The sequence below is a fragment of the Cheilinus undulatus genome, linkage group 8 (genome assembly GCF_018320785.1).
Source record: "Cheilinus undulatus linkage group 8, ASM1832078v1, whole genome shotgun sequence".
Lineage (NCBI taxonomy): Eukaryota > Metazoa > Chordata > Actinopteri > Labriformes > Labridae > Cheilinus > Cheilinus undulatus.
This window is the reverse complement of record NC_054872.1, coordinates 26,752,184-26,896,362: the sequence shown is the minus strand read 5'-3', so window position 1 is coordinate 26,896,362 and position 144,179 is coordinate 26,752,184. Positions and strand designations below refer to the sequence as shown.

Genomic DNA, 144,179 nt, shown 5'->3' with positions numbered 1-144,179 from the left:
CAAGTTTGCACACACATAACTTCAACACTTTCTCAGTTCAGCATGCTAAAAAGTTTGTGTCAAACTGACTGACAATGATCCAGTAGAGACTTTAGAGACTCTGTTTTACTACACACTGTTTTACTACACACTGTGTTGGTAAAACAGAGGGCAAAATTAAACTCCTGTCAAAGAACATTTTAACGTTTTTTCCCATTGCTAAACAATACAGATGTCACTGAGTGGTGCCGACACCATTCAGAAGAGCTGAATTGATTAAAAAATTAAAGGATTAAGATTGACATGAGGATAATTCTTGAGGATTAATTGATTACTCAATTGTTGGCAATCAATTTTCTGTCATGCATTATTTGTTCTCTAATTGAAGCTTCTTAAATCTGAGGATCCTGTACTCCCACGAATCACTGTTAAATCAAAAATTTTCTGGGTTTAAGACAAAAGCAACCCTGTAAAGATGACTTTAACAAGTACGGATTAAAAAAAGAACCAAAATTAGAATTTAGGAGTGAATTATTTGTAAGGAATAAAATGTGGGTTGCCACCTATTTCTTTTTGAGTGTATTATAGTCAGATGAATTATTAAAGCACATTTAGGAACAGCAGAAACTAACTGAATTTCTGTACTATGTATATAAAAAACAATTACAAGTACTGAAGCAGTTTAAGGGGCTAAAGAGACAAACAGCACAGAATAATACAGAAAACAAGCAGCTCATACAGGATTAAAAGTTTTGTACGCCAACATTAAGCGTATGTTTGAGGTAAGAAGGTCTGCTGGTTTCCACTTTGTTTTTTTTACAGACAAAAATCACTTAACTTCTTTACACTGCTGACCTTGTTGAAAGCTATATGACTTTCTTTCTCATTACCATAAAGTAAGCATGAATCTGAGAGCACGGCAGCACAGAGGAGACTCGTGAAGAAGAGGCAGTTTGTGACATTGAGAGCTCTGAGGTTAAGTGGTTAAATGCTTTAGGCCTCTTAAGTGGCTGTTTTTTTTTTCTCCCTCATCCCCTCTCTATCTCCCTGTTCCTCTTAATGCCTAATTTGAGAAGAGAGACATCAATCATAAATCGGACACACAAATACACCGTGAGAAGCACACACACACTCGTTTTCCCATCCACATGTTCTGTATTACACGAATGCACAGCTGGGCCGTGTGTGTTGTGAGTGTTTTTAGAGGTTTCAGAGACTTCCAGAGTAATCAAGAGACTCAGGGAGCGTGAAAAAGAGATGGAGCAATAAAGAGTAACACTCTTGTTCTCTCTCCTTCATATCTCTCCCCCCAGTAGACCATGAGCTGGGCCGGATTTCACTGCACGCATTTTAAAAAGAAAGCAATAATTATGAGCCAAGTCTGGTAATGATTATGTAATATCTTAACTAGCACTGATTTGTATTTTCAAATTGTTGGATTCTTTCCTTTACTCTGGGTGAAGATCAGTCAGTGAAATGTTTGAACATGGATTTTGAGAATTCCTGGGATGAAAGATAATTAAATGTACTATCAAATAGCAGGCAGTCAAAGCAATGCTAGATGAAAACTTTAAATTATGGCTCTTTTCTGAAGCTGATCTGAAGGAAAACATACAAAAGCTTTCCTTTTATTTCGAACATTTCCCTGCCTGCAAACTGTGTTTGACTGTGAAGGTGTTCAGTTCTCTGAGGACGTTTTCACATTAGGCACCAGTGTTTTGTAGAGGACAGCTCCTTTTCTCCCCTTTTGGTATACTTTTTTAGTAACATTGCTCTGTACTCAAGCAAACTTGTGTATGTACACAGTCCAATACAGTAAGTGGCAGTACACAGGAAGTTGGTTTGCAAATCCATCAAATAAATACAAAGAAGAACAGGATATCAACTCTTCCCATTCTTGCTTGAGTGCTTGCTCTACATAGCAGGTTTTGTTGTTGTATATGGGCTTCACAATAGGGAATGCAGACCAGCACTAGAAGCTATACTCTTTTACTGTGAAGCCATGCTGTTGTAACTCATGCTAAATGTGGCTCAGCATCTTGCTGAAAAAAGCTGGGATGGACCTTATCTATTGCTCCAAAACCTGTATGCACCTCAGTATTAAAGGTACCCTCACAGATGTGCAAGTTACCCCTGTCTTGGGGACTAATACACCTTCACACCATCACAGATACTGCCATTTGGACATCAATGATGACAACCTGAGTGGTTCTCCTTCCCTTTAGCCATGATGACTCTATGGCCCTCTAAAAATATGAAATGTGGAGTCTACAGACCATAACACTCTTTGCCTCTGTGGGTCAGAACATCTGAGATTTCACTTTGCATATTAGAATCTGAACTTCTATAGAACTGTTGGACTATTTGCCCATGGACCTTCAGAAAAACAGAGAACCTCACACTATCGACTGAGCCTTTATCCCCAGTTACAGTGCTATACCAATTACAAATTGAAATACTTATCTCTGGAATGTTCCTGTTTATTTTTTAGCCTTTTAGAACTTTTATAGTATTTTCTTGCCACTGTCCCAACTTTTTTGGAACATGTTGCAGGGAACAAAATCAGTATGTGTGTACAAGCTTATCAGTTTGAGCTTAAAATGACTTGTAACTGTACTGTATTCAATTAAATATAGTTTAAAAAAGGATTTGCAAGTTGCAGTATGTTTATGCTAGTTTTATCTAAAATTAGCATAGCTGTTACACGAACAGTGGCTAGTTACAGCTATGCTAGTGTAGCGTCTGAGTTATAGGGGCTTTAACTTCACTTATTTATGGACAAGAACACACAACTTTACTCTTGGAGTGCCAGGAAAGAACGCCTCTGTTTATTTACTCCTGGAACACACACAGCAACCACTCGACGCATACACGTATGACGTCACTTCCCCCCGAGACTGCTCCAGGAATCATCAACAGAACAGCACGAAATCCAACGCTCACACTAGCTTTATCTAAAGCTAGCACAGCTAAAGTAGTTACATGAACAGTGGCTAGTTTTAGCTATGCTAGCTTTATCTAAAGCTAGCATAGCTACACAAGTAAGTAATGTTACTACTTAACCAAGGTAAGTCAAATTTAGCAAACTAAGCTTTAGAAAACATAGATGAAGCTAACATAGCCACATAGATATCGCAGCTACGTAGCTACATATGTGCTCCTGATATACCCACTCTGGTGATACATTTTCCATCTCCAGGGGAGATGTGTTTCATCCCTGCCTTTGCTCGGATGGAATGCATTCAACTCTGACAGCGGTGGTCTAATGTCAGCGTTACTGTGCAATGTAAACTTTTATGGCACATGACAAAAAAATTAAGATTTACGTGTTCCTACGGCAGTCGTCTTGAGTTCTTAAACTGAGAAGTTAAATAAGGTCGGATCAGTCGCAGCGCCAGGATTACAACATTGGCTGAGCCTATCAACATCAAAAGTTTAACTCTCAGATTGTTTTCCAGTCTTTCTTTGTAATACAATGCTGGAGATGTTTGAAATATTTAATCCAAAAATATGATGATATGTTTTCTGCTGTGCTTAAGACCCATAAATCCATCATCAGAAGACTTTTTTTTTTAGTTTTCTATGCAGGAAAATTCTCTTTTTTACAATAAATAATTAATTGTTTATTGGTCGCAAAAAGATGGAGAGAAAAGGTCAACAGGAAAAGAGCAGCACGCTGTGCTGTCAGTCTGTGCTTGGATCAGGAACAGTTTGATTTTTGCTTTAAGATAATATAAAGAAAATCAGATCAGAAGGGAACATTCAGCTTTAAATCCTCTTTCTTTCTCTGTTTTGCCAGTTCTTGTTGTGTCGCACAGAAACGTTATTCCAGTAGTGAAATCACGTGACCCTCAGCAGGTGCAGTATTAGTGACTGTGGATGAGATCGATTGGGGAAAGGGGAAAAAACCTTGAGAAGTTTTCTGATTTGAGACTTGATTTTCTCTCCTTCACCTGTAGCTCTCTCTCTGTCCCTCATGGATCATCTGCTGATCAGCTGAGACAGTTTATACAGGAAAAATGCCCTGAAATGTGTGAATCTGCTCCTGCCTGTTCTATCATTGTGTGAGTGTTTATGCCAGATGTCAGGAGTAGCTAATGAAATCAAGGACTGCCGTTTTATTCCCTCAAACTAGGCACCCCAAACCAGTTGCACGAATCATCAAGATGCCCTCCCCCCTTTTGCACCCTGGTTATAAGGTTATAGCTACGTTAGCTATGTAAGCTAAGTTTGCTGCGTCAGAATGTTTTGATGGAGGACAAGCTTTTTTCTGTAAGCAGACCATTTTCTCTGCATCATTAAACATTTTATAATCAAGATTTGCAGGTCAGGTTTTCAGATTTTAACCTTTGGTATCCTAACCCTTACTTTAAAACTTAACCTTATCCTACGGAACTTTATATGATTTTATTTTGAAAGTTTTAGCATGTATTTCCACTCTGACAGAAGCAGTGTCTCACACGAACAATCTGAGAGGGGCCCCTCTCTTTTTACCTCTAGTCTTGCATCCTAAGACCCCTATTCCGTCTTGTCCAGCAGAGAAAATCCCACTGAGATGTGTGTGAGAGCAGATTTCAGAGACAGGGTGTCCTAAACTTGAGAGAAATTTTCCTGACTTTATGTGTGAGTGTATTAAAATAAGGGGAAACTTTAACTGAATATTGTGTTCTATTCTACGACGAGCGCACTTTTCTCGACTCCTGTTTCTGTGTTTTACTCTCGGGGTCTGAGGCGAGAGCTGACCTGTAGAAAGGACTTGAAAGGCGATGGCGTTATCTTATTCTGCTGCAAGCATGAAAACAAGATGATGAATAATGGAGAAGAAAACAGATCATTTGGGGAAAAACATTAGCCTGAGACTATTGTTTGCTGTTTTATAGATTTGTATGCTGGTGTTTTCTGTATTTTGGAATTCAAAGTCATACTGTAGTTTTTGATTCAGTATTTTTCTTATTAGTATTTTAACTCACAAGAACAGCCTTAAGTTGAACCTTTTTGTGTATATTTCTGGGCTTTTCTCTGCAGAACCTCTTCATGCTCAAGGATCTCTAATGAGATATGGCAGAGTATATATTCTTAATAGTTTAGCATTAATGAATGGATGTACTTCAGTTTTGTACTTTAAGTGCTCTTATACACAGAAAGACACACATGTCATCCACAGAAGGAAGCTGCCACTGTACGCTGCTGCTAATTGAATCACGTATTACATTTCCTGGAGGATTAGTTTAGCCTGAGAGACTGGTGACTGCACGGGAGGTAACACAGCCAGTGTTTATGTGTCTGTGTGTTTATCGGGATTGAAAACCTTCGGATCAATTATTCATCTTGTGCGCTGCTCAATCAGATACTGAGGAATCCATCGCTCCCTCTCTCTCTCACCTGCAGGGATTACAGAGGTGTGGTGATGGGACACAGTACGGTGAGTTCACACTGAATTAGCATGCTGCTGTTGTGCTAGCCGGGAGGAATCTGGATGTTTACTGATGGAGGACTTAGAGATGCTCTTACTGGTTTTACTGGTTCAAAGAGGCACATGATTGTGGATAGCCGAAACAACTTTAAGCCCTGGGGACCTTGAGGAAGGCATGTAAATAATAAAAATAACCCCTAGTAGAAAATTTTCAAGCAAGCATTAAATGAAAAATGTTGCATTTTAGACCTTAGATAAAAAACCAAAAAAACCAAAAACAAAACACACACAGAAGTGCACAAAGATGAAGGAGAAAACAAACTAAAAGGAAACACAAATTGTGAAATAAAGTCTATGGAAGCCATAAAAAGACATGAATACATATATTTTTCATCTTACTGGATTTTGCTGTAGTAAGTACATTTTGGTTGCTTTCTAGAGACCTCAAGAAAAAACTATCATGGAAACCTGGCTTTAATAAAATAAAATGAAATATGGATTGCATTATAACTTGAGGCTTGTGCTTGACTGTACTCTGTTTCTTACAGTGGACCAAACCAGAGCTGTTTGGTCCACTTTAAATGAGCTCTGGTCCATTTCTCCAGGTACTCCGGTTTGTTTGGAGTGGCGTGAAAGCTCATGTGAACTCTAGTGCGGTTTGTTTTAGATGTGAAAGCAAATCTGACCAATGTGTGAACCAAAGGTGGCACAAAACATAATAATTTACAGACTTACAGTGCTTAACAAATTTATTAGACCACCACCCAAAGTAAGGTTTATGCCACAGCTGCCCTAAATTAACAGCATTGGTAATTACCAAAATCATTTTTTATGTTTCTGCAATGGTTAATACACCAATATGTAGAAGCTCTTTAGCCCAAATGATATTTTTAATGTTAAAATCTAATTATCACTCCTATCCATGAATTTTCAAATTTATTGATTTACAAAAAACTAAAAAAAACTAAAAAAAATTAAAGCACATTATTATTTCTTGATTAATATGTCAAATTATAGTTATTTACTTGCATTCCTGAACAGAAAAATGAGTTGTAGTGGTTGAATGTTATGCTTGATTAATTTCTGACTTCTCAGAGAAGCCCAGTGAGCAAATTTGGGTATAAAAAGGTGAATTCAGTTTGAAATTCCTCATTCCTGTTCAAAATGGTAAAATGCAGAGAGCTCACTGAAAATGAAAGAGTCCGCATTAAAGCACTTCATGATGCTGGATGGTCTTTGAGACAAATACGGAAAGACATGAAGTGTTCTCACAGTGTGGTCAAGGCAGGAAACCAAAGTTAACTGAAGCAGATGTCAGACACCTCAAGATTTGAAGTACTAGAGACAGAGAGAAGACCACTGCTGATCTTCAGGCAGAGATGAATGCTTCTAGATCAGAGTCTGAGAAAGTCTCCAGAATGACCATAAGCAGACGACTGAAGGGAAGAATTAAAGGGAAGAACAGCTGCTAAGAAGCCATTATTGAAGCCTGCAAACATCCAGAAACGCCTCAGATTTGCCAGGGAGCACAAACACTGGACTGTTGATGACTGGAAGAAGGTACTCTGGACAGACAAGTCCAAGTTTGAACTCTTCTCTCAGCATTGTCGTGTTTATGTCCCCAGAAAAGCTGGAGAAAGTTTTGATGCCAGATGCATTGCACCCGCAGTGAAACATGGTGGAGATTCCATTATGGTATGGGGTTCCATTTGTGGGCAAATTAGTGAAAATCTACAGTATCATGAACAAGAACATCTACCCCACCATCTTAGTGCATCATGGAATCCTTTCTGGACTGAATCTGATTGGTCGTGGGTTCATATACCAACAAGACAATGACCCCAAGCATACTTGAACAAATTTGGGATTTAGTAGATTCAAAGATTGATGGCACAAAAGTTCATCTAAACCAAGTCTGTGGGAACAGCTAGAAACTATTTGGAACTCAATAACAAAAGAGACTGTGGAAAAGGACATAAAAAAATGCCAGCAAGAATGCAAGCTGTTATCAAGGCCAAAGGAGGACAATTACAGATACCTTGAATTCGCATCAATTCTATACCATTCAAGATATCTGTAATTCTAATTCTGCCTAGTCAAAATGTAGTTGGAGATATCTTGAATTAGAATTACAGAAATCTGCAATTCATTTGCAGATATCTGTAATTCACATTGTGGATATCCGAAATGACGAACCCCATTCACATGAATGGCAAAAGTGACGCCATTTCGCCAAGTCAAAATGACGTTGTAGATATCTTAAATGACAATTTTGGATAGGCAGAATGTATTTTAGGATATCTGAAATGTTCTTTTTGACTAGGCGAAATTGAATTACAGATATCTACAATTTGAATTCCGGATAGTCAAACTTAACTTTCAAATGTTAAAACCGCTTGCCATATGTGCTACATCAATGCCACACTTCATCACAGTGTATCAGTGTTCTGTATCATCAGTAGGACCAGTGCGCTGGACAGTTCTGGCAGCCCAGACACATCTGGTACCACATTTGTGATCCTCTGAAAGCTCAACAACCCACGTTGGGTCCCAGATCCACTAGTAGTGAACAACTGGCTTAGATATTTAATTTTACAGTGATTTAGTTCTGCACATTTTATCACTGAAGAACAAAACAACCACGCTGCTCTTTAAGCTAGATATAAGCAAAATATTTCCACGCTCATAACAACACTGAAACCATTTTAGCAGTTATGGTTTAAATATTCACCATCTCAGATTAGCATGTTAGCAAGCAAATAAGCAAATACTAGCTAACAGGAAAACAAATGTAGTTATTGTAAGCGGTGCTTCTTTGAAGCATTTTGTGTTGTAGTGGTATTTGGTCATGAACCAAATGGTGTCCATATGTTTCTAGGTTGACCAAAAATTGGTTTGAGACAGACCAAAATGGCGATCGCCATCACTGGGGTTTGAAATTCTTCTGAAACTACTTTGTGAAATCACTTAGACTATGCCCATGTTTTACAAAGTGTTTGAAAACAACTGATAGTGATTTTAAAGTAAAAGTCAGCAGATTAAAGTCTGAGTAAATAATCTCCTATGAAGCCGAAGAACTATGCTTCCAAATGTGCTCTAAAAACTGTCAAGATTTATCATTAAACATGGCGCATCACACTGACCTTACATCCCTGAAGTCCTGCTGCTCTTGTTTACATTTAATAAAACTTTGTCTTTAACACTTGAACCAGCTCTTCAGCTCTAACATATATCCTTTATTTTGTTGCATCTGTTTTTATAAGGTTACAATGAAAGTGGAGCTGCTGCATTATCAGGCTACAGGTGTTCTCAGGTCACCTCGACGTGATTGTCAGGAAGATAGCAGCTTGTTAGCAGGCTCCAGCTTTGAGCATGCACTTATCACTGGGTCCTCTGCCTGGTTTGTCTGTGACCCTGCAGAAAGAAGCTCACGTTGTTCAGGATGGGGTCAGAGATCAGGGAGCAAAAGGTGAATCATAAATATTCACACAAGAAGGCCTGCAGAGAAGAAATGAGATTGCAGAAAAACATTTTTCATTATTTATGTCTGCTTGAGTTATGTTGACTGCCATCAGAGCTGATAAAGGTGGCACCCAGTTCACCTGAAAAAGTCAGCCAGTATCTTCAACTTTGAGTCCAACTCTCACATGTAAACTACAGCTTACTTTAACAGGGGTATGGCAGATTCCTACTCCTGTTTTAATGCCAACAAGTAGAAACGTGAATTTTATAAGGTAGTTCTAGAGAATATGACATTTTAAATCAGGAGCTAGCGTTTCTAGTGTTATAAACTTTCAAACCCCCTGTTAATATAAAAGCGTGTTTTATAATTGTTGCCTTTCTTGGATCATTGAGCTTCACTGATGTTTTTGCTAAAAGAGAAGCAGTTCTTCTTTCACTGTCAATATATATACATACTGAAACCCATGTTTTCTATTGGAAATAATAAATTCTACAAACACCAAATCCAAAAAAGTTGGGATGCTGTGTAAAATTTCAGCAAAAACAATGCAGTGATTTGCAGATCTGTTCCAACCAAAAGTCAATTGAATACAATATGAAGACAAGATATTCAACACTCAAAGTGATAAATATTATTGTGCCACGTAAAATGATAGAGCGTTAGAGAGTTAGTGGATGCTGAGGCGCATAGTGCGCAGAGGTCGCCAACTTTCTGCAGAGTCAATGGCTACAGACCTACAAACTTCATGTGGCCTTCAGATCAGCTCAAGAACCGTGTGTAGAGAGCTTCATGTAATGGGTTTCCATGGCCGAGCAGCTGCATCCAAGCCATACATCGCCAAGTGCAATGCAAAGCGTCGGATGCAGTGGTGTAAAGCACGCCTCCACTGGACTCTAGAGCAGTGGAGACTCGTTTTCTGGAGTGACGAATCGTGCTTCTCCACCTGGCAATCTGATGGACGAGTCTGGGTTTGGCTGTTGCCAGGAGAACGGTACTTGTCTGACTGCATTGTGCCAAATGCAAAGTTTGGTGGAGGGGGGTTGTGTGTTTTTTTTTTTTTTTCGGGAGCTGGGTTTGGCCCCTTAGTTCCAGTGAAAGGAACTCTGAATGCTTCAGCATACCAAGAGATTTTGGACAATTCCATGCTCCCAACTTTGTGGGAACAGTTTGGGGATGGTCCCTTCCTGTTCCAACATGACTGTGCACCAGTGCACAAAGCAAGGTCCATAAAGACATGGATGAGAGGGTGTGGTGTGGATGAACTTGACTGGCCTGCACAGAGTCCTGACCTCAACCTGATAGAACACCTTTGGGATGAATTAGAGCGGAGACTGAGGGCCAGGCCTTCTCGTCCAACATCAGTGTGTGGAAGAATGGTCAAAAATTCCCATAAACACACTCCTAAACCTTATAGAAAGCCTTCACAGAAGAGTTGAAGTTATTATAGCTGCAAGGGGTGGACGGACGTCATATTAAAGGTTTATGCCACAGCTGCCCTAAATTAAAAGCATTGATAATTACCAAAATCATTTTTTATGTTTCTGCAATGGTTAATACACCAATATGTAAAATCTCTTTAACCCAAATGATATATATATATATATATTTTAAAGGTTTATTTTGGGCATTTTGTGCCTTTATTTGATAGAGGAGAGGATAGTGGATGGCGTTGGAAATGGGGAGGAGAGCGGGGAGAGGTATGCGGTGAGGGGCCTCTGGCCGGATTCGAGCCCGGGCGGCCCGTGTATGTGGGTTGCGCGCCTTATCCATTCTGCCACTTGTGTCCCCCAAATGGTATTTTTAATGCTAAAATATAATTATTGTTATCCATGAATTTTCAAATTTACTGATTTACAAAAAAAAAAAGAAAAAATAGTAAAGCACATTAATATTTCTTGATTAATATGTCAAATTATAGTTATTTACTTGCATTCCTGAACAGAAAAATTTGTTTTAGTGGTTGAGTGGTGACAGGTGGTCTAATAAATTTGTTCAGCACTGTATATACAGTATATAGTGTTTTTGGGCTGGACAAGTAATTAGTAATGTAGCCAACTCCTGGATCATTTCAGCACATTTTAACCATTTGAACAGGCATTTGCATTGTGACTAGACAGTGCATATGGTATTATTTTGCTTCCTGCTGAGTTTATGTATACCAATGCCAAAAAGCAAGGGCTGGCTCTGGACCACCCTCAGCCAAACTTATCCCTCATTATTCCCTCCATCCCTACGCTCTCATCGGGGGACAGGGATGCAAACGACAACAGTGACAGGCTGATCTGCTCCTCTGTTAGATCAGTGAGCGAGGGATGATCCGGAGGAGGACACTGAGACCATAAAGAGGACAACTAAAACGCTCACAATCTGTGGGCACAAAGAGATAAAGAGAGAGAGAAAGGATAAGAAAGGTAAGTGGTTTAGTGTGTTGTGTGTACTGTCTGTAGGAGGAGCAGCATTGACTGGATTGGAGAGACAATAAAAATAATGCTGACATGGTATAGTTCATGTGTGTGTTTGTCAGCATGTTACAGGGAAAAGGAGGAAGGGGGAAATTAAATCCTTCCCAGAGCAGAGATAAAAAAGAAGGAATAAAGTGACAATAAAGAGGAGAAATCAAAGTGAAGAAGAGGAAAACGCAGGCCTCTTCGATTAGGATTCCACATGTTAAATTGCACCCATTTAGTTAACTGCTGATGAGATCAATAGGGGAAATTGAGAAGGCAAAGGGCAAGATGGAGAGAGGGAAAAGTGGTTGAGAAGAGTTGAAAAGTGGAGACAAAATTTTGGTTGCCACGCAGAAGCGATGGCAGTGGAGGTAAAGAAGAACGGAGGAAAAAGAGGAATGCAGGGTTGCAATGATGGATGTGCTGCTCTCGTTTCGTGCCCCCTAACGAAGACTCTAATTAGTGTTTGTGTAATTCCACACTGTCTCCTCCGCCTGCTCATCTTAATTAACTACATTCATCTTCCCCTCCCCTTCATCCATCCCTTTCTCTCAGCCTCCCTCCCTCTCTCCCTCTGCCCTCCTAAAATAACACACTGACTGCCTGAACCCCACCTGGACCAGACCTGCTTTTACTTACAACTCTCTCTCTCTCTCTCACCCTCCCTCTCTGCCACCCGCTTTTATTCCCCCTTTACCTCCACTCTTTTTTCTCCTCTCTCTCCCTCTTTTTTCCCTCCTGCCTCACCTTGAAAAAAAAACCTTTTTGTCTCTTTCACAGCTAAACATGCCAGCACTTGGCCTGTGTGGAAGCCGCCCACCCCCTTTGTGTCTCCAGAGCCGTGTTTTGTGACGGCCCATTTAGTCATCCCAGTCATTAATTTCACCAATAGGCTCAAGAAGTGGCAGAAATACATGGCTGCACCAAGTTAGTCATACATTTAAGCCACAGCTGAAACACAAAGCAAATAAATTCAGAAGTTGCTAACAAATTGAGAACAACACAAGGCAGACAGCTATGGAAGACCTGAGGGGACATGCAAACTTATGTTTAATTTCCTTTTCCAGTGCTATTAAGTTACTAGTTATTTCTTGATCTTTCAACTTAGTTATCTCCTCCTCTTACCTACTAACAAAGCTGATTTTCCAATGAGTGCAACACCTCACCTGAAGATGATCAAAGATGTAGCGCTCCCGCATCTAATATGCTGCTGTACAGCTCATAGAGCAAACCTCCTCCATATTAACAGATGGGACATGAGTTAATCCTGGATTCTTTCATCATAGTTACCACCAAACTAAAAACGCCATCACTGACAACTCTACTGGTGAATCTTGCTCTTGGAATGTGGCACAACAATCTGTTCTGCTGTCTGACTTCGCAGAGCTGAGTGATCTGTGATATTTTATGTCCAAGATTTCACATCAGCGAAGCAACCTCTGATCTTTTCTCTTTTATTTATGAAATGTTGCTTAGTCTGTAATGTTTGCAATGGGGTTATTTCATGAATATTTTAGACTTTATTTATGAAAAAAGTTGAATTAAATAAGAAATCATGGGATATCTGAGAGAGTGGCCAAACTGTCGTGGATTTTTTTTAAGGGTAGCCACATGGACTACACCAAATCTGGCCAAAAGTTGGTCTTAAAATCTTGAAGTGTGTTTTGTGACAAGAAACTTTATCCTGTTGTGAGGATGAGAACAGTGTTTTCAGTTATACAAATTAGATATACAATATCACATTGAATTATTACTTTTTTTTGCTTTTTAAACTCAAAATCTACATCTTTTACCACTTTTATAGAAATATGTAGTTTGTCTCTCTACCAAACAACAGAAAAGTATTAATAGCGGTATTGATATGGACTCAGATTGATAAGGAGCTTTGAGTTGCAAGAAAAGGTATATGAACCCTTTCTTGGAATTCTGCATAAATTGGTCATAAAATGTGTTCTGATCTTCATTTAAGTCACAACAGAAGACAAACACAGTCTGCTTAAACTAATACCACACAAAAAATTTTATGTTTTCATGTTTTTATTGAACAAACCATGTAAACATTCACAGTGCAGGGTGGAAAAAGTATGTGAACCCCTAGGCTAATGACTTCTCCAAGAGCTAATTGGAGCCAGGAGTCAGCCGACCTGGAGTCCAATCAATGTGATGAGATTGAACGTGTTGGTTAAAGCTGCCCTGCCCTATAAAAAACACACACCAGTTTTGAGTTTGCTGTTCTCAAGAAGCATTGCCTGATGTGAACCATGCCTGGTCCAAAAGAGCTCTCAGAAGACCTACGATCAAGAATTGTTGACTTGCATGAAGCTGGAAAGGGTTACAAAAGTATCTCTAAAAGTCTTGATGTTCATGTGTCCACATTAAGACAGACTGTCTACAAATGGAGAAGGTTCAGCACTGTTGATACTCTCCCTAGGCGTGGTCGTCCTGTAAAGATGACTGCAAGAGCACAGCACAGAATGCTCAGTGAGGTGAAGAAGAATCCTAGAGTGTCAGCTAAAGACTCACAGAAATCTCTGGTACATGCTAACATTTGTGCTGACAAATCTACAATTAGTAAAACATTAAACAAGAATGGAGTTCATGGGAGGACACCATGGAGGAGGCCACTGCTGTCCAAATAAACCCATTGCTGCACGTTTGAAGTTTACAAAAGAGCACCTGGATGTTCCACTAGACTACTGGCAACATATTCTGTAGACAGATGTACCCAAAATGGAGTTGTTTGGAAGGAACACACAACGCTATGTGGGGAGAAAAAAAAGGCACAGAACACCAACATCAAAACCTCATCCCAACTGTGAAATATGGTGGAGGGGCCATCATGGTTTGGGGCTGCTTTGCTGCCTCAGGGCCTGGACGGATTGCTGTCATTGATGGAAAAATGAATTCCCAAGTTTATCAAGACATTCTGAAGGAAAACTTAAGACCATCTGTCCACCAACTGAAGCTCAACAGAGGATGGGTGATGCAACAGGCCACTGACCCAAAGCATAGAGGTAAATCAACAACAGAATGGCTTCAGCAGAAGAAAATACACCTTCTGGAGTGGCCAAGTCAGAGTCCTGACCTCAACCCAACTGAGATGCTGTGGCATGACCTCAAGAGAACGATTCACACCAGACATCCCAAGAATATTGCTGAACTGAAACAGTTTTGTTTAGAGGAATGGTCCAAAATTCCTCTTGACCGTTGTGCAGGTCTGATCTGCAACTACAGGAAACGTTTGGTTGAGGTTATTGCTGCCAAAGGAGGGTCAACCAGTCATTAGCCTAGGGGTTCACATACTTTTTCCACCCTGCACTGTGAATGTTTACATGTTTTATTCAATAAAAACACGAAAACATAAATTTTTTTTGTGCAGTATATTTTTAACCAGACTGTGTTTGTCTATTGTTGTGACTTAGATGAAGATCAGAACACATTTTATGACTAATTTATGCAGAAATCCAAGAAATCCCAAAGGGTTCACATACTTTTTCTTGCAACTGTATCTGTTTTTCTCTGGCACTTTTGTCCTATCAAATGTAAAATGATGGATAATATGTTGCATGTGATAGCAAAATGTGTGAAACTATCAAACATTTTGGCAACTTTATTTACAAAGTACCTTTGTTAAAACATATTTGATAAGGTTTTCGTGCTTATTTTTTAATGTTTTTATGCAAAATGCTTCATGTCAAATTTGATGAAATGATGAATCAGTATTTTTTGTAGATTTTGAGTGAAATATAACTCTGCTGATATTGATAACCGTGATATTTGATTAATGATAATTGTGATATGAGATTTTAATATCCTTACATCTCTACAGCACACAGACTGAATCAAATGTATAGATGAATCTCTGCTTTCATAAAAAAACAAAAACAAGAAAAAAGCAGAAACAATTTCTCTGGTTGTATTTGAGCTCTATGAGGGCCAAATCAGGTTTAGGGGACAGTTACACAAGTGTTTGAGTGGCAGTCAGAGGAGGAGGAGAGACGAAGGGGGCTGTGTGAAGTGCATTTACCGATGGAGATGACAGGCCTGTTGATGACTGGTCTGTATTGTGTTATTGTAGCGAGCGGCGGATGGATCGGAGTACCTGCCATCATTTAGCCCCGCAGTCTGAAATGGCTTTTCCTGCTTTCAGCCTTTCAGCAGTCAGTCAGTGTGACAAAGGACTGCTGGGAGTCAGAGCCTCTGTTTCACAGCACCCCATCTCTGCACAGGAATACTCACACTCATAAACACAAACGTGCAAACACAGTCGTAAATATTCCACACACATGGGCGCCCATGCACACGCCCAATCAGACGAGCTGCAGAGGAGGGCCCTTAGTGCTCACTGTTGCACAAATGAGGTGCCATTCAAAGCTGGTATAAGAGAGAAAAACATTTCATTCCTATTTGTGCTTTTGGTGTGTGCGTGTTAGCATGTTTGTGTTTACAGGGATGCTCTGGACATAAGCTTCAGTTTGCTGACAGCAGCAGAAATGCTTTTTCATCCTCTTTGGTACCAAAGACCCTCTCACATTTGTAACGCACCATCACAACCCACAATGCATTTCACCATTTAAATTGGCTGCTTTTTGCAAGCACAGATAGCCATCACACTGCCCAAAATGGAGAAAATAAATACACACGAATGCACACTTCACCTCCACCCACACGGCTTCGACATTGACGGCAATTACAAGCCAATCGGTGCCGCCTCCTGCTGAGGGCCAAAGGTTAATCTGGCAGGGTTTCACCTGACAGCACTTCCTCACAGGGAAGAGAAGAAACAGGGAAATAGAGAAGAGCAAGGAAAGAGGAAGCTAGGAGCAGTAGGGTGACAGAGATAGCAGTGCAGACAGAAATAAGGGGATTGTGATAGAATGACAAAGAGGGAGCTACAGGCAAGAGAGAGAAAGAAACAAGAAAGAAAGGAAGAAGAGAGATGGCGAGCCACAGAGATACAGCCAGAGAGGACACCGACTGGTAAGAAATCAGGATGGTCAAAATGGCTAAATATCTACCCACTGTCCTTCAGACTTCCGGTGTAGATGTGATGTCACCATCAGATGCTTCGCAGAGCCGTCCTCGAGGGGGGAAACTGCCTGAAGGCATTGATCTCAGATCAGCTTATCCACTGGAATACCTAACCTTTAACAATAAAAAGAAAAATGCAAATCTGACCTTAGATGACAGTCTAAGTTAAATCTCTTCTCTCCCTCCTAACCTCGGTGCCCACTGGGCTTGGCGTCACCTGTGCTGCTGCTGCTGATAAAATGTAGATGTTACAAAAACTGTGGCAGCTGGTTTCTTCAACCCGCACCTGTTCCTGTTCATGTGTGAGTCTGTCTGTGTCTGAGAGGAGGGGTGATCTTGTGTTTCTCTGTACGTGTTTGTGGACCTGCTGTCTTCAGTGTTTCTGTCTTGTCTGCAGAAGTACACTCATGGGGGCTAATATAGAGCTGAGACTTGTGATGTATGAGGCTTCAGGAACATTCGTCTAAATATCCCCAAAGCCCGACCAACGGCACACACATGCACGTGTTGTTCTGACTACTTGAGGGCCACAAACTTCTTTCTTTCTTGCTAGCACTGTAATTTGAACAAATGGATGACAAAATGAAAATAATGAGTCCAGAAATAGAAAAAAAAAACACCTGAACTACATAATTAAACTGAACAATAAACAATCTTTACAGCTCTGTGACATACAAGAAGATTTCAGAAAGATCACTAAAACTTCTTGTTAATGAATGGTTGTCACATTTTCATCCAGTTAAACATAGATTTTAGAAATAAGGCAACATCATTAGTGTAATCATCAACCCAAAATGATTATTTATTAGAGCTTTCAAACAACTTAAATTCATTAAATTAGATTAATCTTAGAGTTTCTGTAGTAGATCATGATTTACATTGTAAAATCCTACTATTTTACATTTAAAACTTTGTTTTCTTATATTGTAATTTTTCTGCCATCTTAAGCTATAGGTAATTGACTTCCTGTTTGGATAAGAGCTACTTTTATGGGTAGATTGAAGATTTTAACATGAACTAAATCACAGAAAAGGGACCTGTTATGGATTAAAAGTGAATACAGGAACAATAAAATGTAAATGTCTAATAACACAATATAGAGATGACCTTTAACTTGTCCACTAAGCTGTCTTTTTTATTTTTCCATAGTAAAAAAAGGCATGAATGCAAGACAGTCTGGCTATAGACCGCAGATCTCAGAGGCCCCCTTCCTTTGCAGACCACTTCGTGAGATGCAACATCTGTCAGAACAAAAATACATACTTAAACTTTCTAAAATTTGCTAATGGCAGAGGTCTGCGCTCTCCGAGTGCTTTTCTAGTTTGTTCTGTAGTCTTTGTTGTGGCTGTTCTTTTGTCATATTTTAAGGTTGTGAGAAAAAAAAAGAAACATTTTGGCAATTATGCTATTAGACTAACTATATTAGAATGGGTTACCACCAAAGTAATGGTGACTGGTCAACTTCCTCATCTTTCCTTTGTTCTGTCTGTTTTGAAGATTTCAGTACTTAATGTTGACTGAATAAAACTTGATGATCAGTGTTGTAATGTATTAATTTGTACAGTATTTAATATACAAATGCTAAAATCTGTAGTTTCAATGATATGGTGTTCATATTGACTAATTCTAGCCAAAAACATTGAAAATAAAATGTTTAAAATTCTGTTGTAATACACGCAGTCTTGTTGCATTTGATTAATTTTAAACCATATTCAGTTTTTATTGTTCACTTTAAGACACATTATTTTCATCACATTTCCAAGATATTCTCCCCTGACATGAAATAAAAACTTCACTGAAAAATTTGTTTCCATGTTTGTCAAAAGTCTTGCAATATGTATATTCCTTATGCCCAACATGTTTTTTTGTCAAATAAATATTGCAGATGTTGCTGAGAACATGTGGCTTCTCTTGTTATTGTGTAGCACTGTCAATGTTTGAATGAAACACAAGATACTTGTGCCCTATAAAGAGAATCAGCGCTCAGTGAAGAAATCCCTAATCCATTACTATTTACCTCCGCAAGTCAACCGTGCAGACCCATGGGTAGTAAGAAACCTGCACTTTGCAGGGGTTGTCAAGTGGGAACCCTCCTTTGTCAGTGTTTAAAACAGGAAAAAACTTAAAAATCATCACTTTAATTAACCAACATTATCAGACAGGTAGACGTGGTTTTGTTACAAGGATCTGTTTCGACTGCTGGGAAGTCCTCAAAATAAATAATTCTATAAACATTATGCTGAAATTAGGGACTGTTTTAAGGAAGAGAAATGCCTCAGAGTATGCTGCTTGAAAGCATTCCACAAAATGAAAAAAGTTTTCTGCCTTCTATTATTCATGTAGGGCAGTGGGAGGCTGTAAAGGGATAAAATGAAATGCACATGTGGGAATTTGTTGTGATTGCAGTTAGTCATGTTCAAGTTAGAGTTCACCAACCAATGGCGTAAGAGAACACACTTCGCCTCAGCCTCCTCTCAATCTAACCCATAGATATGGATACGATCTAACCAATGTTATTGGCCAATCAAAAGCGGTGTGGGGCGGGTCTTGGCAGTGCTGGAAGTGTTGGGTATAACAGTGTTAGCGAGTCAGCTAGGCTGAAAATGGAAACCAGCAAGGGACGATGCTCCAGCTAATGAGGAGGCTAGCACTCGCAGCCAATTACGGCTCAGGTCAGAGGGAGCGTTCCTATTGGCTGCTGTAGTAGGTGCACTTCCGCTTCTTAACTCAGTGAGAAGTTGATACAATGTGTTTGGTCCTATGTAGAATTTGTTCATGCTGAGACGAAGTGTTTTGTTGCCTGTGATCCGGCCATTGATTTCAGTGGAAAAGTGGAGCAAAATCACTCCATGCTCATCCGCGAGGAGGTATGTGAGAAGAGGGGTGGAGCTACAGAGCTCAAACATGGAGAAGAACAGGAAGGGAGGGGGAGTAAAGTTAATTCTACACGGTTCGCATTGAATGTTACATAGGCTACTTTAAGAGCTTTAAAGGGATACTTCAACATTTTGGCAAATTTGTCCATGGCCATAATTCCTATAGTCTTAGTAATAGGTTCGTTAACTTTAGTTGTCGGTGCAAGCTATTTTTAGATCGGCGCTGCCGAGTTTGGAGCTGCTGTGCCAACTCAATGTAAGTAGACAGAGTTTTTGCTTTCCCTCATCAAACACATCAAATACACAATCCAACAACTCCAAAACACTCTCATGGACAAGTTGTGACCTGCATATTCACCATGCTATGAAATAATCATGGAACATTACCAGACGGAGATGTTTTAAAGCTAAATGCAAAGCCGGAACTACACTCCAGACATGGCTGCTGCACTGTGTCACTCTGCCCAGTGGTTTACTCAAGAAATAGTTCCGAGTAAATGCTTCATGTGTCATAATGTAACATAATTACACGTTATCATTTCATAGCGTGGTGAATGTACAGGTCACAACTTGTCCACGTGAGCGTTTTGGAGTTGTTGGATTGTGTATTTGATGAGTTTGGAGGGAAAGTTGGCACAGCAGCCCCGAACTCGGTAGTGCCGACCTAAAAATAGCTTGCACCGACAAATAAAGGTAACGAACCTATTACTAAGACTATAGGAATTATGGCAATGGGCGAAAATGTTGAAGAATCCCGTTAAGAGGAAGAGCAGCATTTTGGCAGTTTGTGCCACAAACTGAAGGAGCTGGACTCTGGTCTCTACAGAGCATTCTCAAGTGAGCTAGCTTATGACATTCCACCAGCGACAAGAAAGTGCTCTGTTCCTGATAAACGCTGCCGTCCACGTACTGCGTCCGCATACAGGTACGTTACTGGGGTTAATAGTTGTGGTGCTCTTTCTCAGAACACTTTTTCTCCACATGGAGTTTTGTTTAATTATTAACTGATTGGTGTTTTCTATCAATGACAGAAGTAATTGAGTGCAGTTTTATTTATTTATTATCTCTAATGGCTCATGACTGTTTCAAACTTTTAAAGACACTTTTTTTTGGTTTTATTTCACAGTAATTTGTCACTAATATGCACATGTGTGATGCATATGGCATTATCTATCACAATTATCTTCTCTGTAGCAGTGTGAAAACAGAGAGGACTTTTCATAAACTTTGCTGTCACTGTGATTGAAGTAGCGAATAAAAAGTCTGAACTGTGAAATGATGTCAGACATTTTAAGTGAGTAAATAATCACCTCATCCAACAAATTAACTTCATGTAAACATTAATTAAGTCATTAATTGCCGTTAGAAAATACTGTTTATTGTATTCCTCCCCAAAATGCTCCATTGTGTTTCCAAAAACACTTTGTTTTGAGCTGTTTTTAATCAAAATTTTGAATATAGTGTTTTCATTGTCCAGCCCAGCCCAATTACTGCCTCCCTTGCTTCGCCCTCATTTATTTTCCTTTTCATCCTACCTGAAAGATCTCTCCCTTCCTGACTCTTTTTGTCAGATTTATGTCAGGATCTGTGGCTAAGAAATACAGAGAAAGTGAACACAGGTCTTTTTGTGTAAGAGTGAATGTGAGATATAGAGAGAGGAAATAAAGAGATCTGCCATTGTGTGTCACATTCTGTGTGTGATGCTCGACTGATATTTCCCTCCTATTGTTAAAATGATACACCTTTCAGGCTTACATGGAGATTTTGATCTCCTGCAGGGCTGCACAGCCTGAATAATTGAAAAGAAACACATTCATTTATCCAAAAAGAGCCATAACACATCACTCTGACATTTTAAGAGAGAAATATGGAGGCAGCTGTGTTGACTCATCACCTTGATTGTGGATTTTTTTTTCGCGACAAAGATTCTGTGACTTTTTCCTAAACAAACTGCTCAAGTCATGTCTATAACTCTCAGAAGAAATTCCTTGCATTAAAAATAATGTTTAAAATGGGACACTCAGCAGATTTTTTTTTTTTTTTTTTGGATCACTGCCGGGTCTCCTCTCGTTGAAAATTTTGGGATCGTCCTCTCTTGCTGCTCTCTGCCGACTTCTGATGTGGGAGTTAAATAAATAAAATCATTTCTCCATGGTAATTTTCGTCAAACCTGCCAAATGCAGCCTAAATATTTGACATGGAAGGAGAGAAGATCAGTGAGAAGTGAGATCAAAGGAGGGGGGAGGATGTGTGAGTGTGTGTTAGGAAAGTGATGAAATGTATTCTAGTGTGTGATATTTTCAACACCACCAAATTCCGCTCCATCTCCTCCACACATGGGACTAATCTAAACTCAAAGCAGTGTGTGGCGAAAGTGTGTGTCTATGTCATGGTCTCCAGCTACGAGCAACTATTCTTCATATACCTGTCACCTACTCTTCCTCGCTCTCCAAAACAACACAAGACAAAAAAACCCGATTGTATTTGTCTTTATCAGTCCCTCCATTTTGCTCGCCCCTCCTTGTGTTCGCGCTCCTTCGTTCAATATTTCATGCCGTTGAGAGCGTATCTATTCTGAGCTCTCTCTCTCTCTCTCTCTCTCACTCACCCTACACATCACTCTTGCTGTCCTCTCCCTCTCCCCACACCTCTATAAATCTCTCTCCCCCCTCTCTCTCTATATCTCATTGCACTCCTAATGTTCTGTGCCCCATCTAACTCTTTCTCCTAACACTGTAAAATCTGATAAGTTAATAAAACTTTAAAAAACAGAGGAAACTGAAAACCTAAAAAAAATTAAATACTAACAGAAAAAAAGTATTTGTTCAGCAGCAGGCAGTTGACCATTTTAAGTTATAATAACTCAATTTTGCTTTTTTTAGTGCTTAACAAGCTTTACAGTACGTTTACAGAAATTAAAATAAACTGTGCATTACTAATATAAAAAAATAATGCAGAAACAGAAATAAACGAACCTGACATGCCTGATAGGCAGTTTCATATTTCCATTGCGTGGATATATTTTACACCCATCTGGGAAACCTCTCATACAAAGTGTTTGGGAAGGGCAGAGCTTTTCAAAACATTTCTTGAAGGATGACTGGACGACTGTTCTGCCTGCCATATTCCTTGTGGGCCAATCAGAATAAGACAAAATAACATAGTCGGCATGTTGTTGGATAAAACTCATGCTGAGGCCAGTCAGGGGAAGAGCAAAAAAAAAATCTTACCAAGAAAAGCTTACAGTGCAGTTCTTTACTTCTCTTTCAACAAAGAAATTCTGTCCAAATCTGATAAAAATGGCTGCTCTACTGTAGCATCTGAACTAATCTCTATACCAGTGGCAGTCATTGCTACTGGCCCGCAGTATGACTAAACCCTTCCCCTAGCTATCGCAAATTCATGCCTAAGCTGGTGGGTATCTGTGTACCCATGTTAATACTAGGTGCAAAAGAAGAGTACAGATTGTTAAAGACAGATTAGTTAAAACGAAACTTTGACTTTTTATAAGCAAGGGATTTGATCAATGATAACTTTTAATTTTGTAGTTAATTTTTGACATCCATGTGTCACCTTTTGTTTGTAGGGGTCCTGGGGTTCCTCCACTCCTCTACGATACAAGTAAGGGGGGCTCATAGGAAAAAAGGTTGGGAACCACTGCCCTAAAGCATTCTGGGACAATTTTGCTGATTAAGGAATGATTGTCAAATAATGTGAGTACAATAATGGAACTGTTCACTTCAAACTATAAATGTGTTCTGTTGACTCAGAAAAATAGAGCTATTAAAGCTATTTCGTGTTTCTAAGTTAACACAACTCAGTTTTTTCAACAAGCTTTCGCTGTTGGGTCTACAGTCTGACTTACACTCTCTCTTCCACCCTTTCATTTCCTCTTCCCTCCACCCCTCACCTCCCCTTCGTCTTTTCCTCTTCTCCGTCACCCCTTGCGTGACTCTTCACAGTATCAGCTCCTCTTCTCCTTCCCTTAACCCCTCTATCTTTCTCTCTCTTCGTTCCCTGTTGGGTTCCTCTCCAACCAAAACACAGAGAAAGCCCTGTTCTCTCTTTTTGCACCTCATTCTTTTTTTTTTTTCTTTTTCGTCTCCCCTCCCCATCTCCCACTCTCCCCCTCTTCTTCTTCCCATCCAATCTTAGTGGCACCTCTCCTTCTCATCCTTCCTCTTCTTTTTTTCCCCTTCTTCTTCTTCTTCTTCTTCTTCCCTCTGATGCTCTCTTATACTCAACTCCTCCTCCACCCCTCCCTCCTCCCCCGGTCTCCTTCTCGCTCTTTTAGCCCCCCGTACCAGTGTTGTTTTAAGGCACAGCAGTGAAAGGTAAACAGAGAGATTGAAAATTCGTGTCAGTCAGTCGGGTGAGAGAGGGACACGGAGGGAGGGCGAGCGGCGGAGGTGGTGAGGGAGCGAGAGTGGGGCGGAGGGAGTGTCAGTACAATTTACTAACACAACAGTGAACAGCGAAGCAGGCCAAGACACAGAGCGAGCGGGAGGCAGGAGTGAGAAAGAGACTTGCAGTTCAAGAATGCCATTGACATGCAGCACACATTCAAGAGTACAAAAAATAAAGTGTTTACTGTATATTCACGTTGTTGTTCAGACATACAAGAGTCCTGCTGGATTCATATATGCACTGTTCACTTCCTGTGGCCCCAGAGAGGGATGTGACTCCTATAGGGGCCTAATATCCAGTTATCAGTGCTATGAGAAAGCTCAGATTAGATTTCCAGGTTGCAGAAAGGAGCACTTGACAGATGTGTTGTTGGCCAGCTCTGAGTTGGAAATGTCATAAGAGCCTTGGTGTCACCGCATGCAGTCAGCCCCGAGGTCGTTTCTCATAATAACCCCAATACAAAAGTAATCCAATAGCACCGCAGCCCACGCCTGGAAAATCCAACCTGGATGATTAGAATTGACAGGGGCGTTTGCCGAAACAGAACATGTCAGCGTCTGTTTCAAGGAACAAAAATGGAAAAGCGTGAAGTGGCATTTTTGTTATTCAAAAAAGGACCAAGTCCCCAGCTTCCGTCGGTATCTAACATCAGAATTTGTCTTCTAGTTTCTGATTTAGAGCTTCCTTTAAAACATAGCCATACAATATATTAACAGCCTGTGGTCTCCAGTCGATCATTTATGCTCTGAAGGCTGAGACTCAAAGGTCAACTCAACAAGAAAAACAAACAAAAAATAATTCTTATTCTGACAGAGTCTCTTTCAGTTTTTAAGGGATTTGTTTAAAGAAATAACACCAAAAACAACAAAGAGCTTTATTAAGAAGTGCTCTACCTTATTCTTGATGGTCCACTAAACCATTTGTTAAACCAACTTGGGTCCAGGGCCCCCTGGGGGGGCTGCCAGAGATCTCAGGCAGGGGCACAAGGCTCTGTCTGCCCTGAGGCTGTTAACTAAACTAATGATAACACACTTGTTGGAAACCTTTATTCTGTAGATAAAACTGTATAAACATAACCAGCCACACTTGTAATTCAGGTTATAACGAGATCAATAAATGTTTATTGGATTTTTTATAACAATGCATTTTTAGCACTAAATGTAAACAGTAACAATGCAACAGATTTAAAACTTAAAGAAAATCCTCTGGATAGTTACAATATGTAGATGAGAAAAGATCTGCACCTGTATAAACTGTATAGAGTAAAAGCAGCTTTAAACATGGCTGCAATACTACAACATTGAAATATTTCCTAATGAATTTATTTTAACATAGACATGTCCTGCAATTCAGTAGTCTTACATGCAAAATTAAGTCCTGTTACAGATGTAGATAGGTTAGGATATTTAACTATACATCACTGGAGGAGAATCAGTTTATTTATGGACAATTGCCCTCCTCCAGGACACTTTGAGCACTTTATTTCTTATATTTCTATTCATTTTAAGCTCTGTTTAGTCATGAAATTGTCTCTGCTTTTGTAAAGGTACACACACTGATGAAATAATTTAAAGTGTACAAAGGATGTTGATTTAATAACTTTTGTTGCATTTAAAAACTTTTTTGAGTTGATTCACTATAGACTATGACTTTTTGAACACTATCCCCAGACCTGGTAAAATAATTTTCATCAATGTCAAAGACCTGCTGAATGCCGATCTTTGACTCTTTCTGTCTCAGTCACTAATTGTGACAGTAAGCAGTTTTACTTGATTTTCATCCATCTACGACATATCGACATGTTTTCTCCTAAGATACTGTGGCATGCCAATGCTATTTCAAACTATAACCAGGATGTGAGGGTGCTGCTGCTGAATATTAAATCAGTCATAATGAAATGTATTACGAACCAGCGGTGCATCAGACCCTTGAGGAACAGAACATTTCCATACAGACTAAAATGAAGACACAATAAAACAGGTTATTTAAACGTTAATTTGTGTTGCTCTGTAAAACTCTCAGGTCAGTCAGTGATGTTTATAAATTCCTCCACAGTTTCAAGTCTGTGAACAGACACAAACTGACAGTTATCCCCTATAAAGGAACCCTAGCAGGCTGAGCGTCTATTTTGATCCTGCTCCATGCCTCTGTCTCCATGGGAAACTTTTTAATTTTGATTAAAATACAGCAAGGTGTACTGTTCAGGGGGAACAGTACTCCTCCACATTGGCATCTTGAGCTGTGATTACGGTAAGGAATGACTGTAAGGAAAAACCATGATCTTCATTAGAACACCCACCAGACTGATCAGAGCTGATGGGTCAAAATATGATATGGATCAGGCTCCAGAGGAGGTTTTTTTTGACCCTGTATGAACCAGTTCTCAGCAGGGTTTCAGAAAATACTCCAAAATCCCACCAAACACCATGATTTTATTTTACATTTAACTAATTTAATGCATATAAGTTTACAAGAATGGGTGAAATATATAATTTGAAATCATATAGAAATATTGTTTGTTCTTTTAAAAGGCCCCCCTCTCAGTGTGACCCCCCAACGGTCCTGACTCTTGTGAGAATGAGAGCTGCTTTACTCCCATGCTTGGTAGGTAACCTTTATTATGCATTCATGATAACTGAATCTGCTACAAATTACATTAATTAATTAGTTAATTGATTAATTTATTTATTTTCAGTTTTTTTCCCTCGCACTGGAGGTCTGAGAGTGCCAGGAAATTTCAAAAACTATTTTTTAAAATTTGTTTTAAATCCTCACTGTTTTGGTTTGATAAAATGGTATTTCTTAAAAAAGTTTTTGCTTTTCCCATGACCCTTTTTAATGAAAATAATTTGCTCTTAGTTTTGTCAGAAAATAATCAGTTGTGTCATACAAAGTGACTTAAGGGCACTGTCTTTTTAACAGTACAGTAAAATATATCACTGTAGAAGATAAGATATGGTTGGGAGCCCATGAAAAGCTGGAAAGTGAACCTTGAGTTTAAAGCTTTTTTGCATTTTTAAAAATGTTTTCTAAAATTAAGAAATAAAAATAAGTCTGCTCTGTTGATTTTGTCAAGTGATCTTAGATTAGAAATACATAGTTCAACATTCAGTTATATGCTTGTATGTAATTTTGCTCAGCAAAAATTTTGATCAGCGGATAAATGAACATCTCATTTCTTTGTGACCCATAATGACACTACTAGGTCTACACAATTTTTATTACAAGGCAACATTTAGCCTAGCTTGCATGAAGACTGGAAACAGGCAATGATAGATATGCTACATCTTTCCTAGGCTAATAATAACATCTGCCTAGCTGTACCGTTAAATCTCCCTGACATCTTCCTTTATTATCACACAACCCCCACCACAGTTTTGCACTGTTAATTAACCCCTTATAGGGCAAGGAACCATACATGGTCGCTTCAGCAGACTTCCTTTGCAACCTCCTACAGTAGACACAGATACAGTTTACACAGCCAATCAGTGAAGGTCATGGAAAGTGACATCAAACCATCCAACCAATCAGCAGTGGCCAAGAGTGTCTTAGACTTCCTATTGCCTCCAGAACTTGAAAAATGCAGTTTTACGTCTCTTTTGGTCCTGAACAAATGATCCTAAAATCATAACTTACCATGACAAGTTGGTGAAACTTACACATCATAAAGCCGAATGAATACTAGTGCTACATCACGATAGGTTTTGTTTGAGAAAAATTTCTATCAATTACCGAAATTTTAGTGTGAAAAATTAGAGGAACCATATTTGGACATTTACCTATTAAGGAGTGTAAAATGTTTTCTATATTAAGACATTTGGCCAACTCATCTAGCAAGCCATACTAGGGGTATTTTTCCAATTTTACTGTCTAATTTCTGCTTAAAATAATGTAGTAATTTAATATATTAATGGTGCTTATGTTTTCTGATGAAATAAGTCAGTTTTACAATATTTTAGCAGTTTACTTAGATGTCTACTTCTTATTATTGTGAGCCCCAGCACTGCTAAAAGTCAGTTATTCATTATTTGTGATTATCATAGGCGTCCTGTTGGAATAATAAGATAAACTGGTGGTACCATCATGACTTATACAGTATTCTGAAGCCAGTTATGTCTTGCCTCTGAAAGAGGTCAAAATAAAGTGAGTTTGCCATGCCTTTTAAAATGAATCTTTTGTATTTAAATTAATTTTGTAATGGGCAAGTAGATCGTCATTAGACTCTGTATGTGTTTATTTTCCATTATTAGCATTTTAAAGGAACCATATATGGTCTTTTAGTTGACTTTGATTTTTACCATAATAATGAAAGAAATATCTATGTGACAAAAGTAAAACAGTATTTGGACGTCCACCAATAATATTCTAGGGCTTTAATTTTGAATTTCAGTATTTCAATGAGTGCCCTTTGAAGGGTTTCTATGCCTTTAAATTTCTTTGGTGACTATAAGATTTTACATAAAATGCAAAAGACTTTAGGAAGTCACCTTGACCAGCATGTTTTTCCCCTTTTATCTTTTCTTCTCCCCATCTTTTAGGACTTTTGGGTTTCACTCAACGGGACAGCTGTGGCGAATTTAGGGCTGAGAAAGTAGGGTATGACATGCACCAAATAGCATCAGAAACCTGCAACCAGTAAATGAAGACTGTCGCCTCCGTGCATGGCCTGCCTGCTCCAACTGAGCCCAATCAGCTCCCTTTTTTTAGTTGAATACCAAGCTAAGCCTTCTGGCTGCTTGAAAGAGATGGGGACTGAATCTATGTTTGCATCTTACCCTCTGCAAAAGACAAAAAAAAAAAAGCACTTCCCAGATTTTCAATTTATCTTTTCAATACTGTGATCGCCTATCTGAAATCCCATGAATGGCTTTGTCTTAAAAAGCAGCAGAAAGACAAACAAACCAAATCTATCTGCACATATGCCACTGGTGCTTTATCATAAAATATGTGTTTTTGCTTTCTGGGTGAACCAACATTTTTAGGCCAGAAAGAGGGGAGTGTGATTTATTTTTCACACGCACATGCATATATCTTGGGATGCATATTTAATTGAACCAGCTGTTTGACTGAGCGGCTGTGATACTACACGATACAGTGCAGAGATAAACAATGATACAACATGGAGAAAGTGAAGAGCAACGATAGACAGAGGCGCAGGGAGAGGAGGCACAAGAGGAGTGCTCATTAAAAAGTTGCATGCCTGCTGTAACAGAGGAGACAGGTAGACCACCAGAGACAAAGTTAACAAAAGACGGAGGCAAAATAGCAGAGCCGGGTTTCAGGGATTGCAGAGGGGAGAAAGTTTGGAATGGAAACGAGAGGATGAGGAGAAGGAGGCGAGGGAAGAGAGGGAGACGGACAGATAGAGAGGGGATTAAATGGACTGCTCATGAGAGGAGAGGACGGACTGGAGAAGACAGAGGGATTCCCCAATGGCAGCTCATCTCTCTCTCTTTCTTGCTCTCCTTCTCCCTATTTCCCTCCTTTTTTCTCCCAATAAATCATTCTGACTTCTCCTTAACCAACTCATTCCCAGCAGGCAGCAAGAAAACTGTAACAATCTCTCTCCTATCTGCTATCACTCTTTTTTTTCCCTCACTCCCTCCTCTCCTGTCTTCTCTTTCAAACACACACCTTGGATGCACAGTTTGTGGCTGCGAGGTGACTGAGGGGGGCAAATTACAGAGCTTTTAACCATGTGTCTGGGTTTTGAAATATATGAGCCACACTGGCTGGAATGAAAAATAACTCTAGCTTAATTGCTTTAGGTTTAAAATAAAGTTTATAGGATTAATTATAATAAAATAATCTACTTAAGAGATTTCCATAACTTTGATTAGCCTCCAGGACATGAAGGGGAACATGCCTCACACAGTGTGATATACAGCTTGTATTTCCTTTAAGGTGAGGATTACATGAAGGGGCATGCGCATGCATGTGCTGTGAGGATGTGCTGCAGCTTTAAGAGGATTGTGCATGATTTTAGTGTAGTATTAGCCTGACTTACAGTGTCTGTGGTGGTTGTAATGGGAAATATATTGTGTTTGCGCGAGTCTTTTTACCTTTTGTCATAAAAATGCAAAAGTGTGCGTGCATGTGTGGCTGGGGGAGGAGGGGGAGAGGGGTATAACGTTGAAAAATAGACTGCAGATGGTGGCTGCAGACGTATCTGACAAAAGGGGGGACTCAAAGCTTTCTACTTTTACACCAGGAGAGGAGGAGGAGGAGGTCGAATAGTCGACGAGGGGGAGAGAGAGAAAAAAAAAACTTGAAGTCGCACTGATGCTTGATGTGCTGCGATTCAGCCACGATATTGGAGGAATGCGCTTTTGTCGCTCGCAGGGGGTGGAGTTAGAAAGTGAACGAGTGCTGCCTACCAAACAGAGAGAGGAGGAGAAGGAGGAGAGGAAGAGAGAGGAGAGAGACGGCTGGGCAGGCTGCTCACCGTAAGCGATGCTCCACAGATAGAGTCGTGGAAGAACTCATGAAACTGGCAGGTTGAATTGTTGCAGCGGTTGTTGAGCTTTGCATTCGCCGGACCCTTTGGAGGAGCAAAAACTGCATCAGTTCAAGAACAGTTAAAAAGGAAGGGGACTTGTTTTATATGTGTTATTTCTTCTTTTTTACCATTAATTTCCTCCCGTTGAGGCTGAAAACTACTCTTACCCAGCGGAGAGGACCCTTTCTTGTCCGGAGGTAGACAGACCCTAAGCTTGGACCCGATACCTACCTCTCCCACTCCTCTGGCGGGCTCACGCGCAGCAGTTCCCGGTGAGGACCAGGACTCCCAGAAAGCCCCCTGTTTGAATCCCCAGGATTTGAGGGGGAGGGAAAAGGGGAGGGTGAGGGGGTTTATGACGGGGGAAGCAGGGACCACAGTAACTTAACACCACAATAGTTTTACGACACTTATTAACCACAGGGTCTTTGAACGTGTATATTGTTTTCTATGCTAGCTTGAAGCTTTTGTTTCCTCCACTCTGTCATGTTAGGCATTTGCTGGGATGTTTGAGTCGCGTTGTTTGGTGGGGTGAAGGGACCGAGAGAGTGGCCGGAGAGAGAAAGACCCCCGAGGGACGGAGGCCGAGAGAGGAGCCGGGAGCATGGCTCTGGTGGTGCTGTCTCTCTGGGCGCTAACGAGTCTCACCTGGGCGGACCTGAGCCAGGTGTCAGCCAACAGGCATTCGGTGTACTGGAACAGCTCCAACATACAGTAAGACCCCCCCTCACCTCATTATGTATCAATGCGCGAGCGTGGTTGCCTTTTCCTTTGATCTCTCCATTCTCCACCTGGGAATGAAATGTCCCTTTTCCCTCAGCCTTGACTGTCAGGTTCACACCTACTCCATGCAGCTCGAGTTTATCGTATTTATGTTGTTTCTTTAAAGAGGTAAGGCATCATTTAGAGCCTAGAGAAGTATTTTAAAAGGCCTCTCGCGTTTCTCCGTGGGGTAAAGCTATTTTTGAGTCTGCCCTGTCAGACCCCTGCTGTGCAGTCAAGGTGGCTTCAAACCATCTTTTCAACACCCTCACTTGCACAGCTAGCTAGACATATTTAGTTCCTGTACCTCAGTCCAATCTGTGCATTTCACTACATACAACTACCTCCCTCTTTCCCCTTCTCCTACCATTATCTATTCTCAGTGAATGAATAGAAAGACATGGACAAGAGAATTACATGTGATTCCTCATCTTCCTCCCCTCTCTCTCTGTCATGTAACTCTTCCCTTTCAGTCTTTCCCTGTCTTCCCCTCTATCTGGTTCAATTAGGAGCACTTCTTCATCCTGACCCCATTGTGTTGTAGCAGTGTCACTATTCAATCTCTCCTTCGCGCTCCCTCTCTCAGGCTTGCTCTCGCCTTCTATCCCTCTCTAACCCTCTTTCTTGTTTACACTCAGTCCGTTGGCCTTTTTGTTATCCTCTTAATCCCTTGCTTCTCACCCTTATCTTGATTCAAGTGAAAAAGCCTTTTTTTTCCCTCTTTTCCTTTTTTTTCAAAGCTGTCTTTTTAATACTGTCCTCATAAGTCCATGGCTCTGCTGCTGCTGGATCCTTAAGAGTGGAGTGTCAGTCTGCAGCAGCACATTGTAGGCTTATCTCTCCTCTTACAAGGCATTGTGAAATCCCCTAAAATATACTTTATTAGCTCTGTTTCAGCAGGCCGTAATTTGTGCATCATATATACATTTGCTAAATTCACATGCATTGTCATTTCGGACCAGAATCAAACAAAAATCACCAGTTTTTATCCGAAGAACAGAACTGACAAGAATATTTACTGATTTTTTAAACGTTTTAAGCAATGCAGCAAGTCTTGCCATTTGTTAGAATGTAATATATATAAGAAATGTTAAGAAAATACCCAGCGATCAACCCAAATCGTAAATCTACGAGGCACCCAACAGCGCATGACACATACCTTCCTTTTTTTGTCCTCCCTATATTGCAGTGAATTCCGAGTGTAAGCTACAATTTGGTCCTTGAAACACTTTGGTTTGTGGTATTTACATCCTCAGTAGAATTTATTAGTCCCTTAAGATGTGCAGTCTGATATAAAGCGACTTGGATTTTACGACTTCACTTATTAAAGACGTAAATAATCCGAAAAAGCTGGAAAAATTACTGTTGTCTGTGCAGGAGGAGGATCAATAATTCTGTGATCCCACAACAACTCCTGGCCAGGGATTTTAGTGTACATTGTGAAATAAAACTATAAAAGGAAAGCGAATTTATGCCTCACAACAGAATAACTAAACATGATGTAAAGTAATTTAAGCGAGAACATGAGGTTATTGGATGTCGTATAATACTATAAACAATATTACTTTTCTAGAAATAATCTCGAGAAACTCATATTGTGAGCACGGTTTAACTAATGCATTTTAGATGATTTCTTTTTCTACAAGTTTTACTTTTGAGCACTTATTTTCAATTTCTGCACTTTCTGCTCCGTGATAATTCAATAATGAATGCAAATGGAATTCCACCTTCGGTTTTGATATCACAGACAGAAGTTGATTTAGATAAAATGTGGAGAAAACGCTTGAAGGCATGAAGGAGAAGGGAAGAGTTGAACCCATGCCCCTCGGTTCATTAGCCCGACACGGCATGAGCAGAGTTAACCTTGTAGAAAAAAAAACATATGCTTAATGAAGCTATTTATCGGCTGCGTTTTCTCAGTGTGAAGTTCAAAAAGCTGCTGTTAGTTTTCAGACGCAGCAGTGGGAGGACTATAGCAGACTGAGGCAGGCTAACCTCTAACCCGACTGTCCTGGACCTCAGTGCTGCTGCAGAGCCCCGCAGCCTCTTCCTTTCTCTTCACACGTTCACTGCCAATATTTCTTTTTTTTTTGTGATCCCAGCGGCAGAATATTCTTAGCCCCTGCAGTATGAGTCTTAGTGTGTGTGTCTTTTATAAAAGACTGTGGTTAATTAAAGAACACTGCATCTCAGTGGACCTGCTTCATCCCTGATCTTCCCTCTCTCTCTTTCTTTCTCTCCTTTCTCGTTGCACACAGACACAATGACAATGTATGAGCTGTGAGAGGGGATAACTTTTTCATTCAGCCTTCTTATTGAATTAGGAGACAAAGAGGGCCATGGACAGTAGCTCACAAAAGACAGATACACTCCAGGATAACCTGTCTAATCTACTCTTTTATACACTTCTCCAAGACGGATCCCATTTCTGCCATTTATTGTAATCTCTGCCCTCAACACCACAAAATTCGACATTAGTAGGGTTGGCTGGCGCGTTGCTAGCCGTTGGCGATCATCGTCTCTGGAGTTTCTTTAACTCGCAGTGCTGTGTGGAGGTTTTGGAGGCCAATAATAAGCTGTAGTGGAGCTGTCAGTGTGAGTGGTAAACACATTGTAAAGCCTCGGGACCCTGCAGTTTCTCAACCAGCTTCTGACCCCGAGCCACTCATCAACAACAAGAGACAGGCTCAAACCGTTACCATGGATTAACTGCTTCCAACACAAGCACATGATTCCTGGCTTATAACGCTACATGTGCTGGCACATCCATCTATGAATATATGGGTACACGCACACGCCTCTTGTGTACTTTTTTAACTCACAGAAGATGGATCATGTCCTGTGTTCGTGTGCACAAAGGCTGCTGCCATCGCCTATCAGTCACTTGTCACTGATATCCCTGGGCATGAATGTGTGTATAATAGATGTGTGTTAGAACTAGTGTACAGTATTTGTGTATTTGCCCTGTTACAGATGTCTCTGCGCGTTGATGGGTGACCGAAACAAAAACAAATCCATCAGTCCGTTAAATCACACATTATCTTCCACCACCTGGCAATTAACCACCGCTGTGAGTGTGTGCGTTTGCGCAGGAGTGTGTACTTGCGTGTATGTGTATGCATGTAATCTAATAACGCAGCAGTTAACTGGTTTGCATAATGGATATCCGCTGATATCTCTTAATTTATCAGTTGTAATTTTTCCAAGCGATTATGCTCGGCATAAACAAACCTAACATAACCATTTCTAGGCAGTACCTCTGCATGTGTGTTTGCATTTATTTGTGTGTGTGAAGCAATGACATTGCCACCTCAATGCATGCCACTGGAATGAAGCGAGCTATCGCAAGCAGATTCTCACTCCTCATATAAATGCACATGCGTACGTGTGGTAATCGATGCTGAGGTGGAACTTGTTTCATATTCATCCGGCTCATCAGAGTGTGCAGCGACACGTCACGCCGGGTGAGAGAGAAATAATGCAAGAATGTGAGGAAAGAGAGAGAGTGACAGTGAGAGAGAAATACATTGATAAAGGAGAGAAAAGGGGGTCAGGAATACAGATGGGTGTTCTTAGGGCTGCTTAGTTATGGCAAAAATCATAATCAGAATTATTTTGATTTATATGAGATCATGATTTTTAAAAACAATTACTCATTGATTTTACATCTACATTATATGCATTTTTGAAACTCTAAATGCTCTTAAAATAAAAAAAATGAATATAATTAAGTGAAACAATATTGATCTGTAAAGTAATGATTTACCATAAAAATGAATACAGAATAATTACATTCATTGCCTTAGTATCCCAACAAACATAGAAACATAAACCACATAAAACCTATGGACAAAACAGTGTAACAGCATGTGGCGCAGTAATAGTTTCATCCTCTTTTCATGACTGTGTGTAGGGCAGAACGTTTTTGAAAATAACAGGTGATTTTTTTTTTTTACATTACGATTTAATATGTGATTATTACAAGTTCCTCATGTTGTGTATTTTCAACAAATACAGGTAAACAGCAAATAGGGCTGAGTGATTTAGAAAAAAAGCCATACGAACCATTGTGTTGAAGGGAATGGTCATTATTACCTCAGTATTTAGCTTGCTTCCTTTCATGTAGGGGTGCGCGATAATACGATCTCTGATCATGAACAAATACAACATATTGGTGATCTTGCTAAAGTTGTTTTATTGTAGAATCGGCTCTATTACTTCTAGTCCTATGCACTGTCATCCCCCCCTCTTCTGCTTCCTGACAGCAGTGATTTATGGCTGGAAATGAAACTGAAACTTAAGAGTTAAGATTTTTAACTGGTCTATATGGAGCTGTGTCGTGGTTTTCTAAACAGACAGTGTGCAAAAAACAAACATTTAGTCCCACATTCTGCACAAAGTTTGCAAACTTTTTTTGGATGAGCTTAAAAGACAGCATCCTAAACGTCTGCCGAGGTTCAAACGGAAGAGTTTAACCACACCGCAGCGACCCCTTTATAATAGGAAATCAAAATTACATTTAAATAACATGCAGTCACTACTTTACTGCACAACCACATGTCTCAGAAACTGATCATATTGTGGGTTATGTTTCTATTTACTTATTTTGTCTTGCCTATAAACAAGGCTGAAGTAATGTCACAAGAAGTTGCATATGGAAATACCTGTGCAAAACAGTTTTAGGAATTCAGTTCATTGTCCACATGCTTTAAAATGAATATTACTGTTTTTAAACATGTCTGATCAGGACTAAATTAGATTTAAAGACACAAAAAATGGCAAACAAATCATAACTTTAAAGTGGTGCAAAAAAATCAGAAATTGGTTCCATAAAATAGAACAGAATGCAGGAAAATGATGTTTGGTCCTTGAATATTCTGGAAGAAGACCTCGAGCCTCAAGACCCCCTTACCTGATGATGCCAACTTTGAAATGGCAAATTTAAAAATATTTCATGTATTGATCAACAGGCCATTGCAGATGAATAGAAAATGTGACTTTTAAACACAGTATATGTGCATCTAAAAAAATATATGGAATACGTTTGTTTTTTTTATGGCCATTAACTTACAAATTTGTCTTGGAAATGGAATGAAAAAAATCATGATGAAACTGAGATTGTGATATGGCCATTAAAAAACATGAACTGATATTTTTTCATATTGCCCACCCCTATTCTCATTACCCAGGTTTAGAATGAAAATAAACAATCCTTGAAGAATAAACGTAACAAAAGGCAGTAGGACGTTTTGCACCCTTTTCAAAAAAAAAAAAAACAGATGCTTGAATGTTAAGAATAAGAAAAAAAGAAATGGAGCAGCTGTAGGAGAAAAGTAAACAGTGTAGGAGAAGGGGTTGATCGGGAGTTAGATTTAGGGATTTTGCAAGTGTCACAGAAGGAATCCACATATTTTGAAATGTCACAGAGGAGGAAAGATTCTGAGTTTTTCAAGTTTATGGTTAAATAGGACTCCTCTGATCCAGCAATCAAGTTACTGAGGGCGAGCTAGCGTCCTGTCAAGCAGGATCAGCCACCAAACTAACAAAGTAGTGAAGGCAAGAGCTTGTTTCACCGCAACAGAGCGGTTGGTATAGGGGGAGGAGTAACCTGCTTATAAGCTTTACTCAATGTATCGAAAAAACTTTTCCCCATAAAGGTGTAAACTTAGGGACAGACATATGGCAGTGATTGGCAGGGGTTAGTTTACATCCATTACAGGCATCATTTCTGGCTAGTATTGTGTTAGTATTATGTAGTCGAGGACTTCGCATTGAATAAGACCGCTGCAAGCACAAATGGAGGATGACTGAACCAGGTAGGGCTAAACATTCACCTTTTTATGGTGCCTTTTCAATCTATAACAAGTTCCTTTATCTATGGTTAACTTCATGTTGTAATTCTGGTTTATTATAAATCAAGGCTGTATCACAACAGGAAGTCAGTTTGGATAGTTTTAAGACATCAGAAAATTTCAAATTACAAAAAAGAAGTTTTCTATGCAATATAGAGGAATTATAAAATGCGATAAAAGCTGTGATTAATCATGATTAAATACAGAAATTCAGAGATAAACTGTAATTAAGGATTTTAATTGTTTGACAGCCCTAATTCTAACGGAACAGTGGGAGGATGGTCATCAAAGTAATGGTATAACACACGGACGGTGCTCTGATCCACACAGACGGAGTCTGTGTTTGTGTGTCAGAGAGATGGAATGAGAAACACGCAGACGAGAGGATTAAGCAGACCAATCAACCACCCCCTCGACAGCAGCACAAACCTATCTGTCTCCCAGCCCCACTTAGGACAACAACATTTACATTTATGAATATGAGCACAATGGAGTGTATTACTCACTCACTATCACAGGACACACGGTGTCTGTGCATGTGCATTTGTGTGTGTGTAAACCCATCCCCATCCATCATTGATGTTTGCCTTTTTGTATGCTAGCTACCACTGCCACGTGTGTTTGCGTACATGCAAATGCTCAGAAGAGTCATGGAGATACAGCGATCAGACCGTTTATTAGCAGTGAATCATACGGCCACATTGTGAACAGGTGAATGCATGCTGGCCTGTGGGTGTGAGAGTGTGTGTGGCATGCAGACGCTTGCACAGAGATGTCATTAATTAAAAGCAATAGGGAACACCTGTGTGATGGATGACTTCTGCTTGCATAATAAGATCCTCTCTCTTTCTCTGTCTTCTTATGTGGGTGCATTTTTCTGATTGGATGGCTATTGTCTGCAAGCAATAAGGGACAAGAACAAGAGAGCCGAAGAAAAAGAAATGAATTATTTTCTCGTCCTCTGTGTTTTTTTCTCCCCTTGAGAATGAGCTAGATTTCAGGAGAGCGCACCCACCTCTCTCTCTCCTCTACCTCTCATCCTCCAGTTGCCTGATGGGAAGACACTCTTGGGGAGGTGATATTTTTGGAGCTATGTAGTTTAACGAGAATATTGTGAGACTCAGTCAAATTAACTTGGACCGAATCTTTCCAGTGCTCCAGCTCTCTTTCAGCTCTGGTTTTCCTTCACATCACCTCACCTCACCTCTTCTCACCGAGGGCTTCTTTTTCTTTTCTGGTTCCTGTTCTACTTTGAGGTTTTTTTGTCCAAAGCCGGCTCAAACATGACTACTCAGTGATCTTTTAAATTAACACACTTACACATTAAACACTCAGAGAAATACATGCTTTAAATATAGAGCACACTGGGTTATCCTGTCATGTATTAACCGGCTCTTCATTTCCTCAAATGCTGTCTGGCTGACATGATGGATTTACTGAAAACATGGCTGTGAAAATGGAGTATTGATGTTCATCATCGGAGCTTGCTTAGTCTTGGATTGGAGGCAAAGGAAGCATATTCTTGTGGATTTAAGGGATGTAGTTTGCTATTAGAGTCAGACAAAGACTGATCCAACCTGACACAGGTTTACATGACTGGCTAGGTATAGCATTGATTAAAAGTGGTGTGGTGTGTTTGTTTTGTTAAACCATATATTCAGTAACGCGTCAAAGTCTGTAATATTTATTACTAAGTGTGTGAAAGCATATGGCTGCTGCAGAAGAAAATGCGTGGCTGCTTGGTTCATTTGAGGACATGGACGTTTACAGTTATAAAACTGTTGGGAAGTGAATCATGGGTTTCTCTGAGAAATAAATAAGAGACAAGTACAGGGACCAGCCAAGGATGTCCCCAAATGACATCATGAGGGGAAAATCTGAGAACGGCTTGCTTCAGCACACACTATCTGAAAGGTGGAGAGAGAGCGACGGAGAGAATGGGTTTTTCTGACTGCTGGGAGGATTGTGGACAGGCCAGGGGCACAGATTTTTCTTAGAAAAGCCTGAAAAGGTGTGTTTTACATAATATGTGACCTTTAAATAAATTTTAGAAAAACCATGATATTGATACTTGGCTTGATTCCATGAAAACAACAGCAACAAAGAAAGAGTAATATTGGGTAATTTGTTGCGTCGAAGCCTGCATCATGTTCATCAAATATAAGGTATATGCCAATAAATACATTCAATGACTATGATGTGCATTTTGAAAGCAATTATTCAAGAGTAAATAGATGGCATCAAAATGGAGTTTCATAGTCCCTGTGAAGGACTCGTGGCACTAAAATGTCTTCAAATCAAGCAAATTATAAGAGGACAGTGAGGAATTTGTTGATTAGTGTGTGATGAAGTGACATGCAGTAAATAGAAATATATGATATGAGGCAGAAGAATATATATTGCACCAATACTGGCCATATATTTTTATGTGCTTCACTGGGCCTTGAGACACGCTGCAATATTTAGACCTGTAGAGTTTAAAGTTATGATGCTGTTCTAAGCGGTGATAGGCAAGTGCTGTTGAATATCTTGGTATTTACAGTATATCTCAGATTGGGTATGTCCTGCAGTTCTCTAGCTGTGTTAGTTACTCTAAAATGTTTTGTTCACTTGCTTTTATTATTTTAAACTAAAGGTTTAAAAAGGTTCATGCCTTCGATAAACTTGCCAGTGTATTTTAGAAAGTTGAAATAGACAGTGCCCACCCTTTTACTCAGGGCAGCTCAGAGGTTAAAATATGACTTTTAAACTTTTTGGTGCTTTTTCCCTCAGTGTTCATTTGTTGATAGGGATGCAGGATTTTTACTGATATCTAAAATTTCTAAACTAATTTCAGTTCATACTGTTACTCATACGTATATACACACCTTTATTAATGTAAAAAACACCAAGTGTCCCCAGGTCAAAGAGAGTCTGAATAAAATGAAGCAGAGAGAGGAACAGAGAAGCAGACAGTGTGGTAGTTTTATATTTTGGGCTTTATACTGAATATTTGCTCATGGTGGGCCTCCTTGAGTGTGTGGCACCCCACGCAACCAACAATACCTGATGGGTCAATTTCCCATTTTGCAGATTTTTAAGTCTGATAAAATTTATATTTCCTATGTGAACAACCACTATATTGGTTATGAATAATGACAGATATCAAAATATCTGCCGATACTGATATTTAACTTTTAAGCTAATATTTACCAAGACTGATATCATGCTGATAATATCATGCACCCCTAGTCATTGATTAATTTAATAAAAGAGATTGTATCATGTTGGATAGAAAGTATTGATTGAAAATTTTGACAACCCTCAGGGCTATAAGTTGATTTGAGTATCTGTTATGAGGTAGAGTTTCCCATTAATTACCTATGGTGGCCCGCCATGGACTAATATTTACCGCTATAGTCTAATTTGCCCCACAAAAGTTACGTTGCTTGGCAGTGATCCTGTGTGCACACGTAAGCTGTGCTGCAGATAATTTATAATTCAAAAGTCATAGAGAATACAGCTACTTTCATCCTGCTGAGCGTGACCCTGGAGTCCCCACAGACAGTTCAGAGTCCCTCCATCATAGTCTCCAAATGTCCTATGGGAAATATTGTGAACATATAAAATGCTTCTTCTTCTTCTGCTAAAATTTGGTATTGGGAATCAATATGTGCATCATTCCATGCACAAATTAAAACCATTATTTGGAATGCCTAAATGATAACCTGTTTTTCGTCATCAAAACTGTTCCATACAAAGGAAGAAAAAAGTATGACTGTGTTTAACAAAAGCTACTACTCTTTTTCTTTTACAGAAGCTCATGGAGACTGCCGTCAGGTTAATTCTTTTGTGATAAAAAGTACAGATATTGTACTAATATAGTGCCAAACCATCAAAAAACATCAAGTATGAGTGATTTTTTTCTGTAACCAGAATACGTAATTGAAAAAAAAAAAAAAAACAATTTTACTGTTTGTAGTGTTGACTGTTTCTGCAAATGTTAATTTCTACGTGATGATTGAAAGGGAATAATAATATCTCATTGAATAATCTTAGGGAAACCCTCCCCATATTGCTCTGTGTTACTGTTGACCATATTACATATTAATTGGTGCATGTTCAATGATTTTTACGGCACCTGCGTTGTGTGCAGCTTGGCCATTTAAGACATGAAGTTCACAGCTCAGGGTATTTATACTTTTGTTCCCATAAGATTTAAATGGGTACTGATGTTTAATTTTTACTACCATCATATTGAGGTGAATTGAGTATCGTCAAAACTCTGTGTGCTTACATAGGTGGATGTAAATAGGTTTTTAAAAATCATTTTTGGCTTTTTTGCCTTTATTTTGATAGGACAGCTAAAGAGAGACAGGAAACTTGGGTAGAGTTGGTGGGGTGAAGACATGCACCAAACAGTCAGGGTCGTTATTTGAACATATAACCGGTGAATTGAAGACTAGAGCCACTAATGCAGTGTATGTTGGTGCCTTAGCTAAACTGGTGCCCAAGTAGATTTGACTGTATATGCTGTTTTATGTATTAGTGCTGGGAAATTCATTAATTTTTCTTTTCAATTATGATTTTAGATTTCCACAATTATAAACACGAGATAATTGAGGTTAAATGATTATTGGCCTGTTCTGTGTATGTGTGTATGTGGCTTTTTTATTTTGGCGCGGCGGTGTGCCACAATCAATTACATGTAGCGGAAACCCTGATATATGTAGATGCTGTTAAATTAATGTGTAATCGTTCTTAATAATCTTAATATCAACATCTGTCAAAATAATCATGATTAGTATTTTTGCTATAATTGAACAGTCCTAATATGTATCATAAAGTGACCAGTATATTGTACAGTATACAGTGCTTAACAAATTTATTAGACCACCCTAACCCTAACCAAAGTAAGGTTTATGCCATAGCTGCCCTAAATTAACAGCACTGGTAATTGCCAAAATCATTTTTCTATGTTTCTGCAATGGTTAATACACCAATATGTAGAAACTCTTTAACCCAAATGATATTTTTAATGCTAAAATATAATAATTATTGTTATCCATGAATTTTCAAATTTACTGATTTCCAAAAAAACTGAAAAAATAGTAAGCGCACATTATTATTTCTTGATTAATATGTCAAATTATAGTTTTATTTACTTGCATTCCTGAACAGAAAAAATAGTTTTAGTGGTTGAATGTTATGCTTGATTAATTTCTGACTTCTCAGAGAAGCCCAGTGAGCCGGCTCAAATTTGGGTGAATTCAGTTTGAAATCCCTCATTCCTGTTCAAAATGGTAAAACGTGGAGAGCTCACTGAAAATGAAAGAGTCTGCATTAAAGCACTTAATGATGCTGGTTGGTCTCTGAGACAAATATGACAGGTGGTCTAATAAATTTGTTAAGCACTGTATATATATATATATATATATATATATGTGTCTCATATTGTAATGCTCTTGCCAATACAGGCCATTTTTTCGTAATAATATTTAAATCTCAAAACTTCATCTTTTACAGGATTGAAAACATGAACAACTAGAAAAGCACTTAGAGAGCGCAGACCTCTGCCATTAGCCCTATCTCCCAATTGTGAAGAATCCTTTAAAACACATTCCTGTATCCAGACGGTGATCCTTATCACTCCCAAAATCTAATTTGCTGACTACTCCCTCCCTGGTGAGTTGGAGACATGGTGAAGCAAAGCACTGGCTTTGGTACGTGTGGACTGTCATGGCGGAAGCACCCATTGTCTCACTGGACGACTGAAAAAGTCATGGCAGAGGGTGAATATTCCCCTTATCCTCCCAGCATTGTGAGTATTGTCGCTACAATTAGCTGTCTTTCTCTTCAGCACCAAAAACATGCTGCTGGGATTAAAGGTACTCATGTCCGCCATCTCCTGGTGTAAAGCTGTAACAACGCAGACCTCCGCCATAAGCCCTATCTCCCAATAGTAAAGAATCCTTTAAAAATTCCTGGATCCAGACGGTACCCGAATCAGTCCCAAAATATCATCAGTTCTTCCTTATGCCATTTCTGACATTTCCTGAAAATTTCATGAAAATCCGTCCATGACTTTTTGAGTTATGTTGCTAACAAACTAACAAACAAACAAAAAAATCCACCCGATCACATAACCTCCTTGGTGGAGATAACTAGAAAAGCACACCGAGAGCGCAGACCTTTGCCATTAGCCCTATCCCCCCATAGTGAAGAATCCTTTAAAAAATTTCCTGGATCCAGACGGTGATCCGGATCACTCCCAAAATCTAATATGTCGATTAGTTCCTCTCCGGTGGGGTGGAGACACGGTGAGGCAAAGCATTGGCTTCGCTACATGTGAAAGTCATGGCAGAGGGTGAATATTCCTCTATTCCTCCCAGCATTGTGAGTATTCTAGCTACAGTTCGCTGTCGTTCCTTCTGTTGCGCTCCGACTCGTCTCCTCGACCTAGTGTGCATCTTTCAAACTCTATAAACTCCAAAACCTTGGATAAGTTACTCATGTCCACCGTCTCCTGGTGTAAAGTGGTAACAGCGCAGCCCTATCTCCCAATAGTAAAGAACCCTTTAAAAAATTCCTGGATCCAGACAGTGATCTGGGTCACTCCCAAAATCTAATCAGTTCTTCTTTTTGCCATTTCTGACATTTCCTGAAAATTTCATGAAAATCCGTCCATGACTTTTTGAGTTATGTTGCTAACAAACAAACAAACAAACAAACAAACCCGATCACATAACCTCCTTGGCTTAGGTAATAAGAACATGATTGAAACATGAAGTTAGTGAAGGAAAAAATACAAGAAAGTCCAAGAAATTGCATCACTAGTGTTTCCCACTGGTTGAGAATATATAATATATATTTATGGAAGTCAACCTCAGGGGAGGTGGAGGTGTATCAAGGTGGGCATCTGATTCACAAGCTAAGAGCTGCACATGAAAAGTGTTCGGCCACGGCTAAGGCACTGTTTTTTTACTCTTATATTTTAACTTTTCTATAAACTTCTAAGAATGATATAAATATATAAAAATGTAAAATATTTGTTTTGAGGGAGTAATTCCATCTGAAATCATTTAAATTTATGGGTAGTGCTGACTTGTATGACAACTTGTGCATGTTTTCTCTGGCTGATAAACATGATAATTATAACAGCCTCCACCATTTAACACTTTGAGTGTGAACCTCTTGTTAATGTGACAGACAGTTAAAATAATAATGTAGGTGATGTTTTGACGCTGCTGTCGACCTGTTTCAATGGTCTGCTCACGTCTGTGTCATTTGGCTGAAACTTCAAGGATAATTCATGCAGAGCTGATGTGTGTTGATAATGTGATATGGATTTATTTGGAATCTGTCCGTATCAATGCTGGGACCTGTGATTTATGCAATCCATGACACTGACAAATTTTAGAAAGCCACAAATTTACACATTTAGAAAAAAATAGCCATCATGTCTGATGTTGGTGCCTTGGGTTCAGACGCTGCATTTGCAGCTATTGAACCCTGTGTGCTTTATACACTTCTTTGTTTTCATAATACATGAATGGCATGTCTAGTAGTGGAATCATGAACCAGACAAAGATCAGACAGTAAAATTAAGCGATTAAATGCAGTCATTTTCTTTGTGTATCTTCTAGGATTACGTTTGTTGTTTGAAATCCGATCTTATGCATTTATTAGTTCCACATCTGCCAAAGTGTGCATGCATGTTTATCATATCATTTACCACCTGCTGGGAATCCCAACAGCTTAGAGCAGCTGCAGCTCAGCTAAATCCTGGAGCAGACAGACGGGATGACTTTCTCAGTTCAAACAGCTGATAACATGCTTTTATCTTTATGCCTAAAAGGATGACCAAATATGCATCACTTAAAGACTTTGGAGCTGCTTTCTTAATTCAGAAATACTCGATACATAGTTCACCGGGTCTGGTTGTTGTGTGGAGCTCACCACAGACATCCTTAATGGTGTTAGGATTGGTCCTAAGTAATGACCACTGCATGGATCAGCTAGTTAAAAATGATATCTCCTTAATAACAAAGAAGTCTGCATCTTTACAAACCACAGTCAACAAACAGAGACTGCCACTGGCATTTCAAAATGGCCAGTTTATTCTTTGAGCTGCTTGTCATGCAATAACTGCTCATTTGTTGACTCACCAGCGGACCATAGTTACTCTGGTTCCACTTTGAAGTCTCGGGTCAGTGTGGCAGGCTCCAGACAACAAAAAACAGGACCAAATTGAGTGGTTCTTTTGTAGCATCCAAAGCTGTTTGTGTCAATGGAAAGCAAAAAGTAAACTACACATTTTACTCTGTCAAAAGTGCTGTTTTGAGAGTTTGACAAAGACAAAAATGTTGCTTTTCACTGTTCAGATAGGATGAGTCTTTGTCACTGAAAAAGTTGTTTGAATTTTTTTGTCACTGTCCCACATAGGTCACAATGGCGACAGGTTTTTAATTGAAATGACTGCAGCGTGCCAACAACAGTTCAGAAAACGATCACCACTGATGTCTTTAAATTATGGGGTGGGACAATTCAATCAATCAGTGTGGAGCGATTAATCAGGTTTCAATTTCAGTTACAATTTTGTCTTCCCGCTGAGGATTAGACATTACTGTGCAGCTTGCTGTGATGTGGTTGTTTTGTCCATAGGTTTTGCCATGTGCGATTAGTAGAGTGCACTTTTTTTTTCCTTTGCTCTGCCCTCTCGCCAAAACAGCTCAAAACCAAGGTGGTGGCTGCCCCTCAAGACAAAACGCCAAATTCAAAGAATCATTTGAAAATATTGCATTAAAGGCAGATTTTTTTAAGTCAGCGAATAACCATATTAAAAAACCAACATTTTTTAAAGATTTATTTTGGGGGTTTTATGCCTTTGTTGACAGAGGAGGACAGTGGACAGAATTGTAAACAGGGATGAACCCAGACCAACCGTGTACATGGGGTGTGCCTTAAACCACTAGGCCACCTGCGCCCTGCGAGTAACTGTATTTGGTAATCATGATCTAAGTATCTATCAAAATAATCAGGATTATGACTTTTGCCATAATTGAGCAGCCCTATTATCACGATTGCAATTTACTGTCATCCTAACCCCTGTGATACAATTATCAACTTGTTGGTGTCCAATCTCGATGTTTAACTTAAAAACAACTGACACTCTAAACAGATTTCCCCAACATCTTGACTCATGATTCCTCAGTGGCTCTTATGAGTGAGGGTAGGATGAACACAAGTAAACTGCCCAAAGTCATTGATGACAGCACTAACAACAACATAACAGCTGTATAACCCTTGACTAACTATTACCATTTGGGAGCCAAGGGAGTTGGTAAGACGAACTACAGCTAAGGAAACATGGCTAAGGCCAGAGTCTAATGTTTTAAACCATGGTTGGACTGTACTGAACAAAAGTGGCCTGCTTTGTGGAAATGGACCGTACACGAGCATGGTGTGACACCGCTCCTCCAGGTTTTGGAAAGAGGCTTGTTTCTCTGTGAATTTTCAAACTTTTATTTTTGCACTTTGAATGTGTGGCGTAGTCATGAATGATTGAAAACAAGGCCTTTTTGGTAGCGCTTCTCTATGTAGAAATCACATCTTGGCCCCCAAGGGATGTTCTCTGTTGCTGCATGACACCATCTGCATATAACCTATTCATACTATTAATTATGGGGCTTTTTCATTCTTCAGCTTATCAGATATTAGTGATCATCCTGACAACATAAAATGTAACTGTGTTTGTTTGACTAGTCTAGTCAAGAAAACTCCTGGTAAGATCACACAGTGTTTATTTCAGAGGGGATCTCAGGTGCAGTTTGAAACACGAAGTTGGTGGACAGAATATAGCCAATGTTAGCAGTGCACTGCTGGCCCTTTATCATTTGTGCAGGTTGATGACCACATTTCTGTGCTGAATGTCGTCACTCAGAGCATTAGTTTTATGTTAGCATAACTTGATAGAACCTATGTTCAACTTTATCTCCATTTTCTAGATCTGTGTAGTGCTTAAAAACTGTCTTTTTAAGCACTACTTTATCAGTTGATTGTTGTTTACATTCTAATGAGCAATATGGCAGCAAGGAACCGCAGCTACAGCGACTAGTGAAGGTGGTTGTGTTGCAGTTTTAACCAGGATTGTGGGCCTAAATGGATAAAATGTATTAAAAATCAGTTTAACCAGCTAGGCATTCTGGTATGACCTTAACTATTTGGTTGGATAATTGCATGCATCCCTATGAGATATTATGAAAAGTGGCTGTATGATTGTCTTATAATATCAATTGGAAAAACTGGAAGAACTGCTGTTTCGTAGCGTATAGTAGCGTAACACAACAATGTATCTTATCGTTATGTGACGTGACATATTGTATCACAGCGTAGTGTAACGTAAGGTATTGTATCGTATTGTGATCAGTTCCAAACTCCAACTTAAAATACAATATTTCACTTTGAAGCCTCTCTGTTAATCTCCCTCCATCCTTGATGTCAGCTTTTCTCTTTATTTACTCTCAAAGTGTCAGGCTTGACTTTTTTGACATGATTTATGAGTCTTCAGCTTTTTTAAAGGAGTACATTTTCACTGATAAGACAGGCAGCCTGTCTGCTGTTTTCTCCTTCACTCAGACTTTAAATGAGCAGAAAAAATGAAAATACGGGAACAGCAGCTCATAATAAACCTTTGTGGGACTGTACCATTGATTTCAGCACTGGCTAAGGAACAGACACCATTTTTTCTTTGCAGTTAAGTAGCTTTTGATTGAATTAAGGCATACAGGAGTTCTCACAGTCAAAACATCAATTTCAGGCCTTTGATGATGATTTAGGGATGTTGGTGGGTCTGTTATCACCATGTACTGTAAATAAGGTTGGGGTTATTTCAGGACAGTTTTTGGATGAGTAATGTAGAGGCAGAGTACAGAAATGTGGAGCTCACAAATTAGATTAAACGGCGACAGTTAAGTGACACTAAAAAGATCTTTTCAGGGCAGTTTGGATCTTAACGATAAATTCTCCAAGATCGCACTGCAGTAACAAGAGCAGCTGTGTCAGAGGCACGCACTGTTTGTGCTTATTTAAGTTAAAGTGGTCCATCTGAGGTGGGTGAAATGCCTTTTTTCCCCTGACAGCCAAATTACAGGATGACCGTCTCTGCCTCGTTATCCGTACATTTTAGGCGAAATGTGAGGCGAAACATGAATTTATCTTTCCTACCCATGTGTTAAATTTGACCAAATTGTCCACAGAGAACAGATCCCGCAGTGATGGGCCAGAGGCGGTACACAAAAACACCCAAACATACACACACATTGGATGTTGTTGATATTAACATTATTCTCAGAGCCAATGCCTCCTAAGCTCCAGCAGTATAATCAGGTGCTAATAACAAGGCTGTGATGTTTACAAGCTGTTTCAAAGCTCTTTATGCGTATGTGTGTGTCTACTCTACTCCTCACTAGAGCTCTTGGGGCTTTCGTGGGGGGGTGCTAATAATGCAGACTGTCAGCCCTCGCACACGCATGCACACACACACACCAGATGCTCACATGGTGTGTTTGTGATGTGGCTAATGGTAGCGGCGTAGTGGCAGTCTGAGGCCATATGCTGAGTTTGATCACAACAGAGCAAAGCGGCCGAGTGTTAATAAACTCTACCGACATGGCAATTAGGAGGTTCCACTTAAAGACAACGGAGACGTGCGTGAAAAAAGATGCTGTTTTTGCGCAGCTCTCACCAGGAATCAACTGTCACAATGTGCATATTGTGAGTACTCACTGGGCAGAAGTGATGATTATTGTTGAGCTAAGGTCATGAATATTGTTTAAGTTTATTAAGATGTAAACAAGGGCTGCACAAAAACAACTTCAGTGTTCCTGAGATGTGAGAATTCGCAATGATGTGTACATTTGACCAGTTTGATGCAGGCCCAGGTATATTGTCTATGCTTTAACTCGTTTTCATTGAGTTAAAGGAAGTTGAGGCAAAATACAGGAGTACAGTGGCTATAAAAAGCCCCCCCAAAAAAGAATGGCGTAGATGCACCTTTGGCTGCAATCTTAGCAGTGAGTCTGTGCGATAGGCCTCAGTCAGGATTGCACATCTGGACACTGCAATTTTTACTCCATTCTTCTTTGCAAAGCTCAAGTTCAAGCTCTGCCAAATTCTCTTTTGGATTGAGGTCTGGGCTTTGACCTGGACACTCCAGAACATTTACCTTGTCTTTAAACCATTTCCATGTTGATTTTGCCTGTCTGTTAGGTGTTCGCCAAACATAGTGTCTTGTCTTGGTCTCATCAGTCCTAAGAACTCTCTTTCACTTGACCATGGAGTCTCCCTCATGCCTTTTGGTTAACTCTAGTCCAGATTTAATCTGAGTTTTCTTCCAACAGTGGCTTTCTCTTTGACACTCTTCCATAAAGCTTTGCATGGTAAAAAACCTGGACAACATTTGTTGTATGCAGAGTCTCTCCTGGCTCAGCTGCTGAAGCTTGTAACTCCTTCAGAGTAGTCATAGGTGTCTTGGTGGCCTCTCTCACTAGTCTCCTTCTTGCACGGTCACTCAGGTTGCGAGGACAGCCTGATCTAGGCAGCTTTATAGGTGTGCCATATTCCTTCCATCTGTTGATTGATATAACTGAACTTAGAGGATGTTCAATGCCTTTGAATTTTGTTTGTATCCATCCCCTGACTTATACTTTTCAGTAACATTTTCTGTGAGTTGCTTGGGCTGTTCTTTTGTCTTTATGGTGTGATGGTAGCCAGGAATACTGATTAACCAGTGACTTGACCTTCCAGACAAAGCTGTCTTTATACTACAATCTCTTGAGACACATTCACTACACTCAGGTGATCTCCATTGGTTTATTAATTGTTAGACTACAAGCACCAATTGGCTGTACCTCCATTGAATTAGGTCAGCCACTTTAAAGGGGGTAAATATTTATGCAGTCATTTATTTCACCTTACACATTTATTTAATTGACATGATGTTGCAGAAATCTGTTTTCATGGTGAATGTACGGGTCACAACTTGTCCACAAGAGCGTTTTGGCATTGTTAGATTGTGCATTTGATGAGTTTGATGAGGGAAAGCAAAAATTCCGTCTGCTAACATAGCGTTAGCGGTGTATCTGGTTTAAAGGTCCCCCCAGATCTAGAAACAGCTTGCACCGACAACTAAAGGAAACGAACCTGTTACTGAGACTATAGGAATTATGGCAATGGGCAAAGTATCCCTTTGAATGGCAACAGAGCCACCCACCTCTAGATTGGGCCATCGCTGTATACAGCCCTGGTTATGTGGCCTTCTCTTTTTATGTGAACAAGCACGGTGAGCAGATAGCATCTTGGAGGGACAGTGTGTCTGGCAGTGTTTTGATGTAGAAAAGTTATGTCAGGTTAAATTAGCATAGAAGACCTGCAGGTGCTAGCAATGCTAGTGCTAGCTCATAGTAACACAAACCAAATTACACTGGAAAATGTTGTGCTCCATTTTGACAAATTTTGGAGTTTCAGCCACAGAAACATTACTAATGTATCAGTGCAGTTTAGAGAGTTACACTTCCTCTGCTTTTTGTCTGAAATACATGAATTTTAGTTCCACAGTGAGTTGGAAAAAGTTAATGTTTAGCAGTCTGTGAAATTGAGGAGACCACCATTGCTCTTCCTTTTAGAAAAAAATACTACTGGAACAATGTTTAAAGTAACAATTCAGCAGATTGCTGATACCAATGTTTTTCATGACCTATTATGGCATAAGACCCCTACTTTGACAGGCTTTTCTCTCAAGTTCGACAATGAAAACACATCAGAGTTTGTTTGAAAATTTGAAAGATTGTATTTTTCTTAAACTTATGATATCAACCAACATGAGTTTTGTTATCACAGTATTCAACACTACGATCACACCTTACATGTTTTTCTATACAACCTTAGATCTAGATAGTGAGCATAAATGTACTAACAGGAGGTTTTGCTCTGTAGTCAGCATCACTCCAACAGGTTTTTGTGAGAAGCAATCAGGGGAGATATGAGAAAGTCCTGATTATGAAGGTTTGATTGAGCAGAAAAAAAAGGGATAGGTAGGAAACTGCAGAGGACACAGAATTATGCTTATTCCATCCACAGAGAGCGCGGCAGAGAGGGAGAGAGAGTCTTTAATTGAGGTTTTATCCATTTAAGCTGTCACTAAGAGGCCAACTCTGAAACCTTTTAACCACTCTCCTCTCAGTAATGACACAAATCAGAGAGGAAATGTGTTTGTGTCGGTGCAAATGTGTGCGTGCGCGTGTGTACCCGTCTGTGTTAGCGCTCGTGAAGCAGGAGGGTAATTATGCGGAAATTGGGAAATGGCTAAGTGAATTATGACCTTGTTTCAGCAGAAGGCTTTAATCAGCCCCAGCCAGGCCACGATGAGAGGGAGGCAGAAATGTTCACTTCACAAGCACTCTGCTCCTGATGGCCGCAGCAAGCAGTCAGTAAAACTGTCAACCAGTCTGATGTGTTCGTGCCAGGCAGTCAGGCAAGCAATAATTCATAGATTATTGGTTTTCCATTGTGGATTGTATCTGCATGTAAGGTGAAGGGCTGAGTGTGGTGGAGTGGGTAATAAATCAGAATCATAAATAAATCCTGACTCTCTGTGTAAAAGTTGAAAACAACAAGATTGAGTGCAGCAGAGAGTCATTATTTTCATTATCAATTCATTTCAGATTATTTTCTCAATTAATTCATTAATTGTTTGGTCAATTAGTTTCCAGAGATGAGCAAAAATTGCCAATCACAACTTCCCAGAGCCCATGGTGACCTCATCAAATTTCTCTAATTGCTTTTGTCCAACCAGAAGCTCGAAAATAATAAGCCCACCATGTTTTAAAAAAAGAGAAAGTTTGAAAATGTGTTTTTGAAAGACTGAATCAGAGAGTTTTTGCTAAACAAATGAGCAGGGATGTCCCGGTCCTGGTTGTATGTATTGGATTGGAGCCGATGTAAGTTTTTTAATTGATCAGAGATCAACAATTTGATCTGATCAGCCCAGCCGATCAGTAACACAACAAAGCAGCAGTAGCAACATTAGCATTCCTGTGTTTTAAATGTCAGCGGTGTGGAAAAACTTCAAATGTGAGAGTGAAAACAGTCCAACGGCCACTTGCAGCATCTGTAACACAACCGTTTCACGATGTGGTAGCAGCAGTTACCACTACAAATTTGATCTGTTGTCTCCAAACTAAACATACAGCAGAATATGTTGACTTCACTATAGCAACAGGCAGCTTCACTGAAGAAACAACTTCTGGACTGTAAGAGAACAGACAAGTACCCTGGAGAGAGTGATAAGGCAACAAAGATAACAGAAAAAGTGGTTGAATTCTTTGCTTTGGACAACCATCCCATCTCATTGGTGGAGAATTTGCGTTTCTGTCGTCTACTTGGGCTTTTAGACCCACGCTATGCCCTGCCGTCTCGACATTACATTACTGACACTGCCTTACTGGAGCTGTACAACAAAGTATGTGACAGCATACTAGAGAATTTAAAAAACAACTCTGCCGCCGTTAGCTTCACTACAGACGTTTAGAGCTCTGATGTTTGACCCATGTCACTGCTGAGTCTCACTGAACAGTCCTCCACCCTTGAGTTAAAGTGTGCAGTATTACATGCACGCCAGTTTAGTTGGTCTCACACAGCAGAGCATGTAAAGCAGGCCATCGAGAATGTTCCTGAACAAGCAGCTACACTTCATTTTAAAGTAATAGTGGGTAAAGAAACAAAAGTGAGGGAGGAAACGTGATGTGGCAGCTCTAGTTGCACTTTAGAAATTGCACTGTGCCTTGTATTTGATATTTGGGTTTTATTGCAATGTTAGGGATTGTTGTTTTAAATCTGTATGATTCATATGTTTTTGATCCTATTCAAGTTAAACTGTTTTGACTTCATTTTTTTGTTTTTATTTATTTATTGACAGATTATTAAAGTGAAACAGAGCTAATACACCATTTTGAGTAGAAATGTGATTTTGTTTTTCACAACAATGTTGGCTGCACTAAGTTAAATGGAATAAGTTTTAGACATGTAGTAGTTATTCTGTTTACTTCAATTATTTCTGTTAACAAAGAAAATTGAAACTCTAAGTAATATCGGATCAGGACTCGGTATTGGCCAATATTCAATATTAAAAAAAATCATATTAGGATTGGAGGCCAAAAGTGCTGATCTGGACAACCCTACAAATGAGTGAACCAATCCCTCTATTAGAAAACACTCAAAAGATTAACTTTAAAACAGCTTCAACTCTGAAGATGATATGTGTTTAGATAATGATGTTCTTTGCTTAAATGTCAAAATCTGTTTAAATATCAAGATTGTATGCTATGTATCTATGAGTTTTCCCGCTTTTTTTAATGTGGTTGAACTAGCCATAACAAGATGATATCCTGTCCAAAGCAGCCATGAATAGCTTTGCTCATGTAAGGTCTGCTTGCTGCAGGAAGCTTCCTGTCTGAGAGTGAAAGGACTCACAAATCATCGGGTTAATTATTAGCTAAGAGGAGTTTTGTCTTCACAGTCCCTGCTGGGGGATTTATGCCTGTGCATTTACATAAGTGCACACATTTACGTTAATGGTAAGTGCATAAATTGTCTCGCAACCCCACTTAGTGTGGTCCAGCGGCCAGAGTTGGGAAAACTACTTTAATAGCATAGTTTTGTAAACTATCCAAACTGGAAGAAGTTGGACTTCATTAAGACACAGGAAAATCTGGGTTTGTTTGTTAAGGCAAGGTAGATTAATAAGTTCCAACTATACTAAAAAAAAAAAATCCTTAACAAAATATGAAACTGAAATTAACATGCCAGAAAAATTTTCTACTCCACTGAGTTAACTTTTACTCACATACAGAAACTATAATCTTTACAAGGGAATTGAACCAATAAGAATGACTCTGTAAGCAAGTGATGTCTTAAATAGGCTGCAACAACCTCACAGGACACGGTAAAATACAGATAGCACTAATCAATACTTATGAGTCATGCATTGCCAGGGCACTTCTTTACAGCAGTTTAAATGAAAAGAAAAGGAGGATGTGTTGATCAAACTGATGTATTAATATGGAGCTAATGTTGTAAAACTATTTGCAAATGCACATCTGTACATAAATCTGCAAATAGATTTGCAAATGCATGCACAAATCCACAAATGTGTGATCAGATCTGCAAATGCCTGTACAGATACACATATTTGCAAATGTTTGCATGCATTTACAGATCCGTGCACACATTTGCGAATCTATGTATGCACTTGCAGATTTGTGTACATAACTGAGTACTCATTTGCAAATAGTTTTGCAACAATAATAGCTCTGCATTAAAGGTAAAGAGGAAATAAAATAAGGATCTAATATTTTTTACAATCTGCCCTATACTGATTCAGATGCTAGCCAAAAAGGTCATTGACTAATCCAGTCACTGTGCAAACATCACTGACATCCACTTACCTGCAAGCTTCTGCAAAAGAAGTTACACTAACTTAAATATTGTTAAGTTGAACACTGCCAACACATAAACTGAAATGAGAAAAAACTGATGAAGGCTTCTTCCTGAAACACGTCTGTTCCTGGTCTGTACACTGCCACTGTTCCCAGATTAAAAGACATAAAAGGACATTTTGTGTGCTGACTGTTCTGTTTTCCTTTAAAAAAAGGCAACCAAGGGATGATGCACAGCTCATCATGCAATGTTTCTGTCTGATGTTGTGAGTACCTGGCAAAGCAGTCGCACCATGTTGGGATTAAAGCCAGTGAAACATGTCATTTCAGTCTCAAACTGCCCATGTTGTCTGTGAAAATGTTCTAATTTAAAATGTGTCCTGACAACTGTCCAGCTTATATGCTCAGGTGTTTGTTTATACATCAATGAGGAGTGTTTTTAAAGTGCTGGCTCATATCTGGTTGTCCAGATGTGTGTACTCTCAGCAGCACCTCTGTGTGTCAGCGCGTGCCTCTGTCTCTGTATGGCTTCTGGTCTGGCTGTCTATTTCGGTCAGTGTTGGATCGATGGCGTCCCACAGACACTGCACTCTTCTCCTCGATGCTTTATCCTCTCTCTCTCTCTCCAGCTTTGGTTGTATCTGTTGCTCGGTCCTCTTCTTCCTCCCTCTTCCTCTCCATCTCTCCTGTTGGCTCAGCTTCTCTCCATCACTTCTTCTTCCTCCTCTTTTTGTCCTCCTCTGCATCACCGTGCTCCACTCGAGTCTCTCTTCAGATCTGACAATAAGCTCTCAGTGCTCCGCGTGTGCATGTAAGTGTGAGTGTGCGTTCTTGAGGGCGTACTAGTCTTTATGAGGGATTCCTGCTTTGGCTCACATCTTGGCTGGGTTTTATGGTGGGCTGAATGCCAAATTGATCTGCAGTTCCTCATAAGATCTTAAGGGCGTCTCTGTGAGTAATATCAGAAACACTTACGTGCCAAAGAACATGTGGAAATAATTCCAATATTATGCAGAATATTGCACCTTCTTTCTGCTCTGCATTGCTGTTTGCAGAGTTTTGGGAAAAGGACTTTATCCAACATGCATCCTTGGGTTGTAGGAAATTGGAAAATTACTTTATTTCTGCCAAAATATAAAGTGACTTATTGAAAATTGACAACAAAAAAGATAGGTAGTGTGTTCTGTGCACCCTGCCAAACCTGGGTTCCCTGCTTTCTACAACTGAGAGACAGAATAGATACAGATGCATTCTGATTTAGCCATCGTGGAGAAATATCATGGGTTTTTAAATGTCTGATGAAACTAAATTACATTCTAGTCTAGTTTTAGTCATCTTGACGAACACTAAACTTACTTTTCCTCAGTTTTAGTAATCAAAGATGATCTATTTTTGGCTAGTCTTAGTCTAGTCTTTCTCATGGAAAAAAAGGCTGTTATTAACCCTTTTTGGTAACACTTTACTTGAAGTTTTATTCATAAGACTGACATTATGCTGTCATAATCATGACATGAAACCTGTCATTAACATGAATAGGGCTTCATGAATGTTGCCATTAAGTGTCATTAAGTGTCATTCGCTAAATTATGACACCTTCACCGCAAAGTTGACATGTTTTTTGTCATGATAACTTGACATTTGTCGTTGCAATGTGACTATTGCACATGTGCACATTGCCATCGTTGTAGAAATATATCGTTCAGCTCTAAATGACACCCATATCAATAAGCCCTTATCAACACCACTATTGATCCTTTTCTGTTGTTTGGTGGAAAAACAAAATGACAATGATTTCTATCAAAAGTGATAAAAATGTCGAAGAGCTTGAGTTAAAATGTTAAAAAGGTGACTTCATCTGTAACGTCTTTTTTATATTGTTGAAAAACAAGCTTTTCTCATCACAACTGGCATTCAGTGATAATGAAAAAAAGGTTTGTAACAATAAAATGCACTTGAGAGTGCATTTTCTAATATGTGTGTCTTCATACACAATGCACTTGACAACACGTTTAATCTTTGTAGTCATTTTTATTCTCCGTGGTGAAATTATTTATTGATGAAATAACCTAAAGGGAAGAGCCTATTTCTGTCTTATCTACAGAATTGAATGCCATATAAACTCAGGTACTTTATCACGGCTGTGCTATAATCCAATACTTCTATAAAACACCCCTAGTCATTGACCTGCCTGCAAATGGCCATTGACAAATGTGTATTGACTCACTGCATGCATTGTCTATTGAGCCAACATTATCTACGAGGTAACGTGTTTATGTGTGCGTGAGCTTGTGTGTGTGTGTGTGTGTGTGTGTGTGGTTGTTTTTGACCTTTGGCGTGGAGTTTAGTTATATTTTCTCATGTGCATGTTAATGCATATGCATTAACGTGAGGGACAGCTGCACCTTTGTGAAACATGCGCACTCTGCACAGAATCAATGGTTGTCAATGGGAAGAGATGGAGAGAGGATGGCTGTGAGCTCCAGAAGCCGGCTGGCCTCAGTGCTAACACCCACGCTGTCTGTAGGCTCTGCTCTCTGCTCCTACGCTCCAAGGGCCCAGGAATGTGCTAGCTCTGCCGTAGTAACAGTGCATATGAATGAGTGTTTGCTATCTCAGCCAAGTTCTCTTTTCCTTTTTTAATGCAAGCCCAGGATGTCTGCTGGAGCTGGCTGCATGCACTGGCTTTATTTCTGCTGATTTGTAGGGAGGGGCAAATTACATAAAATCCTGTGTATTACCTGCAATTTTGATACCATTTTTTTCATCTTAAAAGCTGGCTTTGGCTTATATCACCAGGGTGACTTGTATATGAGTGTAAAATGCAAAGACACCATTACTGCAGGTGTGTACAACTGCAACCATCACACATAACACGAATTCATTGTGTATTGCAGGCGGCCACTTCAAATTTGCAGCCCAGAATATCCTTGAATATATGAAGAAACAGACCACTCTGCAACTTTTCAACTGCTTTTGCCCCTTTTCATATCATAACTGTGCATTTAAAGAAAATGAGAATTATACTGTTAAAGTTACAGTGTCTAATGTTTAGTCTAGTAGCATTTAGAGAAACATGAAACAGAATATTTATAAGTAGGCCACCTAAACTAGTCTTTAATTTTTGTTAACAGGGAATAAACATTTTATTCACTCATAGGGAGGGTTGCCTCCACAGACTCCACCATCTTGGATTTTTGCATCTGTTCTCTACTTCTATATATCAATGTATGACATTAAAAATTGTATTCATGTTTGTAACGTCCTCGACCCTTTTTGCTTTTATGCCCAAGAGCTTTTTAAAAACACTGGAATGAAGTTGGCCAGAGGAAGAAGCCGGCAGTCTCACTACTACTCAGTTACTTCACTCACATTAAAGGAAAAACTTACTGATTTTCAAACAGCGGTGCATCGATGGTAAATGTATATGACATGCACAATGATCAGTGTGTCACTGCCTTTACTTTAAACAGTTAGGAGAAATCCCCTCTCATGTACCCTCCAAAACTCCGCCGGGCGGAGTGGCTCAGATGTCTGTAGGCGTCTGTTAGACTACAACCTGCACTTCCGCATTTTCTCTTAGCCGACCTGCTGCCAGCCCAGACTGCCCACGGAGGGTTGAGTCTAGGGCGGCGCTTCATTAGTCCACATTGAGATCACCTGCTGCGACCACCAGGAAACAAACACGGCAGAAAGCAACGTGGATAAGGATTAAAAAGAATTCAATAGCGACAGTAATGTTTGACGCAGACACAGAGCTGCTGATATGTTCCCTGATGACAAGTGACAGACAACATTGTGGGAACGAAGAGTGCAGTACTTCAACTGTAGCGTACACCCCGTTACTTTGGTAAAATATATAGAGTGAAGTTTAACTGTTACGCTGCAGTTAATATCATCGTTTAATATTTACGCAGAGACCACCAGTATAACAATGCATCCAAACACTGCAGCAGTCTGTCCATCATGTTTCATTTAGTTATTTTAGGGCCACTCAGAAGCACAATAATGCACCTCTGATAAAGTTCACATGAAATAATGACTTATATTACAGCACACAGATAATGATGCAACCTGTTCACTGTCTTATGTTTATGTCGGCTTTTTTGTCATAGCACACATCATCTTTTTATCGCTGTTTCACCTCTCCTGTTTGAATGGATAATGAGCTAAAATCCACTTTAGCAGAAAAAAATAATGTTTAACCTTGCAGGATGTTATATTTGTGTCCATGTGATGTATTGACCTAATTAAAAACAGTGTCTGAAAGAGATGAAACGTTCTTATTTATGTTCCTCTTCTCCCTCTGTCTCTTTAGACATCAGGATTTAGTCTAAACTTTACTAATTTTAGAAATAATTTCATTGTTGGAAAAAATTTCTGGAAACAAAATCTACAGGTTGGTGTTATATGGCCAAGGTTTACATTTCTATCATAAAGGCTGTGATATCTGTAAACAATGTGTCTGATGGTAATGTTGCGCTGCTTTAGGCCCATGTTTTCTCTGTTTAGATTTATTACATCATGTTTTAGAGAAGACGTTACACTCCTATTTAATAGTTTGGTGTTTGTATGAGACAGACAGAAATGATCAGAAAAAAGTATTCAGTTTTTTCTGGACCTCAACGATCTGCATCCACTTGAGTCTGCACTGTTCCTGACAACAGCTGATAGAGTAAATTATGTCTCACCGTGGACAGGTTTATTATGTCTACATTATAGCTTATAGTTGGTGAGGACTTTTCTACATTTGTATGTTGACCACTGGTTATAGCCTGTAGTTTGTATAGCTCATTTGAACCGTTTGTCTTGTGTCTTTACAACTTACTGCCGCCCTGCGGTCTTGGAAGGCAATGGGCCCAGTGCATTCTGGGTGTTAGAGTATTTGAATCCTTTGGCTGAACTGACCTTTGTCATGGAATATCTCAGGCTATGAAGCACTGATTTCAGAATTTTTTCATCTTTACATTGTGTAGACATGGTAGAATAATCACAAGCCAGTATCTCTACTGGTAAATTTACTTTACTTTAACTTCTTCTTCATGTGTTTTCACATGTCTCCTTCTGCCTCTTTTTTGTTGGTTCTTTAAAAGAGGTCTGTAAAGGAGCATAACTGCCATCTGCATTGGCAGTAATACTGTCATTTGTAATTGCTGTCTTTCTTTTTTAAGACCTTAGACTGTAGAAAGAATTCAAACGTTTTTGTCGTGGGACGAGGTGCATAGTAACACCCCTACATGGGCCAGGTGCTTGATACCATAGCTGAAAGCCCAATCTAGGTTTGCCTCCCCACCAAACTGGGTAAGTAGAAAGATGATAAAAGCAGTGGTATTTTACCAGCAGTTGAGGCCTCCTACTTATTCCACACCTCAAAATAAGGTGGCGCTAAATTTCTTTTTCTGTGCTCCCAGAGCTGCTACTACAGCAGCCGAGATGGACAAAACTGCTGTTCTCTCAGGTGAACACACAATAGCGTTAAGTGCTGCAGCACATCCACACACACCTGGCCGTTGCTGGTGTGGGTTTGTTAATAGAAAATAATGGGGGGCGTTGTATGGACATGCGTCGGATGGCACTGGTGTGCAGACTGAGAGCTCAACTACCTGAGTGTAGCTAGTAGATGTGCAGACTTCATACTGAGATAAACAGATGGTACCAAAAGAGCACAACAGCTGCACAGAAACTGCATGTTTTGGACAAAAGAAATGGAAACCGCCATGCAGGAGGACGGTTGATACCTGTTTCCTGTTTGGAAGATTTAAGAAACAGACTACAGCTTGTATATCAGGGCGACTTGTATTCCAAATTTTACAGCACATGGGGTTGGAAGTGGAGAGGATGTGGGGTTGTTGTAATGAATGTACTGCAGTTAAGAGAATTCTGTGTCACTTCCCCGGAGAGAGAAATAAAGGTGGTGGAGGGGGAGGGAGGTGTGGGAGGAGATGTTGCGAAATAGGATGTGTTGTGTTGATGGAGCAGGAGTTCTTCGCAGCCAGGCAAACTCTCCTCCCATCCTTGAATGTGTGTGTTTGTGTGTGCAGGGTGCAAAAAGAGAGCGAGAAAGAAGGCAAGTGAATGCCCCACAGCCTACAAGCATACCACCCACACACATTACCCACATGTATTAGACCCATACATATGCATACTCCTTCCATTTTCCCCCCTTAATGTTTCCCTCTTCTACATACACACACACTCCATCTCTCTCACACACACATGCAGGGAAAAACCTGTTTCACTGGGACAATCTCTGTCATTACTTCCCACAGATTCCTCAAGGGAGAGCATTGTTATTTTCTCCCAGCAATGATCAAATAAAGTGAAAAAAAAGAGCACACACAAACACACAACCTATATAAAACACACAGTACACTCCTATGTTTGCCAAAGCGTGATTGAATAAAACAGAGTGATGACACCAGTCCACCCACACCCTGTGTGTATTGTAAATTGTTGCTCACACCACATGCTGAGTGTTTTTTTTCTCCCCCTGGAGGTGAATGGTAAATCCCAGCATATGTGTTGCATCACTGGGTGCAATTTTCTACAGTATCAGCTCAGATAATCAAAGGCTGTGGAGATAGTAAGAGAGGGGCTTGTTTAACTCTGTATCAGCCGTATCTGTTGGCCTCAGAGAGAGACAGAGGACAGAGTGAGCGCACAACAAGAAAGAGCAGACACAAGAAAGAAAAATCATTGATGGAGGGCGAAGGGGAAAGAGGGGAGGGCACTGAAGAATAGAGGAAGGAGGGCCCTGCAGAACAGTGCTGCCAAAACCGAGGTCAATTGTGATGAAAATGGCCGTTCACATGACCACAATAGCGGCTGAGTGACAGCACTAAAGCGGCATGGACAGGCTTATCCTGATCACTCAGGGCCTTGACTGGGGAAATCACAATGCCCCTGAGATCTGTCCTTTTTTGGGCTTGGAGGATCACAGAGCGCCCACGGTCCCAAGCTTTGGCCCTGAAAACGGCCCTGACATTAGCATATCAATGCCACCCTGGCTACTTCGCCAAGGAGCAGGGCAGCTAGCGATAGTGCCTCCCGGTTAGCATCAGCCCCATGCCTTCACAAGGCTATTCAGCGGGGAGTCAATGCTAACTCAATGCTAAGTGTGAATGGGAAGAAGTGTAAGCTCACTCCTGTAGCGTGAACCCATGTCTGGCGGTTCATTCAGGCTGCTGTTTCTGTGCATATATGAGTCTCTCTGTGTGTCTTTTTCTCTTTATTTCTATGCCCTACTTTGTTTCTCAGATTTGGAGATGTTCTCAAGTACGTCTGACCATGGGGCTGCATTTTAAATCTTCACTGCATGTTTTGTGCCAATTAAAGTGGGTCAGAAGTAGGGAAATCTCTGTTCAATGTCTGCTCTTAACTTATGTGTTGATAACAGTTTTCATCACTTGACATGTCATTAAAGCTGCGTCTACAACTATAAGACAAAATCTGGCATTTGAGTTAGACTGAGATATTTGGCTACTTCTACTAAATATAAAAGCAAAAATTTCAAGAAGAATAAAGTCCTCTAATTAAATGAGTCAGAGGGATGAAATAGAAATTTAAAAACTGTACTTGTACATGACAACAGGGAAATGACTGACAGTTAAAAACGATGTGACCCTGGTAGCTCATGCATAAATTGACCTTGTAGTAAGAAACTCAGCCGCTGTTTCCAGCATCAGAATGAACTCTGTGACTGAACATGGACAGTAAGAGCTCAAAGAGCTCAAAAAAAAAAATCTGATCAAACATGCAGTACCAGTTCAGCTACATGGACCTTGTGCTGGTTGTTTTGGTTGTTGTACTTCTAGTATTTCTTTTACAACATGGCCCATCTTCTCTCAAGTAGAAATGACTCAAACACAGGAGTTAAGCATGTGTAAGAGAAAGGAGTACCATGTGAGAGCAGGTTAAAACTCCACTGCGCTGAGAGGATAATATATCACTTGACACTCGCTCTAGATGGCCTTTTATATCATTACAATGCAATTAGAGATATCAGCTAGTAAGAGAACAAGCCACAATGCAGTGTTAACCTCATTATTACGCAGTGGGAAGGAAATGGATGATCTGAAGAAGAACGGCCAGTTTTAAAATGCTGCAGAAGGGACGGAGGGAAAGAGCGAGAGGAAGGGAGGAGAAAAATCGATGGCTAAAAGTAAAGAATGGGAAAGTAAAAGGGCAATGAAGAGAGGAAGATGGGGGAGACAGGTGAGATATTGGCTGTAGACTTCTTGCTTTGTCATTGGAAATCAGAGCTGCAGGGCAGGACACTGTTTGATTTTGTTGCTCTTGTTTTAATCTGTCAGTCACTTACACACTTGTGGATAGCCTCCAGTCTGTCAGGGAGTATTGGCAGTGAGCTGAGAGGTTATCATGCGTCGTCAGGAGCCAGGCCGACTCTTGGTAGCAGGTTTGTCATTTGTAATTAGAGAGCAATGGAGAGCTGGCTTGTTTTTTCTTACCTCTCCCTCCTATTCTCTGGCTGAAGGCTGTCTTGGGGTATCGACAGACAAGTGGCAGCACACACACAAATACATGCACTGACACACGTTTGATGGGCCAAGTTTGATTCCATTAAGTGGAGTTTGTCAGTTAGTCAGGGAGGTATTGGGTTTGAATGCTGATGGCCAAACAGAGCTGAACGGGATCTGAAGCAGCTGGCTCAGACACGCAACACAGTGGCAGAGGCAGGCCTAACTATGATTATTGTATGTCAGTCACACACTTGCTATCTGGTGTTGTATGGCTATGTGGTCACGGTCCATGTAGCTCGGAGTTCTTGTCACGGTTAAAAAGGCTTCCTTCTGGAGAGGAGGAGGAGGGCGAGGGGGAGAAGGAGTCTTAAGACGGGGAAGGAGATGGGGGAGTAAGAGGAGCAGGAGATAATAGGAGAGGACTAACAGTGGGGGAGAAGGAGGGCTGCAACGGACCAAAGAGGGAGTGAAAAGGGGAAGATAGAGGCTGAAGGTGGGGTTTTCTCCAAGTCTGAAAGCCTGCGTGCCTCCGTTCCTGTGCCATTGATGTATTCTAATGCTAAGTGTGTAAAACCGAGCCTCGACTGGTCTCTGGGAGAGACGGCCCTTTGATAGACACAACCAAGCTCTGGGACCGATCCCTCGCATGCCATTCATATGCATATCTGTGTGTGTGTGTGTGTGTATGTGTAGCGCATGTACACACTTTTCTCTCTTGGCCATTTTAGTAACTGTTTTTAGCCATTTGTGCCAGTGGTAGTTTGGTCTAATTTCCATATCAATGAGAGCATGTTTTTGGCTGTTTTGAGCATCACACATGCTAATCCTAAATTACCCCCTAGGACCGAGCTTTTTATGATGTGGCATCGTATTATTTTGTGTGTGTATGTGATTTCTTCATGGTGGTAGCATTTGAGCATAGAGCTTTTTGGTACCAAAACAGTACCCAAAATGCCTCCAGTACTGCCTTAAATGTGGGATCAGTAATTGGCGAGGAAACCATAGCTGTCACTGTTTCAGAGCAGCAAAAATATCTGAATTTAACTCTTTTATTATGTTACGTTTGCAGACAGCTGCTCTATAGCTTTGACATGCAATGTAAGTATGCCACAGCTACACTGGATAAAGCAGTTTTATGTTAAAGTCAGAATTTCTTTGATTTATGGCAGACAAATCAAGTCCATCAAGCTGAGATGCTAACTTTAGCTTGTTAAAGGGCACACTGCTTGTCTAAACAATTTTTTTCTTGGGTGAAAACAAATAAAAAAAGATAAAAAACAAGCTTGAAAATATTTAAATCTCATGTTTCTTCAACGCCTTGGCAGGCACAGCATGCCTGAGGGGACTGTAAGCTGAGCTGCCACCAAGTAAGCTTTCTGAGGCTGCTCTGTTTGTAAATAGGTTAATATTTGGCTGTTACTAGTTTGGATTGGTTTTTAACAGGTGCGTAAGTAAAGTGAAGGGCCTCCCCCTGGGATAAAACCTTAAAAATAAAAAGTGAAAGTGAAAGGAAGTGAAAGAAACTTCTTTGTTGTTATGAGACCAAAATTGTGCTTTGTGGCCATCAGACAAGACGCTATCTCCACTGTGAAGCACAGTGGTGGCAGCATCATGCTGTGGGGATGCTTCTTGGCAGTCAGCCCTGGAAGGCTTTCAAAGGTAGAGGGTAAATTGAATGCGGCAGAATCTAGGAAAATCCTGGACAACAATCTTATTCAGTCTGCAAGAGAACTACAGCTTGGGAGAAGATTTATTTTGTAGCAAGACAATGACACAAAGCATACAGTGAAAGCTACACAGAAATTGTTTAAAGAAAACAAGGTGAATGTTCTGGAGTGGCTGAGTCAAAGCCCGGACCTCAATCCAAGAGACGATCGGACTTCAAAGGGGCACCCGATGCATGGGAGTTGGGATCGGGTGTGATTGAGCAGTTTTGCAAAGAAGAGTCCAGATGTGCAAGGCTGATTGAGACCTTTCGACACAGACTTGATGGTGTGATACAGCCAAAGGTGCATCCACTGAAGGGGGAATATTTATGTAGGCAGTTATTTTAGTTTACAGATTTTTATTGATTGACATTACTTTTTAGAAATCTGGTTTCACTTTGACATTAAAGACCCTGTAAAATGAAAATAAATCTGCATTTAGGTTTGTTGTAGGACAGGTCACTGTGTTTTGAATAAGGTCAAATTTCAGTCAAATAAAACATAAGATTAAGCTTCAAAATCATGAAAAATGAGGCAGTAAAATCTGCTTTAGGATAGTGTGGGCATTTGTGTGACATCAGCAGCCAACATATTTGCCCCGCCCAAATTAAACCCAGCCAGGAAAGAAGTCAAAAACTTTTTAATGGTCTAAATCCAAAATTCAGTCACATGTAGATCTCAGTGTTTTCACATGTTTGTAGCAACCATATTCCAACATATCTAGTGTGTTAAGACACGAAGTTTGGATTTCACTTTAGAGGGTCTTTAAAGTGTTTTTTTAAATAATTTTTTGGGTCAAAAAGCCAAATTATAATAACCATGACTGATTTAAAAAATTAGTTAAAGAGGGTAAATGCTCTGCTCTAAAACAACTTTTTTCTTATTTCTTTATTTCCATTACTAACAATAATAAACATTTTCTCTGTGACACATTGACTATCTTAGGCTAAAAATAACAGCTTTATTTTCCTTGAATGATGCCAAAATATGTCTTGATCTGAAGAAAACAACTGAAATTTACTCATCATAAAAATCTGAGCAAATCCAGTATTGTTATCTCTTTATAAAGAGATAGATAAGTCTAGATCTTGCCAAAACAACCACAAATGACTCAGTATCATGGGAAAACTGAGCTAATAAAATATTTGGATGCATTAGCCTAAGGCTTCTGTTACTCTCTGAGCCAGAAGGCTTTCACTGACACATTATTAAAGCACAACTGAAAGACAAAATCTGGCATTTCAATTAGCCTGAGTTTTTTGGCTTTTGTACTAAATATAAAGGCAATATATTTCAAGAAGAATAAAGTTCTTTTTAAATAAGTTAGAGTGATGAAGAGGAAATTTAAAAATTTACTAGGACATGACAACAGGGAAATGACTGACAGTTAAAAAAGATGTGACCCTGATAGCTCAAGACTAAATTGTCCTTGTAGTGAGGATATTTTCTCAACTGTCGTCTCCAGCAGCCAGAATGAACTTTGTGACTGATCATGGACAGTAAGAGCGCCAAGGGCTTAGAAGAATAAGATCAAACATGCAGTATCAGTTCAAATGAGGAAATGTCCTGAACTGTGTGGTAACTGTAAAACTATAGCTTTGTTTATGTCTTTCATGACTTCTCTCCTTAGCTAGTTTTAATCTAAAAACGTTTTAATGGGCTAGTGTATTTAAAATGCAACATTCTTTTTAACTAAAGCGTTATTTGGTTGCATCTCTCACCTGTGTGTATCTGCAGGTGATCAGAGAGGAAGAGAGAAAGACGAGCACTGGAACATCCCTCCTGTTAATGTATTTGATATCTCTTGTTAGAAATGAGCCTTTGTAAGTAATTGTTTTCTGCAGTTGATGCTGTTGATAGTATTCTGCACTCTATTAATTTAACCCTTTACCTACTGACATAGCACCGGCACTATGTTTAATATGTCCGTAGTACTATTACTGTTACTCTGTCAAAGTTTGTCTGATCAGAATCAGCGGTGCTGGAAAGCTGAGAATTGTGGCCATGCGCACATATATGGCTCATTATGGTACTCACAACCATATGATGTGGGTATTCATAGCAAAACACCAGTTTTGTATTGTTCTTTTTTTAAACTGCTGACAATTCCATATAATGTGCAATAATCGTTAACCAGATGTTGAAAATTCAAGTTCAAGTACTCCTGGGAAAAAAAGGGACCAAAGCTTTTAAACTTACAGCCATAATAACAAAATATGTCCAAATCGCCATTTTAAACTCAGTAGGTAAAGGGTTAAGATCTTTGTAATATGCACCAAAAATAACCTTCATCACAGATATCAGCTGTTGATGTGACACATTTAAGAACGCATGAGTTATCAATTGAATATATGACTCAATAACACTGATACAAGATCAGACACAGGTAAAAAGAAGGCAGAGGTGTGTGTTTCTGCATTTGAATAGTAGAGTTTAAAGTAAGAAAAAAAAAGTAATTTGAAACAATGCGCTGAAATAAAAGCACTATAAATAGCCTGTGTCAAAACCCAACAACCCAAGTGATCCAGATGCAGATTTGCACAGGATTAGTATTACCTGTGGACCTCTGTGTAGATGAAATATGGCGGGTAATTTTTCTTTACCAAATGGCTGATTCACTCATGATTGAAAACACTGATGTCGTCCATGATTATAACAAATTATCAGAGGTTACAAGGTAATGCTGGACCTTTGCTAATAGACTTTAATTCTGCAAAACTCATGACTGAATAATCATCAAATAGTCACTGTAGCCTTACACAGAAGTTACAGATGAGTTAACTTTAACAGCTCTAATTACTCTATGTGAACCTCTTTTTTTTTTTTTACCCTGTAAAAAATGCTCACAATAGTTTTCAAATCCCAATCGTCTTTTTTTAAATGTTCTTTTATATTTGGAAAAGCAAGATATTACAAGTTCCATTACATATAATGCCTCATACAGACTGCGTTTCTGGCATGCTACACTGTGTGACCCGAATCTCATACAATATCAGGTTTGATGTGTGCGGATTGTACGATGACAACTCCCACTCAGTGCCATTGAATTGCAGGATACGACATCCACGATATGCAAGAAATAAATGTTGCCAGTGCCATGGTAAATAATGAAGCAAAGCAATAACAAAACCATCGTAATTCATATGCTTAGAAAAACATCTGACATCAAGATTTGCCTCCTTGTTGGAATCCCTCACACTTCTGCTTTTTAGCATTGTCTCCATTCTAATGCTAACTTGTTGGTTTGTTGGCACCATGTGTCACTTTTATCGTTATATAATTTCTTGCTGCAATCCTGTTGGTTGATTAGACAACGTAGGATCTAACAGCATTCACATTGTGAGATGGTCGTCCTTAATTTCTGACACTGTCAGAATTTTATCCCAGGCTATTTTTGTTTGCAAGACCATGGTGACGGCTGTCTGTCAGCCTGTCTCACAGTGCGACGTAGGATCACTGTTTCACAGCCACGACCAAAGATAGCGCTACAATTGGTCATCTTTCTTCTAGGACAGCCAAAAATTGCAGTGTATACCAGGCTTTACATGAACAACTTTCCTGGGTTCACCTTAAAGTGTTAATCCATTATCTCTTCCCATTAGAAATTAGCAAAGAATGTTCCTAAAAGTCAATACCTTTTTCGACATATGCTCTTCCATTTTTTTATATTTTCTTTAAATACTCAGTTGTATCATCATAAGAACAACATTACTAGGGGAGGAGGGTGAGTGGCTTCTTGTGAATATCCAGAGATCAGACATCAAAAAGGATAAATCAATGTTTAAGAAAAAAGGAATGATGGATGACCATTATCATATGTAATGAGCTTACAGGTTTTCTGCACTGAATCTGATCTGATAAAACTTTTCCTTTTGGACTCTGAGGAAGAAAACTAGCCTGACACGCCAGATGGATTTGTGTCAACATCCATCTGGAAAACCTTCAATACTAAGCGTTTAGGAAAGGGCAGAGAATTTGAAAAAAACTCGGAGTGTGATTGGATGAACGTTCTGTCTGTCACATCTTTATGGGCCAATCAAAGCAAAAAAGCACAGGACGTAGCTGCGCGGAACCATGGCGACTATGTTAGTACACGACTTTTGTTGTTTTTGAAAAGAAAACAACTCACTGCTGTTCTTTGTTCTTCTTTTCACAAAGAAATGTCGTCAAGTTCTGATAAAACTGGCGCTTTAGCAGCATCCATGCTAAGCTCTTCCGCCATAATTGCACTGGCCTCTTGTTGCTGCTTGCTTACGTCATGACTCCGCCGTGCCTGGAAGTACAGCCCCTTGATTTGTCACTTTCTAACTGGGCCCAAATGGTTCAGACGGGAGCTTTGCAAGACGGATTCGTCAGTGAGAAACTAGGAAATGGGCGTATCCATCTGCTTTGCAAGGTTAGGAGAAAACAATCTTTCCATAAATTATATTTCATATACATTTTTAATCCATTCCTCATTGATGGGTGGTTCTCTCTTTAACTATTTTTAGATAATGTTTTTTTTACTTGCTACCAACAATTTACAAAATAGTTTCTTGTCATTACTACTCAATTTTCAAATCACATCTTTATTAGGTTTAGTACATTGTTGTTACTCCTGAAGAATATCAGTACCTCTACAATCCATACTCAGTATGAATCAGTTTGCAAGTCCATGCATGAGTCAGTCTCAAAAAAAGGATATCTTAACAGTTCATTGAAACTCAAAACATTTTTGTGGGGTCATGGTGTTAGCGAAAACATCTGATCATGTAGTCAGACAGCTGCTGAAGAGGCCAAAGAGCAACATCTCGAAGAGGACTACATCTCCCCTGTCTGTGCAGAGGGCGTGATGCATGCGTGCCCTATAAACTATACATGTGTGCAAAGAGACAGAGCGTTGTTGTGCTCATTTCTTTGTTTGCTGTGTGTTCCGGTCTCTAACCGATTAAAGCATGAAATTCCACACACATTGTAGAGCAATGGGGGATTCTCACATGTGGACACACAACCAATCAAGGGCACATACACACACAATAAGGCAGCAAAGCGAGGAGTCAGAGAGGCCTGTTAATGACTGTCGGGGGCAAGAAGAGGGGAGCCAGGACTGTGGTGGTGTCAGGGGCTTTTGTGACGGATGCTGCCTTGCTCACAGGTTTATTGTCATGAAAAAAAAGTAACAATCAGATGCAGCAAGATTAATGCCATTCCTTCTTTTTTTCTCACATACACTTGATCTTGATCCCCCTCTGAGCCCTGAGAGCCTCTCCCATCAGTGACCCTCCTTCCACTCAAGCACTTTGGATGGCTTCCCCCTCCTCCTCATCGTGCTTGGATTTGCTCCTCTACTCCGACCTCCTCTCCAGCTTGTTCATCTTACTTCACCTCCTCTCACCCGCGCACTTCACAGCGGGCTGTGTGTTTATCTGTGTGTGTTTTAGATAGAATAGGGAGGAGTGTCTCACCTTTTCATCTTTCTGCTCTGGAATATGATGGATGTTTTTAAAATAAAGCAAAGCCAGAATATCAGAGCCAGCCACTGATGTTACTCTCACCTCTGACTCTGTGTGTATGTGTGTGTGCTTAGAGGCTCAGGAGGTTTGATTTGATCTCATTGTGTTGTTGGAGAGGAGGCTGCTGTCTTGCTTTATGACCGGTGCTGTAGGGAGATATTCGGCTTCACCTGCCTCTCCTTGATGATCCATCATTCCTCCCTCAGTAGACAAACGCTCCTCTACTCATCTTATTACTTCCTTTCACTCTGAGCAACATTTAACACTAGAAAGAGAGAATTCCAGACCTACTAGAAAGACCAGGAGGTTATTTTAACTGTTAGATTATCTCCTCAGTTATCTCTGATGATAGATATAAACAGGAATACATTTATTGTTTTGGGTTATCTTCTTCAAAATATGAAATGACAAAAATTAGGGATGTGCACCATTAGCCACCTAAATGGATTTCTTTTGTCATCAGCACTAGAATTATATGCTGGTTAAACTACTTATGAACCATTTTTTATCATTTCAGGCCCACAATCCCAGTCAAACTCTCTGTCTAAACGGTAATGCCACTAATAGCCACTGTCCTTGTTCTTAATTACTTCTGCCTTCTGACCTCTGAACTCGCTACATAAAAGTGAATTTTTATTTATTGTTGTAAAAAATATTTTTGATATTAAAATTCTTTATGTTTTTGCTATTTTTGTTTTTATATCAAACCATTTGAATGTTTTTTGTCAATGCTAGTTTTGCATGGTTAGTTGGACTTCTTTTATAGTAAATGAATTAGTTTTAATTCTTATATTGTGAGGTAAATTTGGTCTTCAAACCCTTCATTGCATGTTTTGCTAACAACTAAAACAGTGTTTTCTGATGTGTCTCTCTCCATAGTAGTTGGATAGAGGTGATGCCTAGGCGTGGTCCTCCCTGTCATTGTCATTCAAAGCAGCCCTTGATCAGCACCACAGAACGGCACATTTATCCAAGACTGTTTGGCTACCTTTAGGCCCTGTCCATATGGAGACAAATTCAGGTGTATACGCAAAGGTTTTTTGTTGTATCGGTGTTTCATCCACACGGGTGACAAACGATACTTTTTGAAAATGGGTCCCAGAGTGCATAAATCCATAAACGACTATTATTTAGTCTCCGTGTGGACGGTTACCCGCATCTTTCTTGAAATGATTACATCACACACAGCGTAGCTCCCTGAAGGCGCCTGCGCGGGTCCGGCCAAAACAATAATAGTTCGTGCTGCAGAAGCTACTGTGCTTGTTATTGCTTTTACAGAAAAATCTGATGCTCCTTTACCACCACCGTAAAGTGCACACACCATATGTTCTTAAACACAATGCAGAGAACAGAGAACAACCAGAAGGGCAACTAGAAGAAAGTTTGTGTCAGTTTTCTGTGATGTTCTTCTTCTCTTATGTCTTCTTCTTATGTCAGAGCCTTCACAGCTAACAGAGCTACTTAAGCTTAGAATTTTTTCATGAAGGACAAGCTTTTTCTGTAAACAGACCATTTACTTTATTAAATGTTTAGCACGGGGTTTAGCAGGTCAAGTTTTTTACTTGTAACTGTTGGCATCTTAACTGTTACCCTAATACTTTCCCTACTCCTAATCAGAAGTTTAATCCAAATTTATTTCAAAGCTTTAGCATGTATTTCCTTTCTGAGATATACGGCGTCCCAGGTGTGAAAGTGGCTGTCACAGATGTACGGTCTGCAGCCAGACCCCTCTCCATTTATCCTAAGAGCCTAAAACCTCCTCAGCCTGGTTTAATTAAACTTCTAAACGTCTAAAACTAGCCTGATAGGCAGCTTACTCTGTGAGAAACAATGGATGCTTCCAAGCTACCAGGATGCAGCTGCCACTGCAGAAAAACGTAGCAACGTAAGTGCAGCGATACCTGTGCAGTCAAAATGTCTGCCTGCAGTCTTTACAGGTAGAAGTGATCATATTTTCTTTGTGCAAATCACATTTTGAATTGAAATACAGACTTATTTAGGAAAAGTCAGGGTTCAGCAGCAGTTTTAACTTTTTTATTCAGCAACGTTATACAGATTACAAATGTGAAAACAGTCAGAATGACTGCCATGGGTTTTCTAGTGTCAGACTTTCTCTCTCTAGCTCACTCTTGAATGCATCATAATATATGCACCTGTTCTCAGACACCGCCACAATTAGTCTGAGAGAGAATCTGTTTTTGTGTCACGGCACCTAAATGAGTGACAGAGTGTGTTTAGATGTGTGTTATGATTCTGACAGTGTTCCTCAAAGTGATTATAAGCTAAAAATGAATGCAGCGCCTTCGTTAGGACGTTAAGTGTGTGGTAAACCGAACAGGGACGAGGACTCTGCTAATGACTGTTTCTGCACACTTCATCAGATTGCTCGCCTGCAATATTGCCTCATATCACTCTCTGGCACCATTGGCGCTTAATAGTGTGTGTACGCTTGATGGTGTTTGAGTGCTTGTGTGTGTACGTCTGATCACAATGTATATTGCTTTTGTAGAGCCATTACAGTTTAATAGGCATGGTGGAATGCACGGAGCGTTAATGTTCCAGCAACATGAAGTAATGACACAATAAAACAATTAAATATGGTGGAGGAGAATTACTTTTTTCGAGCAAGTCACACCTAGAAGCAATTTAGGAGTGAGACGGGATAAACAGAAAGTACAGATCAGGCTTATTATGAGGAGAGAGGGAGCTCTACCTTTCTCTCTCTCTCTCTCTTCTTCTCATTCTTAATTGGCTTCTAAATCTCTGTCAGTATGGCTGTAAATCTGCTGATTCATAGACTGAACAACCGAAGAGAAAATCTCCTCGGAATTAGAGAGAGCTGATTTCTGAGTGATTATGTGCATGTTTACGTGAGCCCCGTGTAAAAGGCGGTAATGTGTAGCTCAAGTACATATTACACTTCTCAGGCTGATTTTGGGGTTATTTCCATTATCGACAAGTCTGTAGATTAATTGGTTAGTTTATAAGGTGTCAGGAAAATGTGAGAAATGGCAATCATGGTTTCTCTCAGCCCAAGGCGATGTCTTCAGATTGATATTTTAATGAAAAGTCCAGCAGTACCCAAAGTAATTCAATTTAAAGTGATGTGAAGAGAGATCTTTATTTTTGAAAGCCTAAGCAGACAATGTTTGACTCTTTTGCTCAGGAAATGATGGATGTAATTCAGAAAACTACCTTTGTACTTCATAGATTTTCCATATAAAATGTCTCAGAGAAGTAAAAAGTAATGAGATAGATCTGTAGGTCTTAAGGCATTGAAAGGGTTGGGTCATGGCTGTTCTGACTTCTTCCAGCTGTGTTTGGTTAACTTGAAACTGAAGCAGGGGTTTACAGTTAAAAAAGGTTGGGTGTGACCTGCCTTCAGCCCAGATCATCCTGGGATTATTTTAGACCCACACCCTGTGTCCTGCTCATATGTCAATTATTGCTTTATGGGGATAGTCCTGTTATCACGGGTCCCGTATTGCCTTTTGTGTTGCATCAAATTGCATCATATTTTACATGATCATTTCACATCACATCATATCATATCGAATCGCATCACATCATATGGTATGATACTGTATCTTGACAAAGATTAGTTTTTCTTTGCTGCAATAAGTAACACCACAAATATACCAGAATATCTTTATTATGATTTTACTATTATTGTGAGCCTGTCATAATTTTATTGTATTGCATCTTATCATATTTATGTGATTCTTTAGCATGAATTATCATATTGTAACATATCATAAGGTATCGTAGCATAACACATCCTCTCATACAGTATCATATTGTCTTGTACTTTGTCTTGTATAATGTAGTATCACACCAAAGTGTATCATATCATATCATGCATCCTATCATATTGTATTGTATGGTATCCAGGGACCAAGCAATCACATTTTTTTTTACCATAATAAATCTCAGAATTTCCTTAGTAAAGATAAATCCCCTTATACTCTAGAAATTCCTCTACTTTGCCTTTCAAAACTGTTTTTGTTTTGTTATAGATTTAGATTTCTAGTTATGGATTTGAGGGAATAAGGGAACAACAGAAGGTGAAATATTTGGTAACACAAAAGACATATGGCTTTTGACTTGTCCAACTGTAAACTGAGGTGAGATATAAAGTCCTAGTGGTGTACTCACTTTGTTTAACACTGCTTAAGGGAAACACTGTAGTGGCTTAACCAAAGTGGGCTGAAAGGGGAAAAAGTGTGCAATTAATGCAATTCAATGAATAATGCTGCAATCATAATAGCTTTGCCATTGCTACATCAATACTGATAGCCCTAATTACATATAGCACACAATCACACAATCATTCAAGTCGATTTTTTTCAGAATAGTCTTCAAAAAATCCTTCTGTCTTCATTTTTTGTTCATTTTTCTTATTGAATATGAGAATAATAGAAAAATTACTACTCCCTTCAATACAAAAAAATCATATCTGAGTCAAAATCAGCACAATAGGTTATTTTTTCAAAAATATTTAGCCCTTGTTTGATCTAATAATGTGTTGGTTATAGTATAGAATTAATTATTGCTTGTGTTTGTTGGAAGAAACATAAGATGAGGAACTTCAGAAATAACTGCATATCAAATCGCAATTGCAATATGGGGGGTCACAAATAGATTATTTTCCAAAATCGTAAAGCCTTAGTATGGTGTTAAACCATATCATATTGTATCTAACTGTCCAATATTATCATATTGTAGGGCATGTCATGTCAAATTGTATCATGTCCCACTGATTTGTATGGTCAAGAGCTTTGTGTATGATACTGTATTATCATACAGTGTTTTACAGTATCATAGGGTATCTTATCCTATTGCATCATGATGTCTCTAGAGTATTGCATTGTGAGTGACATTACAATTCACAGCCCTTATTTAAAACATTTTTTCTTTGTTCAGAGATGTTGCTGTAAAGTTTCAAAGATTTAGATTCATAAATAATGTTCCCAGATAATGATAAAAAGAACATAGTGTGTTAACATACTGTGAATATCATAGCTCTTTATGCTTAATGGGCTCCAATGTCATTTTTTGTTTGTGAAAAGAATTATTCATTTTTGCAATAGAACTAACGGTAATAAAAGAAAGTAGACAAGTAAAGTTTTAAAAGTGAGAAAGTAAGTTTGTCTCTGTGTGTCTATATCTAATGAAACAGAGGAGCGCTGGTCTTAAAAAGGTGAGACACCAGCTGCCTAGAAGCGACAGTTAGTGGTCTGCTTCTCTCACAATAATGACCAGCTCCCTTTGTTTTTCTTTGTCATTTTAAAAAATATTGTAGCAAACTAATGAGACGCTTCATTTTCATGGTTTGTCTAAAACACATCAAACGGTCTGGAGTCAATTTAAAAGAGCACACTGTCTCAAACAAGCATTGAGATGTGTTCCCAGAGTGTTGTTAAAATCTGGTCAACAGCTAACAAAGAGAGAGATCATTTAGGGTCAGACACAGCCATATCCAGTGTGGGCGACGGCCATATGTGTGTCTCTGTGATTGAATGTTGATTTGTTTATGTGTTGGTAAGTGTAGGAGTGTGTGTGACTGCAAATTCTCTGACTCATGGAGGAAACTGAGAAACCGCTGGGAAATTCTGCTGACTTTTGTTAGTTTTTATGTAGGTGTTCATCTGAGAATCCTTCCTCTTCTTCATCGTTGTCTTTCCTTGTCCTCTGCCTCACACCGATGTCTTTATGGAATCGTCTTCAGAGATCTGTTGAGAATTAGGGATCGAAAACCCATTTACAGAGGTTACCTACGTAAAGTCAGTGTATTTGTCTGGTACGAAATCGAAACCTTACCCTCTGCCGCTCTCACCCTTTTCTCCTCCTACGTTTCCCCCCTCTCAAACTGTCTCTCCCTTAACCTCTCTCTCTCTGGGGTCACAACTACACAATGGAGGAGCGATAAGAAGAGAGATAAGATGATTGCGATGAAATGAGGGAATTTGCTAAAAATGGAGGGGTGGATGGAGAGGTTGTTAGTGAGGAATAAAGAGGAGGCTGAGTACTGGGGTGAAACCACTTTGGATGAGAGATATGACAAAATAAAGCTGTGACCTTTGTGTTTTTACTTTTGTTCAAATGGAAGAAGATGAGTTAAATCTTAAAACTTTAAAAATGATGTCAAAAGCAGTCATTTAAAATAAAAGATTGGTCTGGAACTTCCTATGTGGCGTCAGTGCAAGGACTGTCCAGAAAGACCATTGAATTGTTTGTTCTTCATTTATTTGCACGAATTTGCAGTCATAAAACCTAATCTCAGCATAAATAAATGTATAAGCATCAATATTAATTTGATAGGTGCAGTAAAATAAGTGACATTTTATTTGAGATTCTTAGTGTGGAATAGACGCAGATGTTCCCAAACTTTGCCAAGCTGAAGACCCCAATAGTCTCGTATAGCCTTTAACAGGGGCTGTACATCTAGCAAAATATCTTAATTCCTTGACCATTACTTTGGCAAATATAAAGAAATTAAAGGAGCACTACCAAATATTTTATTATAGAAATAAACATTAAAATCATTTAAGCTTAAGTTTCCCACAGATATAAGGCATTAGGGTAGTAGGGTTAGGGTTAGCAGCACAATAACAATGCAGAAAGACCCAGTAAATCCTTACATAACAAAAGATAAGGAACTTGTGATAATGATTTCTGGGTTCTCACTTAACATGCGCCGGCCAGTACCTTACCATTTACTTACCATTCAACTACCGAGATGTTTGATTTTCAAAAGCTTATTTGGACATCCCGTAGAGTGTGAGACAATGAAACCACATGTGTTGGGAGGCTAACACATTTCCAGGTTTCACTGCTTAATACTGCCTTTCACAGCTAAAACCCCAGAGCAGAACAGCCATCAATGACAACAGAATGACATTGATTAAGTCAGAAGCAGAATAAAGGAGGAGTTGGGGTGGAGGAGGAGGGTCACAAGAAGTGGCTGACAGAGGGAGCAGCAAAGGGTAGCCAGGCTAGTAGCCAGCAGTTTCAATATGAGATTAGCCAGTAATGTGCCTAGAGTGAATCAGTGGGCCTGATAAGGGCTTGTGTGAAATCAGCTGATCTTGATTATATGGTAGCGCTGATGTCCATGGCCTCCCTGAACTAATGCTATATGTGCTTGATTTCTGAGTAATCAGCATTAATAGTCAAACTTACAACATTATATTTTAGCAATGCTTTCTATTGATTTTATTTATTACACTCATTTTTATATTGATATGTTATTTTATTTACTTAATTGAATGATTGAATAACATGAAAATTCCTTCAAATGTCTGTCTTCCCCCTACAACATTTATGCAACCTCAGGACCCCCGCTCTGAAAAACGCATTGGATTTAATGTAATTTTCCAAGCATATAAACTACTTCCTGCTGTCAGCTTAATATGATAAATCACATTATATGGAAGGAAGCTAGTAATGACTGTATGGCAAATAGCTCAGCTTTCAGTCTTTATGCCATTGTCAGGACTAAACGGTATATTCATTGCTACATAACTATGATTTTACATGTCATTGGCAAGCAGAGTAAGGTGTAAACAGTTCCTGCTCTTAGCATTATTTTCAGTTCAAATGGTCATGTTGAACTGAAGTCTCAATAGTGGGATTTTAAATGTAATACCCTTGAAATATCAATTTTGAAACAAAGTCAGCAAAGCCATGTGTGGACAAGGTTTATTCTTTTCTGACCATGATGAAGGGAATAAAAATATTGTCCCGAGCTGCAGGGGAGTGTTGAAGCAATTTTTGAGTATTTATTTCCACTTGAAAAGGAGTTTTTGAAAAATAATGCAACAAAAAGTGTTATGGAAGCCTATTTGGCACAAAACCCTGCTTTCAAATATATCTGTATTAGTGTGGTCATGGCTAAAGTGAATACTGGAGAGCAAGATAGGAAAAAATGGGTTTGGGGGGTTAGAGAATGTTATTAAATGATGCATGGCGAGTGAGAGGGAGAAATATGGGGAGAAAAAGCATGATGTGTGTGAGAAACAGAGGAGAGAGAGTGCAGAATGATGGAAAACAGGATTAGATGGACAACACCGCAGGGAAGTGGTTTAGGCCTGTAGTGAGGAGATCCGTGTGAGGAGGAAAAGCAACAGAGAGTGTGAGTGAGAGACAAGAGAAAAAAAGGAATAAATGAGTCAAGGTAGAGAGTCGGAGTGGTTGAGCTGAGTCTGGGTGAAACAGAAAAGAGGAGATGGTGTTGGGATGGGATGGAGGAGAGAGACAGAAAGTCAGTGTAACTGTAACAGAGTCTGACACAGAGTGTCGACCTAAGCTAATAGCCTGTCTATTAATATCTCCTGCTAATGACTGCCACTCCCTGCCACAGAATGGCAGAGCGTAATCCTTATTCATCAGTTTGTAACTTTTACTTCCTGAATTATGATCCTAATAAAGGTTTTAAATATGGAAGAGGACAGAGCGACCTGCTGAGATTCATTTTCAAAGAGCAGTCTGGGCCTTGTTGGAACACTGTGTTAAAGTTTGAAAGGTCATTGGTTTGAGTCCTAAGAGCTGATGAAAACACGAATGAGGTAGCGAGTGAGCAACAAAGTAATTTGTAGCTGAGAGTTAGCTGAGGAGACAGTCAGTACGTTTACATGCACAGTAAAGTAAAGCTATTGTTAAAGCTGATAAGACAATTTAATTGTACGATGGTACTTATACTAGTGTACAGGTGCATCTCAAAACATTAGAATATCATGTAAAAAAATTTTTCCTGTGATATAGGTACTTCAGAAAATTAAACATCCATATATTCTAGATTCAACTGATACAAAGTGAAACCTCTCAAGATTTTTTTTGTTTTAATCTTGATGATTGTGCCTTACAGCTCATGAAAATCAAAAATCCACCATCTCAAAAGAAACTGAATATTGTGGTAAAGTCCACTTTGCAAAGCTGCCCTGAGCCTTTGTTCTCATTCAGTGCACACAACTGCAATCATGGGGAAGACTTGACTTGACTATTGTCCAGGACAATCATTGACACCCTTCACAAGGAGAGTCTTTTTCACAATAAGTGCATCTCTATTAGTTACCATTTGAAGGCTGATACCAACCACACGTTTGCTAAATATGACGCTAAAGCCATTAAGATGAGAAATAGAGGAAAACTGGCCGCTCTGCTTCTCAAACTGCCAACCTTTACCTTCAAACAGAACATTAAAAGTGTTAGTCTGTGCCAAAAAACAATTTAAGGTTCTGTTACTTCATACCAGTTCAGAGCAACTTTTTTCATATTTGTGCTAAGATAAGCAAAACTACTCTTCCTGGCTTTATATTTAAGTGTAAGCAGGTTTAAAATGACAAAATACGAAGCACTGTTGCTTACCTAATAACAAAGACAACAATACAATAAAATTGCATGGCATCCCCTCATGTATACCGACAAATGTCATGAGAAATAAAGAAAATTGACATTTTTTTAAGTTCTCAAAGACACGTTGAATGTCTTGACCAGATTAACAAGATATTTTTTCCTTTAAAGCAGTATTTTGTGCACATTCAAGGCCATACTTTATTGCCAATGAAAAGTTGAGCCAATTGAAACTTTTTTTTGTAGATGATTCTGTTTAATTGGCCTACTAGTTTAATGGTTGAAGGGTTTGATTTTTTCACACATGCTAATTTTAGTTGAAACATGGCCTAATGTTTCTCTCTCACACTGTTTTTATGCTCTTCTCCAATGTGTTTTACTCATTCTTACATTTTTCATCCCTTTCACATTTAATCCCATTTTAATATGCATGGTTAAAGACATTTTTAAGTACTTCTTGCAACATCTCTCGGGCTCATTAATTCCCAATCAATTACAAACAGCACAGAAAAGCCCCAGAGACATCTAATTCAGTGAAGGCAATCAGTCAGTGTGAATGAGAAGCCAATAATTGTTTTTTATTTAAAGTGTTGCATCAGCACGCTGGTGCCAGACTACACAGATTTGCAAACAACAAATTCAATTTGAGTCTTCATAAAAATGTAGATGCATTTAGTGAGTAAATCAACACTGCCAAAAGACTGGAAACTAAACATGAAGTTTGTGTTTCATTATTGTTTGATTCTTTCTCATTTTAGTCCCAGAAGACTGCAAGAGCTTCATCGATTTCAGGGTCAAAGGCGGCAGGAAGGAAGACAGAGAAGGAAAGAAAGAATGAATTGAGAATCAAGTCAAAAACAATCTCTTCTTTGTCTTTTTAGATGTGGTACAATCTTCTTTCTGCAAATCCCTGACTCTTACAAGACAAATGAGACAATGCATCAATTATGTCTCAAATTTACATTTTAAACAGGCAACTCTTTATTGCAACATTTATTCTGTGTTTTTTTTAAATCAGAATATCAAAGCTTTTCTATTGAGAAAAAGAGAGAATATGTTATATTGCTCTCATTTATTCATTTGGCAGATCCTATCACCCAGAGCAACTTTGATTTTCACCCACAAAAATCACACACTTCACACAAATGAGTACAATCTGGGGTTTGGCTTGTTGCTCAACAACAGAAACCTACAATCAACTGTGACTACCATCCAATCTACAATTACAAAAGGACTGGAAAGCAAGCAAAACAGTGCAAAATCATAAGAAGTTTCAGATAATGAGATAGAAATCCCCCTGAAACCTGTCCTGATCAAATAGAGTTGCTTGGTTACCTGTAGATGCCTGTTGTAGCACAGTTGGAGTGATCAAATAGATTATCCAGTAAGGCTGTTGGATGCTTTTTTTTAGACTCCAGTGCACAAAAATGTTTGAATGGCAAATTGACCTCGTAATCACTGACACGAGTAACCCTTTCAAACCTCAACCAATTACACTTTACACAAAGTGGCCTTTTATACCTCATCTGAAACTAAGCTACATGCAGCTCATGAGTTTTTCTCATTCTGAGTTTGTCCTTCCTCCCTTTATTCTCTCCGTTCTTCTCAGTTCCACAGAGAGACGTAGAGCCGCAAAGCAGGACAATTGACTTGACTTATTATTGTCAAACCAAGGCCTTTGCTTGGCAAGGTGCCAAACATATTACAATGAAAACACAACATAGTTGTGTAAGATTAGAGCTGGGGCAGTTTGCCCCACTGCTGGTGAGATTTTATCACAATTCCTGGGTGCTAGTTTCTAATTCTTGGGTGCAAATCTGAATACTTTTTTATAGATTTTTGTCGATATATCAGGGATTCAATAATCTATCAGCCACAAACATACAGCTACTCTATCTTAACAGGCAGCATTATTTAATAAGTTACGATTTTAAAATCCTTCCTTACAGTATTTAAGTCATAAACTATTCAATAAATAAGAGTTCTTCCACGAATGATCCAAACTGCAGCTCATCCTAGATCTCATTTTTCAATCAACTTTCCCTGTATACAACCTTGCAAATATGTGCTGTGCTTCCCATGGTTGCACTGTAAATCCAAAGGCATTTTCCTGCATTGTGAGTGTCAGACTTGCTAGAATTTAACATATATTGTGCGCCGTTTCTGCAGTGTTGCACCAAAATCCACACTTTGTTTAACTGCCTTGGACTTGCATCAAACAAGACATGGTTCAAACACACTTTTAGCAGATACACAAGTTGCAGTGAACCACTCACGTGAAACTGAGTCAAACCATCCCAACACGCTGACATCTGACATCAGCTCTGACAGAGGGATTAGGAGGTGAGATTTTTGGGGTTAGTGAGTGTTTAGGTCTGCTCTTTTTGGTTCATAAAGTCAGTAGGAAAGAGGGTTTACTTATACTGTTTAAAATAGGAGAACGCCCTTTTATTTTCTTGCCCTAGTGGCCAATAAGCTGAGCGTATTCACCTTACACTGCTGTAAAGAACCTGCATTTTGCTTGGTGGTGGGTGCTAATTTCCCAACCTGCTGTATTTATGACAGTTTTATGCAAGTAAAACTTCTTACTTTTACAACAGTGATTCAATATCATCGGTTTCTTCCATGTACTAGTAATGCAGTTGCTCTTACTCTTAGATGACTCTTCATATTTTTCCATTGTATGAACTTTGTTATAATTTCTAAACATTGTTGTACAGTAGGAGGGTCACAATTGTACTTGTTCCTTTTGATTGGCCTCTTACTTGTTATTAGTAATGTCCCACTTAAATATTTCATAATATATCATCATCATCATCACATATTCATTTATATTTCAAAGGTACGTTATGTTATATTCCTTCTGTGTTAGAAAAATTGCATCATGGGCAATATCTCTAAAAACATTGCGCATACACATGCATTAGTTTTCACTCTCCCTGTTGTTTGTTCCATGTTGCTTCTGTCTTGTGACCTGTGTGTCATAATGGATGCTACAGTCTCACTGGCTGCAAAACTCAACTACCTACGGCTACAGATAAAGTAACCTGAACCTGAACCTGAACACCACATGATGTTCATCTGTTTTTCTTACTTTTATACCCAACACTGAGCTGCAACATCCAGGTGATCTGTTCCCATAAATTCACTTTCCTTGTTGTGTTTATCTGGCAGGATTTTTCTAGAAGACAATTCCTGCCTCATCTGGTACATGATTGGTTGCCTGGAGCAGGGACATCAGTGCCATACTGTTCAGTACAGGCTGAGATGTTTCAATAGTATTGTTCAGAACAGCTGAAGTAACCCCAAACAAAGGCTCTGAATGATCCAGAAAAGACGACGGGTGAAGCCATTACCTCCCCAGTACCTGTGTGTTGTTGATATTGTGCTCTCTTCATTGGGAAGGCTAACTGTGGCTAACATGAGTGGGCTAACATTAGCTTTCTGTTGCAAACACATCATTAACCTGAAGGAAATAGCTGCATCACACTTGATCTACACACTGTGATCAACTTTTTGTGGATGGCGGCTGATGTTTCCTTAAAAACCAAATTGATCAAATATGCATTGTCTGTTATTCCTCTTTTGTTTGCTCTTGGCTCGTGACAGCTGACAACTTGCAAAATCGTTTAGAAACTGCAGTATTTAAGTGACTCAGTTTGTTGTCCCAATTCCAGTATGATTTCATCAGTCCTTACTGGACCAGATTAACCATCATTAAAATGAAGCATCACATGCTTCAAAAACAAACTATTCCCTGTTTGTTTGTCTCTCTGGGTCCAGACTGCCTTCCTGTCTACCTCCATTTCTTCAGCATGTCTCCTTCAGACACCTTCTATCAGTCTGACACACATGCACACAAACACACACACATGAAAACAGGGTTTTCATAAGCTGAGCTCTTCTAGCTGTCCCACCTTTCTCCTTACACAGTGGTTTTGTAAAGAAAACCAGTGTGTTTTACTACTGGCACTCACAGGCAGAACTCCTCCAAAGAGTCACATGGTCATGTCAGGGTTAAATGGTCTGTGTAGCCCTCACAATGAGCACTGAGATATATAAATGACATCATATAGGCGCAGTTACCTCGGGAGGACATGATGACGTGACATCACTGCTCCCATAACGACCGCACAGAGAGAGAGAGAGTGAGAGAGAGTGAGCCAGGGAATAGAGCGAGGTAGTGGATAAGACAGGAGGAAAGTAAACAAGCAGAGAAAGGGAGAAGTGAGAAACGAGGGGGTAATAAAGGGAGAGCAGGCTGACACTGCACATTCGTACTCAGTGGGAGGTCCAAAGTGTTGTCTGATTCTTACACCTTCAAGCAGTCTCATTTAGTCCTTCATAGCACAATGCTGATGTGTGTGCACTCTTAGTGTGTGTGTGCTCACTGCTGCTGCCTTCAATTACAAATAGAAACCTTTAGAGTCACCAAGGTAGAAAATAATACATATTTTATATCCAATATTGAATCAAATACCAAGACTTCAGTGTCTGCTGATAAGTACCACTTGTTGCCTACCAGAGTGTTAGAAAAACATATATATTATGGGTAAACAAACTCTGATGAAAGCCATTTTACTAGCTTCTGCTAACATTGTCCCGCTTTTGTTCGCTTTCTTCATGCTAATACACCTGACACCTGTCAATCTTTGGGGCTTACTAATACATTCTGGTCTGAATGGGCTGATTTATCTCCTAATAAAGAATACATAATACTTCACCATGCCTAGGCCGTTGTGGTCTATGCCATTGTTAACACCACATACTTGTGCATTGGTCACTCTGCATTACTCTGCTCTCAACGCTACCTTGCAGTTCGGTTTCTATGCCAGTCCCCAGTCCTGCTGATACATATCCTGTTTGTGTACAGGAAACCAGTAACTGAAACAAAGTGTATTATGTTGGAGTTATAGTTGATAAGTATTCAACAGAAATTGATAAGACTGCAGTTACTGCAAAGAAGAAAAAAGAGGAGACATTGGAGGAGAAGATTTGAGGAGGTGAAAGTGTGCCGCTGAATCAGCTGAGGCAGAGGACTTGGGAATGTTTTTGGCCACTAAGAGAGACATGGAGGAGGAAATGTGCGTCTGATATACTTGGATGATGGCAAGTATATTTGACTAGTTGCATCACCATCTGCAGCCATTTATCTGACTCTGGAGAACACACAATATGTCTGTAGACATAACTCAAAGACTGGCAGTCACAAGTGCTCACCAGCGAAACAATCATAGGGCTTGCAGCTTGTGTTGTTTAAACACATTGTTGCATTTTTTAGGAGATGCACATCAGCTACATGTCTAGGCCTCTGTGTCGGGTTCAGGGATATGCAGAACTATGGCATAGGATATAGCTTCAAAGCACAAGCATAAATCAGCCTTTAAGTATGCAGTAACACGAGGTAGGGCCCAATGAACCAGTGTAACAGTCAGATATTTCCAACATTTTAATACACATCCACATGCATAATCACATCCTAACTGATGTTTATAATGTAAATGAAGAAATCATTCTGTTCTTTAAACAGAGAGTGATAGTAACTTAATAAGAAAGTAACATTAAAGTTAAATGGTTAAAAGTAAACCTGTTAAACTCTCACAGTCTGTAACAGTCCATGCAGTTTGATGCTGCATTGTATTTTACTCCTGACCGCAACGGTTCTCTCCTCATCTCTCTCCATACATTGCTGTCTGTCTGTCTGCCTCATATCAGACCGCTACGTTAATGCAGACACATGTTGGCCCGTTAAGCAACCTAAGGGCCCTAACTAGGCGCTGTTGCCCTGTAATATGCCAAAGCACACTTGTCTTCCCTCCTCAGTCTTCAGGGCCTGCACTCAGATTACATGTACATACATCATCATGTCATAATGTGACTCGTGCATATCTTTGTTTACAAGAAGCCTGGTGTCAGAGTCAGCTCACTGCAGCACAGCACATAGAATGTGACTGCAATTTTCCAGACTTTGTGGCTTTTTAATTAGTGGTTGGTCATATACAAACCTGTATATTCCTCGATTTCTTGGTTATTGTTGAGAACTTTTGCTTGAGCACGAGTAACCAAAGCCCATGTCTTCCAAATGCACTAGAGCCAGGGAAGTGTACTACTGTATGTTTGAGCACAGCACACAGCATCCAACACTAGTCAAACAAACTGGACTTTGGGGGTCAAACATGTTTGGGAACAGTATGGATGACCTAGTGTGAGTGTGCCATAGGGTACTGATACAGCCTTTAGATAAAGGTACAGACACAGATCTACTGCCTTAAGAGACCGTTACCAATACAGATATATGCTTTAAGATACAGATGCCCATATAGAAACATTCATACTGCATTTAAATACAGACACAGATACACTGCCAAAAGATGCAGGTAATGATAGTACTGGTAGTACTGATAGAACTGGGCCCCTGACAAATCCAGAGAATAGACCCCACCCATTTGTGATTTATTGATGATATCAATGCATGCGTGTTGGATTAGTAGCTTTGGCGTTAGCATCCTGGCTAACAGCTATCTCATTTGGAGCTGAGAAGTGTGTGAAGCTGTAATTTCATCACCTGTTTTTATCACTGTTTTTGCCTATTTTGCCACATTTTTTTCCACATTAAACCCTTTTAGCCACTTTTAGACCATTTTTGCTACATTAAACCCTTTTTGCTACTTTAGCTCCCCATTTTTGCCACTTTTTAACTGCTTTTCGCCATTCTTACCATATATATTTTTTAAGAAAATATGGTTATCACTGCTTAACTTAACAATGGAAAATGATTTCCTGGACCTCCATGGCCCCCCTGTTTGTCTGGGCCCCTGAAAGCTCTCCCAGCCTTGGATATAGATACTGATATAGATACTTTCTCTCAGGTACAGATACACCGCTCTGAGGTATTAAGGCATAAAACTACCTGAAGCTTCTTGTAGTATCAGCATCTGCATTGGTAGCTGTATCTTGAGGCAGTACATAGTTTCTCTGAAGTTATCTGTACCTAAAGGCAGTTTGATCTGTGTTTTAAAACAGTAGTAATATCTTTATTGGTATGATTGTCTTCAGGCAGTATCTGTATTGATATCTCTATCTATCCCAGTATCAGTATATATCTATATACCAGGTTAGTATATCACAGATATACTCACAAGCACATGCCCGCTCCATATAAATTAACACCAATCTGGTCCTTGTTACAGCCAGTATGACTCATAGTAACAAAGTATTGCCTCAGACAGAGCCTGACACACACAAACACATAGTTCCCCTCCCCTTCATTTTCTCCCTGACCTCCCTGGCCTCTCGCTCTGTTTCTTTCTCCTCCCTGGCCACCCTCACTTCCTCACTCCATCCGTCCCTCCTTTGTTCAGCACATCACTCACTCCTCTTTCTTTTTTTTTGCCAGTTTCACCACAAACATCATCTTCTCCCTGCAAAAACGCACACAGAAAAATAAGCTCCTGGTTTGCGGTTGCAATTAGCAGACAAACAGATATAACAAAAGCAACACAGTGCTGTGTGCTCACACAGACACACAGCATAAACAAGGATTTTAATTTGTGTGTTTATGCAAAGCCAGCGTTTGCTATTCAAACCAGCCGACCAAAGCCAATTACAACCAATCCAATTACCTTCTACATGCAACACTTGATATCAAGAAAAGAGTGAACAATGCTGCGACTCAAACACACACATGCAGCAGAATGTGTGTATATGTGCGTGTATGTGCTAGCTGACCTGCAGGTTATTCCCTGGTTGGCTCATCGTCATGTCTGATTGGCTGCCTGCCGGTTTCATCACATTGCACCAGAGACAGAAGCAGACCTTGTGGCCTCTCACCCACAGGTCTCTCTTTCTCCCTCTCTCTCTCTGTGTTTGTGTCTCAGGCCGACTGAGCCGAGCTCCGAGTGCGGTGTGTTGGCTGACTTTGGTTTTGTCTGGCAGGCCGAGCTGTGGGGAAGCACTTTGATTGAAGAGACAGAACAAAAGCTCACGCTGCCATCTTTGAAGCAGCTGTCCTGTGCATGACAGTGTCTCACCAACACAGTTAACAAACCCATGGAAAATGTGCCAAACAAATCCATGCGCTTATGCTAACCCATACGCACGCATATCCTCGTAGGCATGGAGACGAGTCAGCCTGCAGGAGCTGCTGTGACACCTGTAAATGTGTATCAAACCTGTCTGCTGCTCACACGTATTAACAATCAAACGTCCTTTTCTCCTACCTGCAGAGCACACAAACTCACACACATCCACTCACGCATGCAAGCAAACACACACTCGCACCATCTGCTTGTTATGTCTCTGTTAATGTTGTGGGCACTAAAGCTTTACCTGAAATTGCTCCAGTTTTAAATGACATTTAGAACAACAGCTTTCACTCCAATCTGTCACTTTGTAATGACTGTAAACAGCAAACAGTGTGATATGATTAGATTCTGAGCTAAAAACAACTTTTGTTGTTGGTTTAGAGTTAGCCCTAATTCCTTTTTTCTGTTTGATCAGTTAATTGTTGGTATAGACCTGTAGAACATGCTCCCCATAATATACAAGAGCTCTCCTCTGGACAGAAATGTTTGAATACTCCTGACATATTTAAACCTAGAAAAATTTGGTTCATTCATTAATCAGATGAAAAGAAGGAATGCACTTGTCAGAATAACTGATTTTTGCTGCTGATGTTGTCATTTCATATTGTCATTTGCATTCTTTTGAATTTTTAGCTCTGATTTGAATTGGGTATGATTTAATTGTCTAAGTTGTTCTTATGTGTTGTGTCAGTTTGTGTGCTGATGCTGTGGCAAAAACAAAAAACAAAAAAAAAACATTAGTGTCATATTTTCCTTGTTTTAGCAGAAGTGTCTCTCCACATTGGTAGAATATGTTTGCAGCATGGTTCTTGATGACCCTGATGACGGTTACACCCTGACAACTGTTGGTCAAATAAAGTTGTTCTCTAAAATTCAACTGTAAGTGAGGCTTTCTGTTGTGATAGAATACATTACAGGGAAGATTCATACATTATAACTACACTTCTGGTTTGTACTTGTCATTCTAAAAAATTGGTTTAGCATTACTGTGGAGACACAGCTTTTATTCTGAAAATTCCTCAGCTTAGTTAGGCTATACAATGAATCCAGTCACTTGTAGGGGGATTTACTGAGGGAAACTTAAGAAGAAGGACAGGGCTTTGAAAACAGAGGGAAGCAGCCAACATGCAGAATACAGTAAAACAATTAAGACTGACTGAAAATTTAGACCATAGTAATGGCAGTCAAAACTGAATATCCGAGGTATTCTGATGTGATAAAACATGTTATCAAAAACAGCTGCAACTGCAGCTGCTGAGTGAGCACTCCTGTGAGTGTAGGACAGGATTTTTAAGAGTGAAATCCTCATATCCACTGAGGCAGTGAGGCTCAACATGCTAACAGGACAAACACTTGATGTCCATATATCTGAGGTGAAGCTAATATGTTTAGCTTTAACGAGGAGCTTTGGCAGCTAAGTATAACATAGCGGGGCTTTAAATGCATCATTAGCCGGTGGAAGTTGTATATTCCATCACGCTGAAAGGCTGATTGTCAAGAGCTATAAATTCAATGATTTTCCTGTTCAGCTCCTTACCTTTGGGTGGTCGCTGCTGTATTTTTTAGCTTTGTTGAATGACTTAACTAGAGGCGGTTGACAAGTTTTCCCTGGCAGGAAGTTTTGCTAATCTTTATCTTACGAAAGTCCTTGTATTCATCAGGGTGATGGATTTTTAGATGCCAAATTAAAATGGTGGTGTTAATGGCGTGTTGTCAAATCCTCCTCGCATCACATGTACTTTACAAGCGACGCAAACAGCTGCTTTGCTGTCTTGTTACCACACCTCAAACTTATCCACACAGCTGACATGTTGAGTTTGTTGTTGGCGCACGTTGTTGTGCGCTTAATTACGACATCACATTATTGGCCGTACAGATCGGCGTAAATTTTATCATCGGCTGATACCAATATACTGCTGATAACATCGTGCATCCCTTCTGTTACTATTAACTTTTTTGCTGTTTAGATTTTGTCTATCCATCCTGAGGGCACCTAATCCTGGTTTCATTTTACCAACATTTTTGACCCCTTGTAGCACTCACCTTCCTCTCTATGTTAATGCAGAAAACATACGCTGTAGCTGGCATGCTGTAAACACGCCCCAAGTCTGAAACAGGCGTAACATTGATGCCTGGGGTTTGACTATTTCACATTTCACTTATTGCCACATTTCTCTGTAATGGTGTGTTGACTAAAAACACAAATGTAACAAAAAAATCTGTCACTTAACTGTTTTGCAGCCTGAAAGACTAGGAGAGGTCAATGATTTGCTAATTTACTTTTCTGATTGTATGAACATCTTTCCATAGTCCTCATTTGTTTTTCTATATGTGTGATTCAATCAGGTGCCACACTGACAGGATAAAGAAAGATAAAGTGATAGAGCAAACATGCTGGAGCTGAAAATAGTAAAGATGTGTGAAAGAGAGACATAGTTGCCATTGTGAGGCTAAATGCAAGTGTGTTAAAGAGTTTACAGCGAGCTAACTCTGCCTCTATGAGACACACTCAGTTCAGAGTTTAGACAGATGAGCGTGTGCAGGCAGGCTGCCCCTGCTTTAGCCCGGTGGAAATGATAAACATTACAGCAAACTAATGGACGGAGGAGTCAGCGGCCGTGGCCTCTGATGCCGCTTTATCTTCCCTCTGAACACCCAACACCAGATTCCTCCATGGCCCCGCACAGGAAGGTGCGCTAAGCAAACCACCGACCGCACGGGCCAACAATAAAGCTCGGGTTTGAATTTCAATCAGCCACTGACTGGGAGGGGGGAAGAGAAGATGGAGGCAGGAAGGTAGAAGGAAGCACTGATGAGAGGAGAGGAGATATAAGAACGGAGGGATGGACGGGGGAGATGAAGGGTCAATCCGAGGAGATAAGAGAGGGCAGGGAATGAGAAATGGTGTATGAAAAGGAAAACAGATGGAGATGTTTTACATAGACGCAGATAGATGGATGGCAGGAGGGTGCGACGAGGGGGACGGGGCAGAGAGATAATTATTAAGATAGAGAGGGAGAGAAAGAAGGGAAGGGATTACAACTTTACACCAGGGTGGATAGATTGGCAGTGGCAGACGGAGGACGAAGAGGTGCAGGAGACGAGGGGAACAGGTGATGTCAAACAGAGGTGGCATAAACGGAAAAAAAGTGTGTTTGAAGAAGAGAGAGGAAGGGAGAAAGTCCTTGCCAGAGGGGATAAAAACGTTAAAAAGCAAACACTGTTGATTTGTTTTTCTCTTGTTTTTTGTAATGCCAACTGTGCCAAACTCATACAGCATCAATACCTTAGCAAGCTGCACACATAGTCCCTGCCATTCATAAAGATGCCAACAAAGGCCTCCAAAGACAGAACTGTCCCTTCTCATTTTTCTGAAATTGTCAGAATCAAAGTGCTTTAAACAAGGAAAGAGCCACTCTGTCAAAAGAGCTTTGCAGCAGCTGAGCAGGAGGCACATCTTGTTTCAAAAGAGTTATTTTTAAACCTTAAACCAGTCCCTGTGTATTTCTGCATTCACATTTCAGAAGTATTCAATGTGCTGGAGGTATTCTGGAGAAACCTGGAGGTGTGTGGTAACCATGAGGAGGAGGGAGGTCGGTCAGTTCTGAGGAGTAGAGTCGTGGTAGTGGGAGGTATTATTTTGGGTGTCGAATGTTTCCGGAAGTTAAAGTTGTGGCAGTTTTGTGCGCTGGGACTTTGGGGTACTAGTGGAAGAGGATTTTTGGGTCGGCTTAAGCTCTCTTGGCTGAATCATCAGTGCATAATATAACATACTAAGTTTGAAAAGAATGGATCATTGGGGAAAAAAACTGAAGAGAAAAAAGTAATCTCTGACTCCTGGTTTCTACTTATCAAACTCAAAGTAGAAAGTAAAGTTTGAGGAAGACTTGTGTTATTGAAACTCCAAAAGTAACTCTGTTTCACAATAATTCGCTGTGTGTTTAGATAGTTTGGCATTTCAAATGTAAAACATGGACAACAGAAGATAGGACGTTGCTAAATAAATGGGACAAAAGACAAAAGAAAAAAACAATGGAAATTAAAACTTAAAGATTTTTTTATGTGACACAGTAAACACTGTTGACTAAGACGTTTGTTTTTGCAATTACTTTTTCTCCCATCTCTTTTCCAAAAAGAGAAAAAAATCATTCTGTAACAAAAAATCTTGAAAACATTCATATATTTACAAGAAAGTGCTTGTGCTTGTTCGTGTTAGATCTATCTGTGTCATTATTCAAAGCAGTTTCTGTCTGCAGAGACACAGAGGGCCACATCACAGGCTCTCTGCCTCTACATTATGAGCTATTCAGGCCGTCTCCTGCATGATCTGAGTGTAGACATGAGCAGTTTGGCAAAGTTTGAGTTACCAGGCTATATTTAATCTTTAAACATCCCAGAAAGTCACCCAAGTTTCAGGCTTGCAAGAAAACCCTCTGCAAGGGTTATGAATCCATATTAAGCGTCATTAGAACAGCAAAATGGAGCGCTTCCAGGGGGAGAAAAGTTAGTAGCTATGACTACTGCTACAAACAACTGTTCCTTTTGCCCTGTGACTGCAGACACAAAGTGAGGGAAATATCATGGATTGAATATACAGTGCTTAACAAATTTATTAGACCACCATAACCCTAACCAGAGTAAGGTTTATGCCACAGCTGCCCTGAATTAACAGCACTGGTAATCACCAAAATCCTTTTTTATGTTTCTGCAATGGTTAATACACCAGTTTGTTGAAGCTCTTTAACCAAAATGATATTTTTAATGCTAAAATATAATAATTATTGTCATCCATAAATTTTTAAATTTACTGATTTACAAAAAAAATGAAAAAAAAAAATAGTAAAGCACATTAATATTTCTTGATTAATATGTCAAATTATAGTTATTTACTTGCATTCCTGAAAAGAAAAATGAGTTTTAGTGGTTGAATGTTATGCTTGATTAATTTCTGACTTCTCAGAGAAGCCCAGTGAGCCGGCTCAAATTTGGGTGAATTCAGTTTGAAATTCCTCATTCCTGTTCAAAATGGTAAAATGTGGAGAGCTCACTGAAAATGAAAGAGTCCGCATTAAAGCACTTCATGATGCTGGATGGCCTCTGAGACAAATATGACAGGTGGTCTAATAAATTTGTTAAGCACTGTATGACTTAAAGCCCACAATTGTTTCTACCTGGTCACTTCTCTTGACGGAAATGAAACCAATGATCCACCAGTGTCTGATCTCAGTCATGGGAAATGGTCTCTGATGAAAATTTCTCCTCATTATTTCTGTTACTCATCGTGCCACTATCATAGAGGAACTTAACGAAGTGTAAGTAAAGTTTATAAACTAACTGGATGTGACACAAGTGTTGCCATAATTGCGTGACACAACAAATCAATAATGAAATTCCAAATGGCTGCAGGGCTAATGGTTTCAGAGGGTTTCACATGAAAAATGAACGCATGAAGCCAGTTTGAGCGTGTGTTAAAATGCACTAATAAAATGTCAATTTGTTGTTGATTTATTGTGTTTGTCCAACTAAAATTTCAAAAAATCCTTTGATTCCCACTTCCCTTTGCCCTGCTTCACTAAAAAACGAGACTTTGTGCCCTAAAGACCTATGTCACATGTCCACAGCAGTACTGAGAGATGCATTGGTTATACATTAAAAACAAGATTCATTTTGCCTTCCATTACTTTTAATAGTGAGTCTTATTTTATTTTAAGTTTGTTGGCCTTTTGGAATGTGTTGCTTAGAAATAAATGACTACATTTACCAGTTTTGGGACTCCAGGAGGATGTTTTTTGTGGTGAGTTTTAGAACAGATATCAATATTGATTAATTTTTTTCTAGTTTTGTATCAAACTATGTGATTCTGATATGACAACTCTAGCATCAAATATACCTTTTAGCACAATGCAAAAAACAACTTTACTTTGAGATTCTGGATTCACCGCCTAATGCTTTTGGCAGCTGTGGTGCCGAATTTGTCGCAGTAACAAATGATCCAATTACCTCAGCTTCTTCTCCTTAGCAACAGCAGTTGGCATATTGGAAATAACACCATTAGGAGAACCTGACAAAACCACATGAATAAGGTAAAAAGATTTCTCAGAAATGTATGAGAAATGCGAGAAACTCTTGACCACAAAAACTCAAATCTATTTGTTGAGTCAGGATTTGACCATGAAAAAGAGAAATATTAATGGATAGAACTAAATTATCACTCCTCCTGTTAAAGCTTGACAGCATAGATTGAAAGTCTCCAACTTTTCACTCTGCTCTGAAGGTGATAACAAGGTAGCTGATGGACAATTCTGCTTCATTTTACCCAACTCTAATTTGAGCCTCTTTCTGGTTGCTCTTTAGGGAGCAGATGGGCTTTTTAGACCCCATTGTCGACTAACAAGAGACCAGTGGCCATTAGCTGATGGATGTGGGCTTCACCTGTAAAAAGTTTTAGAGGAAGTGTGATGGAGGGATGAGGAGGGAGGAAGAAGGGTAAAGAGATCAGATAAAGACTAGGCCCGTCTTGTAGCTGTCCTGTTTGCGTGCGCGCCTGTCTCTGTCTGCATGGATGATAGAATATGACGCTGACTTAGTGTCTGACATGGACTGACACAGACTGCAGATAGAAAGAGATTAAAGAGATGTGAGGGAGGAAGTGGAGGCAGGAAGGGAGAAAAAGAGATGAAAGGACAAATGGAGAGATTTGGGTATAGTGGTGCAAACCCAGTGGTACTCTCAGTTCTGAATTATTACTGTTAAATCTGAGTGAATTTATCTCTTTTTCTGCCTCATATTCACCCTTTTCCTCTCTATCTGTCACCTTCACATCCCTTCGTTCTCCGTTCTGCTGCTTTGTTAACTTTTTGTCCATGATTTGGTCCTTTTTTGTTTTAGTGTCACTGTGACTTTATTTCTCTCTCTTCTCTCGCTGTTGCTCTGTCTCCTTGTGAGTCTCATATTAAATTTGAATTCCCTGCAGTGGAGGGCCACAGAGCCAGATAGTGACAGAGCCTGACGGAGGTGTGTTGGAAAAAACTAGACAGAGTGACAGCTTATCAGGTGTGACATATTGGTGTGTTAGGGAGTATTTTAAGTGTAGGGTAAAAAGAGGATCATGGACATATGTTCTGCTTTTTTAATATGTAGACTTTTTGCCTTTGTTATGCCATGACAGGTGTTTGTAACGTTCTTCGATTAAGACTTCAAGCTCAAATGTACACAAATGTTAAGCGTCCTTCATTTCCTAAACTCATTTGCATTTGTGTCTGTGTGAGTGCATGCAAGCCTTCGCCTGTTATTGCGTGTGCACCGTCAGCAGAAAGTTGGCACTGAAACTGATAAACCATTATGCACAACGTGGGAGTGCATGTTTATGTGCCATTTTGTGTGTAAGTTTGCGTGCACGCCTTTGGGTGTGTGTTAGGTTTAATGATCTTTTTTGATGGTCTGGTGTAGCGGATATTGAGATGGATGGTCCATATGCTCTTTATGGTCCATGCATATTTCATATTCCAGCAGCAAAGCAGAGCAGAGCAGGCATTGCTTATATGGCCAGGATGTTGCACTGGGACGTGGGCTGACTTTATGAGAGCTCATATACACAACCCACTGCTTTGTCCCCTTTGAATAAACGCCCGAGTGTACGAACAAATACAACACATTTCATCACCCCCTTCAGAAAGACACCTACATATCCATAAAGTTTAATGTCGCACATGGAATATCAGATCTTAAAAGCACCCACGTGGCCACCTGTTGTATGAATCGCTTCTAGGTGCATGTTTGTATGTCACTCAGGACTGAAGTTTAGTTAAAGTAATAACCTGCGGTATCTTTACATGAATAAACGCCAACTTTGCTTCTCTCCATTCCATTTTTATAAAACACAGTAGCGATTCAGACCGTGCCTTTTTTCATTTCCTGTTCTTTCTTGAGATATACCCCTCGGCACACAGAAAGCTTTGTCTTTTATGCTTCCAGCAGCAGCAGCAGCAGCTGTTTGTTTTGGAATAAACAGATGAAGAGCTCAATAGTTAAAATGAAAGATATCTTAAAGAACCTCATCAGAAAAAAAGTACAATAAAAGAAATCATACAAGAGTTTCATATTTTGGTGCAATATCTCAGTGGAGAAATGTGTTTATTTTAGGGAAAGGCAGTGGAAAACATCCACTGAAAGGGATAAGTTAGTGCAGGAGTTGTTGCCAAAATGATAAAAATCAAAGAAGGGTCTATGTGGAGTACTGCTAAAATTAAAGCAGTAAGTCACAGTCAAGTAGTGTGAGTACGTCCACACACTTTTTTTAGAAAGAGTTCAAGATATTGATGATATGACCTAAAAAATATATCATTATTTTTTCTGCCTTTTGCAGTAACAGTTTGTCATGATAATAGAGAATTAAAGAGAGAGTGCATCTAAAAGCATTTAGATGTTACAGCCTCCCTTTCACTTTAGTCTTTCTGTACTCACTTCTTTGCAATTGCACCTGTGCTTCTAAGTTTCATTTCTCTCCTTTTTTAAGCTCCTAATGACTATTCTGAATCTCCTGATTTGGGCATTTACAATGAAAGCACTTGAGTACAATTATAGATTCAACTTTTAATGTGAAGCGTCTCTGGACAGGCTGACAGAGACACAGTGTAAAAAGAGCACACTCACTGTATGTCGCTATAAAAATATAAATCAGACATGGTGAAGAAAGATACATATTTTTGGAGCTTTTTATGCCTTTATTTATAGAGTAGGGCAGTTGATAATGCCGGAAACAGGGATGAGAGAGTGGGGAAGAAACATGCGAGAAAGTAGCCACAGGCCAGTCTTAGTCCAGGCCGCCTGCCTACATTGGGCGTGCCTTAAACCACTAGACCATCCGTGCCCCAGAACACGTTTTACCTCATCGTTGTGCTTCATGTTACTTACACTCACAAAAATGGGTGACATTTGCATTTTTTTCTGGCTACTCTTCAGTGTCAGAGTGACACTCAGGACTCAGGCTGAGCTGTTGCATATCCCTGTTGTCAGGACAAAACCTTGTATCTCCATTTTTCATTAGTTTGATTGTTTTTTGTTTTTTTTTAATAAATCAGTGGTCACCCTTTCCATCTGTCAGTGGGTTTTAACAAACTTTAAAGCAAAGCTATTGATAAGATGGGCAGCTGTGAGCTTGCAGATTGGTTGTGTTGTCTGAATATTTCACTCTGGTGTGACATATCTTGCAAACAACATGATTCTTGTCTAAGTCTGTACTGTAAGAGTCGAACAGCTGAATGACTGCTGTCAGTTAGCAGTCATAGGTTTAAACTACATCACAAAACTACCACACTAACAGTAAAGTATCAACTAATGAAATATTGATATAGCATTTTCAAATATTGGTAAAGTAGTGTTTCTAAAACCCCTACTGAATATTGCCATTAAGGATTAAATCATTTGAAAAATACTGTTTTTCTATTCCCTGAAAAGTGGTGATTTTGGAGATAGGAGGTTTTGGCCCAATGCCAGCGATATCACTTTATTATATTAACAAAGCAAAGAACAGTTTAAAGGCATACCATGCCATATTTTCAACATTACTATGGCGTGTTATCAAATATATTCAAATTGAATGTATCATTGATTGATGACTAAAGAAAGGGAAGATAAACTTCCTGCAGGTTTGTTGTTCTTAGCTTTGTGTTCACACTGACTGGGTTGCTGTCCTCAGAGCATTTATGTGTAACTCAAAGGCTCAGACATGTTTCATGCATGTGCCTTTTTTCACACGGACCCAACAAGAAAGAGAGATGACCCTACTCACTCACGAGCACGTATGGCAGATTGCTGCTGAACGAGTACGACTCAAGGGAAACCAACAGAGTTTCCAAACTCTGTTGTTTGGTCTGAAATAATTTAAAGAAATAACATAAACAACCTTGGGCTGAATATCTCAATGGTGGTCAGTTCTGCAAACAAGGCATGGGAGAGTGAGGAGCTTTGGTTTGTTTTGGTCTGAGAGATCTGTGCAGCTTCTATTTGGCATGTACCCAAAAGTTGCATGTAATACTTTTAAGAATCTATCTTTGAGTTCATGCTGTGTGAGCTATATTTTACTATGTATGTTGCTCTTGGAAACTCCCCTGCATTAGCAGTAGCATATGAATGAATGAACATTGTGCTAAGTGTCGTATGATGATTGACAGGTGGCCACCACACGTCGAGGCATATTGATTTCAAGAGAAAGTGAGAAAGAGAGTAAGAGAGAGGGAAGGCGGGGATGAGAGACTGACAGGGCAGCAGAGGAAGACAGAAAGGGAAGGAAGAGGTTTCGTCGTTTGGAGGAGGAGGAGGAGTGAGAGGAGGACGTCAGAAAGATTGAACCTGAAATGAAAAATTGAACGGGGGAGACGGATGGAAGGACACTGATAAGGATGGAGAGACAGAGGATGAGAGCAGGGCAGAGGGAGTGATAGGGTGTGTGTGTGTGTGTGGGGGGGGGGGGGGGGGTGTTAGGGAAACGGGAGAGGGATGTTCCACTGATAGACTGTCAAGTTTGACAGAGCCTTGCTCATGTTCAGTGGAGAGAGGCAGCCACATCATGAAGTACTGACACCCACAAACACACAAGCTCGGATACATCAGCTTGTAATATGAGCTGGATTTACAGCTTATTAGTAATCCAACAAGTTTTCCTTCAAATATACCTCAGTTCACATTTATTGTAACCGTGTGAAGAAGCTAGTGTGTATCCTGCTGTTACCAGTCTATAAGATAAAAACGTTTCTACGCAGATGACTCAGTTTTCATCATTGTCCTGCTCCTCTTACATGCTGTTGTACCTTTTTTTATCGACTATCTCAGACTTTGCAGAGTTGTGTGTTTTGGACAGGTAATTTAACAGGCTGTTAGGAAGATATAATGCAGCAGTCTGGACTCTGAGCACAGAGTTGTTCACATTTTCCAGCCTGGTTAGGAGGAGTACCGTTGAGCAGAGATGCTCCAACTGCTTTTCTTTAGCAAATTATGATTTTATCCCTTTTTTCTGACTCTCCAGAGCTAATGTTGGCCAACAGTAGGTTTCTATCTTTAAAGCACTTTTAAGGGTTTGTCTGGTAGAGGTGGGATGTGAGGGGGTTTCTTACAAGGTCAGCAGTTTCATTACCTAGAGCACATGAGAGCTTGGAGCACAAGATGTAAATGATGGTTAAGGAGATGTCAGATGAAACAGTTCAAACCAGTCAGTGGATTGGAATGAGAAGGAATAATGCCAGCTGGGGGCCAAAATAAAGGTTGATGAAAAGCCCGTAACTCCTCTGGTCTTCTCTTTTTTTCCTCTCTTATCTTTTTCTCTGGTATCTTTTTTCTCTTTTTCTCCTTACAAATAAACGGATAAATAAATAAATACATTTTGTACTCTGCAGTTTCAGGTATAATGTCGGTGCCAGGAATTAGTTGTCTTTTTGTGGTGGCAACTTTAAGACATGTTACGGTACAGTAGGTAGTATCAGATACCTTCTGAGGCTGAATCAAAACATGAATTTCCGTGCCCCTTTTTGGTACCTAACACCCTGCCATACCAATTGAAAGGCACAAAATAGCATCGTAATACCATGTGTAGGCCTAAACTCACTTTATTTCAGCAGAGCATGAACGTCTGAGTAAATTCTCTGCTCTGCTTCTCTGCTTCTTTATTGAAGTTTCTTTACGAGTTTTCTGATGTGAATTTTTGCTGAGTTCTTTCTACGATGGTGCAGGTCCTTCCCAAAAAAAACCCAACAAAGTATTGACAGGGTAATTATGGTTACATGAGTAAAAATCAGTGGTAGCTTCAGCAGGCTTCTTTCATGTTAGCGGTTAGTTGCTAAGCTATCGCTATGATGTTTCGCACTCAGGTTCGTGGGGTTGTCCAAGTATTTTACTCTGGTGTGGCATGTCTTACAAACAACTTGACTCCTGTATAAGTCTGTACCCCCTTGAATCTTTTGGAAGCCAAAATAAGTCCACATATCTGCTACGAATGCGGCAGAAGCTGCACTGCTGGGTAGGCATGAGCAGATGCTCAGACTAGAAGTCTAGCATGATCTTGTTGTCTAAGCAGAGGAGAAGAGGGAAGAGCCAACTGCTTGCAGCCGGCTGTCAGTGCCTGCTTCCATCTAGCGGTCTGGGAATAATTACACCACAAACTACCGCACCAACAAAATTAATTATTAATTTAAAAAAAATTTATATTGCATTTTAAAATATCGATACAGTATTGCACCGCGAAATATTGCGATATATCAGTGTATCGATATTTTCTAACACCCCTATTACGGATTCATCTGCATTCACACGCGTTTATATGCTCCTGACACAGCAGTGGGAGTAAATTTGATTTAGGTATCTTGCCCAAGGACACATTGACGTGGCTGTAAGAGCTGGGGAGCTAACCCATGACCTTCTCACTGTCCAGTCTCGAATCCGTCTGTGTTTCTCACACAGTTAGTAAATCATGTTTTGTAGCTGTTCATTATCAAATATGAATAAAATTGTGTGTAATGTGCTGCTCCTCCAGCCTGACATAGAGAGAGATAGAGGGAGAGAGTGCAGGAGTGTGGACATGCAGCTATAAACACAGAAGTACTTAAAGGGAGGAGGAATGAGTGCTGTGAAACATTCTGTGTTTCTCATGTGTCCGTGCTTTTCTTCTTTTACTGATAGGCTCGTTGTGTCCACACTGTCGACTTGTTAGCTTGTATGTGTGTGGCTGTCACATCAGTGCACATCAGTGTTGCTGTGTAGATCAGCTAAGAATCTGCCATGTTTGTGACGACTGGCAGGCCACTGGCCAGGGGAGAGCAGGCTGAAGATCATCAGATTCCAGTCACCCACTGATCTATCTGTGCACCTTTGCCTTAAAATGTAGTGTTGAGGATGCACTTTTAATACCCTTTTTTCTTAACAGCACAAATCACAGTTGCAGACTGAATTTGATTGCAGTGTGAACAACCAAACAAATAATCTGATCTGAGAAAGATCAGAATTGAGCATTTAGGCCTGCAGTGTGAACAAAGCATTAAAGGTGTGACACGAATGTGCCCATTATGAAAAAATGTGTTTTTAAATTCTAGTGCAACATTACATTACGTAAGATTACATGGCACTGTTGAAATTTTGACCCCATCCAAGCAGCTGCTTCACTGCTCAAACAAGCTAGAATACATAGTGGTATCGACCAGGTTGGCTGGGACACTTTTCAGCAGCTTCTAGCTCATTAGGTTGTAATCATGCATTTAAATTAGAAAGTGGTGGTATACTGAAAAGTGAGTAAACCTACAGTAGTGGTTTGATTGACTTCTTAATTGAGCATTTAAGCTGCAGGTGGTGCAGTGTAACTGTAGGCAGATACAATTTCAACACCATTGTTGGCTAAAAGCTTATTACAGGTAGCCATAATACCTGGTGACAAAGTCTATAAGAGCAACACAGCTGTAAATAAACTGCATTTTGTTTATCTTACTGAACAAAGGTAAACAATACCAACCATTTTTCTCTTGTAAACCCCATAAACAGGCAGTCTTCTATATAAGGTGTGGCTTATATTCTATAATTTAAGGTAATAACAGACACAAGCAAAGCTTCATCTGCATCCCACAAAAACTCTGAGCTTTGTGAACTCAATAGCAGTTTTTACTCTTCTGTGTAGCACCACTAGTCACTTGTATGCCGATTGTGCTCTGAGTTAAAAGTGGCATTGATAGATTTTTTGGGCTTGTTCATCCCCTGACAAATCTTTTTGTCTGTGTTATCACTTTGGCCCTCGCGCTGTGGAAGGTCTCGGCGCTGAAACATCTGTGCCATGCTCATCTTTTATGTTCTGCTTTGATAAAAGGATAAAAATAGAAAACTCTCTAGATGAAGTGAGCCTGAACATTGTTTTATTTTTTTGGAGTGCAGTGCTTTCTTTTTTATGTCCCTTCATTGTTTTTGCTCCATTGATTCCACGCAGCAAAATAATTTTCCTAAATGGGTAATTTAGCACTTATCGCTTAGATTAGCATTGGGTCTCAATCTGCATGCCTGATTTTAAGGCCTTTGTGCTCAGCTATATGCAAATGCATTTAATTAATTATCCATGTCACAGTGCATTAATATAACATCCATAGTGCTTGATATGTTAGACTGCCATCTGATAAGGCTATCTATGCATGCATTCAAACACTTAAAGACTTCATGCTGGTGGCTTTTTGTCCAACTAATTCTATCATTTATCTCACTGCCCTTTTGCAAGTCTGAGTGTGTTTCTGTATGTGTTTCCCCATCTGTTGTGCCCCAAGAGTAACAGAGCTCCTATTTGCACCTTAAATCCATCTGTTAGTTCTGTTTCAGGCCTTGTTGCTTTGTGTTTTGTCTCTTTCTGAGCAAATTAGGAGGTTTGTGAAAGGAATATTAAGTAGTTAACAGCTTTAATTGAGGAAATCTGGACTGGTATTTCTTCTTTAAGGATTGTCACTGCAGTTAAAAACCTTCTGAGTTCTCTTTGGTGTACTCATGGAGTCAAATGCACCTAGCCTGTCTGCCAGAGCAGGACTAATCCAAATTTTGCCCGTAGTCCTTAGTAACACAACCCTCCTCTACCTCTCTGCTCTTAGCTTTAATTCTTTGTTCACTTTGCTGCCAAAAAATCCCCTCTTGAAAACTCTGCGAATCAGAATTTTCCACAGTAATAGCTGCTGATTTGTGATAATGTGGAATGGTAACAAGTGCTACTTAATTAGCCATTAGAGAGACGGAGGAGAGATGTTGGATAAAGAGGGGATGGATGGGTTTTTTTCCACACAAAGCACCGAACTCCTGTAGTCCCCTTTTTTTTGCTACAATAGCTCCATAGCTAAGGCTTCTTTGGTCGTCATGGAGACTAATGTTGAAAGCCAGCTGTGGTTTTGTCTTGGAAGCCCATTAGGCTGGAGCTCAGTTGGCGCTCCTCTCTGTCTCGCTTCTCTTTCTGGCTTGGGCTCGGCGGACTGACAATGGCGAAAAATATCCTCTCCTTGTTTAACTTGTCTGTGATATCAGACGCAGGGTCAAACAACGGTGGCAAATCATTCTGAGCCTTTGTTTTACCTCGTTTGATGAGGCCTTTTTGGTTTGCCAAGTTGGCCACACATGCACACAGTTGGCTGAGGAAAAAAGCCAAGTGAGTTTTAATATTTCCCTCATAGCTTTTGTAAGGTGAACCCCACCCACCTTGTAGTTCAAATGTGAGCAGATGAAGGATAATTTGGAAAAACTATCTGACCCTTTTTGTGCTTGATGGATGGCACTACTTTCTATTCCACATTATCCTCTTCTATGGCACAAAGCACAGCTTCTTGCCCTGGATTTCTTATTAAATTTGGCTCCAGAGAGATCTGAGTAATGTTGTTGTTGTTGTCCCTTTTTTCCCCGCAGTCCTGATATTCAAGCCTGCAGACCCTAAACCCAAACACATCAGTCAGCGGGACTCGGCCAGGAAGTGGGCCGGGAGAATGATTGTTATGCAGTGGATTGATCAGGTTTCACAGGACACCGGCGAACTATCAATCTGTAGGACTGTACGCACAGCCAGGCCGGCCAGTGTGTGTGTGTTTGTGTGGTTTTTGTGTGGGCAGGGTCAGGACCAGTGTTGTGTGTTTGGGAGGGCGGCGAATGTGAGAATCAATAGCTGGGTCAGAGGGTAATGTCTCGCTGAGTGCTGAGTCTATACACAGCCATCAGACAGGATCACTATCAATCATCGGGAGAGCTTAGGGAACATACACTCTTCTTTCTCTGCAGGCCCAGTCTCTGATGGGATCACTATTGCTCATGTAAGGGCTTTGGAGCACAGACGGTGGACGATGTAGGGAAGGAAAGGGGGAAGGATTGATGGGGCTAAAGGGATAGAATAAGACAGAGATGTTGTTCCGTATTGGCACATATTTGGTGAATGACACTTGGAAGTTTGGTAGGTAGAAGAAGCCTTAAAGTGAGGAACCCCTTGGAGCGTAAAATAGGCTGCTTGTGAAGTGGACGATAAATTAAAGTTGAAAACAAAATCAATGAACACACAAATTAAGGTAAAGACCACAACTCCTGGCCTTATCTGGGGGTTAAACAACATTTTTCTAAATCAAAGCATTCTGTCTTTCCTCCTTCCTGTTCTTGTCATTCATCCTTCCCTCCTCCTTTTTCTCTTTTCTCTCTTTATTTCAGCCCTCGGATTCCTGCCATCTGTTGTTCCATGCAGTTCATTTTAATTTCCTCTCATCCTTCCATCTGCGTCATGTGTGTTCGGACAAAACCCACCACATCAAACATGTATGATTGATAGCAAATGAAAAACATGCATGTGCAGGATACTCATAGTATGTCCGTTGATTGTAGCTCGATGTGAAAGCAAGACAGCTCAGTTCAAAGGGGCTAACATTGCCATTAGGGTTTTGTGCGGCCGGAGCACTCTCTCACACCACATAGTCGATACAGGCAGGGAGAGAAGGAGAGGGTTATGGATGGATAAAGGAAGGAGAAGAGGAGAGTGCTCAAAGCAAGAGAGAAGTGAGACAAGAGTAGCAAATAGAAGATGTAAGAAAAAGGGAGGAAATAGAGCAAGATTCAGAGCTCGTGTTATGGGATCATGTCAGTGCCGCGTGTGAGGCAGCTTGGCAAGAAACCCTGTTAGCTGTAATACTTTGATCAATTACCGATGATGAACCATCGCTCTGCAGGGCAGGACTGTGTCTGTATGTTAGTGTGTGTGAACGTGTGGTGGCCTTGGGAGGAGGCAGCATATTCCAGTCTGTTGGACACACTCTAGACAGGTATTGATTTCAACTGGGAGAATTTAGAACCTACTTGAGCACTACGGCCGATCAAACACACCTACAACCACCCATACCTTCAGACGAAGACATGGGGAGTGGAAGAGATAAAAATTAAAAGAGACAGAAAACAAACTGTATTGTCCTATACTCATGAAGTTTGTGTTGATGAACTTTAGACTTCATGCATCATGATCATGTTAGGGGTTGTACATATATCACCTACTTTTAGCCATGTAGAAACAGACAGTGGAATTTGTCCGTATGTCTTTATGTCTAGACTGGAATCCACATTGTTAACACAACAGAGGCAGTGTTTTTAGTAGATCTATAGCGTGATGGTTAAAGCCGTAATGGAAAGAACTTTTTCTTCATTTCAACAGGCATTGGATGCGTTAAATAATACATTTTTACACATAATAACATAGTGAAAAACCTTTACAGTATTATATAATATGATGCAGTGTGAGACACTACGATACTCCACAACATGGTAGGACTCCATACTGTCCCAAACCACACGATACGGTAGAAAAAGGATGCAATAAGATGCAACACAATACAATATGATACCATATGATACAATAGAGTACAATATGAAACAATACGATACAATACAATGTATGATACAATATGATATGATATGCTATATATTAGATACAAATATGATTTATTTTCTACAAGAGAATATTTTTTCCATGAAGAGAATACAATAGCATACAATATAAGATTAGATACCATAGCATATGATTCAGTAATGTTTATTGCATTGCTTCCCAACTGTGGGATCTCAAGGAGGGCACAAGGCTTTTTTGTGCTTTGAGGCTGTTAAAATTAGATTTTGATTTTTTAATTAGATTTATTAGGTTTATAGAAAGGTCTTTTGGAGTGAGAAACATGTGAAACATATTTTTGTCAATATATCAGTTAAAGTTGGTGTTGTTTTTTTACAGCAATGGAGCACTTTTATATTCATGTGGGTCTTTTGGGGGTGGGGTGCTTTTCTTAGATACAGGTAAGGGTACAGGTAACCTTGCAAAGCAGATGGATACGCCCGTTTCTGTGTTTCTCACTGGTGAATCCATCTTGCAAAACTCCCATCTGAACCGTTTGGGCCCGGTTAGAAAGTGACAGGACCAATCAGCGACGAGGAGCAGTACTTTTGGGCACTGGGTCGTGACGTAAGCAAGCAGCAACAAGAGGCCGGTGTCGTTATGGCGGAAGAGCTTAGCGTGGAGGCTGCTAAAGCGCCAGTTTTATCAGAACTTGACAACATTTCTTCGTTACTGACATGTCCATAGTCGCCATGGTTTCGCGTTATTCTTGGGTTGCTGCGCCTGCGCACCTTGGTCGCGGCTACGTTACGTGTTTTGTTGCTCTGATTGGCCCGTAACGATGTCAGACAAAACGTTCATCCAGTCACTCCCCTGAGTTTTTTTCAAATCTTCTGCCTTTTCCCAAACGCTTAGTATTGAAGGTCAGATTAGGGGCTCCAGGGATAGATGAAAATCCTTGTTGGCAAATTTGTCTTTAAACTCTATGCAGTGAGATATGATACATTATCATGGGCTGAAAGGATATGTTACAAAACATTACAGTTAGATATGATACATACACTTGATTTTCCCCACAGCTAAAGAAAGATGTCGTAGGATACGATAAGATGCAACACGATATTTTACAATACGTTAGAGGTGATGTGATGCAGTATGATATGATACACCTTACTGAGCCCAGTGGTAAATTCTCTCAGAATTGTTTGCTGCAACATCCAGCTGTTTTAAAACAGTTCTAAAAAAAAAGACAATATTAACAATCAGCGTTCGCCATGTTAACAGGTTGCCAACAAAGAAGTGATGGTTTAGTCCCTTACTGTGGTTTGCTCCGTATTAAATAAAATATGAAGAGCCTTACATGAAAACATACAGGGAAAAAAAGAGATATGGAATTCTTTTTCACCGGCATGTTATCAGTTGGGGACATGTATACACACAAGTTTATTTTCAACACTCTTGTCTGTCTCTGGTAAAAAATAGAAACCCAGAAAAAGAGAACAGGGGATGTAGGGAAACAAAAAAACAGAGACAGGGGAGGAGAGAGGCAGAGCAGAGGGAGTGTGAGTAGGAGGATACAGTAGGAAGGACTCCTGTCTGTGTTCAATGAGGGCTGTATTGATGCCACACATCTCCAGGAGTCTCCATTCAGCAGGGGAGCCATTCAATTATACCTACCGCTCCGCTGGCTGATTGGAGTCCTCCGCAACAATGTTAGCATCTCTGTACCGAAACAGAGTCAGGATTAAGAATTCTGGCCTCGGGAGGCAGAGTGGCTTTTAAAGTCCTGATTGGAAATCATTTGTAACACTGCTGGACAGGTTTTAATCCAGCGCGGCCTTGTGCCCATCAGCGGTGTCTCCTTTGATTTCTGTAACCTTGATTTATCTTGGCGTGCATGTTATTTATTTATTTTTCTCTGCAGCTCTCTGTTGCTCACACGCATTTACATCCCAGCAACCCAGTAAGCCACCTGCAGTTTTCTTCTTTTCATCTCTCAAGACTTGGTAGTTAAAAAGAACAAGAAAACTTGGATCCCTTCATTATCCCAGTGTTTGTGTTCGCCTTGTTAATCAGATCCTCACATGCTAACATGCTAGACGTTTCTGTGCTAAATCAATGGTAGACCCAATGATATGTCTAATGAGAGAAGTACAAAGATTTCAGAGAGAAGGGGCTTTCTTTTTCTTGCCTTTTATTAATTCTTTTTATCTCTGATGTAAGCACTTTGTATTTATTTCTGTTATACAAAGTTTCAAGAAGAAATTATTCTAAAGATAATTTTGTTTCACTCACTATATCAGCACAGAAGCGCTCTTGCGTCTATAAGCTACAACAATTTCTCAACATATGTGATGAACTCACATTTATTCAGTATTCCAGGCAAAATTAACCTATGATGGCAATACCCTGTTAATCTACCGCTGGATACAGTTGAAGTCCCATCACTCAGGGAGGCAACATCCTCATCAGACAACGGTCGCAAGATGGTTGAAACTTGCAGAATAGGTGTGTTGGTTCAGCTAATTCAGAACTGAGGTGGGCAATTAACCGCAAATTAGATTAAATCGCAATATGGCCTGGTGTAATATTTCTTTAACCTGAAATTTGTGTCAAAATACCAGTTTAGAGCTTTTTTCGCAGGAGAGATGTAATGCATTACATATCATGTAAAAATTCTAGTGCCATATTTTTCGAATATTGTACACAACAATCCTATTTTCTTCATTTTTATGTTTTTCTTATCAAATATGAGGATGATATAAAAATAATCATTCCTATTAATACAACAGTTCATATCCAATTTGCAAAATGAGTCAAAATAATCACAATAAGATATTTTTTTCAAAATCGTCCAACCCTAGTTTAATCTAATATTGTGTAGAATGAATTATTGCTTGTTTTTGTTGGATAACGCATGAGATGAGGAGCTTAAGATATAATCACATATTAAATCGCAGTTAGATTATTTTCCCAAATCGTTCAGCCCTATTCAGAACTTTATACAGTCATGACAGTCCTAAACTCACTAGTTGATGTCAGAGATGGGTGTTCCAAGCCAAAGTGATATTCAAACGTCACTGGGAACTATTCAAAAGTTGTTAAAAGTTATTGATACAGCAACTTGTAGTAATTCTTGTGTAGGGCTGATACCCTCCTGTCAGCTGGGGGAGCTCTCGTCCAACCAAAACCTCACTGTGTGCAATCTAGGTAGAGAGAGGGAGACAAAGCAGCTTTGCAAAGTAATGTATCGTTATTGTTGGATGCTCTCGGGCACCTTATGTAGTATTACAGACTCTTCATTTGAAGTTGGAATTGTCAGTATTTATTGAATGAACTGTTATGATGTTGGATGCTCTCAGGCACTTTATATAGTGTTACAGACTCTGTATTTGTTCTTAATCTCAATGTTTGTACGTCAGTGTATGTTTGAGCTGTGTACATTGCACTGCTGCCCAAGGCAAATTTCCCCTCGGGGACAATAGAGTATATCTTATCTTATCTTATCTTATCTTATCTTATCTTATCTTATCTTATCTTATCTTATCTTATCTTATTATTTTGTTATTGTTTCACAGCAGGTACAATGTGAAGAACTTGGAAACATGAAACAAATTTGGCACAGTGTCACCACCTGCAACCTGTTCCTTTTTTTAACTCACCCTTCAGCAAAGATGTTTTATGAAGTCACTTATCATCTTATTAAAATGCATAGACTAAAGTTTGTGTCTGTTACAGACAGATAGCAAAAGAGAAAGACAGTTATGCCTCCTTGACTAATAATGTATTTACATCCCATCTTTTTCTTTCTGTTCACATTGGTAAACAATCTTACACTGCATGCTGTCTGGACAGAATTTATGCTTGGAAATTACACAGCATGGGCTGGAACAAGTGGTTCTTGTTGACTGTTATTATTGTAAAATAAGAGAAAAAAGTTATCTGCAGTTCTTATTCTAAATAGTTTTAATATTAATGTATAAATTAATTTAAGAAGAAATAAGACTCACGGTAAAAAGCTGATATAAACCACATGAGCATAATACATGTTGTGAAACTGACCAAAAACCACACTGTTTTTTAGTCTTTATGCCTTAAAAACTGTGGCACATCCAACTACATTATAGAATACTGTTATCCTATATTATGAGTTGTCAAAAATACCCTTAGTATGGTTGCTGGAGGAATTGGCTGTATGTGTTAATATAGAAAACACTGTCCAAATATGGTTCCTCCATTTTTCAGGCTGTCATTGTCAGTTATTGCTACAAACCTATCATGATGTAGAACTTCTATTCACCTTTACGACATGTGATTTTCATCAACTTATTATGGTTTGTTATGATTTTAGGGACATTTGTTTGGGACCAAAAGAGAGGTAAGACTGAATTTTCTTTTCGAGCCTTGAAGGAAACAGGAAGTTTGAGACATTCAAGCCCACTGCTCATTGGTCAGATGTTGTGATGTCACTTTCCTCGACATTGCCTGTCCTCCACAATTTGGCTGATTGCTCGTTTAACTCACAGCCTGCTCTTTCCCACAAAAGAAAAGGTCATACCTTTCTCAGATTAGCTGCTGTTTCATAATTTCTAATTCTTCTTTTAATCAGTGAATTTATTCACTGATGGGATTTTTCAAAGGATTTTTAGTGCAGTTATTGACCTCTTACAGCGTAAATAAGCCAGGTCAAACTTGAACCTCCAGAAGAGGTCATAATATAAGTAATATTTAGGTGACGCATCTTTTAAGCAAACTGTGAACCAAAGTAATACATGCCAAATGGATCAGAAATCAACCATGACCACTTTAGTGATAGCATTTATTGTAAACAGTCTGCTACATGGGTCATTTTAGTGTCCTTATTACTTTATCAGCATAATGTCTAATGTGCAAGTTTTAGTGTTGTAGTAGTATGATCATGCCTTGACTTTGTCACTGTCAAAGAGGAAACGCTACATTTACTGGTTAAAATCTTTGAGCCTCCTGTGTCGCCCTCCTTCCTCTATAAAGCCTCACTAACAGAGAAGAGCAGAGGGAACTGCTCCTCTGAGCTCTCGTTACAAAAAGGCATGATTGCTCTTACTGTCAGAGTGTTTTATGGATGTACAGTGCTCAAACAGGCCGGGCACATAATAGGCAGGCAGGGGGTAACTCTGTGGCATTATGTTGCCTACCACTGATTTATATAGGCAACATACTCACTCCTCTGCTCTCCCCCACTCTCTCACACTCTCTGATGTGATTTTACAGTAGTGACATTGATCCAGGCCCACTTTGATCTTGCTCTTAGCTGTTGCTCCTTCTCGCTCCCCTCCTGCTATCACCCTCTGCTCCCTGGTGGCCAGACTCTGCAGCTTTTAACCCCGACTACCCCTCGTCTCATCCCATAAATCCTCCCATCTTTCTCTCCATCTTTCCATCACTCCGTCCCTCTGGTGCTTCTGTCTGTAAGTGTTCCTTTTGCTCTTGGAAGCCTCTCCTCCGCTCCTCGTTGTTGTGTGTACACCGCTGATGAAACCTCCCGCTTCACAATCTCTCCCTGCTATCAGCTTCAACTAGTCAGGTATCGTGTACGAGGGGAGGAAATTAGCGGAGAAAGACCACAAATGGAAAGGAAGGTGTCAGGAGAGAGGATGCAGAGGAACGTGGTACATCACAGTATTTCATAAATACACCACCTCCTTGTTTCTTGTTTCCGTCTCTTCATCTTTTCTGATTTGATTTTCAGGAAGCATAACCCTCCAGAAAAGTCCAATTTCTTCAGGGAGAATAAAAATCCTTCAAATAAAGCTGCTTGTTTTAGGATAAAAAGAAGAATCTGAATGTTCTCAGTTAGTCCAGAGTTTTGCACAGATAGATAATGAAAACCACTTTTTAAAACTAAAACATTCTTTTTGTCTTGAAGCAGACTGAAAGAAGAATATGATCGTGGCTGCTATGAGGCTGTCACGTCAACTTTGCACAAAGAAAAACACATTTCCAATCAGACAGCTGCTTCTGTTAAACGATGAGCACAAAACTTTAACCAAACAGTGGCGGCCAGTGGAAAACAAAAGGACTAAAATAGTGTTCATTGTAACAGACGTGTATGACCTAAATTAATTTCTACTGTGAAAACCACTCAATAAAGCTTACTTTAATAATTTAGAAAAACGCCTTTTTCTTTAAGTAGTGATATACTGGTAAGTGCTGCAGTTTCACAACAAGGCCTTACTATATAATCCAGTGAGACAGCATCAGTATCTCACTGACACATTCAGAGACACTTTATGTGTACAACATTAAAAGGGAACTGTCCTAGTTTTCTTCCTGCTCTTCTTCGCTTCACTAATTCAGGCACCTACTGTTGGCCAGATGGAAAGTATCAATCTAATATCAGGGATCTTTTTACAGACATAAAAAGCAGTTTCCTAGTCTATGTTGTTGCTCTTCTATCTGCTTCATATCATTTGATTGCTACACTCTCATACAAAAACTCATCTATTTCACAGCTGTTCATACACTATTTTACAGTGGGACAGCTACATTTGGAACAAAACACCTGTATAATTGTATTTTTATGCATTTAGCTTGATCTTGGCTCACTTATACATCTTTCTATGTTTAATTTTCATTTATTAGGAATCCCTTACAGTCTTAGAATGCAAAAAATGCCATTTTGCTCTCTGTATACTTAAGTACAAAAATTATTCTAAGCTGATTCATAGATCAAGATACAAAAAACGATATGTTTCTATGTAAAATTATTCATTTTTAGCTCGATAAATGTAATTTTACTACTTTCATGTATAAGTTTACGTTTTCTAAATTGCTTACTCTTTAAATGAAACTCATACTTTAATAAATATTCTTCTAAATAACATTTTTAAACCCTTTTTGTTTTGTGTGTGTGTGTGTTTTATAGAGATGCCATGTCAAACATGAACATGGTAAATGTTGGTAAATGTCTGAGTGGTTTATATTGTCAAAATCGAAGTATTGACAAAACTGCAAAAATAGACTATGGACTTCTAAGGGTTAAGCCAAGAAGACAAAAATACACTGAAAAACTCTTTTATAACCAGCAAAGGGCAAATGGAGATTTTGAAGTGGAAAATGCTATTTATGTAAATGTTTGGGTGTAGATGCAAGATGAGAGGATAATAGAAGAGATAGAAAATGTGTGCAGATATTGCAAGACAGAGAGAGTGTTGAATGTCACAAATATTTCAACCATCATGATGCAACCTGTTAAAAAAAGTGACACATTTAGAAATTTGAGACACCAACAATATTTAACCTGCCTTTGCAACAGTCATAGATTCTACTCTGTTGAATGGTTCTATAACATGTAAGGCTAATGTATAAGTGTCAGATGTAATGCCCAACTATTAACAAAAGTGAATATAAACGTGTTAAGTAGGGCTGACACCTTCCACTCAGTTGGTTGGTCGATATGCTCTCACCGACCAAGATCTTGACTGGTTGCACGCTCGTCGTGTGAGAATGAAATAGCAGGAGCACACAGCTTACTGATTGAGAGTTGCGCTGCAGGGGACAGAGAGGAGCATTGTAGCGCTGGACAATCCAGGTGCAAAGTCATGCAGAAATGTCATATTCTGATTGTTTCACAGCGTTTGTACTTCAAATAACTTGCAAACAACATATCTTAAACCCAACATGAAGATGGAGGATGTTTGTACTGCTGAGGGTCTACCCTGCACCCCATCAGATCCTTAATTCCCACGGCCTGTTACACCAGTCAGCAAATATGTGGTACTAAGTCCCTTTATCATTGTATTAAAATGTAAACATCTGCGTTAGTGTCTGTTAGACAGCAGAAGAAAGAAAAGACAATGTCTCCTAAACATTTATCAGAGGATTTTTTTGTCAGCTTTATGATGCTAAAGAGTTATCATTCTGTAATCATAGGAATTATATGATTAAAGGCAGGTGCACGCTAATCATCTCAGAGTCAGCTATTATTTTAGGACAACGTAATGAACATAAAAATAATTAAGAATGCCTCATAAAGCTTGTTATGTTCATTTTTAGATGTTTTTGAGCTTCAGTGCAAAAAGCAAGGGCAGGCTGTACCTGCAGCCTGCATAATAATTGCAGTGCATACATCGCAAAAGTCAGAATTAATGGCAGATAAAATTTAGAATATCAAAGAAGTACTGTGGAATTAATGAAGTTTAATTTTCCGTGAGCATTTTACTCTCCCACAATCATGAAAACAAGATCAAGATTAAGATTCAGTATTCATCATTGTTTAGATTAGTTTGCTTGTTATATTTGAAAATTTCCTTTAAAAAATGTTAAAATATTTATTTTCATTAAAGTATTAACAGTGTTTATGATCGATGTATGCATTTGATGCAGAACTTATAAATTAGTGAGTGATCTAAAGGTACTAATTTAGTGTTTAAAAAGCCTTTTGGATTATTTTTTCTTGAGGAAAGCTTTCTAAGTATTGTTTGAAACAAGAAGAGCAGATGAAAATAGAAACTGTAAAGCTTGTTTTATTGTCTGCTTTTTTTAAATCTCATTTCATTATCAAAACATTGAAAAGGCAACCCCACATCATACATTTTTTCTTATATACAGGCTTAATATGTAAAAGATACACCATGTTTATCCAGTTTGTGCTGCTCATATTGGAATATATATTGGAGAAAGAAAAGATATTGCAGTGTCACACAGCCTTAGTTGAGTCGTGTTTATCTCAATAGTAGATTTCCTTTATTGGTGCTATAGGAGGTTTCATTTGTTTATTTGTCAGAGATTTGTGTCTTATTGTTAAATATCATTTTTGTACCTATAAAAATGCACATCACTTTATTAGTAGGTACAGCATGTCAGAATTTAAAAAGTATGGCTAATACTTGAAGAAAAAAATGAGAAAATGAACAGTTAGCAGTAGTATTGCCAGATAATTTAAACAAAACACCTGTTTTATTAAAATACTGACTTTAATCTGACTTTTTTGTTGAAAATGCTGATTAAACAGCATCATGAACCCAGTATCATGACACATATTGCACGTGAGTTAAGTGAATGGTTCATTTTTAGTCACTGTGTACAAATTAGAACACTATAAACTTGTAAAAGCTGGTTGTGATGTTTTTAAACCTTCCCCTTCGTCTCTTCTATATGCTTTTTCAGCAAAGAATCATTCTTTAATGGAAATGACTGTTAGCTTTTTACTGACAGCCTCAGCCTGAAGCCCAGTGTGCTCCTGGATGGATTATTCGTACTTAAGGATGTGGCTCTAGCTTTGATATTCAATGAGACTCATGCATTAAAACAATACTTTTTATTTAGTGTGTTAAGGCGTGTGTGTGTTAGTGCTTAGTTAGTGCTTCCTGCCATATTAATATATATTTCTTCAAGTAGATGTACTAATGTCACACTCCTACAACCCAAAGCTGGAGCAGAAAATACTAAAAAACCAAACTCACGCTTACACAGGGGGAATCCTGCAGCCAGTTTTTTTATTTGGCGGAGTGTTTTACTTCATGATTACTCAAGATGCTCCAAGTTGCCCTCCCACTCATTTTTCTATCTTTCTCTCTGCCATCGTCTTCTCCTCTCAGAGGACAACTTGCTTTTCTTTGGTAGCGTAAAACTCTCTAACCGCCTTCTTTTTTTTAACTCCCTGTATGCTGCACTCTTTTTTTCTCTATTTGCATCCATGCCTCTCCCTGGTGGAGCCATCTTTCTCTCTTGTTCTATCTCTCTCTCATTTCTGCATCCACTGTAAATATAGTTCCCTTGAAGCATTTTTGTGCTTTTTTTCCTAACACTTATACCACGAGAAGTAAATCTGTTCTGCAGGCGAGTAAATGATGTAATGAGAAAGTGAAGAGTAGAGAGAAGGACTAGGAGGAGGAGTAGAAGAAAGAAGGGAAGTTGAACAATTAATCTTCCGCTCATGTCACTCTGAAAGGAAGGGATGAGAGGAGCGGAGAGCAGGGGGAGAAAGACAAATTCAGGAAGGATTTGAAGGGAGAAGGAAGGAGTGATGGAGAGAGGGAGGCATGGGGAGCGCTGTTTCGATCTTCATTTAATAATTGAATAATAATCTCCCTGGAGACATGACCTAGAACTGGCAAAGAGGGAGAGAGGAGGAATCAGGCGCAGGACAACACTCTGCTGCCCCCTTGTGATCACATGACGCTACCACTGTAATATCCCAGAGTTGGTGTGTGATTCAGTGTGTGTTTCTGTGCACATGCTCATTGGCGTGTGTATGATTTACAACTGCAACCTGTCTCTGTCACACAGATACAGGCCCGCGTCTGTGACGGCGAGAAAAGAGGGCTTTTGGATGTCAGGAAAGAATCTATTTCACTTTGTCACACAAACTACACACACATCCAGTCCCAGACACAGAATCAGACCTTATCTCCCCGTCAAGCCGAGTCTTTTTTAGGGCTGACGCTGATATATGAGCTGTAGGGGGGGGAGGGGTGGAGGGGAGCTAAGAAACGTGGCCAGGACGTTGACGGCTGACGTGAGCGCAGCGTAGCGCTCAGGTTGATGTACGAGCGGTGGGGTTAGGGGACAACGCTGCGCTGACACCAGGAGAAGGAGCTGTGGCCCTGGGGCCTTCAGTCCATACTGAAGAGCCAGCTCCGCATTCTCTGCATGCAGCAGCCCCAAATACACACATTTACACACACCTGCTTTGTGTTATTAATAACTCAATAACTCTCAAACAAAGAGTTGTTTGACCCCAAGTGAACATGAAGTGCCTGCATCTGAAAAGTGAACACAAGAGACAGAGATGTGAAATTTAGAGCCGTCTGTGTGATGTACACAATATATGTGTGTGTGTGTGTGTGTGTGTGTGTGAATTGTGTTTTGGGCAGGAAAAGTGTGTGGCTTTAAATGTGAGTTAAGTTAGTAAAAGTCAAGTTTTTCTGATACTTTGATACATTTTTGTAATTCTTTTTAGATACTTGTGATCTTTTCCATCTCTTTCGATATCCATTTCTTTAAGATTGTTTTTTCTCTTTTTGCCTTCGTTTGATAGGATAACTGAAGAGAGAGCAGAAATGTGGGGAGAAAGAATTGGGGAAAGACAAGCACCACACGTGCACTGAGACTCAGAGTCAATCTCGCAGCCAGTACTTCGAGGACTTCAGCCTCTGCTTATTGGTGCCTGCTATACCCACTGAGCTACACTGGTTCCCCGTATCTATTAAAAAAAAAAAAGTAATATCTCTGTTTTTATGATTGATTTTGCTGATCAGTAGCATTGAAAAGGAAGCATTGAAAACTCAGTGTTCAGCCATATTTTTAAATATAAAAGAAAGTGAATACTGTCTTAACTGTTGACAGTGTATTTGTGCAGCTTGGTCAGTATGCAGGCATTTCCCTGCATTTCTAATAGGAATGCATAGTATTGGATTTTGGCTGATATCTAATATGCTTATATTTACAAATTCATTAGAGCTAATACCGATATAGAGGCCATAATATAAATATAATTCAGACATAAAATTTAAATCTGGAAAAATAAACCTTTAAGATGAAGAATAAAGCAAACCTCAGTCTTCACCCTTGTGTTTTTTTAATTGGACTATGCATTCGTTGTACTTGCAGTTCAAATTTGACCATCCTGATTCACACAAGTTTGACGCTTTTTACTTCAATTTGTGGCCATTATGCCTCATTCACATTTAATTATTTTGAGCTTCTGAGTAATAAAATTTTTTACATAATTTAGTTAGGTTTAGAAGAGCATTTGGTGCTTTATGATTAGAGGCTGGTAAATGTTAAATTTTAGGTAGGAGAAATGTTTAAAACCATGAATATTTTTTAATTGCAGCAAAGTATCACACTTGTTTTTCTTGTGGGTCAAAAGCGACTTGGTTTGGTTTACCGCCTTATAAAATCTAAGTGGAATTTTTTTTGGGGGGAATTATTGATCAATGATCTGATTTACTTTTAATTCTAGCCCCCATTTTTTTGTGTAAAATAAGCACTGATTTTGAATTAATTCAGATTATTACAAAATGTTGCATGGCTGGTAGTAGTCAGGATAATCACATTTATAATTGACTGGCTTGATTTAGTCACAAATAACAGATAACCACCACAGGACAAAAAAATATGGGTTAATATATGAATAAATATAGGTAATAAATATATAAATAAATATAGGTTAAAATTATATTGTAGAAATGAAATGTTAAAAACCCTTGTGTTGTCATATGCATGTTATTATATAAACCATGTTTTTATATAAACAAATTCAAAGTATCCTGGAAATTCCTCTGAGTTTGGTTGGGAAAAACACAGAAAAATGGAACAAGTCGTGGGTGACTGTGTTTGTCCTTGTATGTGTTTTGCTGATGTGTATGTGTACATGTAGGTTTGTGTGAGTCAATATTTGCTTAAGTCAAACTGGGTGACCTGTGACCCCATAACACCCCTGTGTAATTTTGTCTTGCAAAGACAGCAAACGCAATAAATCTTTATGAAACACCCATAATTCATTGTAAGGACTGATCATGGATGCCATATTTAAGTAATCAAAACTTTCGAAAACGGGTCAAAAATGACCCAAGGACAACATAAAGATTAAAAACAATTTTTAAAACTTAAGGAATGAGGATTAACAAAGAAAAAACTGCATCAGTGGTCCTCCCTGAAACTCAAACTTTTCCATACGTACAGCCAATATTAACTGCCAATAGAGGCTAATAGTTGAAGCCAGTGTATCGGTTGTAAATATACAGAAATTTTCATATCTGATAGTTAATGTTTTAAGGTGAAATCTGACTACACCAATATAATAAAACATATAATAAAACAAGAAACTACTCAGTATTGGGTTCCAAGGATTTCCAGTTATTCTCAGAGTTATGTTATACTCGGTACTGCTTTGTTCTCAAAGTTATCTTAGTTTGTTAAGACTTTAATCTGCACATTTTACTGTCCTTTCATTGTATTTGCACACATACAAATGCTTGTCCAAAAACACACACCTGTGCCTTTTCTTTCATAGTGTCTTGCCATTTGCTTTGCTCTGGGTGTATTTCTGCTTTTAGACAATATTCATTAGCAGTACATTAGAGATGCTCCAATAACAGCTGCGTTTTGACATGTTCCACTCAATACTCTGTTATCCCATGAGAGGATCCATGTGTTTGTGGAGGTTTGTTGATAATGCTGCACAACACAACAATTATCCTAAACTGTCAGTGGTAAATAACATTGGCAGCAAGTAGCAACGAAATAAAGCAAAGGCATAGGAAGCTTTGGTTTTAACTTGACACATCACAGTAAAATCTGTGAATTTATTAAAAGGATGCACCACTGGACCTCCCTCTCTTTCTCTCTTTCTTCTATACATTTGTGGTAGTGATCATAAAATCATCTCAGAAATATTCAGCAGTAACCCATGAATATCCTGAGCCTGCATGAGTATCGTCTTTATGAATGTAGAAACTCTGCTTTTTTGGTTTTGTTTTGGAGATGAATCTGTTTTATTGCATGGTTGAATTCTCTGGTATCCTGTCTGTTTCATTAAACAGATATGAATTTGAATGTTTAGGATCCTCCAGGTTTGATTGATCCATAGAATAACAGAGGTGATATATTTTTAAAACACAAACAACTATGTAAAATTGTAACACTATGTCTAATTTGTAACATGTTGAAGTGTTTTTTTAAAACTTGTTCTCTTATTTTTTGTTCTTTTTTTTTATTGCTTTGGTGAAGGCCTGAGCAGTGCAATAAAAAGATAATGTTTTATTCAGAAGCAGAAGTTACATTAAAATCTGAACAGAGTATAACAAATTGTACCTCAGATGTACAAGTTTGTATTTTTCCAGTGGGAAGAAACAATATTAAACATATCCAGTTATGTTGTCCTGATACTACAACCCCAATTCCAAGAAAAATTGTGGCGCTGTGTACATTTTGAATAAAAACTGAATGCAATGAGTTGCAAATTTCATTAACTTATATTTTATTCCCAATAGAACATAAACAACACATCAGATGTTGAAACAGACATTTTACCATTTAAAATGGTGATGGAAAATATTAGCTAGTTTTAGAATTTGATGGCAGCAACACATCTAAAAAAAGGAGACATGGCCATGTTTACCACTGTGTAGGATCCACTTGTCTTTTTACAACAGTCTGTAAACGTGTGGGAAGTAAGGAGAGTAGTTGGTGGAGTTTGGGGAGAGGAATGTTGTCCCATTCTTGTCTGATGTAGGATTCTAGCTGCAAAGCCATGCTGTTGTGATGAATGCTGTATGTGGCTTAGCGCTGTCTGGTTAAACTTGGCAAGGCCTTTCCTTAAAGAGACGCTGTCTAGATGGGAGCATATGCTGCTCTAAAACCTTTGTATATAATTTTCGTCATTGATAGTGCCTTTCCAGATGTGTCAGCTGCCCCCATAGTATACTAATGCGACCCCATACCATCAGAGGTGTAGGCCTTTGAACTGTGCACTGCACTAAGCTGGATGGTCCCTCTCCTCTTTAGTCAGCAAGACAAAACGTCTGTGGTTTCCATAAAAAAATGACGTTTTGATTTGTCTGACCACAGAACAGTTTTCCATGTTACTTCAGTCCATTTAAATAAGCTTTGGCTAAAGAAGATGGCAGCATTTCTGGATTTCTCCTGATTTTCTGAATCCCTTGATTCTGTATTGTAGATGGTTTGATATTCAAAGCCTGTCTAAATGTTCCTTTTATAAAAAGTCAAGTTACTGACCTGTTGCCAGTCAACATAATTGATTGAAAAACCTTTCATTAGTACTACTCATTTTGTCCAGTCTTTTGTTGCCCCGTCCCTACTTTTTGGAGATGTGTTGCTGGTTTCAGTGATATTGTTTGACATTTTATTCGATAAAAACTGTGTATTGACTATTCTAATTCTTTCTTTTTGTTGTGTCTCTGTCTCCAGTCTGCGTAGGGAGGGCTACACCATGCAGGTGAACGTCAATGACTACTTGGACATCTACTGCCCCCATTACAACGACAGCCAGCGCATGGTGGGCACCGGAGAGCAGTATGTCCTTTACATGGTCAGTTACCGTGGTTACAGGAACTGCGACCCTCAGCTGGGCTTCAAGAGGTGGGAGTGTAACCGTCCACACGCCCCACACGCACCCATCAAGTTCTCTGAGAAGTTCCAGCGATACAGCGCCTTCTCGCTGGGCTACGAGTTCCACGTTGGACAGGAGTACTACTACATCTGTGAGTGGGATTAAAACGATGATTTATATCCTTATATAGCAATAGTAAATCTCTCTCTGTGTCCTTATGCGATAACAACCAGAGTAAACCCTTTCATTTTATTGTTCAATGAATTTGATGACTGCTTAGTTTATTGTTGACAAAAAAAGTCTGTCCTCAGGTAATTTCAGGCAACAAATTGCTGTTTCACATCTAATCAAATCACGCTACAGTCAAGCAGGCTCATCAATTTTGTTCAGAGCTAATCAAATTAACTCACAGCACCTCGTACTGACATGACACTGTATAAATAATAGACTTTTAGCTTGTCATCAAACCACTTACAATGAAATATTTCATTCCCTAAATAAATACCTCATGCATTAAATGTGTGTATAATGAAGGCTGTGATCATTAAGGCTGCATTCAGTGATGGGAGAAGTCTCAGGAAAGTTTTGTGCTGCAGCATCAAAACAGAAAGATGATCTGTGCTTCATTAAAAACACTGAGTGGATTTTCTGCACTGATTATGTCTGTTCTCAGGCCTCTTCTCACAGTGCAAAAACATGCAGCATTGGTTAACTGGTCACCTTAAATGACCTCTGAGTGTGAGTTGTAGCATTCATAGATGTGTTTTGCCTAATGTCATCCCTGTAAACGACAGGCAGACTTCATCATTTTAAAAAGGAATGTTTAAGCGCAGATATTTGACTTGTTACAAATAAGATTCATGTAAGCCTAGACAGAAGCACCTTACACAATATCAGTCTGCTCTGCTTTCACGCCTTTCTTTCTTCTTCTTTATTGAATCCACACCAGCGTAATACTGCAGCCCTAGTATGTGGTTTAACGTTGGGTTACCCAATTTATCACTGTACTTCTTGCGTTGTTGAAGTGCAGGAAAACATACAGAGGAAGTTTGACATTCCTCCAATCAGATCATGGGAAACACTTTTCTACATCTTTCTGTTTCATGTGCTAAACAGTGTAATCAAGGTCTAACAGGGCCATTTTAAATTAGCATTTGCATGTGATATTCCCTCTGTTTCTCTAAATAGCAGGTCATATCAAAAAGAGGAAGCTTTTTGTCTAATTTATAGCTTCTATTTTAATTTAAAGTTCCTTGACCAAAAAAAAAAAAACTTTTAATAAATTAATGAACATTCAGTATTTTTAAATGTTTGTGCAGTATTAAACAGATGAAGTGAATCAGAGAAGTTTAACTCATGCTTTGGAGTGCTAATAAGCTGGTTTTGCTCTTAGTATCAATCAAATATGCTTGTTCCTCCTCATGGGGGTTCAAACCAGCTGTGTTTGCAAAAATCCATCAGGATAACAAGTTGTTGGTCACATTACTGAAAATGCTAACTTGCACCTGTGTGTTTAAGGTTGAGCTGTTAGTCATTTGATCCTGCAAAAAAGAGAAAGTTTAAATTTGCCCTTATCTAATGTTTTTTAAACCTAAATGCTTCACGTCTTCATCCAAAGAGATAAAAGTAGGCACCAAGGGGAATACCCTGAAAGCATCACATCCACTTCAACCCAAAGACCATGAGCTACAGTGTGGCCTTCTGGCTACAAATACACTTCAAAATCTGAATCTTTTGGTTTCATATTTTACTGAGCTGAAGCACAGAGCTGAGTAGGAGAACACTGGCTGGTATATCTGTTGGGTGATAAGCTTGGTCCACGTCTGTCTGTCGTGAACACTTCTGCACATGAGACTTTAACATTATTTTTGCCTTATTTACACAGAATGTTTGAAGGGTACCATAAATGTTAGATTTATTAATATTATATTTTTATTCAGCATATCTACAGAAAATATGACTCCTTTACTAGGTAATTTATCCAGGTTGCAAAAGATACCTGGGAATGATACGTTGGGCCACACTGAGTAAGATCATTTATCCATTGTTTTATGATGTTTGCACCAAATGCAACATTTAGATATGACATTGGGCAGCTGATTGTTCAATTTAGGATATGAACGCCTGTTAGCATTGGCATCAATGCGTTCACAGCTATGAAAGTTGGGGGGTAGGGGGGTAAAAAAAATGTCTCTTCCTCCACAGGAATTATGAGGGGGACAACAACTGTCCTTTTTTTTAAATGGTACACCAAATTATTTAGCAGGTGGAGAAGTGAGGGAATGACTGGACCAATCAGCTTCATTTGAGTACAGAGATGGTATCAGTGGTTGTAGTTTAGTTGAAGTGACTGCTGGACTTCACTGGCTGTTAAAGAGATTAGCATGGATGCATCGATGGCTCCAGTTTAGTCATAAGTGGACAGCATTTCTTTATTAAAGATGAGCAAAGAACTGTACTGAAGGCTTTTCCTGGTGGAAAACATGAAAATCACAATCACATTGTCAGGTTATGCAATTACATAACTGCGTAAAACGCTGCAATTAAGTTTGTATCAAGGAGTACTTGAAAAGTAAAAAAAAATGCCAGCAAACATGCTTTTAAGTGTACAGTAGTGCTCCTATTGCACTTTGTTAGAAGTAACTTTATTTTCAAAGAGGAAAAACTTTTTTTAATGCTGTAAAAACTTCCGGTTTAGTGTTTATGCTACTTAATATTTCTGTTTTGAGTTTAGAAATACACTCTTCAAATATAATGCATTTATTATGCATGCATGCATTTCTGGCATTTTCCTTGTCATGTAATTTAGTTTACTCCACAGAACTTTCATCCAGTCAACCAGTCTTGCATGTCAGGTTATCAAACACACCGTTTTAAACCCTTTGTGACAGAAATTGTTGTTTACCTCAAGAAGAGACAGGGGTACAAAAAGTTGAATAACTTTTGAACCGTACATTGTAGCCATTTACTTTTTTCCCTCTGGAAGCCCTCCATTTTGCCTTTCTAATGACATTATTCATGCCTTTGTAACCCGTATAGTGGCTTCTCTAGCAAGCCTGGAACTTTGGTGAATTTCTGAGGCATGTAAATATTAAATCCATGCCAGTAACTCTGATATTGAACATCTTTTTTTATCCATTTTTAAATCCACTTTTCCATCGTTTCTGCTACTAGTGGCTAATTCTATTAAACATAATGTCTGTTTGTATCCCACAACTGATTGTGGTAAGGCTGTCACAGCCAATCGCATTTTGTTGTCCCGTCATCTTTTGTTAAAATGCACACACTGTATATCTTCTGGTGAAGACAGCCTGGATAACTCATGATAGAGAGACAGAGAGCCTGTGCTGTGTCCCTCTGTGTCATTGCAGACAGGGAATGCTTTGAGGAATGGCACAAAAAAAGCTAACACCAAGAAGCACAAGGAGTGTCTTGCAAAAATGTGAATATTTTGAAGACTTTTTGTCACATAATGATTATCTTTTCACCTTTATGTCCCCAAGAAATGGCAGAACAAGTTTGTGTAAAAAAAAAGTCTGTCATTTTTGTTTACTGTGTGTCACACATAAAAATCTTTGAGTTTTATTTTCTGTTTAGGTTTTTCTTTTGTCTTTATAGTTGCTTGACTGTGCACCACAGGGTTGATATTTTACAAGGTTTTTAAGACAGCAAGTCCAGGCAAGACAAAATGGTTAAAAAAATAGTATAGGGTTCAGAGGGTTGTGTGCTTTATTGTCAGCGTAATGTACTGTTTTAATCTTTTATTTCTTTTTTTCGATTTCACTCTGCAGACTGACCACTATTAGTTTATACAGCTGTTTGTCACAAACAGCCTTTTATCATCAGCCTTCGGAGCCCATTGCATTTTGTAGGATTGGAAAACCATCTAACACCTTCATTCTTCAACATCAATGTTTCCTTCCTTCCTATAGATGTCAATACTACCAAAGAAATAAAATTTAATGAGGTGTACTGGAAATATTTATGCTTTCAGTGATATTGTTTTTAAACTATGATTTTAATTCCAATTTCACCATCTGTTGAGTGAGGCCATTATCAGTGCTGGGACTGACCCAGTAGTCTGGATTGGTGCATTTGATTTGCTATGTTAAATGTTATAAGTAATATTGATATTCAAACAATCTATCCATCTTTTTTGTATGGAGCCATTTGTTTCACATGTAACCTCAGGACACAATTTAAAAGCAGCAGATCTTTTTACAGATACTTTAATCCGCTAGGATCCTAACATTGCACAAGTATAGACAAAATACATGAGCAGTTGAAGCAGCAAAATCCAGCTGTTGTTATTGCTAACACACACATTTAACGCAATAATCACTCGTCTGAATACACAACAATATGATCCATTGTGTATTTTTTATTTCTACAGCCACACCCACCCATCATCACGGCCGCAGCTGTCTTAGACTACGAGTGTACGTCTGCTGCTCTACGGGTAAGTGTCTGACTGTGTGTGGGTTTATTTAGTGAGAGTGTGTGTGGTGTCTGACCTGCTGTAATGTAATGCTTGGACCTGTTTGCAGACTGTATTTGCACCCATCTGGCTACTCCACCATCTGGCGGCCACCGGGCTACCCACAAACCCACACACGCACACGCTCACAGACTTATTACTCACACACACAGCGGCTGCATACAGATGCACACACAATCTAAATACAGTCTGAAACAGGCAGAGCTATTAATACTCCTGCTGAGTTTCCCCTGCAGCATTTTCACTCAGAGCACAGAACCCCCTCTTTGCTCGTCTTCTTTTCTCTGTCTTTTTCTGTCTCTGTCTTCTCTCGCTCTTCCTGCTCAGCAGAAAGGAGCAGCTCCAGCTTTGAAGGCCCCTCTCTCCCCCCTGTCACCCCCTCTCCTCTCTCTCGCTCCCTGTCAGAGTCCATTTATTACTGTGTGCGGTCAGTGGGTGGCTATGTATATGTAGTGTTAACCTCTCTCGCTCTCTCGCTCTCCGCCCTTCCCTTCAATCTTTTGCTCAAAAAACACACACAAGGCTCACACTTCTACACACAGACTTTGATCCCTGGCCTGTCCGGTCCTTTTAACTTCCACCGCCCTGTAGTATTAACCTCTCCTCCCTTTCACACCCCCGACTCCATCGCTCTCCTTCTCTTTTCACACACTGCCTCTCTTCAGCTCTCCCTCTCTCTCTTTTTTCCTGCTCCCTTGTTATGACTTGTCAGTCTGTCTGCTCCAGGGGATTTTTTTTTTAACCCCTACACCCTCTCCTTGCCGTTCCCTCGACTGTTCTCTCAACATGTTGACTTGGATGTAATTAAAATCCTTTGGGTTGGAGGAATGGTTTAACCCCTCAAACCTCACTCTGCTGCTCACTCATTTTCTGTCATGCTCAATTTTACTCTCTCTTTCTCTCTTTTCTTCTCTGTTTCAGCCTCTGATGTGGATGATGAGCCAGAGCCTACAGAACCAGACTACACGCTTAGACCAGGCCTAAAAATTGATGATATTGGTGAGTCACGCACACACAATCAGGTCATGCAGATGCAAGTGAAGATGGAACAAACCTATCAGACCCTTCAGGTCATAAAATCAGACGTGAACTCATGTTTATCATTCAGAGCGCATCCGTCTCATATCATGTGAATCAGATTGGTCACAGTATTTCCCCCATCATTATGTTAAGGGTTATTTTAGCTGTTTTACTGATTTCCATCAAACCAAATCAACTTACTACAACAGCAAGGAAAAGAGAGTTAATCCATCTCTAAATACCTTCAGATTTCCATTATTTTCATTTTTTTTCTGAAGATGAAAATCCTGGATATGAAGTGGAACTAAAAGTCTATATCCTCATAGTTAAGGAAAGCTCAGTGAGCTCCACAAAGTGCAAAAATGCAAGTATCCAGGATCTGCAGATTTCCACAGTTTGTTGCTCAAACAGGAGAAATCAGTGCACTGGTGAACTGCTCTCAGTGTGGTATTAATATATGCTTTGTTTCTAATTAAAGCTACAGTGTGGTATGTATGAGACTTCAAACAAGCTGCAGGCTGTGTATTTTTGTAATGACACATCTTCTGCCTTAAAGACCTTCTTATGTTACATGATACACTTAGGCCCACTTTTATCAAACTTGTTTAGAAACCAGCACCAATCTGGGCGAAGAAATCATCTTATGACAACGTCCATGTGTGATTTATGAAACGTTGACAAATACAGCTGCCATTATTCATGGTTCAGCCAGCCGCGCCCCCAGAGTTTATGGCATGGAGATATGTAATACAGCAAAGATTCCTGCTTTCTATGGCTTCAGTTTACATGTCAGAGAAGTAAAGGAAAATTTATTTTTCTTTTTTCCAGCCTAAAAAGTGGCATCAGAAACACAGCTTGTGGAAGAAAAACACTGCTGTGGTTAACCACGTTGTTGGACAACCAAATTCTATCTGATATTAGAATATTTAATTAATTCATTTGTCCGGTATAGATAACTTTTATATGATATTATCATACTTCTTTGTGTTCAGATTACAATATAATTAATATTTTTACATTTGGGTTCAAAAAGACATGATCAGCTCTTAAGATGGGGACATTAAAAGTAGCAGCAAGCAAACAGGAGGCCAGCTTAAAACTGCCCCAGACTGAGAGAAGAGTGGTTCTAATACCTCAATTTCAGGTATTGTTAGGCTATTTATAAGTGTCAGACAGTGATATGCTATGTTATGACAGATAAACTGCTCTCTTCTGAAACTTTAAAAGAGATTAAAGAAAGACTGAAATGTCCGGTAGCCTATAAAACAAATGAAGAAGTGTTCTTATTTCTATTCTAGTCTGAATAGCTTTTTTTCCAAACATATCAGTCTTGATTCTTACATTTTAGAGCGCTGGATGAGCTTCTGTCTCTAAAACACTCCAGTCTTGTCTTTGCATATTTGCACACACAGTAGTGGATTAAATTGATTATGCCAGTTGATTATGATGAAATCTCACGTTATTTTTTGTGTTTGTGTTCAGCTCTTGAACACTCCACAGGTTTGTAAATAGATTGGAGTAAATAATTCCTCTCCCTGTTAAACCCTTAATCCAATAACAGCGGTCTGAAATACTTCCTTTTTAAGAAGCTAATAACTTAATTTGTTGCCTCTTAAGGTTCCTCTTTCTCACCCCAAAATAACATATTTTCTGCTTAATTCTCCCACAATTCCAAGTGATAAAACACTGTACAACAGAACTTTATTAATGACTGAATGCAACCTGTCTATTGTATTTTTTAGATTGATCTATTAAAAAACGTTCATTCATCAAAGATAAAAAACAGCGAGGAAATCAACTGAAAGCTGGAGCTGCTCAACATAATTTCAAAGCAATATTACTCACAGGGATAGTCAAAGCTTTGGTTAAATGTTAATTACATTTTAAAAGTCATATCTAATCTAACACCGCCAGATTGACGCTGCAATCCAAACTGAGTTAAAAACATGCGTACATGAACGCAGACCTGGTGAGGGATTTCAACGTATCCTTTCTTATTAGCTTCTTGTTGTTCCCTTGACAATTCATAATATTTAAGGCAGAGTATTATACACACAGTTGAGAAGTATTTATGGTGGAGAGACCTTTGATGAAGATGCTTTCTGACAGTTTATAAAAGGAAAAAAAACACCAAAGTTTAGGACTGTGCTCATTGTTCTGCTCTCACTGTGGGCTTGTCAGGAGTTGTACGACCAAAATATCAAAAATGTCAGAAATCCATCTGACCAGTCGGGAGCAGCTGGTTGGACCGTTGTCCATCATGGACGGCCGTTGTATGCCCCAGTGCAAAGCATGAGGAATGACACATGATCTGACTGAAAGTCAAATGATGTATGTTATAGATTTATTTCAAATTCAGCATTATTTTATTATTATCTATTTTCACCTTCTCATCTGTAAATTTAAACTAATCGTTATTTTCCCCCCAACATTTCTTGTCAATTTAGGGCATCAGAAAGCTCACAAAGCCCTTGGAGCTCCATGGACTCTAATGACACAGTATCGTTAACTGAATTAATAAAGCAACACCTTTTCCAACTCAAGCTTATCTGGTTTGGATGATGACATATGTGGACACTGATCAGAGAGGTTGTAGTTAGTGATGGGAATTTTGGCTCTCTTTTAGTCCAGATCATTTGGGCTGTCAAGATCTGGCTCATATGACTCCTACTGTGGTCTCATTTAGACGTGTTTCAACCCATGACAGAAAAAAATCCCATATCTATTTTTATTCCAAATGCCCCATCTCCCCTAAGTGACTGGATGAAATTGTCTGGATGAAACCTGCTCACTGATTGGGTTGTATGACAACCCCTGAACAAAAAAGATTAATGTTTGTACCATCAAGCTTAAGCACTTAGTGCATGGTGTACTTGTGGCATAGCAGTGTGGATAAAAGATCTGTCTGTTAGATAACAACAGAAACTGATATTAAAATAAGAACTGGCTCTCAAACAGGAACTGGACCACTTATTGTTGTGGGTTGTTTCCACCTAACTCAGTGAAAATGCCAAACTTCACACTTCTTTTATCACATTTGTTGATAACACAAATTTAGAGTATCAGTGGGTGTATTACTAGTGACTTTTAATGGTAATAGAGTATCAGTTTAACCTCAGGAAATGTGACAATTCAGAAGAACTTTTAGGAAAGAAACTTTACAGCACCAACCTGCTGTTTCAGCAGCTGTCCTGCTAAATAAAACTTCATGCATTCACTCATTTAACATTATCCTGCTGGAACACTGAGTTCTGTGGAACATTAATAATCATTCATAAAAGGAAAGGGTTGTCTTGATTCCCCATTCTTTGGCCTTTTGCTGCTCCTGTTAGGATTACACAACTGGTGGACTCATGTGAATCATGTGAATCATGCTAAATCTGTTAGCTCTGGAACAGTCTGAAATCTGGCTGCCAGTGAAGGGACAAGCTGTGCGGTAAATCAATAAGCAACAGACTTAAAATAATCTCTCAGACCATCATGTGGCAACATTAGCGCTTTAGCACAAAATCAACATGTACGGCTAGCATAGCCTAGCTAGCTCCACATTATACAAGCAGATGTGGGGATCAATCATCATCCTTTTACGCTCTTCTCCAAGGTAGCTTGTAAAATATGAGCCTATGTTGTTGTTAATCTACTTATGTGAGTGTGTGCCTGCATGTGTGTGTGTGTGCTTGTGTAATAAATCAGTCTGTTCTCATAACTGTCAGAAGAAAACTCATCACCGGCTGAGGCGAATGGCTGCAGGTCATATGAGTCTTTAGAGAAACCTCTCCCTCTCTCCTCTTTTTTTCCTCCATCTTTTCTTTCATCTCCTTCCTTCTTACTCCTCCATCTCCTTCCTCATCATCCCGCCCTTTAATTCTCCATCCAACATTTGTCCTTAAGTCAGGAATGCAGCAGAGAGGAAAGCCACAAAAACTCAGTTTATTCAACTTTTGATGTGTGAAATTGATTTTTTTTACTGGTTTGATAAGTTTTTCCTCAAGATGATAATAATCGAAGGGTTGAGCTATGCATTAATGCTATGACAGTGTGACAGACTGTATATTTGAATCAAAGAAATGCCCTTCTTTTCATGTAATGTAGTTTATTATAGCCGATACGAAGCATAGATTAGAGTCTGCTCGTATTTGTCACTACATTTTTGAGTGATATGTTTTCATTCTCATTCTTGTCTCCTGCAAATATTTTTAAAATGAATGCTAATTCTACTTGCAAAATGTGCACTTTTATTCAAAGACTCACAGCAAAAACACAGCAATTTCCACCAAAGAATGATTGTTTTGGAAGTACTTTCACAGATAAGGAACCACAGAAAAACAATGTTACTGCTGACACAATAACAGAACACAAATTAGCCCGACTCCTAAGGGTCATTTTCACCTTTAGCGCTGTGTTGCAGACAAAATTATTATGAAAACCCATGTTGTGCAAAGGAAAGAAAGGATTCAGCAGGGAGCTCTGAAACAAACCCAAAACAAAGAATCTGCAGCCATTTCTACTCCCTTCCCTTGTCCTTTCTTCTCCTCTCTGACGTTTTAATTTAGTTTTAATTCCTCTTATTCAAAGTTTGCATCAGTACATTCACACAGACGCACAAATGTGCCTGATTAGTGCGTCTGAAAATGTTTAACTAAGCTGAGTATTGGTGGCTCATGTCGTGAACCTCCCAGTCTCTCTCCCCTTCACTGCTTACAGTTTACATCCTGTGCTCTGCCTCTTTCAATTAGTGTCCACAGCTTTACAGTGACTCCCTCCTGAATGCGGCCTCTAGTATTAGATTTCATTTAGATCTCATTTACAACACAGATGGAACGATGGAGCGAGCAGCTCCCAGTGCAGCCATGTGATTACTGATGGCTTTCAGTAGGAGGATGCTCATTTAGACGCCCCGTTGGCTCCGGTTTCTGCATCTGATGATCAGGTCAGGCCATTAGTGGGGAATCAGAATCGTTCTCTTTAATGGGTTTTATTGTAATAATTACCACATCTTTAAGGGACAGTCTGTTTTTTAGTTGTGATGTTAGCTTATAATCCCCCCACGTGTATTTATGTGAAACGTGTCTTTGTCATCATTAACATTTTTGTTAGTTTTTAGACAAAACAGAAATTATCACAACAAATAACACAAAAAAACTACATCAAAAGTGAATCTGGTGATATTGAGGATTTTTTTGTATGGCTGCAGTGATACCAGATTAAAAGAAAAATATTTTTCAGCTTTATTATGTTGAACAGCCTGAAAAACATTTTGCACAATAAGCAGTGTCAGGATCCAGAGTTCAAGGATTGTGGTGTCTGTTCACTGGGTACCTGCTTGACCAACTGAGCTCAGCTAATACCTGAAGATACCAGAATTTAAGCTTAGATGTTGCCAGTAAAAATAAACAATATCCATAACTGTGCCAGTACCATGGCAACAAAAATGGAAATCCAAGACTGATCATACTTAGTAGCTTATTGTTTTTAATTTCCAAAGTGTTTGTGCAAGCAAACCCATAAACACTTTCTAAATGCACAAATATGCTGGCATTGTTGAAGTGCTGGAAAGTTATCAGTGTATTTGTACATTTTAGACAGTTCTCTTGCTTTATTTTGTGTAAAAAAATTGGTTTGGGTTAAAAATGACATAAAAATCTGTATTTATTTTTCATTGTTTTGGTACTTTTTTAAACTTCCAATTTTATAAATGAAAGTCGTGTTGCCTAAGAACTTATGGAAAATAATTATTGTATTATTGAACTTATTCACTTTTAAACTGCTGACATTTATCATATCCATGCTCTCTGTTTAACTCCAGGGAACCCTGCATATTAAGACATATTCCCATTGTTAGATAGCACTAGTGTCTTTAAAATGTTAGCTTACTAAAAAAAAAAAAAAAAAAAAATTAAAAAGAAAGATTGTCATTTGGGCTGCTATTATTTTGCAATGCATTCTGGGTAATGATGTGAAATGGCTACATTGTTCTTTCTGCAGGCATTTCTCAAACTGCTCCACCTTTGCTCCCAATCTGATTCTGTCTGACGTCACTAATGAATCCCCCTCCATTGATGTGGAAGGTTTAAATTCAGCAGCAGGCTTTGGGATGAACTCCTCTCACTGCCAAGGAAACCTTGAGGAACTTTATGTAGCAAGATGTTACATCAATAAAATACTTTGTCCACATTGATAACATAGGGAAGACGAACAAATCACTTCTTAAATGAGAGGGAAAACACATTTGGTAGCACTGCTGTTTTTCTTTTTTAACATTTCATAATTTCTGTCTGATGTTTACAAGGCTTGGGAACTCACAACATGTCACACTGCGTTATGGGCCACAGCGGCCATGCTGGGGGATACAGAGATATAAAGTGTCTGAAAAGGATTGATGCAGTTCTCAGATAAGTAGCTTTGTTAGGAAGGATGAGAGGCAGCTTTTTGGTTTCATCCTCCCCACCTGTGGAACAAGCTTCCAGGATATCTGACGTCCGCTCCAACCATGAGCTCATAAATTTAGGGTTTAAAATACATGTTTATTGTGTAAAGTTAAAGTAATTCAGTTGTCTTGCTTTGATGTAACAATTTGATTTTTTTTGCAAATTTGTTTTGACATGAATACCTTGTCACCTTTTTAATATTTTTTTACGTTTTACTTTATTTTCTTTGAAATGCTGTTTCTATTAACACATAATTTCGTAATGTAATGTGAAGGCTATAATAGGAAACACATCAGTGTAAGCATTTTACTGACAAATGCAAGACAAATAAATGTTTATTTATTAACTCAAATTATGTACTCTGAGTGCCTGAATGAACTCTCCTCTACTGCATAAGTGGAGTGAAAACAGTAAATGTATATGTTTTATCATTACAGTCATATGAAGTGGAGCTACAGCCTGTCTCAATATAACTCCTTACCCTTCTTGTAAATTAAAAAAGGGAGAAAAGAAAATAATGACAACAGACAGAGAAAGCCTGTGCTGCCAATACATTGTTAATGGGCACACGGACCGCGGTAGCTCCCAGCATGGTGGATCTCCCAGAAAGCACTGCGGCGTGATGACATGATCCCAAACCCTTTAAGATTACATGTTTTTTCAGTCCATTTAAACATGAAACAATTCACAGAAATAAACACATAAAATTTTCAAGATTTTCGAGTTAGATCCTGTTAGTAATGTAGAGTTTTTTATTTTTACATCTGTGTGATGCTGCCATTTTTAACTAATTTTGATACACTAAAGTTTGTGTGTGATAGCATTTTAAGCAATAGCATGTCTCCCATGATGAAGAATAGAAGGTGTTACATCTGTCTAGTAAGTCAGCATCACTTCATGTATCAGACCCTCTTTGAGTTGTGCAGAGTGGAGATGTGAAGGGAGCAGTTTGAGAAAGGACCTAAATCTTTCCAATTGTACTCACCTCAGTCTCCATCACAGTAACCTCTTCTTTGTATGACTCCTCACTGATGTTAACACATGTCAAATTAAAGACTTTTAGGATTACACTCCACAGAGAGAACAGTTTAAACTATATTTTAACTCTTTTTTTAGTGTGTCAGTACAGCAAACATATAAAAGACAATTCTTTTGATTTATTAAAGTCAACATGTCCTGTTATGCAGGGTCCCTTAAAAAACACATTCAAAAATGCTGTCAGGAAGCAGCTGATTATCAGCAGGTGTGATTGCTGGTTGCACAGGTGCTCTAATTAAGCTAATGATGTCACAGCTCTGAACTAGCAACACTCCATGCTGTCAACATGTAATTAACTTCACATCTGTATTATTCCACTGAGTTAGGACGGTTTATGTTTGACATCTGATTGTCTTAGATTTGTGTTGATTTGACCTTATATTTTCAAGCTTGTGTGGTACTGTTTTTGTATGTGTGTGTTGTTGAGTTTTATGTATTCTAAAGTTCCAGCTAGGGACAGGCATTGCAAAGAAGCTTAGGCTATAAGTGCTAGAGTGTGTAGCAACTTGCTTCATACTATCCCTATTGAACAAATAAAACACTAAATAAAAAATACGTGGGCTGGATAAATAATTAAAAGTGAAAAACTGTACAAAATGTCAACATATGCATAATTGTGTGAATATAAACACTGCAATATCAAGTAAACCTTATACCTCCAACACCATTTTTTGTTTACATCAGTGATATAAAAGTGGCCCAGTTTTAATTCATACCAGGAACTTAATAGTCCAATAAAGGCTGATTAATTAGAATAAATTAGTCAATACTTGGACATTGTAGATTCTTAGATGTGGGGAAATGTTCAGTTTTTCTTCTAAAGTTTTATTAAATAAAATTCTGAAGTATTTTGAGTGAAAAAGTATGACAGAAACCACTTTAACTTATATTTATCTCAGACAGAAACATGGCTTCAGTTAATAGATACTGACAAACACACCCACGCACTCATTCACCCACACAGAAACCTCACACACAGACACACACTCTCGTAAACACAATCAGAAGACATCTTCTTGTTCTTGTCAACATGACATTCAATTTCATAGATGCCTCTAGGTGTCTGAGCTTTCTAATTATCGGGGAGAGGCTGCCTGCTTTTCTGCTCCAAATGTGGCACGCATTCACACCCACATACACACAATACACAGCAATACACACGGCTTTGGTGTGACTGTGAGCTGATGTTTGGCTCAGGAACATGTCAGAAGGTCATGATGTACATCGCATGCCCCCTTCAGAACCATCCTGCCTAAAGTGGAAGCCAGTAATCATCGGTTTTATGACAGCCCATGTGAGAAGTGTGTGTATGTGTGTCGTGAGATGATTTGTACAGCCACACTTTCGAACCAGTCTTGCAAGGATGCTCCATGCTTCTCTTGTTTGTGTCTTAAAAACCACATTTCTCTGTCAGTAAGTGCCACAGTATCTGCGTCCTGACCCCTTAGCTGCATGCTCGCTTACAGAACGGTCAAAGCGTTTAACCTGAGCTCTGCTGCTGCGTGGACCTCATTAGATAAGCCGGCAGAGCATACCGGAGGAGGCCATCTCCCAAACCAGGTGTCAGCCAGTCATTACTCTGCTGTCTGACCCACAGAGCAGCTGGAAATATATCAGCGCCGAGTGGAAACATTGAGAATATCTTCCATGCCATTGGGCCATGAACACAATAGTTCCTAATCAGCATCACCGGCCCCGTGCAGAGACAGAAAAAAGTGCTTCTGTCTGCTCTTCAGTCTCATTAATCAGTGACTAGAGCGGGCGTGTCTGGCTGCATGTGTGTCTCATGAGTGTAGGCTTGCAGCGAGCTGTCTGGTGGCTTGTGTTTTTGAACATTGACTAGACGTGAGCGCTCAGCATGTAGCCTACAACAAAAGGAAGCAAGGAACTATTTTTAGGATTACACCAGGTGTGCGGAGCCAGATTTACAGTATACACAGCGTGTCTGTGTGCTACGGTATGTTATTGTGAGGTTGAGAATGTGCCACTTAATAAGAACAATAAGAGCTCTATAATAACAGCTGCAGCAGCCTGAAATGGCACTGTTGTTTTTGAATCAGACCTAACAGCTGTGCGTGAGTCTGCTGTAAGCTGCTTTTTGTTCAGTAAATCTGCTTCACTAAATAACTCATCACGTTTTCATAAGAAATTATACCTTACTACAAGAATTTTTTAACTGGGTAAGAGGCAGTTTGAGAGTGCTGACATACAGTATAGCAGCACCGATGTGCTATGGATACGTTACATAACTTACCACAGCATCCTCTGTACATGCAAGCTCCAGGACAACAGCAGGCTGCTCACCCTACCACATTACCTGTCATCATGGGCTCATCAACCCAAATATAAACACTGATGGGAAGCAATAGCCAGGTCGTCAGTGAGGGTTTCCAGTGAGAACCTCTCATCTCATGGAGGCTGGACAGTCACATTCAGTGTCGCACAACCACCCTACTTCATGCTTCGTTGCCTAAAAAATTGTTCACCCGCTTGGATGTTTTACCTTTTAATTGATTTAATAAATCAATCATGGTCAATATAATTTGTCTTTTTTTGACCCCCCCAAAAATACACTAAACAAAAAAAAATTACGTTAAAGTGAAAACAGATTTCATCTTCACTGTGAAGCATGGTGATGGCAGTATCATGTTGTGGGGATGCTTCTTGGCAGCTGGCCCTTGAAGGCTTGTAAAGGTAGAGAGTAAAATCAATGCAGCAAAATATAGGTAAATCCTGGAGGAAAATCTTTTCCAGTCTGCAAGAGAACTACAACTTGGGAGAAGATTTATATTCCAGCAAGAAAATGATCTGAATCATAAGCCAGAGATTATTTGAAAAGGGTGTTCACACCCGATCCCTGTGTTCAACCTAACAGAGCCTGAACAGCCTGAACAAGAAGGCAGGCTAGTGCATTATATATGGGATTTTTTAATTTTACATCTGTTTGATTATGTATCAATGGATGTCACCATGTTGATGGATACAAAACACATCTGTCTACAGGTAGAAATAAAGGAATGTGGGGCGCGCCGGTAGTTGAATGGTTAAGGCGTGCACCATGTACACAGGCAACACAGGTTCGAATCCGGTTCATGGCACTATTTCCTGCATGTCTCAAAAAAAACCCAAAAATAAATCTTTAAAAAAAAAAAAGGAATGTGAACCTGATGCTGCACACAGCTGTTATTCTGATATTCAGTGCAGAAGTACTCACTTACTTGATATCGTTCGAATAAGCAGACCCTGGATAAAATCTTCTCCCTTGTTTTCATTTAAGGTTTCTAAAATTTTCAGAAACTTTAGACAGACATTGATACAAAAACAACATATGTCATGCTCTCCCTCTTTCTCTGTGTCTTTCTGTTTTTTTTTCAGATGAATATAACCCTTTTGTTCCCAAACTGGAGAAGAGCGTCAGCGGAAGCAGCCCATCCAGGGATCGCCTTCTCCTCACCGTGACGATGCTCCTTTTGGCCGCTCTCTTCATCTCCTAGCAACGGCCATCCCATCAGCATCACCATGCCAACTAGCCTTGGGAGGGTGTACAGTACTGAGGGGTGGGAGAGTGGACGGGGGGAGGGGAGGAGAGCGGGAGAGCTACGGCCACTACAAATGGAGCTGGAGTGAAGAGCAGCAAGAAAATAGACTTTTTAAGCATAACAGTGTGAATGTGTGAGTGTCTGTGAGCGTGGCGGGGTTAAACACCCTCAGGCGCTGGGTGACACAGAGTGAACTTTTGTTCAACCGCAGCCGGCCGGCACACACAGATGCAGGTGTGGTAGACTGTGAGTGAGTGTGAGCGTCTGTGTGCGTTTGTGTGTCTGAACAGGCTACAGGTTGAGCGTGTTGAATCACGCTCAGCACACAAAGCATTTCTAAAAACAGGAGGCGGGGATGAAAAAACGATAAAAAGAAGAAAAAGCATCAAATCGACCCACTCTATTGAAAATCATTTGAGGACGTTCTGGAGGATGTAATTGGCTGAAACACTTCCTTAGGGCTAGTTGCCATAGTTTCACTTTGCAACAAGACATAAACTGAACTCAAATGAACTGAATCAAATAGATTTCAGCGGAACTGAACTTTAAATTGCCTTTTTTTCCTGTTGTTAATGTTGATCTTGAAGCTGGGAAATTTTCCCGGTCTACAGAGGAGATAAAAAAAAAGTTTCCAGCTCAAGATGTGCGCTGGTCCGGTGTAGGAGACTAGTCTACGTAGCTGATAGTTCAAAAACACCTGGAACTTTAATGCAAGTGTTTAATTTGTCATCTTGTTTTGACATCACTTCTCTATATGAAAGAAACAAGACTGGACGGGGTCGGGGGGAAATACAGAGCATTTAAACCATAATTCATTCACAAGAAGATGAATTGTACTGGGAGAAGAATAAGGAGGATTTTAATGTAGATGTGCCATTGACAGAGAGGGTTTGTTGATGCTGTGTTACTTTTCTGTTCTGTCTCTGGAGTTCTCGGTCAGTCAACAAAGCACACGATGACTACAGAGCAGCCATGGACACACTCTGCAATACTGTCCTTCTCTCAACGGCTTTGGGAAAAAGAAGAAAGTTCAAAACTGGACGCAGGAAGGACAGTCCCTCACATACACTCTGTCAGGGACAATAAGAAGCTCATCTTTGTAAACCCATTTATCAGACACCACATTTAACACTTTCTGTTACTGTGCAAGTGTATGCTTGAAATGTATGCCCGAGTGAGTCGTGTGTGTGTTTAAGAGAGACAGAGACTATTTTAAATGGTACTAACAGCCTGAAAATACATCCACATACTGTACATCTTATAAGTATGAAAACGCAAAATAAAAAAAAAAAATCAAAACACAACTAAAGCAACAAAGTAATACATACAAACCAAGTGCTTCGGTGGGGAGGTCTGGCAGTTAAAAACTCAAACAGCTGTACCGTTGGTTGCTCCAGAATAGCATTCCATTAGCACCTTATCACCATCGTTACCCCACCTTGCCAGCTGGACTCTAGTAAGGCATGGCTCACTGTAGTAACAACAATGAAGGTGATAGAGGTTAAACAGATAATGATGGACTGCAACCAGCCGCTCACCCACCGGCATGTAAGACATTTAAGTACTCGTGTAAATGTCAGTGACGGATAAAGAATGGAGTTACAATGTGTTGACTTTGCCAAGGTGGAATGTGATGTAAGCATTTTTACAAACTTGAAGCTCAGTTTCTTTGTGGTTGTTTTTTTTACTTCTATGTTTTTGTTTTGTTGAGTTTGCCGTGATGTATTTTTGGTCATTTTAAGGGGGAGATGAGGGTTTAACAGTTTGAAGATTGGGCGGGTTGAGCCATATGTATACTTGGTTTTCACTCTGTCAGTCTTACATCCAACTGCTTACTTTTATTACGTAGATTATCATTTTTTGAAGATCAACACTTGCAAGACGTGTGTATCTTCAGTCCCCGGACATTGACACCTTTACAAGGCTCTACACCTGTTAGACACATACGACTATTAGTTATCAGGAACATAACTATTCATTCAGGAACTCTCTTCATATAGGCTATATGAGTGAATATTACACGACACGGCAAAATATGCACAGGAGAGTTTAAAGGTGTGCATTTACAGAAGATACAAGACATGGCGCGATACTACACTGTACGTTTTGTTGTCTTCTTGGGGAGATTCGTCTTGGATTCCCAATGATATTTTCAAGCTTTGCTTTTGTCATCTCTCGTAGTTGCAAGTAACATTTTTGCAGACTTTTCAACAGTTTCTATGGACCAGTTTAGAGTTAGCTATGTGGTATGAGAAACACCGGCAGTTGCTGCCTTATTTTCTCTGCGTTGCTTTAGCCCAGTTCAACGCCAGCCCAGTGTCATTTTTCTCTTTAATTATAAAGTATATATGTTTTAGATTTTTGGCCTTACCATTTCATAACTTTTCACACTTAGTTCTGAGTCTTTAGGGGGTCATGTCCTGTGGCTTGGGAGCCAATCATTTCTGAACAAATTCTAAAGAAGTTATTTTAGTTTTGAGTGCTCAAGAGTAAAGGGGCTTCTTTCTCCAAAGGTGTTTATCAGATATAGAGAGTATTTTCACTATATATCTTGACATATAAGAAAGACATATGAAATAAGAGATTATAGATGTTATAGACAGAAGACCCATATAACTTCAGAGTATTATTAAGCGCTGTATGACAAGAGTGTGGACAAACCCAGATGTACATATGGCTCTTTGTGGGAGGGTGAGCTTGTTTAGGGGTGACGTGGGGTGTTGAAGAGCTGTATGAGAGGGGAAAATCACTCTTCAAAAAGTTGCACTTACGAACTTAGACACGAGAGCAAGAGCGTGCGTGTATGTTTATCATCTGAGTGTGTGAGTATGAATCAGAGCTCATATCTGTTAATCACTTCATGTCTGAGTTTTCGCATGAGATGCTGTCTGTCTCTGTGTGCTGGTGTCAGTGTGTAAATGTGTGTGTGAGAGCAAGAGAGAGAGTGTGCGAGTGACTGTTGTCTGGCAAAACAAAAAAAGCATTTATTAGTGTTGGAAACAACAATTACAATCATGTTTACCTTCGACTGGAATGACTTTAAATGAACTTGAAAATAAACTGTAAACTGAACAAACCATAACAGAGGTTATAACAATGATCATGATAACAAAATAATGAGATTACAAATCTTACTTTTAACAGCATGTGTGTTCGCCTCTTTATTTCTCATCCCCTCTCATCACCCTCGCTGCTCTCTATGTCTTTGAGTGTGCAGTTAATCAAAGACAACAGACGGAGAGGTGGCAGAGATTTTATTTTTTTTTTACCAGGTTTGTTCTCTTCTCTGTAGATAATGCTGTTTTGGAGCACGCAGATGTGATTTTCCATATCAAAGCTGGTGTGGTGACGCTCTCCCTCAGCAGTAATACCTTTACACGCTCCGATTAGGAGAGATAAGCGCTTCAATCAGCAGCCACACATTCGAATGACAATAGGACGCCGTGTACGTGTGTATGTGTGGAGCGCCTGGTGGAGGAATGAAGCCGCTGCTGCTGGTATCAGCCAGGCTCGCTGTCTGTGATCTTATGCAACAGGTGTTTGTCATCCAGGAGTCATTCTGCTCTGACTCACAGGACAGCAGGAGGAGGAAGATGAACAGATAGAGGTCAGCAGCTACTGTGTCAAGAAGATTAGCTAGAGAAGAGATGGGTAGTTTTATGAAAGATTAATCTTCAAGTTCATGTACCAAGTCTTTTGGTGGCATGCAAGTGAATGTTTTGGAATTGAGTTTTTTATATTTTACCAGATCTTTTTGTGGATGTAAACTTTCCACCACACCAACTAAGTCATCTGCAAAAGTCTAACTGGATATTTGCCCAATAGTTTGGAGCATTTTGAGTTTAGGAAGGAGAGCACATAAACACTTCGGTTAACATATTGATACTGGAGAAGCCTATTGCCTTTTTTTTTTTTTTGGTCAGCTTTATATTAAATACCTTTTAAAACAGAACAATAGCACCAAGCCCAGTACAGAAAAAGGGGGGAAATACCAAAGGTGAGTGTTCATGAGGTCATAAACTGTTCATGATGGCTGGTTTGGCATTTCACCACTTAAGCCTTGGTCATGTACTGCTCAGTCCTCCATATGGCCATCGTCCAAGCCTGCGCCAGTCCAGAGCCCCAACTCCCCAAGTGTCCTAGCTGCTCTCTCCATGACTCACGTGGTCACCCCTGATATCTGGATCAGCCCCCACGGGTCTTGGTCACCCAATATGCAGTGCTCTGGCACTGCATACTAGTTGAAATCTGTCAATGTCCAGGCCTCACAAGAATATAGTAAGACTGGAAGGACCAAGTACCGAAAGACTTTGACTTTCGCCCACGTCACAGTGAAACACATGCCCACGCTCAGTGAAACCCATCACCCCATGCATGAGTCTAATGGCCCTTTTCCACCGGCCCGTCTTAGCCCTACTCTACTTGACTTGACTCGACTCTACTCAGTTTGTGTTGCCTTTCCACGGGCGCGGTACCTTGTACCAGATACTATTTTTTAGTACCTGCTCTGCTCTGGTTCCAAGCGAGCTGAGCCAATACTAAAAGGTGACATAAGCTATGTTGTTAGAATGTTTTCATGGAGGATGAGCTTTTTTCCTGTAAGCAGTCTGTTTACTCAACTTTATTAAACTTTTTGTCATCAGGTTGTGCAGGTCAGGTTTTAAACTTCAACTTCTGGTATCTTAACCCTTAACCCTCCGTTTTGAAATAGACAGTGTTACAGATGAACAGTCTGGCTGTCAGAGATGCATGGTCTGCAGCCTGTCTTGTTAATTTTGGTTTGTGTGTAAACCAGAAAATAACCCCTAACAGGAGCTTTAAAGCCTCTGGAGCTTGGCTTGACATGAAAAAAAATGAGTGATGGCCTCCACAGAAATCAGAGTACAAATAAACACAGCTATGAGAAAATCTTGTTCTAAAAAAGCTTATTTTGGTAGTTGGACTATTTCTCAGGACTGTGTAGGCATGTCAGATCAAATTTTGAGTGATGGATGGTCATGAAACACTGAGTGGCAATATTACCTTAATGATTCAAATATACGACCATGACTTTTTAATTCAATTGAAATATTTCATCAACACCCCAAATAAGAGGACCTCACTATTTACGTATTATGTATTTGAAAGAAAACGTGGTTCTGTTTGTGTCACTAGAGAGGGTGAAGTGGTTTGTAGAGTGGTAGCAAAGCCAGATGACTAAATTTTGTCCCTTTTTTGAAGTATTTTTTTTAAACTAAAGAATGATTTATTAGAAAGAAAAGGTGTCAGATTGATCAGTTTCGGTTTTGTAAATGATGAAACTCTGCATTCATGTTTCCAGTTTGACAGCCAATAAACAGATTCTGGCCGAGTGTCACTGAAGTGGGATCCAAACCCTAGCCCTGTCTCCAGCTGGTAAACAGGGAGGGATGAGTTTGAAGACACCGCCTAGATGTTTACATCATTTTTATCAATCTGTGATCTATGCTCTTTAAGTCTTGAAATGCTTTAGATATCTCCTTTTCTAACATTTTTCTGTTAATTAAATTCAGTATTTTCAATCACGAAAGACTGTTCTCCAGAGTTATGAGCAACATTTTTTTACTGCGTATCTCATGAAACATCTTTATCATTCCCATTTGGAGGTAGACTCATCACCACACCACTGGAAGAGGATCCAGGCGGTGAATCAGACACCAGTGAGGTTTGAAAAATGAACTTCAGGGATGAATGCAATAACCGACACTAAATCATATTCTGGTAACTAAGTCTACTTTCCCAGAATCCCTGACTCACAGCAGGCTCAGATACAGATTCCAGATGATTTTTTTTTGTTGTTGTTTTTTAAACAGTCAAAGAAATTCCCTCATATTGATCTAATGCTAAAACCTTGAACAAGTTTGCTGTGGGGGGGGGTTAGGCTCTTTGTAAGTGTGCACCCAGTCTGTCAGTTTCACTCAAAAAGCTTGAAACTAACTAAGAAAACACAGTTTCCTTTAAACTGGTGGAAATTTGGAGATGTCTTTGCTGCAGTATCACAAGCTAACCACTTGGTGCTGCTGTTCAGTCACAGCTCTGCTAAGCAGAGGTGCTGCTCCTTCATGCCCTGGTCGTGTAATCCTTTATCAGAAAACATAAATCCATTAAAGCCACAATGGGAATTGTGTAACGGGTGTCATTGGGATTAAACATGCTGTGTTATTTTACTGGGTTATGATATAATCAGTTATTTGCAGCATGTTAGAGCAGGTGAGTTCATGGTCAGGGATGTTTTGGTTTCATAAAGTTGAGAATGTATGATGGAAGGGCAAGGATGTGATCCCTCACATACCAACCTGTTAGAAATTATGCAACAACTATCCATCAGAGGCTTCTTTCCACAGAACAACTGTTGCAACCCAAGGTCTTTGAATCATGAACAAGCAGGCAGCATTCATTTATCACCATGATTCAGGCTTTAGAGAAACATTTCTGTCTGCTCTGATTGTGTTTGTTTTAGAGGGAACTCATGCCATGCATGGTCAGGCTTGTAAAAATGAAGCTGTTTATAATGAGATTGTTTTGCCAACCAACGTCTCACAAAAACACACTCACACAATTGTTTCTGACTTTATATTTAATTGTCTCCTCTGACTGGGTAACCTTTACTCAAAGTATTGTGAAAATTTTTAACTTTCAGGGGCTTTTTCCTGCATTTGGATAGCTGAACAAAGACAGAAAAGATGGAAATCATCTCGAAAAAGCTCCAATCTACAGTGTTTGCACCGCATTGAACATGGTTCCGTTCAATCAGCGCCATGTGAGGAGAAAACAGCAGTAGCTATGGGCGGGGTTTAATTACACTAGCTGTTTGCAGTGGTTGCCTTCGGAGAAGTGATTAGCAACAAACAACATAGGGGCAGTTTTATCATAACTTGACCTAGTTTTGGTATGAAATAAAGAGTAAAAACAACACTAAAAGCTTCTCATGATGGAAAATATGTTTTAGCTCTTCTGCCGACTTGCTTCACATGACTATAATAGTCACAGGGTGGTGGTTAGTTGTTCTGAGTGCGTCTATATAATGGCTGCTAGTGAAGTGATTAGCTCATATGTAGCCACAGTGACAGTTTAGTCAGAACTGAACGACATTTCTTTAGTAAAACTGCACTGGAAGCTTTTCATAATGGAAAAGATGTTAGCTCTTCTCCCAGCCTGCTTTGGCATGAGTTTGTGATTGTCACGGATGGGGTCTGGTGGTGTATCCAATGACTGCTGCTGTAGGGAAGTGGTAGTTTAATCAGAAATGCACCACATTTTCTTTAAAAACAAATAAAAAGAGCCACACTGAAAGCTTGTCTGGTAGCAAAGATGTTTTTGAAAGTCTCCCTACAGGCCTTGGCATGAATTTTATTTACAGAGTAGCTCTGCCATTGACAATCTACACAATCTACGCAAGCACATGCATACAGCCTCATTTCATCTTGTTGCACTGATTGGCCTGTCATGAATGTGACAGACAGAACATTCCTCCAATCACCTTTCGAGAATTTTCGAGAATGCCAAATAAATCCATGCAGTAGATATATGAAAGTCTATCTGGAATGTCTAGAGGTGTGCAGTCAGGGGCAGCAAGTTAAAAATAAAAATGATATGTTTTTTCCAGAATTAAAAAGTTATTCTGAGACGTGTATACCATTTGATACCATATGATATGATTCAGTGCTAAACAATTTGATTCAATACAATCTGAAACTAAACTAAACTATTCAATAGAACATGAAATACACTTTTTTTGTCCCCTGGAAATTTGTTCTAGAGTCTAAGTGTTGCCACCAGTTATGAATAGGAACAATAGAAGCAGCAGCCAACCCACCTGTAAAGAGACAATCCACATGTTCAAGATGTAGCACATACCAATGAAAAACCACAGTGAAGTCATAATAATATTACATTACATCGGGGGAAAATACAGTAAGATAACAA

At 39.4% G+C, this 144,179-nt stretch overlaps 1 protein-coding gene across 3 annotated transcripts; it reads left to right on the top strand.

The window, feature by feature from the left end:
- The first annotated feature begins 30,032 nt into the window (after nt 1-30,032).
- On the top strand, nt 30,033-136,299 carry efna3b (ephrin-A3b). Of its 3 annotated transcripts, none has more exons than XM_041792797.1 (6): nt 30,033-30,387; nt 30,609-30,829; nt 119,571-119,863; nt 124,106-124,171; nt 125,132-125,209; nt 136,072-136,299. In XM_041792797.1, exons 2-6 carry the CDS (start codon nt 30,720-30,722, stop codon nt 136,188-136,190), a joined length of 666 nt encoding a protein of 221 aa, XP_041648731.1. In that variant the 5' UTR covers nt 30,033-30,387; nt 30,609-30,719; the 3' UTR covers nt 136,191-136,299. The 3 variants fall into 3 exon arrangements, with proteins under 3 accessions (XP_041648731.1, XP_041648732.1, XP_041648733.1); XM_041792798.1 differs by lacking the exon at nt 30,033-30,387 and adding an exon at nt 115,675-115,799 and having other exon boundaries at nt 30,723-30,829; XM_041792799.1 differs by lacking the exon at nt 30,033-30,387 and adding an exon at nt 115,675-115,856 and having other exon boundaries at nt 30,723-30,829.
- Nucleotides 136,300-144,179: the final 7,880 nt, after the last annotated feature.

What these genes read in the sequence shown, in the direction of transcription:
- efna3b (XM_041792797.1), top strand. Translation starts at nt 30,720, where the DNA reads ATGGCTCTGGTGGTGCTGTCTCTCTGGGCGCTAACGAGTCTCACCTGG. An exon ending in ACAGGAGTACTACTACATCT is followed by an intron (nt 119,864 to 124,105) that starts GTGAGTGGGATT and finishes TTATTTCTACAG; the next exon opens with CCACACCCACCCATCATCAC. An exon ending in GTACGTCTGCTGCTCTACGG is followed by an intron (nt 124,172 to 125,131) that starts GTAAGTGTCTGA and finishes TCTCTGTTTCAG; the next exon opens with CCTCTGATGTGGATGATGAG.